The following is a 144,179-nucleotide window of genomic DNA, read 5'->3' as shown; positions in this document are numbered from 1 at the left end:
GATTTGGGAGAGAAGTTAGTCTGGCCGTTTCTCAGAGTGCTTCAGTGAAGACAATACTCCAACACCAAGCAGTGGGCCACACCTGTCATCCCAGCTCTTTGGGAGGCTGAAGCAGAAGATCCCTTGAGCTCAGGAGTTTAAGACCACCCAGAGGGGCCAAGAGTGAGACCCCATCTCCACTAAAAATAGAAAAAATACCCAGGTAGGCGGATTGCTTGATCCCAGGAGTTTGAGGTTGCTGTGAGCTGGGCTGATATCTCAGCACTCTAGCCTGGGTGACAGAGACTCAGTCTCAAAAAAAAAAAAAAAAGAATTCTGTGAGGGGCCAGAGCAATGTTGTTGAAATACCCTGTTTTCTAGTGGATTTGCTGGAATGCAAGGGAAAATTTAGAGTTTGGTATCCCTAGCAATGAAGCATGTGTACATTCAGTAGGCAATCCTCTACAAAAACTATTTTCTCTCCAGCTTAATAGAGTTGGAGCCTGTCACTCTGGTTTAAAAAAACCCAAAAAACTGGAGTGCAGACATTCTATGGTACTTGATTAAGTGGACAGTAAAATGTCCATCCTCTCAGGAAAAGTATGAAGTCTCATGAAAGGGTAGGTGTCCTGAAGTGCATGGTGGGAGGCAGATGGATTATATAGGACCAAGAATTTTCCCAGAAATGCAAACAAATTGGTGGCCACAGGGCTCTGCTTTCCACCTATTGGAGCAAGGTAGCAAGAGCTGCAGTGTGGGCCTCAGTCCTTCTAAGCAAGTGTTCTGAGCACAGCCAGGGAGGCTGCAGATAGAATCCCAGGTTATGATAGATTGCCATGGTAATCACACTGTTCTTCAGTATTTGATGGCTTATTACCTGGTACTCAAGGTAATTTGAGATATTTTTGCTTCCTTGTTAAGAGTTATCAGAAAAGGCTGAGCGGTCAGGAGGAGGAAGAGGAGGAAGAGGCAGAGAGAGAAAGAGAGGCAGAGAGGAAAGGGAAGGGGAGAAGGAAGAGATGAGAAGGGGAGGGAGAAGGAGGAGGAGCCGGAGGGGCAAAGAACTCCATGAGTTGTTCAGGGAAGGCTCTAGTAGGCAAAAGGCAGCATGGTGGAGGAAGGCCAGAGACACAGGATCCTACCTGAGGTGTCAGGAGTTCAGTGCAGGGCTGAGCAACTTCTCAAGGAGGAGCTCAGCTGGTGGTCATAGTCACGGTCTGTGGCTAGTGGGTTCTGGCCACAGAACATCTCTGCCTCTTCTTAGTAAGTAAATGTCTTAGGGCAGTTTTCCTGTGGGACTCTGGGAGCCCCCAATGCAGGTGAGAGCCTTGGGAACTGCGACCCTCTTCATGGAGAGGGGTGTGCCTGGATGGCGTTCTCTCTTTGGTAACCCTCTTCCCATGACCGTCTAGCTGGGGGTATTTCCCCAAGCTTCATGGTAGGAACTCAAGCTAAGTACTTTGTTCTCCATGCACATCCTTGATTTTTCCTGTGGCTGGTATGACCTTGAGAAGTAAGTTACGAATGAGTATAGGAGTAACTAAGTAAAACAAATGCCTAGTCTAAGTCTTGTCCACAAAGAATCAACTAGCCACGTGTATTTTTCTATATGATAGTTGTGGGCTGTGTCCATTGTAGACAAGAAGAGAAACAGGGAAGTGAAAATAGTTAATTGTAGTTGAGAGTTTTTTTTAAAAGTTCCTTTTCCTTCCTGTCATTTAGCAGCCTGGATCAACTGGGAGCTCCAATAGTTCCCTTGCTGCTGCAGGCATGGGCCCCATCAGCTGTGCTCTCAGGGGCTGTGAGCCGAAGTAGCTCAGGTGGGCCTGCTCAGCCTGCATGCTGGCAGTTTGAATCTGGCCCTTAGTTTCTGCAGGCAATGAAGGGGCTTGTTGCTTATGACCATGTCCCTACTTGGGACACCGTGGCTGGTCAGCCTCCACCAAGATGATAAGGAATGGGATGAATAAGTGAGACTCTGTATGATAGATGGGACTCAGCTTTGCAGGTGACAGAAGGCCAAGCACCCCATCTTAGAGATGAGCCCAACATTCTGACAGAAATTGAGGATGCAGAGGGGATTGGTGGTAGGGGATAGATATACACTCACTGGGAGGTGTTGGCATGGTCTTCACAAGGAGACAATGGCCAGTACATTGAAAGGGTGGTCTGGCCCTCCAGAGAGGACCCAGGCATTGAGCTATTAATGTCATTGTGTTTAGAAGTCACCTATGGTCACTGCACAGAGATGGTATGTGAAACAAGGTGAGGAAAGAATGGGGAACCCTAAGTTTTAAAAGGAGGGGAAGGTGACTGGAAAGTTGATTTGAGAGGAAGGAGCCAAGACAGTTCAGGGTATTAAACAAACTGCTTAATTACATATTACAGAAATCACCCCTGGCTAATTTTAGAGGAAAACACACATATTGGGAAGTTGATGTGGTGGCTCCCGAATCTCTGGAAGGGCTGAAACACCAGGTTGGATCTCTAAGAGGAATAACACCAACTGACTGCCACTGCTGTGGGGTACGAGGGCCTGTGGTGTCCTGCCTGACACTGATAGCTCTGGGTGACCACATTTCTGCCCCGTTAATTTGGTTTTGAAATGTTGTTTTAGCCAAAGAGGTCATTTTGGTCCTTGCTTCTATTCACCCGTAGACCCAGAATCAAAGCCTGGAGGCAGGGGTACTGTGGAGCAGAGTTTAGGTCTATGAACATATCCCTGCTGCAAGGAAGGCTGTAGCAGACCATATAGCTCAAGGTTAGAAGAAGTGAGAGCTAAGCTCCTGGGCTCAAGTGAATCTCCTGCCTCCACCTCCCAAGTAGCTGGGACTACAGGCGCCTGCCACAATGCCCGGCTGTTTTTTGGTTGCAGTTGTCATTGTTGTTTGGCAGGCCCAGGCTGGATTCAAATCGGCCAGCTCAGGTGTATGTGACTGGTGCCTTACCTGCTTGAGCCACAGGTGCCGAGCCCGGAATTAACATCTTAATCACTATCCTTTCCTAGCAGCAGCTGAAGCTTGAGTTTAGATATGGGACTCCCCCACTTAAAGAGCCCCTACTTGGAATTCTGAACTTTGAAAATCACTTTATATTCTTTATTCTTTCGCCTAGCAAGCTAAAGGGCTGAACAACAAGAACAACTGCCCTTGCCATATTAGAAACTATCTTAAGGTACACAAAAGGGGGGAATATGTAGCAGACTATATAGCTCGAGGATAGGAGAAGCGAGAGCTAAGCTTGGAACACTCTGCAAATGTAAGAAACACCTATGATATAATATCTTGGTAATATAACACACCTTGGTGCTAAGGGCATGGGGAAGGGATTTGGCTCTCCTTAACACGAGGATGTATGAGATGAGAACATCAGTGATTGGCAGTCTCTATACCTGTGGTGCAAATAGCCACGGGATCACGTCTATAAGGAGCCACAGGAGAGGTTGGTCAGGGGCATGCTTGTTCTTCCATGGACTCGCTCACACTGACTCTTGCTTCTCCTGCTCGCAGGGTGTCTGCCTGGCATTTCTCTATGAAGACTGCTAAGATTTACTCACCTACTAAGACTGTTTCTCTCCCTCGAAGACAGTTTCTCTTTCTCTCCCTTCTTCTAAGGCAAATAGCCCTCAGCCGCCTAAGGGTAATTGATCCTAAGCAAGATAGGTCAGTGGTCTGAGTCTGGACAATAGATAAACCGGGGCTGGAGACCTGGCCCTGACAGAAGGCTAGGGAAAATAGCCAGCATTTCTATCTTCTACAATGGGAGGAGACAGTTAATTTGGCACTGTCCAGAGACCAGTGAGGAGGAGATGAGGGTGGAGTTGGAGTGCCATGGCATTGGGGTTAGGAGGGGTGGGAACAGAGCATGTAAGATGGAGGGAATAGCTTCTGCTCAGAAGGAAGGAAAAGTGGAGTCCATTTCCCAGTCAGTAATGCCTGTCACAGATCTTGTCATCTTTGCTCAATGGTACCAATGCCACACGCAGAACAAATGGAGCCATCGCCCACAATAGCTGTTCTTCAGTGCTGCATGGATAGGGGACTTTCTGGAGAGGGTTCCCCTCCTCTGATACAGAAATGCAATTTAATAGATTCTGCTTATGAGTAGTAGATTTTTAAACAGCTGTACCTCACTGATGGTCAATTAGATCCCAGAGAGTACCGTCACATTTGGTCTTTCTCATCCTGTTCTTGTTATTTTAATACAAAGATAAATGTATAAATGGACATAACTTTTTGTCTGCTCACTGCTGGCACCTGTTCGGTGGGCTTCTCCTAAGGCTGTCAATCCCAGCCTCCCACCCTATCCCCATCCACCAGGAGGAGCATGTGACCTGGGCTTGGCCAATCAGATCTCCTCATACCCTGCCACCATCTGAGCCTGGGACTGAAGAATCTGTTCCTATCATTGGAATACCCAGAAGTTCTCTTTTGCTGGTGGTGCTCAGCTCAGACAACACATGGTTGGGGCTACAAGTGGCACTTTCTCCAGCTGTGTGATGGAAGTCTTTTTCCAGTTTGAGAAGAAGAGGCCAGCCATCTGTGGGAAAGTAGAGCTCAGAAACAGACAGAGACACCCCCAACAACTTTGATTGAACTGCCTGAGCCAGCAAATGCCTTTTCTGCGTAAGCTAATTTGAATTTTGGCTGGGGCCGGGCTTGAACCCGCCACTCCCGGTATGTGGAGCTGGTGCCCTACTCCTTGAGCCACAGGCGCCACCCCTATGTAAGCTAATTTGAATCACTTTTCTGTCACTTTCCAAGTGGATAGGCCTGACACAATTACATCTTTAAAGATCAGAATGAAAGTAACAGATTTAATTATGGAAAAGAGGGACAATTCAAAAAGAAAACCCCCAAATTATTCCTCATCCTAGCTTTTAGCTATATACACACAAAAGCATCACACTTTATATTCTTTTTTTTTTTTTTTTAAACAGGCTTCTGTCTGATTTTTTTTTTTTTTTTGTAGAGAAGTTTTCACTTTATTGCCCTCGGTAGAGTGCCGTGGCATCACACAGCTCACAGCAACCTCCAACTCCTGGGCTTAGGCAATTCTCCTGCCTCAGCCTCCCGAGTAGCTGGGACTACAGGCGCCTGCCACAATGCCCGGCTATTTTTTTGTTGTTGTTGCAGTTTGGCTGGGGCTGGGCTTGAACCCACCACCTTCGGTATATGGGGCCGGCGCCCTGCTCACTGAGCCACAGGCGCCGCCCGTCACACTTTATATTCTTTGTGTGTATGTGTGTGTGTTGTCTTGTAGATTGTAAAATACAGCCACAAATTCCTCTGTTGGGTATGTGAGCCTCTTTGCAATGTGCAGTTGCTGCTCTTTTTATGTAAAGTTGGAGTTCATTTCTCTCTCCCTTGAATCTTAACCTTGTTCCTCATTGGAATGTTAGAAGGCAGCAGGAGATGTACATGACTTTCAGATGCCAGCCCATCCTTCTGGAGGATGTAACCAAGACATTCTGGCCCATAGCTAGTCCCATTGCCAGGCATGGGAGAGAGGTCATCTTGAACCCTCTAGTCCCACTCTCCTTCCATGGGACTCCAACTGTGCAGAAACTTCTCAGGTAACCCTCAGAATCAGTGAGAAACAAAGAATTTTAATTGTTTTAGACCATTAAGATTTGGAGTGAATTATGAGTGAAAGCTGACAGCAATGGTGTCCTGCCTTTCTCACATAACTACTTGCACATAACCATTTCCCAATGTTTTTAAACATTCACTAAGGGTCTTTTGGTTGCAAACATCAGAAACCAACCCCAGCTACCTTAAGCAAAAGGGAAATGCATTAGAATGTTCTTGAAGTATGTCAAAGAACAGAAGGTAAAGTTGGAAAAGGGAGAAAGAGGGCCAGAAAACTGCCATTAAGATGTGGAATCAACCCACGTGTCCTTCAATACACAAGTGGATTTACAAAATGTGGTGTATGTGTACTACTCAGCCATTATAAAAAAATGTGGGAACTAATAATATTTTGTAACAACCTGAAGGGAACCTGAGACCATTCTCCTAAGTGAAGTATGGCAATAATGCAAAAACAAGTGTTCTCACTATTAAATTGGAACTAATGAATTAACACTGACGTGCACATCTGGAAGGAAGGTAAAACAGTGGAAATCAAGCAGGTGGGAGGGGGGAGAAGGGGATGTGGCCAAGGCCCCCCAGAAATACCCTGAAACAGAGTTGCTGGGTATGAGATGGGAGGTCCCATATGACTCCTGGTGCTCCTCCTACCCTTCTTGGAGATATCCTTTGTGACGCATTAGCAGGTCTAAAGCCATACAAGACAAACGTTAAATTACACCTCAGGTAACAGATCACCACGTCACGTCTAACAGGTACAATGCACACTGTCTGGGTGATAGACACATAACATTGACTCAAATTGTACAAAAGGAATTCATATAGCCAACAATTTTATACCCCCATAATATTCTGAAATAATAATAAATTATTACAATATATTTATATAATATAATTATCTAATAAAAAGAATCTAGTGTAGGTGGTGCCTGTGGCTCAGAGAGTAGGGTGCTGGCCTATATACTGAGGGTGGCGAGTTCAAACCCAGTCCTGGCCAAACGGCAACAACAAAAAAATACAAAATAAATAAACTTAATTTAAAAAAAAAAAAAACTTTTATAAAAAAAAAAGAATCTAGCGTGATTTATAATAATTTATAATCCAGAGTGATAATATAATATGATTATCTAATAAAAAGAATCCAGTCCAGACTTCTGGACTAATAACCTTAAGTTCTCAGAATGGTGTAACCTGTTCCACTTGGGCACTTATGCTGGGGGTGGAGAGAGATGGGGCAGCTCTACTGCAGACACAGATAGGAAAAAGTAGGTGAAGTTATAGGAATCCTAACATGGAAGCCAGGACAGGGTATTTCACTCATGGCCCGGGCCTGCTTCTAAATAGCTAAATATGTTTTGATTTTCCATTTTTAAAAAAATCTTTATGTAGCATCTGTATATAAGTTCCTTAAAAAAAAAAAAAGAGCAGGGAGTGGGAACAGCTAGTGGGAGGTTGCTTTTGAAACTTTAACAACAAATGGATCAACCTAAAACATTGACTTCTGCACACTGCAACCAAGACAGTCTGGCCCATGGCCAGTCCCATTGCCAGGCATTGGAGGTAGGTCATCTTGAACCCTGAGGAGTCTGCTAAGGTGTTTCCAATGGAAAAGAATACAAACTCTGTAAAATAACTTAAAGAGGTTATTCTGAGCTAAATATGTGTGACTATGGCTTGGAGATCCATGCCTAACAAGCCTTGAGCAAGTGATGAGGTTACAGTTTGGTTTTACACAATTCAGGGAAGCAGGAATTACATGTAAAGTCATAAATCAGTATGTGAAAGGTGTACATTGGTTTGGCCCACAAAGGCAGGACATTTCAAAAAGGGGCATTACAGGTTTGATTTGTAATTGGTTGAAGAAATGAAGCTTTTGTCTAAAGACATGGCATGTTTTAAGTTAAGGAAGTCTGTTAATTAGAGACAAGCCCAAAACAGAAAAACACCCAAACTCAAGTGATCTGTTACCTGCAGGTGTAATTTAACGTTTGTCTCCTATGGCTTTAGGCCTGCTAATGAGTTACAAAGGATGTCTCCAGAAGGGTAGGAGGAGCACCAGGAGTCATGTGGGACCTCCCTTCTCATACCCAGCAACTCTGTTTTAGGGTATTTCTGGAGGCTCTTGGCCAAGGGGGGTTCTATTCAGTCAGATTAAGATTTTATTTTAATTCACAATTTTGTGTGCAAACAGGTCTCTGAGAGAGTGGCATGGTTTTAAAAATATTTTTTAAAAGTTTGGTGTTGCAGTGAAACCTAAAAAGGGTTAAAGCCAGAGTAACAAGTGTTAGGAACAGAGAGGAAGGAAGCCAGAGTTGTCAGGTAGACTTTCAACGGGGACACAGAGTCACAGCCAGAGCCTGAGGGCTGCATGGCCCACTGGACAGACAGAGCACCTCCTGCCCCTAATTGATTTCTTCCCCAGATCTGCTAGGAACTGAGTGCGCTGGTGTCTCTAATGGGTGGGCCAGGGACCCGAACCTGGGCTCCTCGGACGGGCCGGCTTGCCTGCGCCCTGGAGCCCCGAGCTCTACAGGGAAGCAGCAGCCCCCACCGAGCCGGGCGGAGGGCCTTGGGGCTGGGATCTCGCCGGAGAGGCTTCTGCTCCCAGGACCGAGGTGGCGCCTTCCCTTCTGCGCTGCTGCAGGAACGCGGGCCGCCGCGGGGATATTTTGCACAGGAGGAAAGCCGGGGGACGGCATGCCACACTTTAGCTGCTGCGCCACGCGCATTGCGGGCCTGGGCACCAAGGATCCGCTAGGCGAAGCCGGGCTGGGGCAGCAGAGCCCGGCCAGCGCGACAGGAAGGAGGTAATCCCCGGCTGCCTGGCCAGTCCACACGCCTCGTTCAAAAGGGCCCGCGGGGACCTTGGCCACCTGATCCCGAGCCCCGGGCTTCCCTTGCCCTCCCTCTTCCTCCCGCTCAAGCCCCCAGTCTCCTGCTGCCCTCTTGCCCCAGACCCTGCTTTAGCGGCCCCACAGCCGCCCTCGGGGATGACCTGCCTTCCCCCACCCCCACAGGAGGACCCACGCCTTGAAGACGACCGGGGTCCCGCCTCCTCCGGGCGGGGCTCCGGTTTAAACTTCTCGGCGGGCTGGAGGGGCCTCATCTGCACGTTCGGCTCTGAGCCCGGTAGGTGGCGGCTTGGCGAGCGCACCAAGTCCCCTGGCAGCAAGGTGAAGAGCGAGTACAAAGAGCTTCCAGGACCCGCGCTGGGAGCAGCACAGGCGGCACTACCGCGAGCTGCTGCTCTACCGCTGGGGCCGGCGGCTTCTGGAGCAGGCGCGTGTGCCCTGGCTCTGCGATGACTGGGGTTATGCCAGCGCCTCGGACGACTCGGCGTCGTCATTCTCGTCCAGCTCCGTGGGCCTTGCTGCCCAGTGCGCCCCAGCCTTGTCCCCGCGGTGCGAGGAGCCCGCGGCGCAAGCGGAGCCGGACCCGCGGGTGAGCAGGGACCCGGAGGAACGTGGCGCAGGGGCAGGACGTGTGGAGGCCGAGGACGCGGCTCTGCCAGGCACCGGGCCCGAGGGGGCTTGGGCGTCCTTTCTTTTCTTGGTAGATGGAGATTCCACCTTCACTGAGACAATAAGGAAGGTGTCGCACCACCCCGCCCTCCCGCTCTTCCCACGCTGGCGAGGCCCAGGCTCTGTTCAATGGAAACTCCCATCTATTTATTTCTAATTGTCCATTTCTTGCTGCGAAGGTTCCCGGCTTTCCTCAGAGTCTCTAAGGTGACCCCAAAAGCTAAGAACTAAGCTTTCTGACCTGTGAATGGGACTGTTTTTTCCAGCATTAATTCCCTGGCTTCGCTGCGCTGTTCCTGAACACGTCCCGCGTTTATGTCCGTGGATTGCGGGGTCACGCCCGGCTCAGGGAGCGTCTTTGCAGCCCTGGGTCCTGTCCTTTGTTCCCACGCGTCCCCGTCGGGGATGTGGGGCCCGGGACCTGCTTTTGCTAGCGGAGCGTTTGCTGTTGTGGCCACCTTCCTGAGTGCGGAGCTGGGGGCGCCACTGTGCAGGCCCGGGCAGAGCCAGAGGGGGCGCCACCATGCGGGCTGGGGCAGAGCCCTCCTTCTTGAGTGTGGAGCTGAGGTGCCACGGTGCTGGCCGTGGCAGAGCCAGAGGGGGCGCCACGGTGGGGCCAGTGTAGAGCCAGAGCGGGAGCCATGGTGGGGCCAGGGCAGAGCCAGAGGGGTGCGCCGCCGTGCGGGCCGGGGCAGAGCCTCCTTCCTGAGTGGGGAGCTGCGGCGCCGCCGGGCGGGCCGGGGCAGAGCCCTTTTCCTGAGTGGGGAGCTGCGGCGCCGCCGGGCGGGCCGGGGCAGAGCCAGCGGGGCGTCCTGCACTGCCCGAGCCCCCCACAGTGCCGGCGCCGCCGCGGGACCCTTGGGTTTCAAGGAGGCTCCTGTAAGAATGACTAACATGTTCAGAGCTTCTTATACATCCGGTCACTGACCCACGAGGTGTATTTTGTTATTTCACATTCAAGACAGTCTTAAGTAGGACCATAGTTTTTATATAAGTTTTACAGATAAGGAAATGGAAGCTCAGGATCAGTGACCTTATTTTTGTTTATTTACTACGCCGTAAGCCAATCAGACTTTCTCTGTGCGAGACTGAGGAGGGGGTGAAGTCTGGGCTGTGAGGCCGGTGACTTGGCTCGGAGTTCCCAGGCGGTCACCTGCCGCAGAGCTGCCTCTTACCCTCGTCGTGTTGCTTGTGAGTCCCTGCAGTTCCTGATGCTTCAGTGACGCTTGCTAGAAACTCGAGTGACAGGAGGGAGGGCGAAGGAGGAGCCTCCCGGAGCACCTCGCGGACTCCAGCTGGCGGCGCCTGCCCAGGCTGGGATGGCTCCCCGCTCCTCCTCCCCCTCCTTATGACGTCGTTGTCAACTATTTTCATGTAATATAAACCCCGGTTTTAAATACTGTGATGTGAATGGCATGTGTGTTTACCTGCTCACTTGTGCCCTGAGTTCATGGTTATTTTTATTTTCTTAGAGATATTGAATCCTCCCAGTTATCTATTCTCTGCTAAAATTTCTGGCTCAGGTATCAGGGAGAAGAAAGGATATTTTCTGCTTTTAGGACTCACAACTGCAAGATCTTTTGCTTTGCTCCCACCTGTCAGAGCTTCTCTTTATTTCTGTGTTGAGCAATATTGAAAAATACTTGTTTTTAAAGTGGATAACCGGTTTTATATACTCGGGCAATAAGTACGGTTTTGAATTCTGTGACACACATTAGTTCCTACTTTTCCTGAAGCCATATGCACAGAATCCTGTGGTTCTGTATCGGTTACTACAAAAACACTGCGGCTCCCCTGCACGCCCCGCAACTCCCCCTTCCCCCCGCAAACTGCCTGCTTCTTAGGTGACTACTTTTAACTCCTGGCTTTTCCTTTGGTATTTATTTCCATATTTCAAGGTAACAGGGCTTTTATTGACACTTTCTGATTTTTGTTCAGTATCTACCATTATCTGTTAGCTTTAATTTTTGCCATTTTTTCTTTTTTTGAGGTAATATAGACATGTAATTTACTATCTACACTATGTTTGAGTGTCTAATTCAGTGATATGAAATGTTGCTATGTATTTTCCCTCTTTCTGGCTTTACTTCTGTTTACTGCTCTCCTAACCTATATGCTTGGCTCCTCCCCACACCCTCCTGGTAGAGCTGATGTAGAGCGTGTTAGACTCACAATTACTACCTACAACACTGTGCCTGCGGAAAATTTACTCCCAGATTACCCATTTTATTTCTCATGCTCCCTTTCTCTTTCTTTCACATCATAACCAACACATCAGCTCACTATCAGTCTTATCTTGAGCATCCCTCCCAGCACCTCTGACCTACTTCTGTCTGGCCTGGTTGCTGCTGCTGTGGCCACTTACAGGTTGGCATCTTGGGTGGGCCCTTGGCCATCACCTCAAGGCCTTCCATGACTTCTCTCTTGGGTAGGAGTCTCTGTTTTGTGGCTATCATATCATGGTCTTTTTTGTTTTATCCCCTCCTTGGTGGAACTCATCTTCTAGTAGCTTCTTGAGTAAGGATGAATGAGAGGTGAATTTTCTGAGGCTTTGCATGTGGAAAGACGGCTTTCTTCTACCCTTACAGTGTGGTGAGTATGGCAGGGCACCGGGTTCCAGGTTGGAAGGGACTGTCTCTAAAAAGCCTGCAGAAGGGAGGGTAATTGGTGGGACCACACCTATGGTGCATTTTACAAGGGGTACATGTTAAATTTATTAAGTGTAGAATATAAATGTCTTAACACAATAACCAAGAAAATGTGGTGAAGGCTGTGTTAACCAGTTTGATGAAAATATTTCAAATGGTATATAAAACCAGCACATTGTACCCCATGATTGCATTAATGTACACAGCTATGATTTAATAAAATAAAAAAAAAAGCCTGCAGGCCTCACTCTTTGTGCTGTAACTACTGCCATCCTCACCCACTATCCTGCATCAGTATCATTCTCGATCCTCTGCAGTAACATGCTCCCCTCTTTGTCTTTTATGTTCTGATACTTTCCCTTGATCCAGGGTTGTTTTCCTTCATCATGCTGGGGACTTGGTGGGTCCTTGTAGTCAAAGTCATAATTTCAATTCTTGGATGTTTTCTGGTATTCTCACTTTTACTTTTTTCCTGTTCTGTTCTTTCTGAAGTCCTTAGTTGGATATTAGTCTTCATGATTTTATCCTCTAATTTTCTAACTTTTTTCTTTACCAATTTTCAACTTTTTTTTTTGTTCTACTTTTTGGGTGATATTCTCAACTGTATGGTCAAAGTCTTCATTACATTTTTCATTTGTGGGATCCTTTTTTTTTTTAAGACCACTTGAATTGTTTTCTGCTCTGGTATTCATTCCCTCCTCTCCTCCCTTCCCTCCTTCCTTCCTTCTGATTTGTGCATATAGTACCTTATCTTACTGAAAGTACTACTAGGAAGTGTTTGTTTCCTTCTGAATGTTTGTTCACATAGTCTCTCTCTTTCATCTCCTCCTCTTTGTTTCCTTTTGCTTGTAATTCTCTATTTCATGTTAAGGACCTTAAGGGTAGATGCTAAAAAGCTGTCAGAAAGTCCCCAGTGTGTGCGTTGGAGGTTAGGGGTGGGGCTCCTTCTCCCCATTGTCAGCATGCTTTAAAGAGTGGTCTAGATTGTCTCCAATTCCTTACTTCATAGTCACATTTCTTTTAAAATTCAATTTTATTTTTAAAGTGTACATGTGCTTAACTTTTAAAAAAATTTTGATTAAAATGAAAAACCTAAGACTGCCCTGTTTTCCACCCACGTGGAAATACTCTTTTCAACACTATGTAGCTTTCCTTTTAGCATCTGACCACCCTCTGCTTATTTAGACTCATCCATTTGTTTTTTTGATTGTAAACATTATAAGCTGACTTCTCATTAAAGGAGTTGAAGATTTAGCTAAAGTTCTTAGCTCTGCTACCCCATTCTGCCCCGAGACATACACCAACACCTATTATCCCCACAATATTGACTATATGGCTGTTTAATCTCTGTTCTGTGTTTGAGTTATCATGGATATGCAAATATTAATTTTCAGGTGAGCTGCATAATATATTCTGAATACATTTTATTTGTTACAGTTTTTATTTTTTTGAGACAGAGTCTCACTTTGTTGCCTTGGGTAGAGTGCTTTGGTGTCATCATAGCTCACAGCAACCTCAAACTCTTGGACTTGAAATCCTCTTGCTTCAGCCTCCCAAGTAGCTGGGACTACAGGCACCTGCCACCACCATGCCTGGCTAGTTTTTCTATTTTTGGTAGAGATGGGGTCTCACTCTTACTCAGGCTGCTGGTCTCAAATTCTCAAGCTCAAGTGATCTCCCAGAATGCTAAGATTACAGGAACTGAGTCTTTAATTTTATTTACTTTTAATTATTTTTATTTGCCTGAAAATGTCTTTATTTAAAACTCTACTCTTTCAAAGCTACTGAACCTGGCTTTGTTTTTCTTGAAGTTAATCATTGCTTCATGTTTTTGTTTGTCTTTTAAAAAAATACTCCTATCTCTAATTCAGCCTGAAATGGTCTAATAGTAGTGGACTTGTCATATATCAGACACATTAGGCCATGATTTTTTTTTTCCCCTGGTGACATTTTCTTGGAGCCCCTGATTCTCTTCTTCTGATCTAGATTTTATGCTGTTCAGATCTGGCACAGCTGCTACATTGGGACTTCTCTTCACTGCTTGCCTGAGAATTCTTTTCACTTCCTTGCTTTTCTGGTCCCCTGCTTTATACATCTCCAGCCTTCCTTTTTGCTTGGTTTAGTTCTTGCTTTTGGTTCTTTTGCTTGGTTTAGTTCTTGCTTTTGGAGCATATCCTCTGCAGGCCGTGTACAATATTGCATGGGAAGTAGAAACACTGTGAGCTTATTTGCCTAAACATGCCCTTATCATATCTAAAGGCTACATTAATATGTTGTAAAGGCAGAGAATTCCAGATTGGAAACCTCAGAGTTTGAAGACATTATTGGTGCATTGACTCTTGTTTCTGGAAGAAGGACCATGCCATGCCCACCTGCGTACACAACACCCTGTATTTGTATGATTTTCTCTTTTCGGGGGAAGCTTTTAGAAGATGCTTTTTACCCTAAGTGCTCTAAATTCTATGATGTGTCTGTGTCTCTTCCCCCCCAACCATTAGGCTGGGATTTCTCAATCTGGACGCTTCTTTCAAAGTGATTATTTTCCAGTTCTGTTTAAAAACAACTTTCTCTGCTCCATTTGCTTTATCTTTTTTCCTATAATTATCCTTAGATGGATAGTGTACCTCCTGTATCAGACCTCTAACATTTTCATTTAAAAATGTTTCAGTATTGGAATTTTTGGCTTTGTTTTCTGGGTGAAGTCTTTTTATCTTCCAGCCTTTCCATTGAAATTTCTCATTCTCCTACCTTATCTGTAAATTTGTAAGAGATCACATTTTTTGGTTCCAAATGTTCTTGAATTTTTTTTTTTTAACAGCATTCTGTTCTTGCATTTCTTTTAACTATAAAAAAAAAAAAAAAAAAAAAAGAAAGGAAAAAGCCATAAAGATCCCTTGAGAGCTTTCTTTGATTCCCAGTGTTGTCTTTTTCTGGGTATTTTGGTCTCTTCCTTATTAGAGGATGTGCTCAAATGTTCATTCTTAGCCTGTCAGCTTATATTTAGAATAAGGCTGGACAGAGCTTTTTAGGAGCTTTGTGCTTATGGGGGATGTACCTATTTTCTGTAATTGGAGGAGGACCCAGCTGTTTCTCTGTGGGACTCCAGACATTAATACCTGCTGGTTTATCCTGTCTGAGCTTCCCCAGACAGTGTGCCTCCCCTCTTCTGCCTCAAGGAAACAAGCCTGGCTGCCAGCATCTCAGGAACTGAGGTGGGGAAAGGCACCGAGGAGGGGTCTTTTTCTTTACCGTGAGGCCTTTCACATGATTCTATTTTCAAGGTGTCACCTGTGCCTTCTGCTGTTCCTGATCTCAGGTCTAGCCCTCTCGTGCTTCTCTCACTCCAGACGGTAATCAAAGGCCTTCAGGGTGTCAGAGAAGTGACCATCTGACCTGGACTGGAGGAAAGAATATGTAAGAAGTATAGATTGCTGCCTAACAGAATTACTCTGAAAATTAGTGACTTAAAACTACAGTATTGTAGTTTCTTGGTCTCTATGGGGAATTGGTTCTAAGACACCCCTGCAGATACCAAAATCCACTGGTGCTCAAGTCCTTTATAAAAAATGGGTGTAATATTTCCATATAGTTTAGGCAAATCCTTCCTTATACCTAAAGTATCTCTAAATGTACTGAATACAGTGTAAATGCTATGTGAGTTGTTATACTATACTCTTTTATTTGTAACTTTTGTATTATTTTGAATTATTCTATTATTTATTTTTCTCTCATATTTTTCATCCATGGTTGGTTTACCCACTGATACAGAGGGCAGAACACTCCTTTGCTAGTGTCCTGGTTTCTTGGGCTAGGAGTTGGCTCCAGACATCAGGATACCTTGTCTGCTCCCTGCTGTCTGTGGCCTCTGCTGTGAGGCTCCAGGTTGGGGGACCTAGCTGGGCTATTGCTGGGGCCCTGGCATGCATGACCTCTTCTTGCAGCTGGCCTTCCTCATAACATGCTGGTTTAACATATAACAGGATGTGCCTAGAGTATACGGAAATATTACACCATTTTATATAAAGGACTTGAGCACCTGTGGATTTTGGTATCTGTAGGGGTGCCTTAGAACCAATTCCCCATTGAGAATTGGTTGCTCAGGATGTTGTCCACAGCCTCCAAGGACAGCGTCCTGAGGCAGAGCCAGGGGATCCATGTTGCCCTTTCTGCTCTCTCACCCCATTCCACCTCACCTGGGACGTTACAAACATCTGTCCACGTTCCAGGGGCAGACCTGTTGATCCAATTCTCAGTGGAGGCACACCCGCATTACATAGACAGCAGAGCCTGAAGGCTGGAGTGCGATGGTGTGGGACCTTGGGAGGGCACAGTCCTTTGCACTAGCCTTCTGAGGAATTAGGCCCCTATGAACAAGGGCTGAACCCCAGAAAGGTTTGTTTCTTTCTGGGGTTCAGCCCTTGTCCTGGGGGCCTTTCCCCTTTGGGCAGTTAGGATTCATCTGACTCAGTTCTGCAAGGTCATTTCCACCTCTTCATCTACTTTCCTTCCCGCCAAATTTCATTGACACCTTTTGTCTGATGTCATTGCCTCCTTTGCTCTTTGTCCCTGTGGCTCTGGACTTTTCCCCTTCATTTTTAGTGGGGCTCTGGGAGGAAAGGACTCAAAGTGCATGTTTAGCCTGAATTCAGCCATTTGCTGGATTTTTACTTATTTTTTACTTTTTTTCTCTTTCTTGATCAGTCTTGCCAGAGGTTTATGAATTTATTTTTTTCCCAGACTAATTCTTGGCTAAGTGGATTCTCTTTATTATATGTTTTTATTAATTTATGATCTTTATTTTCTTTTTCTTTATGCTTATTTTATCCTTTTTCTAACCTTTTGAGATAGGTGCCTATTGTTAATCCCCCTTTGATTTTTTGATGTATTCATTTAAGGGTATAAATTTCCCTTTGAATACTGCATGATGCTAATTTTTTCATATAGTATTCTTTTTATTCAGTTAAATGTTATTTTCCAAATTTCAGTATTTTTTACAATAATCACAGAAAAAATTTAAATATTTTTTACTATTGTATTCAGCTTGATTATATTAGGATTAGAGAGTGCATTCTATATAATTTTAATTTTATAAATGTATTCAGATTTGCTTTATGGCTCTGAATATGTAAATTCTTCCTTAATTTTTTTTTAATTTTTTTTTTAATTTTTTTTTTTTTTTGCGGTTTTTGGCCGGGGCTGGGTTTGAACCCACCACCTCCGGCATATGGGGCCGGTGCCCTATTCCTTGAGCCACAGGCGCTGCCCTTGAATATGTAAATTCTTATGAATGTTCCATATATGTGTGCTAAAAATATATATTCTGAAGTCTTATTTTTTTCAGATATTTTAAAAATCATACCATCCAGTAAAACTCTTGTTATTTTTAGAGATGGGGTCTCACACTGTCACCCAGGCTGGAGAACAATGGTGCAATCACAGCTCACTGCAGCCTCTAACTCCTGGGCTCAGGCAATCCCCTGCCTCAGCCTCCCAAGCTGCTGGGACAACAGGTGCCCAGCCCTGAGCTGTGGGGATGGTCCTGTCCTCTATTTGCACTGTCCAGCATGGTCTTCACTAGTCACAGGTGGCTACTGAGAACGTGAAGTATAACTATGGTAACTGAGGAACTGAGTCTTTAATTTTATTTACTTTTAACTATTTGTATTTTTAGTCTTTATTTTAAATTCTATTCTTTTGAATAGGATTTTAAAAACATATATGCATTCATCTTGTATCAAGCACCATTTTAAGAATTTTACAAATATTAAAATTACAGTGATAGGGCGGCGCCGGTGGCTCAGTCGGTAAGGTGCCGGCCCCATATACCGAGGGTGGCGGGTTCAAACCCGGCCCCGGCCAAACTGCAACCAAAAAATAGCCGGGCGTTGTGGCGGGCGCCTGTAGTCCCAGCTACTCGGGAGGCTGAGGCAAGAGAATCGCTTAAGCCCAGGAGTTGGAGGTTGCTGTGAGCTGTGTGAGGCCACGGCACTCTACCGAGGGCCATAAAGTGAGACTCTGTCTCTACAAAAAAAAAAAAAAAAAAAAAAAAAATTACAGTGATAAGTTCTATGTCGTCTTCTGTATTTTCTATCTTTTTTCTCCTGCTGCAGATAACTTCCAAGTGTATCTTTAAGTACAGAGACTAAGCACAGTTATTCTGTCGTCTGTCAATGGTAGTTCCAGTGTCTCAAGTCTCTTCTTCCAGCTGGTCCTCCCTTACTTGCCTTCTCTCCTTGCATGCCTGGTCATTCAAGCACAACAGCAATCATGTTTGAAAAGTTGGGAATGGAGCCTCGGATCTCCAGAGAGTTTCTTTCTCTCTCCTGTTGGGTACCTGTGGATACTGTTGTTAGTCTGGGAACACTTGTTATATTTCATTCAACTTTTTATAGTTATCCTTAGTGGGGAGGGTTGGTCCAGTATTGGTGTCTCCACCTTGTTTACTCCTCAACCCATTGTAATTAGATTCTCCCACCTGATACCTGCCCTCAGCGCTGGTGACAGACTGGCTGCCAAGTGCGTAGTCGGGGTAATGCTCATCATGCCAAGTTTCTGTAATATTTGGCACTGTTAATTGCTCTTTCCTTAGCTTGGTTATTTTTTCTTTTCTAGCTGTGTTTCTTCTATTCTCCTTTTGTGTTCTCCTTTCTCTGTCTGCACATTAAATCATGGGGTCCCTCCAGAGCCTGACTTCACCCTCCTCCCTTCTGGCTCTGCCTTTCCTCCTCTGGATGGTCTGATCCACATAGGAAGCCATGACTTTTGTCTGTATGCTGCCTGGGCTCCGGGGGGTAGGTCCAGCTGCCTGGCTGCTTGGTTGTTCCAGGAGCGTCAAGCACCTTTTCCTTATCCTTTGGTGGGGGTGTGTGTGCACATTAGCGACAGCATGACCATCCTGTGGGAGCCACAGAGCCTAGGGCCAGCATGGTGTCTGTCCATCCATCCACCTGTCAGCCTCACCCACTGTTGCTGGCTATCTGCTCTGCAGAGGCCCTGTTAAAAGGCATCCTCAGCACCAGGTCCCAGCTCGTCTGCTCAGCATTTTCCTAGCTGGCTTCACCACCCCTCTCTCTCTAATCTATCCTCCCGGGGTAGCCTGAGGCCTCATTCCTAAAATACAAATAGGATAACATCACTTTTCAGCTTAAACTTCCTCAGTGATTCTAGGATAAAATACCCCCCCACCCCCTCTGAGTTTGGCATAGAAAGGCTTTTTGCCCTCCTGCTTTGTGCCTTCATCCATAGACTGTGCATTTGTCATTGTGACTATTGATAGTTCCCTCTTTCTTCTTCCTTCCATGCCTTTGGAGGTCACCTTCCGAGCAGATGTCCCTGGCAGATCTGGTAGACACGCTGCCGGGTAGAGGACATGGGGAGAACGAGTCAATAACGCGACTCGGCAGCTGTTGCTCCCTCTTTCTCAGTATGGTAACTGCAGATCCGGTTGCTCCACCTTCTCTTTCCCTTTGTCTCAACCCAGATGGTCCCTCTTTCCTCCTCTTCTGAGACCCAGGGAAAAGGAGAGGAAAGAGCATGGACACATCATTCAGAGCAATGTCTGGGCAGTGAATGGATTTCGGCTCTTGTGATGAAATGGAAGGCAGGCTTCCCACTGTATCCCTAAACAACTCGAGTGCTGAGTTTAAAGAGATGCCCACACTGGGGTGAAACATTAAACCTGGGTTGGACGTAGATTATCTGTTTCTTAAGGGAACAATGGCTCATGTCTGTAATCTCAGCACTTTGGAAGGCTGAGTTGGGAGGATTGTTTGAGGCCAGGGGTTCAAGACCAGCCTGGGCAACATACCAAGACCAAGTCATTTTTTTTTTTTTTTAAAGAAATGTTTGTTAGAGTCAAGGTCATCACGTAAGGTAGAAATGAAGGTGAACTATAAAGTCTTCTTGCAAGTCTGTGCCTCCCTGTGTGCACTGCCACACAGAGGACTTCACTCTACCTCAAAGGGAACCTGGAAATGGGCATGAGCAGAGTTACAACTGGAGTGGTGAGGAGCAAGGGCCTCTCCTGAAGAGGCGATGAGCTAGGAAACCACCTGAGCTGAATCCTGCAGCATGTGAAGCTAGGGGTGTCTGTAAGGCTGGAGCAATCGGGGGGACTGAGATGGAGACCTAGATGCAAAAGGAGCCGCATTCAAGGGGAGCTCAGGCTGAAACACAGGCTCACCAAGGGTTTACACAACATTATATGTTTTATAAAAAATGTTTATAACCATAAACATTTCGTTACCATAACAAATGGTAAAATCACAGAAGGTAATTAAGGGAGATAAGGTATTTTTGGAGTGTATCCTTAATAGCCCATGTTCACCACAAGTTGGGCAGAGTTTCTCCAGCTTTTCTGATAGAATTTGGGGCAGTGTGGATAGGGGCCTTCAGTCACACAAGTCTTTTCTGTTGCGTGTATTGGAGAAGGCCTCACAACTCGGCACTCTCACCTTTAACTCTTGCCTGCTGGGATGCACAGCTGCGCCTGGGTGAGGACTGTGGAAGCCAGCCAGCTTCTAGAAGGAACACACAGTCTTTATAGCTGAGTGACTTAAAAAGTCAGCTTTTGCACATGTCCACCTCGTTCCCCAAAGCAAAGCATCAAGAGCACTGGATTCATCTTGGGTTACAGAAGCCCCTGAGCTGTGTGATACTTTCTAGCTTTTAACATTTTCTTGAGATGTTAAATCTCAGAATATAAGTGGTAGTAGTTGCTTTTGAATAGGCTTGGTTCGATCCTGGCATATTTGTTTTAAGATGAGATAAATGGTTTGCAAATTATTATGTTAATTTGTTTCCATATTTTTGCTTTCAGTGGAACCTATGATTTGAGCCATAAGTTTAAATGTTACCGATATGATTAAGCATTATGATTTTGTGTCCCAAATATTTAACATATATAAACCTGAATTGAAAGTATATTCATTTCGTTTTATCTTTTTTAAAAGTGCTGCCTATGAACAACATAGAAGAAAAACCTGAACAAATCAGAAAAAAGACTGATAAACTACCTGCTAGTATCAAAGCCCGACAACAACGAAATGCCTTATTTGCCTGAGGAAATAGGAAAGCTATCAGAAGTCTCCGAAGTTCACCAACTATAATCAAAGAAAAAAAGTGTCCATTTGCCATTTATGGCTGTGGAGAAAAAAAGATGATTATAGGAAGCCAGAAGGCCCACAATGTGTGTGCATCTGCCCCTGTGCACGAGGTGTGATGTGGGCCCTGCCTTTCTGCCTTCCTGCCTTCCTTTTGGGTGGCCAGTCGGCAGGTGCCTGTCATTGGATATCATATTCTATGGCCATGGGATGCTTTGGGCCCATGGGATCGTGGGGGCCAGTACAGTGAGCCAGGCAAGCCCAGAATTGGGACTCTGATTTAACCAATAGGAGGATTCTGGATGTTGGTTGCCTGGAGGGCAAGGAATTTTGGCTGAGAGCCCCTGGAACTCAGGAGGAGCAGAGGCGAGCACAACCAGAGCTGGAGACTCTGATCTGGGTTTGCCACTGGCTTTGAGTGGTTCTCAGTTCCCTTCGACTCTGATAACCTGGCTTTTCCTGGACTCCTTTTTTTAGTGGTTTGCTACTTTGATCACCAGGCATCTACCATAGGACCTCCCCCCCCCCCCTTTGTTATTCTGGTTAAATTCAAATTGCTGTGTTTGCCCCTATATTAGTTCATCTTTAACTAATGATTTTTATTCCCAGAAGCTCTAGTTCCCCTTTGACTTAGCCCGTGTCAAGTCGTGAAAAGAGGATACTGGTGTGTGTAGCCACAAACACGTGTGTATGTTAGCATTAATACTGTTACTGTAGTCTAGAGCAAAGATGCACTTGAAGAAGCAGAAAGAGAAACTGCAGACTGTTTGAATTCTGATTACAGACCGTGAATAAACACATTACTGAACAGACTTCTGAACACTGGCAGATGGTTTTACTTGGAATGATACTTAGGCAAAAATGCTGCCGTTTAACCAAAGAAGTCTGACAAGTCCATGAGATTAATTCAACTGGCTTTATCTGTAGTACAAAACATCTTAGGTGGTAAAATCTTTTTTTAATAGTAAAACATTAAAAAATTTTAAATTAGGGCGGTGCCTGTGGCTTAAGGAGTAGGGTGCCAGCCCCATATACCGGGGGTGGTGGATTCAAGCCTGGCCCTGGCCAAAACTGTGAAAAGAATTTATTTTTTAAATTAAATATTCAAGCTTAATACTAAGCAGGTCCAACAATTTTCCAAGGCAACTTCTAGAGACATGTGCAAACTTGTTGTTTACCATTTGTACCTAACATTTTTTTGATGTCACTTAGTTTTATTATCACTCATAACAGGTAAACCATAGCATGATAATGGCTTTTCTGTAGAAGCTTTAATATATAGAAAAACTATATTTAAGGAGACAGGGTTTGATTCTGCCCTGCTACAGATGACCTAGAGGTAGCTAGTTTCATCCTTGAAAATTACTACAAAAGCCAGTTACGGGTGGGCATGGTGGCTCACACCACCTGTAATCACAGCACTCTGGGAGGCCAATGCAGGAGGATCACTTGAGGCCAGGAGTTTGAGACCAGCCTGGGCAACATAGTGAGACTCTGTCTTTGATAACTTAAGTGACCTATTTTTTTAAAATACTTTTTAATTTTTGAACTCTCTTTAGATTCATGAATCAGCATTATGAGCCAAGAACAGAAGACAGGTGGCAAAAAGGAAATTTGCTACTCAGAGGTAACAGGCTCACTTTGTGGATGTGGAGTTTAAAACAATCGTTTGGATAGCTTCTTTTAAAAGTGTCAGTGACAGAAAGGAAAATCAAAACAAGACAAAAACCATCATCAAAAGATACTGGACATAGGTTTAAGAAACCAACTGACTAAGAAAGGATATTCCTAAGTGAATTTCTAAAAGATTGTTTTATTTTGATGAGCACTGGTCACCTACCTCAGCAGCAGGCCAGACAGCTGAAGCCATAGACATTGGATTATTTATGAAGATAATTCAACTCATTTGTATTTTAATTCAGCATAACCTTCATATAGGTTGTAATATTCAAAAATTATCTGGTTTAGGTGAGGGTCATTTTTTCCTTTTAAATTAATTGGGAACTTTGGGTACGTTTTACGTCATAGTTTAATATTTCAAATATATTCCAAGAGCTAAAGTGCCAATGCAGTGCATATGTAAAATAGCAATAAAAATGCAGTTTCTTTTGACTTAAAGACTGTTATGTCTTTTTTTTTTATTGTGAGATCTTTTTGTTTCAAATCACATATGGTGGGCTCTGTCATTTGTTACACTCTGGTCTTTTGGCACATGCCCACTGAGCTTTTGCCTCTTAGTTAATATACAAGGTGTCCATAAAGTTTGTGTGTGATTTAAAATAGTTGTCTCGCTGGCAGTGACATTTAGGACACACAATCTGAAATTATGTTCAGCAAATTGAGACTGGCCAACTGGGATGGGACCATTTTTAAGATAGACATGCTGCCTGCCCCCACATCCTCTTCTTCTATAGAGCGGAACAATAATGAATCTTGGTGATGTACAATATTCAGACTTTTGGTTAAAATACATTACTCTTTGATTCCTAGCTAGAAGATCCATCCACACCTGAATGTGAGGGTGGTGGTGTGTGGATGGGCACAAGAATGTGAAAACACTCCTTCTTAGTACATTTGTTTTGGGGGTAGAACAATAGTTTTTTAAAAAACTGGTTTCCACCAAATGAGGGAAATCATCTCAATCCTGTGGAGATAGGAATCTACTAGAAGGATGTGGGCTAAGTTCTTTACAAGGGATAAGATAGGTACATTGGCTGTGCCAACTTAGCACCTGAAGAGGGGAGAGTGGCAATGGGGCATTAGACGTGAGGGTGAGCATTTCCTTGATGTTTTTATTCTGGGCTTTTGAAGTCTGATAGTCTTTTAAGAAGGTGGCTGGGTACAGTGGCTCACACCTATAATTCTAGCATTCTGGGAACCCGAGGCGAATGGATTGCCTGAACTCACAAGTTCAAGACCAGCCTGAGCCAGAACTAGACCTTGTCTCTAAAAATAGCCGGGCATTGTGGTGGGCACCTGTATTCCCAGCTACTTGGGAGGCTGAGGCAAGAGTCTGAGGTTGCTGTGAGCTGTGATGCCATGGCATCTACTGGAGGCATCAAAGTGAGAGACTCTGTCTCAAAAATAAATAAATACATAAATAAACTTTTAGAATACTGGTTGGTTTTATTTCATTCCACATAAAATCTTCACAGTGTCACCTTAATACTCTATTACTTAATTCAGTATTAATACTGAAGTATCATGGACTTCAAAAAAACTTTTTGGCTAGGCACAGTGGCTCACACCTGTAACCCACCACTCTGGGAGGCTGGGGTGGGCGGATTGCCTGAGTGCAGGAGTCTGAGACCAGCCTTAGCAAGAGCGAGACCCCATCTCCTCAAACAGGAAAACCAGCTTGAGTGCGTGTAGCCCCAGCTTCTTGGGAGGCTGATACAAGAGGGTCACTTGAACCCAAGAGTTTGAGGTTGCTCTGAGCTATGATGTCACAGCAATCTACCCCAGGGCTACTGAGTGAGACTCTGTCTCGAAAATAAAATAAATAAAAATTAAAAAAAACCTTTAAAAATATTTACAGTTTTGAGGTGAATTCTTTTACATAGAGAGCTCTCTGAATCACTGAGATGTATATTTAATAAAATTCTTGTCCAAAAGAACCTTACTAGTAATCCTGATAAATTTCAATGTTAACTATTATTACTAAAGTCTTTAAACATCGTAGGGATTTAAAGAGCACATTTATGTGGCAGTGATGACAGCGTAGCTGACTGTGAAAACCACCCCTTTGGTGTCAGCCGTACAGCTCAGGCCTCTGTGTTGCACCTGACCCTCTTTGGAAAGATGGCTTTGAGGAGTAGTTCAGGCCCACTTAGGAACCTGACTTCCTCTAACCTAGACTTTGAACAAGTCCAACTTTCTCTTTTTTAGAAAACACACCTTTATCTAATGAGTTTACTACTGAAAACTCCAGATAGAAATAAAACCTAGAAGCAAATATTGGCCAATTTTCCCCATTCTTTTTAACTGGAAGACAAATGAACAAGATTTCTAATGTACTTTTTTTTTTTTTTTTTTCAGTTTTTGGCCGGGTCTGGGTTTGAACCTGCCACCACAGGCATATGGGGCTGGCACCCTGTTCCTTTGAGCCACAGGCGCTGCCCTCTAATGTACTTTTAATATGTGTGAACAATGAACAAATTAGTATGAATGAATTGTGAGTATTTCTCCCACGACCAAGTTCATTCTTTCTTTTTTTTTGAGACAGAGTCTCACTATGTCACCCTCTGTAGAGTGCTGTGGTGCCACAGCTCACAGCAACCAAACCTAGGGTGTAAGCGAGTCTCTTGCCTCAGTTTCCCAAGTTGCTGGGACTATAGGTGCCCGCCACAACTCCTGACTATTTTTTGGTTGTGGTTGTTGTTGTTTGGCAGGCCCAGGAGGGTTTGAACCCATCAGCTCTGGTGTATGTGGCCGGCGCCCTAGCCTCTGAGCTACAGGTGCCGAGCCAGGGTTCCTTTTTTATTTTTTTCCTGTTTGAAGGGAAAAAATATATACCTTTTCAGCCTATAAAATTTTTAAGTTGTTACAGTTTGATAGTCCTACCTTTTTCTTCTTCTAGAAACTAATGTGGTTGAAACTATGTTCCTGCTTCCTGGGACAATGTGCAAGACACTGACAGTTTAAAATCGCCTTTCATATTGATGGACTCTGAACCTGTTTGAGAATCCAGTGATACTTTAAATAAGTGCTATATGAAACTTTTAAAAATTTTGACTTTAAGTACTTAATTAAAACAATTTGTGATAAGTGCACTTTTTATGTTACTGCTTTTAATATGAAAGTAATAGAATATTTATTTAGTTTATTTTTTTTTTTTGAGACAGAGTCTCACTATGTCACCCTGGGTAGAGTGCCGTGGCATCACAGCTCACAGCAACCTCAAACTCTTGGGCTTAAGGTATTCTCTTGCCTCAGCTTCCCAAGTAGCTGGGACTATAGGCACCCACCACAACGCCCAGCTAAGTAACAGACTATTGAAGTAGTACCATCTAGCACTCTCCTGAACATTGCATCTGCTAGATGAGAAATAAATAAAAATCTATTCCTTTCACTGCTCTTACTTAGGAGATGTCAAAATACTTGGCATCTCTGGGTCGTGTGTGTTGTGCACTCCCCTGCATAAAATTTCTAAGCACATTTATAAACTTTTAGTTTTCTAAAAGCATAATAGGCTATAGTTATCTTACTTGCTTTTAGTAGACAAGTATTTATGCCATTTCATCTTTGTCATTATGTTTTATCAAATATCAGCTGCTAGTAACCCGAATGGTGTAGATGTTTGGGCCACTTGAACTCAGCTAACTCAATTGCAAAGAGAGCAGGTGAAGCTGCTGTTGAATTACTGGACAGCATAACTTCCAAAAGAGAATTCTGCAAAATTTGTGAGTTTAAAAAAAGTCTTCAGGGTCTCCCCCTATCTACCGTGTAAAATTGCTAATGCTGTACTGGACACAAACTTTATAAATGGGACGTTATAGTGCAGTTGGTACCAATCCCCTTGGTACCTATAGGGGATTGGTTCCAGGACCCTTTGTGGGTACCGAATTTCACAGATGCTCAAGTCCCTTCTATAAAATGGTGTATTTACATATAACCTATGCATATCCTCCTATATATTATTATTTTTTTGAGACAGAGTTTCAGTTTGTTGCCCTTGGTTGAGTGCTGTTGCATCATAGCTCACAGCAACCTCAAACTCTTGGGCTCAAGTGATTTTCTTGCCTCAGCCTCCAGAGTAGCTGGGACTACAGGTGCCCGCCAAAGGCCCAGCTATTTTTAGAGATGGGGGCTTGCTCTTGCTCAGGCTGGTCTCCAACTCCTGAGCTCAAACGATCCACTCAGCCTTCCAGAGTGCTAGGATTACAGGCGTGAGCCCATATACTTTAAATCATTTCTAGATTATTTATAATGCCTAATAAAGTGTAAATGCTATCTAAATAGTTGTTATGCTGTATTATTTGGGGAATGATGGTAATAAAAGAAGACTATACATGTTTTGAGCACTGCATTCACTTTAAATTCTGAAAGAACAAAGGCTGGGCACGTATAATAATCACAAAGCTCAGGCAACAGGAATTTGAGGTTGTATTTTCTAAGAACTATGTATTGGTTTTTAGCTTATAGTGAATTTACTTGGAAAAATGTGAACAATAATATTATAAGCTGAGACTATTCTGTTTATCTATCTATCTTTGTAAAACTCTCCTGGCTAAAAGCTTAAGACTTTTGTGAAAAATAATTCTGATTTGTAAATGGCTTGAAAAAAAAATGTATGATCACATTGACTCCTAAATGGATTTTTCCTTAGATAAATGTTTAACAAGACACATTACACATCCAAGAAAAGTTCTATATGTACATTTGGAATTGGGCTATAGTTTTTTCCTAGTAGCTGCTTTCACATATTGTAATTATTTTGAAAGTCATAAAAGTAATAGCACATGGTTTAAAAAATTTAAGAAATAAAAAGTAAAAGTTCCCTTTGACAGCACTTTCTTGTCAAAATTCTATTCCCTTTCTTGGAAAAACCAGTGTTAATTTTGTATGCAATCTTGCAGACCTTTCCCCTCATTACTTATCTATGTAGGTACATGTACACAGGTTTGTACACAAATATTGGATAATGCCATACACATTCTGTAGATTTCTTCAATTAATAGCTTAGGGAAGGTTCTGGTTTCAGGTAAGATGGAGTAAACACACATACCCCCCACCCCCTTTGTTCTTATCAAAGACAGCTATAAAATCTAGACAAAATAGATCACACAGCTATTTGAGGACTCTGAAAAGCAAATAGCAATATAGAAATTGAGAGCATTAGAATTCTAAGCATCACTGAAGTGGTGGTGAGTTTTCCATGTTTTTTCTTTTGATATCTTCAGGCCCAAACACAGAGTAACTGAAGTGCAGAGATGCAGGGAAGCCTAGATTGAGGAACAGAAGGACAGGAGCAGCTACAGCTCAGACAGTAGGGGAATATCCCCCTTTTTTCTTTTCCTTTTTCTCCACTGTCATGCTGAAGCTCCTAGGTAGTCCCCTGGCTGCCAATGGGGGCCTGCAGAAGCAAATGTCTGAGGGAGGAGAACTTCACACATCTCCATTTGGTACAGCAAGGGTACCAGGAGGATGGGGCTGAGCCAGTGTGCTGTTTTTCTCTGAAGGACATGGTCAATTACAGAAGTAGGCATTTTGGGGACTGGAGGACCAAAAAGGGAACCAGAAAGTACTGACGAGAGAGTACAGAGAGAAGAGTTTAGGAAAGAGACTCCACAACGTTACTATGAACACTTGGTCCACACTGACACACTTCCTTGTCCACACTGCTCACAAGTGAAGCCAATCCTACTTAGCACGCTAAGAAGAGCCAAGAACTGAGCTAAGAGGTAAGGCAGGCCCTCTCAGGCTCCAGACTGAGCACAAGATGGTAGGCATGTGGGACAGGTCCAAATAGTTTTGTCAAAGTTCTGAAAACTCAGCTGAAATGGGACAAACACCCATAAAAGGCAGGTCAGAACGTGTGTCATAAATGTATCAGATCAATTTCCTGCTAAAGCAAAAATAGCAACATTTTCTATAGAATTTAAACAAGAGCATGAGCCTCATCATATAATATTCAAAATGTCTAGGACACAATACCAAAGTATTCAGCATATGAAAAGCCATGAAGATACAGACTTAAAGTAGCTAATATTAGAAAGTTAAAATGAGGCTGGGTATAGTGGCTTATGCCTGTAATCCTAGCACTTTGAGAAGCTGAGGCAGGAGGCTTACCTGAAGACAGGAGTTTGAGACCAGGCTGAGCCAGAGTGAGAGCCTGACTCCACAAAGATTTGGAAGATTACCCAGGTATGGTGGCACATGCCTATGATCATAGTTACTTGGGAGGCTGAGGCAGGAGGCTCGCTTGAGCCCATGAGTATAAGGCTGAAGTGAACTATGATGGTGCCATTGTACTCTAGCTGGGGCAACACAGCAAGACTCTATCTCCAAAAAAAAGTGGGGGGGGGGGTCAAATGAGTAATTATGAACACTCTCAAAACAAATATTAAAATAGAAATTATCAGTAAAGAAATAGAAGAACCAATATATAGAAGAATATAGAACCAATATATTGGTTCTATAAAGAAGAACCAATTGAAAATATTAGAACTGAGGTTTTCAAGAGGGGAGGGGCAAGATGGCCGACTGGAGCCAGCCTCCAACAGAAGTTCCCATTCAGAGGGAAGGATAATGTCCAGAAAGTACCTAATTAAGCTGAAGACTGGGAGCTGAGCTGAGAGAGAAGAGGGATATCTGCAGGTCACCTCTGCTGAGGCAAGCTGAGACTCCAAGAAAGCAAACTTCAGGTACAAAATTCATCCCAAAGGAAAAGTGTCCATCCCCTCCCCCAAGAAAGTTGTGTTTTTCTTTCTTTTTATGTTTTTTTTTTTTCTTTTTCTGTTCACTTGCTTCTGTAGGTTTTCTACAGGAGAGTGGTGAACTGAGGACCTCTTGTCTCACCCCATGGTTGAGAGCTGTAGGAAGTGGTCTCTACTTCCCCAGAGGGACCCTGTTATTACTCAGAACACTCTTTTGCCAGGCAGAAAAATTGAACAAACATTTTCCCTGCCATTCTGAACTTCCAGTCCACCCTTCCCCACTTGCCTGATGAACCAGAAGCCTAACCCCTGCAGAGTCTATGGAAGGAGGCTCAAGAGCAGCATCCCCCAGCCCCCATAGCCAGACCAAGTGCCAGGTCTCCCGCCTGGCCAGAGCCTGCTAGAGCTGTGGATCCCACACCCTGCCCCCTTGCGCCCTCCCTGTCTCCAGGCCGCGCACCCTCCCGGCCAGAATCGTGACCCGAGTGCTCTCCTTGCCTAAGTCACTGGGCACCAGGCACTGCCAGAACCATGTGAGGTGTCCTCCACCCTGCTGCTGGATCCATGTATCCCCTGCTCTTGAAGCTGCTCCTACAGCCAGAACTCCCTGGCTATGGCAGTTGCCTGGGAGCTGTACAGGGTCACTTCCCACAAAGATCCAGCAATAATAGAGTGATCCTACCAGGGTCTAATCTTGGAGAGACACTTCCCCAACTCTGATGACTGCCAGAGGAAACCAGAACTCACTCTATAGGGATACCAGTGCTGCAAAGCAGCAGGGGCAAAGGCACGGGGGCTGAGGGAGAAAAGCATTTGCTGACTTGTTACCCTCAGGATTAGAATGAGTCCAAGTGGAACACTTGCCAGTGGCTATTGAGTACCTGAGGAAGGCAGGCCTCAGCTCCCCCAGCTGGCTGGTAGTAGAAGGTAGTGGTCAGGCTGTCGGGGCACTGACCTTCCTTTGACTCTGACAGGTGCTAAGCCCCAGCACATCTGCTTATTGGAGGGAGCAGGACCTCAGCCCTGTGGGGCCACCAGTGACTAGGTGTGAAAGAGGAGCAAAGTGGAGAAAGAGACTCAGCCCCCTGGTCGAACTCTGCTATCTGGTAGGCCTTTCTGACTCCACAGAGCACCAGAGTGAGCCAAACCTGAGTAGCCAGTAGACCTCTGCTATCTAGTTGCTGGAGACCTTTCGAACTCAGCCAGTTGAGACTTCATAGTCACTGGGTCAATTGGTTTGGAACTCCTAACCTAGGCCAATCACCTGAAGACCCTCTTGGCTGGTACCCTGGTTGTGTGGTAAAGGGAAAGGTTGATTTTCTTCTTCTAGTTGGTGTTGTCCATTGGGGGTGGGTGAGTGGGCTGTCTTAGTTGTTTGTATTTCTCCACAGCTAATACTTTACCAGAGTCACTGATTCACTAGGATCGGACAAGAACCAGTTGAATATAAGACAGAGCCACCTAACCCCACCACAACAAGCAGGTTTCCTCAGCCTCAGATCCCTGACAAAGGGCTGGTTAACAAAAACCCCAGGAACTCCCAATCCAATTTCACCTTACCTGCCCATTTAGCCAATGGTGAAAAACAATCATGAGGTGGAATCAGTGGAAAAACTCTGGCAACATGAATAATCAGAGTAGATCAACTCCCCCAAGGAATGATATGGCAGACACAGCACAAGATCCCATTCATAAACAAATGGCTGAGAAATCAGAAATCAAGTTCAGAAATTGGATAGCAAATAAAGTCAACAGAATGGAGGTAAAGATGAAATTAGAAATTAAAGAATTCAAAAAATGTCTCAAGAATTCAACAAATTTAAAGACAAAATCACCAAAGATTTTGACACGTTGAGGCAAGAAATTGCAGCCCTCAAAGATCTGAGAAATACAGTAGAATCCCTCAGTAACAGAATGGATCAGGCAGAAGAAAGGATCTCTGACATTGAAGACAAAGCTTTTGAATGCTCCCAAATGCTCAAAGAGGAAAACAAGTGGAGAACAAAAACAGATCATTCTCTCAGAGAGCTCTGGGATAATTCAAAGAGATCTAATATTCACCTTATAGGAATACCTGAAGGTGATGAGATTGCAGTGAAGGATAAAGATGCTTTACTTCATGAAATAATCAAAGGGAATTTTCCAGACATGCCAAGAGATTCTGAAATTCAGATAGCAGACAGTTTCAGAACACCAGCATGACTCAACCCAAATAAAAATTCTCATAGACACATTATAATTAGCTTTGCCAAAGTTAATATGAAGGAGAAAATTCTGCAAGCAGCCAGACATAAGAAAGCCATAACATACAAGGGGAAGAACATTAGAATGACTGTAGATCTCTCTGCTGAAACCTTTAAAGCTAGAAGAGGATGGTCATTGATCTTTAATCTCCTTAAAAAAATAACTTTCAACCCAGGATCCTATATCCAGCTAAACTGAGTTTCATCTATGATGGAGAAATTAAATACTGTAATGACATTCACATGTTGAAGAAATTTGCCATAACTAAACCAGCTCTACAGGATATTCTCAGACCTATCCTCCATAATGGACAGCACAATCCTCCACCACAAAAGTAAACTCGCTCAGAAACTTTTGATCAAATTCCAACTTCCAGAGTGGCGAAATAATTAAAAACGTCCACTAGACTTTTGAAAAACTCAATACCCAAATTACTATCTGGCTTATTAATACTCTCAATTAATGTGAATGGCTTAAATTGTCCTCTAAAGAGGCACAGGTTGGCTGACTGAATACAAAAACTCAGGTCAGACATCTGCTGCATTCAAGAATCTCATCTTACCATAAAAGATAAACATAGACTCAGGGTGAAGGGATGGTTATCTATAATTCAGGCAAATGGAAATCAGAAAAAAGCAGCTGTTGCAATTTTTTCGCACATACAATAGGCTTTAAACCAACCAATGTAAGGAAAGATAATGATGGTCACTTCGTATTTGTTAGGGGAAACATTCAACATGATGAGATTTCAATTATTAACATTTATGCACCCAACCAGAATGTGCCTCAATTTATAAGAAAGACTCTAACATACATGAGCAACTTGATTTCCTCCAGCACCATAATTGTCAGAGATTTTAACACTCCTTTGGCAGTGTTGGATAGATCCCCAAAAAGAAGCTAAACAAAGAAATTATAGATTTAAACTTAACCATTCAACATTTCCATCTAACAGACATCTACACAACATTTCATCCTAACAAAAGTGAATACACATTCTTCTCATCAGCCCATGGATCATCCTCCAAAATTGATCACATCCTAGGTCATAAGTCTAACCTCAGCAAATTAAAAGAATAGAAATCATTCCTTGTATTTTCTCAGACCATGATGGAATAAAAGGTGAACTCAGTAACAACAGGAATCTCCACACGCATACAAAAACATGGAAACTAAGTAACTTCATGCTGAATGATAGCTGGGTCATAGATGAGATTAAGAAAGAAATTACCAAATTTTTGGAACAAAACATGTGAAGACACAAACTATCAGAACCTGTGGGATACCGCAAAGGAAGTCCTAAGAGGGAAATTTATAGCATTGCAAGCCTTCCTCAAGTGAACAGAAAGAGAGGAAGTCAATAACTTAATGGGACATCTAAAGCAACTGGAAAATGAAGAACATTCCAACCCTAAACCAAGCAGAAGAAAAGAAATAACTAAAATTAGAGCAGAACTAAATGAAATTGAAAACAAAAGAATCATACAACACAACAACCAATCAAAGAGTCAGTTTTTTGAGAAGGTCAATAAAATAGATAAACCTTTGGCTAAACTAACCAGAAGTAGAAGAGTAAAATCCCTCATTTCATCAAGAAATGATAAACACCAAATAACAACAGACTCCTCAGAAATTCAGCAAATCCTTAATGAATATTACATAAAATTCTCAGAAGTATGGACATTTGAAGGAAATAGATCAATACTTGAAAACATGCCACCTTCCTAGACTTAGCAGAAAGAAGTGGAAATGTTGAACAAGCCTATAACAAACTCTGAAATAGCATCAACTATAAGCAATCTCCCAAAAAGAAAAGCCCGGGACCAGATGGCTTCACATCAGAATTCTACCAAACCTTTAAAGAGGAACTAGTACCTATATTACTTAACCTTTTCTAAAACACAGAAAAAGAAGGAATACTTCCCAACACAGTCTATGAAGCAAATATAAATCTGATTTCCAAACCAGGAAAAGACGCAACAAGAAAAGAAAATTATAGACCAATATCTCTAATGAATATTGATGCAAAAATATTCAATAAGATCCTAGCAAACAGAATCCAGCAACACATCAAACAAATTATACATCACGACCAGGTGGGTTTCATCCCAGGGTCTCGAGCATGGTTCAGTATATGTAAATCCATAAATATAATACATCACATAAACAAATTAAAAAACTAAGACTATATGATTCTCTCAATTGATGCAGAAAAAGCTTTTGACAATATCCAGCATTCTTTCTTGATCAGAACACTTAAGAAAATAGTAATTGAAGGAAAATTTCTTAAACTGATAGAGGCCATCTACAGCAAACCCACAATATTGTATTGAATGGAATTAAAAAATTAAATCATTTCCACTCAGATCAGGAAGCAGGCAAGGATGCCCACTGTCTCCACTGCTTTTCTTTTAGGAGACCGAGTCTCACATTTTCACCCTCAGTAGAGTGCTGTGGCATCATAGCTCACAGCCACCTCCAGCTCTTGGGCTTAGGTGATTCTCTTGCCTCAGCCTCCCAAGTAGCTGGGACTACAGGTGCCCGCTGCAACGCCTGGCTATTCTTTTATTGCACTTTGGCCGGGGTTGAGTTTGAACCCGCCATCTTTGGTATATGGGGCCGGAGCTCTACCCATTGAGCAACAGGCACTGCCCCATCTCCACTGCTTTTTAACATTGTAATGAAAGTCTTAGCCCCTGCTAAGGCAAGATAAGGCAACCAAGGGGATCCAAACAGGCAACCAAGGGGATCCAAACAGGACCAGAGGAGATCAAACTGTCACTCTTTGCAGATGATATGATTGTATTTCTCGAAAACTGCAAGGAATCAACTACAAAACTCCTAGAAGTGATCAAGTAACACAGCAACAACTCAGGATACAAAATTAACACTCACAAATCTGTAGCATTTATATATACCAACAATAGTCAAGGGGAAAAAACAATCAAGGACTCTATTCAATTTACAATAGTGCCAAAGAAGATGAAATATCTGGGAGTACATCTAACTCTATAAAGAGAATTATGAAACTCAGAGAAAAGAAATAGCTGAAGTTGTTAACAAATGGAAAAATATACCATGCTCATGGCTGGGAAGAATCAACATTGTCTATACTACCTAAAGCAATCTACAGATTTAATGTGATCCCTATTAAAGCAACTCTGTCAAACTTAAAAGACCTGGAAAAAATAGTACTTTGTTTTATATGGAAACAGAAAAAGGCTCGAATAGCTAAGACATTACTCAGATATAAAAACAAATCAGGAGGAATCATGTTTCCAGACTTCAGACTATACTATAAATCGATAGTGATCAAAACAGCATGGTACTGGCACAAAAGTAGAGAGGTAGATGTGTGGAACAGAATTGAAGACCAAGAGGTAAACCCAGACACTTATTGTCATTTGATTTTTGTTAAGCCTATTAAAAATATAAATTTGGGGAAAGAGTCCCTATTCAACAAATGGTGCTGGGTGAATTTGCTGGCCACATGTAGAAGACTGAAACTGGACCCACACTTTTCTCCTCTAACAAAAATTGACTCTCACTGGTTAAAGGACTTAAGACATGATACAATAAAAATTCTTAGAGTGCAGGGGAAATGCTTGAAAAAATTGGCCTTGGCGAATAGTTTATGAGGAGGATATCCTGGGCAATTGAAGCAACATCAAAAATATATTACTGGGATCTGATCAAATTAAAAAGCTTCCGCACTGCTATGAACACACTAAGTAAAGCAAATAGACAGCCCTCAGAATGTGAGAGGATTATTGCAAGTTATGTTTCCAACAAAGCTCTAATAACTAGAATCCACAGAGAACTCAAACTTATTACTAAAACAAACAAACAAGTGATCCCATTTCATTTTGGGCAAGAGATGTGAACAGAAGCTTCTCGGAAGAAGACAGGTGCCTGGCCTACAGACACATGAAAAAATGCTCATCATCTTTAATCATTAGAGAAATGCAAACCAAAACTAATCTGAGATACCATCTAACTCCAGTAAGAGTAGCCCACCTCACAAAATCCCAAAGCAACAGATGTTGGCGTGGATGTGGAGAAAAGGGAACACTTGTGCACTGCTGGTGGGAATCAAGCTAGTACATTCCTTTGGATAAAAAGCTTGGAGAATACTGAGGGATGTAAATGTAGACCTGCCTTTTGATCCTCCAATTCCTCTTCTAGGTGCATATCCAAAGAACCAAAAATCATTTGGCAAAATATAGCATGCTCATGGCTGGGAAGAATCAACATTGTTAAAATGTGTATACTATCTAAAGCAGTCTACAGTTTTTGCACCAGATTGTTCATTGCAGCTCAATTCATGATTGCCAAGTCATGGAAGAAGCCCAAGTGCACATCGACCCCGAATGGATTAACAAATTGTGGAAAGGAGGGAAGGGCAAGAAGGCCAACTGGAAACAGTTCAGAAAGAGGATCCTATCCAAAAGGAAAGATAACATCCCAAAACAGCCCAATTAAACTGAAGACTGGGAGCCCAGCCAAGAGAGAAATGATAACTGCAGATCATCTCTGCTGAGACAAGCTGTGACTCCAAGAAACCAACCTTCAGGCACAAAATTCATCTGAAAGGAAAAATGTCCGTCCTCTCCCCCAAGAAAGCTGTGGTTTTTGCTGTTTTTCTGTCTCTTTCTTTTTTTATTTCCTCTTCATTTTCTCCCATGGGTTTTCTACAGAAAAGCAGTGAACTGTGGACCTCTTGTCTAACCCTATGGGTGAGTGCTGTGGGAAATGGGGACTACTTCCTCAGAGGGACCCTGCTGTGATTCTGAACACTCTCTTGCTAGGCAGAAAAATTCAACTAAAGACTTCCCTGCCATTGTGAACTCCAAGTACACCCTTCCCCCCTTAACTGACGAACCAGAAGCCTAAACCCTGCTGAGACTGAGGGAGGAGGTCCTAGAGCAATGCCTCCCTTGTCTGCCGCACCAAGTGTACCCCACAAGAGACTCCGGGAGCCACATTGAGCCTCCCCCAAGGCCCCGCCAGGGACTCTGCCGGCAACCGTGTGGCCCTGCCAGGCCTCCACACACCTGCCCAGGCCAGGGACTCCTCTGGCAATTGTGCGGCCCAGTGACCTGTGCCTACCTTGGCCAGAGACTCTGCTGGCAACCACGCCACCCCGTTCCCCATGCCTGCCAGGCTTCTGCACGGCTGTTCCGGCCAGGGACTCAACCAGCAACTGCCTGGCCCTGCGCCCTGCGCCTGCTGGGCCTATGCACGCCTGTACCAGCCAGGGACTCTGCTGACAACTGCATGGCCCCGCGCACATGCTTGCCCTGGCCAAGGACTCCACCAGCAACTGTACGGGCTGCCAGGCACCCTCACTCCCTGAGGGACTCCACTGGCAACCATGCCCGCCGGGCCTCTGCACACCTGCCTGGGCCAGGGACTCGGCTGGTAACCGCACGGCCACACACCCCGCACCCATTGAGCCTCCGCCTGCCCAGACCAGAAACTCCAGCAGCTGTGCAACCCAAGTTCTTCCTCTTGTACCCTCCCTGCCTCTGCATAGGCCCTACCTGTCTGGCCAGGGACTCTGGAAGCTGTGTGACCTGTGCCCTCCTTCTGGAGACCTCCCTGCCTCTGCATGGAGCCCTACTCCTGGCCAGAGACTGCTGGAGCCCAGGGCCCTCTGTGACAAAGTCACTGGGTGCCAGGTACTCCCAGAACCATGTGCACCATCCCCCACCCTGTTGCTGGATCCAGGTGTGCCACACTCCGGAGCTGCTACCACAGCCAGAACTCCCTGGCTGGGGCAGTCCCAGAGGAGCTACACAGGGTCACTCCCTACAAAGATCTAGCAACAATAGAGTGATCCCGCTGGTGTCTAATCTTGGAGAGACACCTCCCCAACAATGAGGACGGCCAAAGGCAATGGTGAAAAACAATACTGGGGTGGAATAAATGGAAAAATTCTGGCAATATGAATAATCAGAGTAGTTCAACTCTCCCAAGGAACAACAAAGCAGACACAGCACAAGACCCCATGCATAAACAAACGGCTGAGATGTCAGAAATCAAATTCAGAATCTGGAAATAAAATCGAATTAGAATTTCAAGCAACAATCCAAAAGGTATATCAAGAATTCAACAAATTCAAAGACAAAATGACCGAAGATTTTGACACACTGAGACAAGAAGTTGCAGCCCTCAAACATCTGAGAAATACAGTAGAATCCCTCAGTAATAGAATGGAGCAAGCAGAAGAAAGGATTTCTGACATTGAAGACAAAGCTTTCAAATGCTATCAAACTTTCAAAGAGGAAGAGAAATGGAGGGCAAAAACTGATCACTCTCCTGGAGAGCTCTGGGATAATTGGAAGAAAACCAATATTCGCCTTATAGCAATCCCCAAAAGTGATGAAGTGGCTTCACAAGGCACAGAGTCTCTTCTTCATGAGATTATGAAAGAGAACTTTCTAGACATGCGAAGAGATTCTGAAATTCAGATAGTAGACAGTTTCAGAACTCCAGCATGACTCAACCCAAATAAGACATCCCTCAGACACATCATAATCAATTTCACTAAAGTTAATATGAGGGAGAAAATTCTGAAAGCAACCAGACGTAAGAAAACCATAACCTACAAGGGAAAGAATATTAGAATAACTGCAGATCTCTCTGCTGAAACCTTTCAAGCTAGAAGAGGATGGTCATCGACTTTTAATCTCCTAAAACAAAATAACTTTCAACCCAGGATCCTATACCCAGCTAAACTGAGTTTCATTTATGATGGAGAAATTAAATACTTTAATGACATTCACATGTTGAAGAAATTTGCCATAACTAAACCAGCGCTCCAGGATATTCTCAGACCTATCCTCCATAATGACCAGCATAATCCTCCATCACTAAAGTAAAGTCGCCCAGAAACTTGATCAAATTCCAACTTCCACAGTTGCAAAAGGATTAAAAATGTCCACCGGACTCTCGAAAGGCTTATCAATATTCTCAATTACTGTGAATGGTTTAAATTGTCTTCTAAAGAGGCACAGGTTGGCTGAGTGGATACAAAAACTCAGGCCATATATCTGCTGTGTACAAGAATCTCATCTTACCTTAAAAGATAAATATAGACTCAAGGTGAGGGGATGGTCATCTATATTCCAGACAAATGAAAATCAGAAAAAAGCAGGTGTTGCAATCCTATTTGCAGATACAATAGGCTTTAAACCAATGAAAGTAAAGAAGGATAAGGATAGACACTTCATAGTTATTAAAGGTAACACTCAATGTGATGAGATTTCAATTATTAGTATTTCTGCACCCAACCAGAATGCACCTCAATTTATAAGAGAAACTCTAACAGACACGAGCAACTTGATTTCCTCCAGTTCCATAGTAGTCGGAGATTTTAACACCCCTTTAGCAGTGTTAGATAGATCCTCCAAAAAGAAGCTAAGAAAAGAAATTATAGATTTAAACTTAACCATTCAACATCCGGATTTAACAGACATCTACAGAACATTTCATCCTAACAAAACTGAATACACCTTCTTCTCATCAGCCCATGGAACATACTCCAAAATCGATCACATCCTAGGTCACAAGTCTAACCTCATCAAATTTAAAAAAATAGAAATTATTCCTTGCATCTTCTCATACCATAATGAAATAAAAGTTGAACTCAATAACAACAGGAATCTGCACACTCATACAAAAACATGGAAGCTAAATAACCTTATGCTGAAGGACACACGGGTCATAGACAAGATGAAGAAGGAAATTACCAAATTTTGGGAACGAAATGACAATGAAGACACGAATTATCAGAACCTCTGGGATACTGCAAAGGCAGTCCTAAGAGGGAAATTTATAGCACTGCAAGCCTTCCTCAAGAGAACAGAAAGAGAGGAAGTTAACAACTTAATGGGACATCTCAAGCAACTACAGAAGGAAGAACATTCCAACCCTAACCCAGCAGAAGAAAAGAAAAAGAAATAACCAAAATTAGAGCTGAATTAAATGAAATTGAAAACAAAAGAATTATACAACAGATCAATAAGTCAAAAAGCTGTTTTTTTGAAAAGGTCAATAAAATAGATAAACCTTTGGCTAACCTAACCAGGAAAAAAAGAGTAAAATCTCTAATTTCATCAATCAGAAATGGTAAAGACGAAATAACAACACACCCCTCAGAAATTCAAAAAAATCCTTAACGAATATTGCAAGAAACTTTACTTTCAGAAATATGAAAATCTGAAGGAAATTGATCAATACTTGGAAGCACGCCACCACTAAGACTTAGCCAGAATGAAGTGGAAATGTTGAACAGGCCTATATTAAGTTCTGAAATAGCATCAACCATACAAAATCTCCCTAAAAAGAAAAGCCCAGGACCAGATGGCTTCATGTCAGAATTCTATCAAACATTTAAAGAAGAACTAGTACCTATATTACTAAACCTCTTCCAAAATATAGAAAAAGAAGGAATACTACCCAACACATTCTATGAAGAAAACATCACCTTGATCCCTAAACCAGGGAAAGACCCAACAAGAAAAGAAAATTATAGACCAATATCCAGTAATGAATATTGATGCCAAAATATTCAATAAGATCCTAACAAACAGAATCCAACAACACATCAAACAAATAATACACCATGACCAAGTGGGATTTATCCCAGGGTCTCAAGGCTGGTTCAATATACCTAAATCCATAAATGTAATTCAGCACATAAACAAACTAAAAAATAAAGACCATATGCTTCTCTCAATAGATGCAGAAAAAGCTTCTGATAATATCCAGCATCCCTTCATGATCAGAACACTTAAGAAAATAGGTATAGAAGGAACATTTCTTAAACTAATAGAGGCCACCTACAGCAAACTCACAGCCAATATCGTACTGAACGGAGTTAAACTGAAATCACTTCCAGTTAGATCAGGAACCAGGCAAGGTTGACCATTGTCTCCATGGCTCTTTAACATTGTAATGGAAGTTTTAGCCATCTCAATTAGGCTAGAAAAGGCAATCAAGGGTATCCACATAGGGTCAGAAGAGATCAAACTTTCATTCTTCGCAGATGATATGATCATATATCTGGAAAACACCAGGGATTCTACTACAAAACTTTTAGAAGTGATTAAGGAATACAGCAATGTCTCAGGCTACAAAATCAACACCCATAAATCTGCAGCCTTTATATATACCAACAATAGCCAAGCCGGAAAAAACAGTCAAGGAGTCTATTCCTTTCACAGTAGTGAAAGAAGATGAAATACTTGGGAGTTTACCTAACAAAGGATGTGAAAGATCTCTGCAAAGAGAACTATGAAACTTTAAGAAAACAAATAGCTGAGGATGTTAACAAATGGAAAAACATATCATGCTCATGAGTAGGAAGAATCAACATTGTTAAAATGTCTATAATACCCAAAGCAATCTATAATTTTAATGCAATTCCTATTAAAGCTCTATTGTCATATTTTAAAGATCTTAAAAAAATAATACTTTGTTTTATATGGAATCAGAAACAACCTTGAATAGCCAAAATGTTACTCAGAAATAAAAACACAACAGGAGGAATCAGGCTACCAGACCTCAGACTGTACTATAAATCGATAGTGGTCAAAACAGCATGGTACTGGCACAAAAACAGAGAGGTAGATGTCTGGAACAGAATAGAGAACCAAGAGATAAATCCAGCTACTTACTGTTATTTGATCTTTGACAAGCAAATTAAAAACATTCAGTGGGGAAAAGATTCCCTATTTAACAAATAAAGCCTTAAGACATGAAACTATAAAAATACTAGAAGAAAGTGCAGGGAAAACTCCTGAAGGAATCGGCCTGGGTGAATATTTTATGAGGAGGACTCCCCAGGCAATTGAAGCAGTATCAAAAATACACTTCTGGGACCTGATCAAACTAAAAAGCTTCTGCACAGCCAAGAACATAATAAGTATAGCAAGCAGACAGCCCTCAGAATGGGAGAAAATATTTGCAGGCTATACCTCCGACAAAGGTTTGATAACCAGAATCCACAGAGAACTCAAATGTATCAGCAAGAAAAGAACAAGTGATCCCATCTCAAAGGACTTGAAGAGAAACTTCTCTAAAGAAGACAGGCACACGGCCTTCAGACATATGAAAAAATGCTCAACCTCCTTAATCATCAGAGAAATGCAAATCAAAACTACTTTGAGATATCACCTAACTCCAGTAAGATTAGCCCACATAACAAAATCCCAAAACCAGAGATGTTGGCGTGGATGTGGAGAAAAGGGCACACTTCTACACTGCTGGTGGGAATGCACACTAATATGTTCCTTTAGGATGTTTGGAGAATACTCAGAGGTCTAAAAATAGATGTACCATTCGATCCTATAATTCCTTTACTAGGTATATACCCAGAAGACCAAAAATCACAATGTAAGAAAGACATCTGTACCAGAATGTTTATTGTAGCCCAATTCATAATTGCTAAGTCATGGAAGAGCCCAAGTGCTCATTGACCCACAAATGGATTAATAAATTGTGGTACATGTATACCATGGAATATTATGCAGCCTTAAAGAAAGATGGAGACTTTACCTCTTTCATGTTTACATGGATGGAGCTGGAACATATTCTTCTTAGCAAAGTATCTCAAGAATGGAAGAAAAATTATCCAATGTACTTAGCCCTACTATGAAGCTAATTTATAGCTTTCATATAATTCAACTATAGCACAAGAATATGGGTAAAGGGCCAAGGGGGGGAGGGAGGGGGTAAGTTGGGTGGAGGGAGGGTAATTGGTATGTCCACACCTACGGTGCATCTTAGAATGGGTACAAGCGAAACCTACTAAATGCATATTACAAGTGTCTTCATACAATAACTAAGAAAATGCCATGAAGGCTATGTTAAACAGTTTGATGAAAATATTTCAGATTGTATATGAAACCAGCATATTGTACCCCTTTACTGCACTAATGTACACAGCTATGATTTAATAATTAAAAAAAACCCCACAAATTGCGGTATATGTACACCCTGGAATGCTATGCAGCATTAAAAAAAATGGACACTTTACCTTTTTTATGTTTACAGGAATGGAACTGGAAAATATTCTTCTTAGTAAAGTATCTCAGGAATGGAAAAAAAATATCCAATGTACTCAGTACTACTGTGAAACCAATTTATAATCACTCACACTTGCATATCAAAAACGAAACACAACTATCGCCTAGGATGAAGGAGGGACGGTGAGGTAGATGGGAAGGGAGGGTGGTGGGTCAATAGAGGGAGGGTTAGTAGCGGGACCACACCTATGGAGCACATTGTAAATATAAGTTGGATCTATCAGGTGTAGAACACAAATGCCTTAATGCTGTAATTGGGCAAATGAGGTGAAGGCTATGTTGATTAGCAGGATGTAAGCACTCCAATTTGTACAAATAATCAAACATTGAATCCCATAATGGCATAAATGAATTTATGATCTATGTACAAATGACTTAATAGAAAAAAAGAAAATATTAGAACTGAAAAACACTATAAAAATTAAAAAAATTACTAGATAGATTCAATGGCAGAATGAAGATAAAAAAGAAAGATAACAGATTGATAAAATCATCCAATGTGAATAACAGAGAGAAATGAGATTGAAAAATAAATGAATAGAGTCTCAGGACAGTTTCAGAGATAATAACAAAAGGCTTCATAGTCATGCCAGAGACAGGTAAGAGTGTAGTACTTTAAAAACATCTGAACAATTCATAGCTAAAAATCTCCCAAGATTGGTAAGGGACTGGTGAAAGCTTACAGATTTAAGAATCTGAGTAAACCTCAAACAGGATAAACCCTCAGAAATTTATTACCAGATACATCATAAACAAATTGCTGGAAACTAAAAGATATCTCGAAAACAGCCAGAGAAAAATGACATATTGCCTATAGGAAAACAACAGTTTGAATGAAAGCAAACTTTTTAACAGAAACCATGGAAATCAAGAGAAAGTGGCTCATTTCTTAACAAGCTGACAGGGAACTGCAGCACACAAACGGAGGACACACAGTTCTGCCCCAGCGAGCAGGGGAGGCAGCACAAAGTCAGTAAAGGGAACCGACTACCAGCAGCCACTTTTGAAGGAACTGCTAAGGGAAGGTTTTCAGATAGAAGGGAAACAGTAATAGCAAGAGGAAACCTGGAGAAGAGCAACAAAAACTGTCAATATCTAGTGTCTGGGAGAACAGGACAGACTGTCTCCCCACCATAGTACTTTACAACATGGCCCATGGCTGAAAACAAAAAATATAACATTGTCTAATGGGGTTTTCAATGTATGTAGGTGCAATACATAAGATAATCACAAGCAAAAGGGGGGGGGGGTGGGCAGGCAAAGAGACCTACATGGTGGGTAAGGTTATCACATTCCAATTGAAGTGATAGAATACAATAGTTCTAAATATACTAAAATTTTTCCTTTAAAAATTATACAAAACATTATAACAAAGATATATGTACCAGAATGTTTATTGCAGCCCAATTCATAATTGCTAAGTCATGGAAGAAGCCCAAGTGTCCCATCGACCCATGAATGGATTAATAAATTGTGGTATATGTACACCATGGAATATTATGCAGCCTTAAAGAAAGATGGAGACTTTACCTCTTTCATGTTTACATGGATGGAGCTGGAACATATTCTTCTTAGCAAAGTATCTCAAGAATGGAAGAAAAAGTATCCAATGTACTGAGCCCTACTATGAAACCAATTCATAGCTTTCATATGAAGGCTATAACCCAACTATAGCCCAAGAAGAAGGAGAAAGGGGAGAGGGAGGGGTGGGGAGAGGGGAGGATGGGTGGAGGGAGGATAATTGGTGGGACCACATCTAGGGTGCATTTTACAAGGGTACATGTGAAATTTACTAATTGTAGAATATAAATGTCTTAACACAATAACTAAGAAAATGCTGTGAAGGGTATGTTAATCAGTTTGGTGAAAATATTTCAAATTGTATCTAAAGCCAGCACATTGCACCCCATGATTGCAATAATGTACACAGCTATGATTTAATAAAAAAAAATAAAAATTATACAAAGATATAGTTAAAATGGCTGGGCACAGTGGCTCATACCTGTAATCCTAGCACTTTGGGTGGATCATTTCAGGCCAGGAGTTCAAAACCAGCCTGAGGAAGAGCAAGAACCCATCTCTAAAAAAACAAACAAAAGAGATAGAAAAATTAGCCAGGAGTGTTAGTACACACCTCTAGTCCCAACTACTTGAGAGGCTGAGGCAGATGGATCACCTGAGCCCAGGAGTTTGAGGTTATAGTGAGCTATGATGACCCACTTCACTCTAGTCCAGGCAACAGAGTGAGACCCTGTCTCCACCAAAGAAAAAAATATATATATATATATATACACACACACGCACACACATATGAAATGAAGCACATATGTGTGTGCGTGTGTGTAGTGTAGTCACAGTCAAAATCACAATAGATAAAAAGTAAATAATATAAATGTACCAATTAAAATATAGTGTCAGAATGACTTTTTTTTTTAAATTTACAAAACTTTTCTTTAAAAATAATAATAAGACAAAATTCAGTTCTAGTTAGGACGGTATTAAAATACGTGCAAGTTGTCATATCCAATTGGACGTCTATCGCAATGTTTGACAACAGTAATCCAGTCCACCCCGGCTGAAGCCGCCTCGGAAAACAGACCTGAGTGGAAATTTCTTTGATAAACCTCAAGGTTCTATGTCGACAGGTGGACGGCCTCCTTCCTCGGCTCCTGGACGGCTGCCCTGGCCACCCGGCCAGAGCAGAAGCTCCGCTGGTTCCCCCTCTAAGCAGGAGGGTCCGGGCTGCTTCCACTGCGGACCTCAAGGCCAGAGCCAAAACTAGCTGCTGCCCGTGGAGTTAGAATTGACGTGGTTTGAATTTATGTGGTAATTAAAACTGGTCTTGGAGCTGGGCGAACTCTTGGAATTGTTCTGGTGCTGACGTTTAAAGATCCTCTGTAGCAGCCCTTTCTTGGGCGGTTCTGGTGGGTGACTCCTGTTCAGATCCGGCGAGAGGGTCCCGTTAGGTCCAAATATATTCAGCTCCTTGAAGGATTCTGTCTCTATCATCTCGTTTTGCCATGGGATGGACATGGAGCCTGTGGAGAACTTGGAGTAGAAATCGTCATCTGTGTGTCCAGGTTGACGTCCTTTACAGTGGAGAACTGCTCGATGTCCAGCACGTCCTTACAGTATACGGCCCGGGGGTCTGGAACAAAGGGAGGGTCCAACATCCCGGCTTCTAAGCGCTTGAAGTTCATGTTCCTGAAGAAGGGGTGTCTCTTGACCTCGGCCGCCCCCTCCTCCTGGCAGCCCAGCCTCTGCTTCACATCCTTGGTGAGCAGCATCTTGCAGATGGACTTGGCCTCCTCGGAGAACTTGTGGGAGTACACCTCCTCCGTCTCCAGGACCCGGCGGTCCACTTCCTCTCGCTTCACCTTCTCCTTGCGGCCCCGGAATGGCGACTGGCCCTCAATCATCTCGTAGACGAGGCAGCCCAGGCCCCAGTAGTCAGGGCTCACGCTGTACCTTTGGTTGTTTAGGACTTCTGGGGCTATGTAGCCCACGGTGCCCACCCGGCCGCGGATCAGCTCTCCTTCAGGGATCTTCACAGCCAGGCCCAGGTCTGAGATCCTGATGTGGCCATAATCGTCTAACAGGATATTTTCAGGTTTCAAATCTCTGTAGACGGTGTTCTCACGGTGGAGGTCCTCCAAGCCACAGAGGATCTCAGCTGCGTAGAACAAGGCCTGTTCCTCCTCCAAGCCGGGGTTGCCCATGTTGTAAATATGGAACTTCAGGTCACCCCCATTCCTGATGGTCAGGACCAGGCACAGCGCGTCCTTGGTCTCGTAGGCATAGGCCAGGTTGACCACAAACCGACTGTTGACCTTCTCCAGAATCTGCTTCTCATTGAGTGCCATGGATTCCCCTTTCATCTTCTTGATCCTTTTCTTCTCCAGGCGTTTGCAGGCGTACATTTTACCCGTGGCCCGAACCTGGCAGGCGCAGACCTCTCCAAAGCCCCCCTTTCCTAGCACTCGATACTGCCTGAAAGTGTTTTTGGTCACTGGTTGCCTTTCCAACCACTTCCACTGGAGAAAGCGGTCAAAGTATATGCTGCCCAGGTACTCATGGAATGGTTCTCCCCTCAGGTAGTCATGGACAGACCTAGCTTGTGCACAGGCAGAGAAGAGTTCTTTGCACGGCCTCTGCAGGAGCTTCTCCTCCGTCTGGGAGACCAGGTCTTGGCCAACTTGGGCGATGAACACTGGGGACTTAGGGGTGAAGAACTTGGTCATAATTTCCTTCCCTTTTTCTCCCAGTTTTTCATCTGGAGTAACTTCATATTCTGACACTGAGTCCAGGAACTGAATGTAACATTCCAGCCCAGGCCCGGTTTCGCAGAACTGCCGGAAAAGCAGCCTCCCAATTGGCTGCTTCTCACATAAACTGCAGTAATCTCTGTCTATGGTCCTTCGGAGGTCTTCACACTGGCTAATGTGAGGGAACTTCAGGATTTCCTTCCACTTCTTGCTTTTCCCTTTGCGCTTTCCTCCGCCCCATTTCCACTCATCTTGGGTAACTCCTTCTCCCTCCTCGTGACCCCAGATTCTTGGAGGATGCGTTTCTCAGGGCTGGCAGGAAGGACTCCTGGAGGGCTCTTCCTGCCCCTGTCCTCCGTGATGCTCATGAACACGCCCAAAGAACATGCTTCTCTGGCTTTCAGCAAGACCGTGTTGGCCACGATGTTTTCCAGCTCTATTGACAGTCGGCGGTCAGCTAGGGAGCCGGCCGGCGGGGCTGTCAGCGCCTGGGGTGCTGCTGCCGCTGCTGCTGCTGCTGCTGCCGCTGCTCAGGCTGCCGCCGCTGCTACCGGAGCCGGGAGCGAGCAGCCCGCCCCGCTACCGCATTATTCCTGCCCTGAACCCTCCGAGTTTTCCCCCCTGCAAAGAGGAGCCGCCGCCGCCGCCACTTCTTCCTCCCTCTGTGTCTCCCCTGCCCCCCCCTCCCTCTACACTTTCCCCCATCCCCCAACCTCCTCGTGTCTCTGTCACTCCCTTCTCCTCCCCTCCGGCTCCTTCGGATGCTTTAATGCCTCGGATGTTTCTCTCAGAATGACTTTTTAAAAATCATGATTCAGGCTGGGCACGGTGGCTCACACCTGTAATCCCAGCACTCTGGGAGGCTGAAGCAGGTGGATTGCCTGAGCTCACAGGTTCGAGAACAGCCTGAGCAAGAGTGAGACCTTGTCTCTAAAAATAGCTGGGTACTGTGGTGGGCGCCTGAGGCAAGAGAATCGCTTGAGCCTAGGAGTTTGAGGTTGCTGTGAGCTATGATCCCACAGCACTCTACCGAGGGCAACAAAGTGAGACTCTGTCTCAAAAAAAAAAAAAAAATCATGATTCAACTATAAGAAATCCATTTTAACTATAACATCCATCAATAGGATAATACATACATAGCAGAGGGATGGAAAAAGATATACAAATACTAAAAGAGAAAGCTGTAGTGATAGTGCAGTTGATTTTGGAAGGCTAAAGGTTATCGTATTTTAATAAAAGGGTCAATTCACCAAGAAGACATAGCTTCTTAAATGTGTATGTACCTAACAGGAGAGCCTCAGCACACACACGCTTCCATCATGGCAGGGCTACCTCAGACATGCCCACCTTCCCCAACCCCGCCGAGCTTCCTGTAACAAGTGTGGCAAGCATTGCCCACAGAACAGAACACAGAAGGCGGTCTCTCTGTGTCAGGGAGTGCAACGTTGTGTCAGGAAACAGAGGGACAGCAGTAGGCCGACTAAGCTGAATTTCCAGAAAAAGGCTAAAACTACAAAGATTGTGCTGAGGCAAAACATGAAAGAAATCTGCCAGAACAGAGAGAACTAAACAAATTCCCAATCACAGTGTAGACATCAGCACTCCTACCAACAGAAAATCCTCGGAGGTACAGAAGAATGTGAATCCATGAATGTTAATATTAAAATGGTTCTGGGGCGGCACCTGTGGCTCAACGGAGTAAGGTGCCAGCCCCATATGCTGGAGGTGGTGGGTTCAAACCCAGCCCCAGCCAAAAACTGGAAAAAAAAAATAATAAAATGGTTCTGACATTTATAGAGCTTTCCATTCTGTTAAATGTGTTGCAGATACTTTATCACAGCTCTCTGCTTAACACGGCCCTTTCTCTTGTCTTACAGGGAATATTAATTTGCAGAATCAAACCTCGAAGTTTTCCTTTACAGACAGGGGGTATTTTGTTACCTTTAGAAAGACCCATAAAAAATTCTACATGTTCTAATGTTTTTAAAAATCTTGCCTTGTTTTTAAATTTTTAATTCAGCTGGAATTTTTTGTGAATATAAAGTAAAAACCCAACTTTTTTATAATCAAATGAATAAACAGCAAAAGGATTTAATACTACCCAGTGAATGGTCCTTACTGATATAAAATGTTACATGTTTCGTCATGAATTCCCACAGACACATGGGAAGGCTTCTTGGTGTTGCTCTCATGTGGATCAATTTGTCTACACCTGAGCTCATAGGACTGTTTTATTATAATTTTGTTTAGTTTATATCTGACAGGGCAAGATATATATCTTTATACTCCCACTTTCTTCTCTCGACTTTCTTCTTTCTCATATGAACTTTCGAACGAGGTTGACAAATTCTATTGTAAAATTCCATTTGGGAGTTTTATTAAACTGCATTGAATTTACCAATTTTGGAGGTTGGTCATCCTTCCATAATAGTCTTTTTATCCCCAAATACAAGGTATCCCCACTTATGCTGGTCTTCCTACATTTATTCCAGTAGGGTTTTAAAGTTTTCATCAAAAAGGTCTTCCTACTTCTTGTTGGACTCTTCCTCTCCCATCAAATTTTCTAAATAGTTCTTGCCCACGTATAGGACAGGAACTAAATCGGAAAGAAGATTCTTACTTTTCTGATAAATTAGAAGAAAACATGAGTAAAGACTGAGAAATTAACAATACTGTCATTAACCAAATTATTTTGGAATTGCCTCAAAAGAGAATTGGAAATGACCCAATTGTTTTATCATTCTTTTTTAAAAATTATTATTAAATCATAGCTGTGTACATTAATGCGATTATGGGGCACCATACATTGGTTTTATAAACAGTTTGACACATTTTCATCACACTGGTTAACATAGCCTCCCTGGCATTTTCTTAGTTATTGCGTTAAGACATGTATATTCTACATTTACTAAGTTTCACATGTACCCTTATAAGATGCACCACAGCTGTCCAATTGTTGATTGGTAAGGAACTGATTAGAGAAAGCACTCACACAATGAGAAAGCTTTCGATGTACTGAGATGAGAAAGGGCTTCAACATATAGTTGAGGTGTACAGAAGGTAGTGTTTGTGACATATTTTCTTCTGTTTAAAAAAGGAAAGGATAGTACAATACCCATGCCAGCATCAAGAACCTCTCGAAAGGCTGGGTAGTGGCTCACACCTGTAATCCCAGCACTCTGGAAAGCCAAGGTGCAGGAATCCATGAGCTCAGGAGTTCCTTTGACACCAGAGCACTCTACTCAGGGCAACAGAGTCAGATTCTGTCTCAAAGTTTAACAACAATAAGAAACTAAAACCAACCTCTGAAAGGATACACAAACCAGCCAGAGGTTACCTGTAAGGGGAAGTCATGGAGTGACATGGTTACCTCACTGGTTACCTTTCCATGTGGCTTTGATTTTGAACCATAAGAATACATTAACTATTAAAAACATCCTCGGGAAGGCGGGTGCCTGTAGTCCCAGCTACTTGGGAGGATGAGGCAAGAGAATCGCGTAAGCCCAAGAGTTTGAGGTTGCCGTGAGCTGACTCCACAGCACTCCACTGAGGGCAACACAGTGAGACTCTGTCTCAAAAAAAAAAAAAAAAATCCTAGGGAAAAGACAAAAGCAACAAATCTAAATACTCATTTCTCAAAGGTATGCCCCCCAAATGAAGATTCTAAGCCGTGTGACTCTTAAGGACAGTCTGACAACAGAGCCAATGGGTGTGTGTGTGTGGGGGGGTGGGCTTCAAGGAACATTCTTAAAGCTCCCTTCCTGAGCCCCCCTCAGGAGTGGGACAGAGTGGGGCTGCTGTACCTTCTGTTGCTCAGAACATTAAATATTTAAAGCTCTAAGATTTCACAAACAACGAACCTTCTCTAGAAACAGAATTTTCTCATCAATCTGTTACCTAACAATAAAATACACAACACAGCCTCTTCAGAAGGCTGGTCAAGCACAGTAACCCTCCACAGCTGACCCTTCCCACATTGGCACCCCATCAAGTTGACCTAATTGTCACAGAGTGAACATGCACCACATGTCCATAATCAGTACAGCAGGCCTAGTTCCTTATGCCGACCACTTCTGCACAATGATCAGTCCCTTACTGTCCCTTGGGTGGCTGGCATACGGAGGTTCTCCTGTATGCTCCAAAGGCTCAGGTCTGATTCCATTTTCCCCTTGTTGTAATCTGGATGTCGTGCTCTGCTCCATTTTCCTTCATGGTAGGGCTGACTCAGGGTTTCCTGAGGTGTCGCTGTGCACTGCAGTGCTCCAGTAGACTGTGTGGCTGCTCCTTATAGGATATCTTTCTCACAGCTACCATGAAATTGATAGCCAACATTAAAATTCAACAAAGACAAAATATAAACTTTAATTAAATCTCTTTAAAGAAGTGCTCTGGGTGTTAATGGTTGAGCCTCCTGTTCTAAGTGAGGGAGAGTAAGCTGTTGTAAGGGCTTTGGAGGGTAACTTTTATTGATATTAAAAAGGAATGTAGCCAGGTGCAGGGGCTCACGCCTGTAATCCTAGCACTCTGGGAGGCCCAGGCAGGTGAAATGCCTGAGCTCAAGGGGTCGAGACCAGCCTGAGCAAGAGTAAGAAGCCATCTCTAAAAATAGCCGGGCGCCTGTAGTCCCAGCTACTATGGAGGCTGAGGCAAGAGAACTGCTTGAGCCCTGGCGTCTGAGGTTGCTGTGAGCTGTGACATGATGGCCCTCTACCGAGGACAAAATGAAACTGTGTCAAAAAAAAAAAAAAAAAGTAATGCATCTTTGCACAGCTTTATAGGCCTTCTGATACACCAATGTGCAGCAGTACTGAACAGAAGTGTTCACAGGGTAGAGTATCGGATCAGTGTGAGCCAGACCACAGGGGTGATGCAGAACAGGAAAGTGTGCAGCTGCCACCTGGCATGTTAGAAACAAGAATGTGCCTGTGAGGTCTGCAAGTGCTCTGCTCTAGCACCAGGCCACATGAGAAAGGGTGTTCAGAACAGAGAGTCTCTGCTCCTCCGGTGAGACTGGCTGAAGAAGTGAATGGGCTTCCTGAGGTAAGTGAGACTTGGAGCCTATGGCTTGGGATTCTGCTGTGCTTACAATTTTACCATGAAAGATAGTCTAAAATAGTGAAGAGTGTTGATTCCGTGAAAATTGACATCACCTTTAATTCATGTTTTATTGTTCTTGGGATTTAGGTGTCAACTAATCTGTGACAGCTGCTTCCTCGGTTTGTTTCATTATTTTAGGGCTTCCAGATTTCAGAAGACCTGGAAAGTCCCCCCATCTCTGAGTCACTGTCTGGGCTTTGGAAGAACACCAAGGCCCTCCTAGGGAAGGCTCTCTTGCCACTCTGTGGGTGAGGCAAGGAAATTGGCCTGGCACTGTGCCATCCCCAGACCTCTGCTCATTTGTGGGTCCTGACACTCACCCCCCATTTGCCATCTGTGGATTCTACAATGGCCACCCTGCAAAACACGCCCTGGAAGCCCAACTCCAGTGCTCCTTTGCTGTGCAATGTCACTCAGCCAGGGAATAATCTTAACAACTGGAGTAAAGCGGACCCCTGTGAACAAGCGCCAGCCCTTGTGCCTAAAGTCTGGGCCACTAGAAGGTTGCTAAAATGTAACTACACTATAAAAGTCTGGAGCAACAGGTTAGCATTTAAAACCAAAACTTACACCCAGAAATAAAAAGAGGGAAAGAAGATAGTTACAGAATTATAGAGATTAAAGGGAAATTTATGAGTGAATAAAGAAATTTTTCTTCTTCTCTTGCTCAAGGACCAAGCTAAGTAACTGGAGATGAGAAGTAGCAAAGACAAGGGTTAGCCAGGGTCAACATTTTATTGGCACACAGCAAAGTACACGTACACCATGGTTGCGAGGGAGGCTGGGCCCTGGTGCAGGGTGGAGGGAAAGTGCCACTTGCAGGCCTCACAGGCACGTTCTTACCCTGCCAAAGAAAATTTTAATTCACGATCAGCTTCAGTGCCAGCCAGCTTTGAAGGCTGAGCACAAGAAGATGGTGACAAGCATTATGAAAACCAAACAGCATTCATTTTTCATTCATGCACTTCCAATGTGTAATCATTTCAATTTACTAGAGGCAAAGTCAAAAAAGCAAATCATTATACCTGCAAGTTTTTTTAAAAAAATTAAAAAATGGTTTCAGTGATAAGATCAACTTATTCCTGACAGTGTAGCACTAAAATATTTAAAAATGGAAAATACTCCTAACTAGTTAAAATCACAAATACTTATGATTCTTAAAACAAACGTTTGCAATTTTCATAACAACATGTTGAGAAAAGAAGATTGCAGTTAACAGATGTCCTAGGTCACTGCTCACTGTGCTGTGCTGTAAGCATGGTGCCTGGTGCCAGCTGTGGCTTGGGCAGCCCAGCTTGGGCAGCTCAAGCACCTAGGTTGTGGGGTGGGCCTATTATCTGCCACAGCTGTTGCAGAGGGGTGTTCTGAAGGTAAAATTCGATGCCAAATGTGAGAATACTTTTTAAGCTGTAAAATATGGTATATTCTGTTAAGGTTTTACTATCATAGGCATTTCAATTGACAGTATTAAAAATGAGGTTCTTAATGAACTAAATAGTAATTTTTCTGATAATCTTTGTTTTTTTTTTATGTACAGATGGCACATGGTGCCAATTTTATTCGCAGATATAGTATCAAGTTTACAAGTTACACCTTTGCCACAGCCTTGGCTAAATCTTGAACTAATGCAGAATTTAGCTGTGCTACAGTGCTGATCTTAGCATGCTTAGATATGGCATACTTGTTCTTGATAGCCATGTGCTTTGTATTGATTTACCATGACAATATTCTTAGCCAGGTGCTGCATAACAGGAAGAAGGGATTCTTCAGTGTATGATAAGTAATGCTGTAGAGTTGGTGTCCATTCACCATTATCCAAAATCTTCAATGCTAAGCAAAAAGCTCCTGCTGCAATTTGAGAAGGAGCAAAGTGCACCATCTCGTAGTCCAACATAGTCAGTTCCATCAGGTATTTGGCCAAAGTATGTTGCTCAACATCAACCTCTCCAATCTTAGATGCTCTCCGGAGGAAGTGCAGGGATAGAGGCCGACCCAGACTGAAGTTTAAAGCTCTTAAAATCTTCATTTCCATCTGTCTGATTTGGTGCTTAGTGTAAGTATTGTCAGTCACAAAAGCAAAGTCACCAATTTCTGGAGGGTACATTTCTTCATATTTGCTTGCAATAAACATGGCAGTGACACCAACCAGCTGTAGCATCTTCTTGGGTACACAATTATTCTGCATGAACCGATCAATAATGGAAACAGTCATGTACATAGTCTCCTGCAGCAACCTGAATTTCATTTGAACTTGTACTAGCCAGTCAATCAGGATGGCTCTCATGTTTCCAGTGATTTCCTGACCCACTAGATGTTTTGGTCTGACTGCTTGCTCTTCCTCAAGTTGTCTCAGATAAGCATAAATATCTTTCACATATTCACTACATAGGTTTGGATCAGCTCCATCTTCTGCATCCACATCATTCACTGCAAGAATTACATCAGAGAAAGCCTGACACAGATATTCTTCTGCAGGGGCACATCCACATGTTTCCATTGGGCTTGCAGAGGGAGTATCAACCAGAACCGGCTCAGGTGAAAGTTTTTCCTCTTTAACAGGCTCAGGTTCTGGCTCTTGCTCTGGCTCAGGCACAGTCTCAGGAACCTTTTCCAGAGGTTTTGATAGTTTTTTAGCAATAACTTTTCCAGTAGCTAAAGTTTTTGCTTCCTTTTTCAGAGGCATTTTGGCAGGCAGCTGTTCAGTGACTTTGCTACCAATGTCTCCAAGTGCTGTCCTTGGCCTCAGCCCTGGCTTGGAGGCTGCAACAGGGGCCATAGGTACACGCTTTGCACCCGCCATACTGATCTTCGCCTTATTTTCAGCATTAATTTTCATGTTCCTGGTGACTCGGAGCGCCATGGCTTCCTCTTCACCAAACAGCAGCTAAGCAGGAAAAAGCACAACACTGCAGCCCCACACCAGCGAAGGCCTTGAAGCCACCGCAGACGAACAGCCGTTCCTCCGCAGCACGCCGTAATCTTTGTTTTTCAAAGAAGAAGAGAAAGGTGGGTATTATGTCCGACACTTTTACAAGAGATGAGCGGTGCGGTGAATAACAGAAGCACTTGGAAACTGAAGACCCTCACAATGAGATGTCTCCAAGTACAAGAGTATAGTTCTTATGGCTCAGGTAGGGATGAAGCTGGAAAGTCAGGTAAAAATATGTACAAAAATTGGGGTAGTAAAACTAATGTCTGTGATTCCTGCATTCCTTTGAAAAGGTCTTCAAGACCTCATTAAAGCTCTGTGTTTCTGCTTCAACATGGGGGCTTGTCAGCCACAACTGAGTATGTAATTAACAGAACTGAGAAATTTGATACATTTCATGCCTAAGCATTTAGGGGTTGTCATAAAATACAACACTCATGCCCGGGCCTTAGTCCAGAGGCTTATGGACAATTAAGAGCCTCAACTGCATTTTATAGACCCAGACCCTGTTCTTGGATCCACCGATCCCACACCTTGGATGGAGACATGGCAGTCACACCTGCTTGCTGAGCAGTGGCAGGTGCCGAGAGCCTACAAAGAGCACACAGACATGATTCCTAGGAAATACCTGCCTAACAACAAAGCGAGCAGCTTGAACACTAGAATCTCTCATCCCCATACTGTAAAGTAGAGTAACTGGGTAATTATGTGCTGGAGCCAACACTCAGGAAGGGAATGAGGAAGAGTTTCAGCAGTATCTTTTTGAAGATTTTGCAAAGAGGGTAGTATTTTGGTATTCTGCAGTGGGTAAGCTGCACTAAAGACACCTAGTTACACTAGAAAGACTTGGGGACAGAGCTGACTCTGTGATCACTTGTGTTTTCTGCAAACACTGGAGTCTCTCCCATGTGCAGAAAGAGGACACACAGGAAGCAGCCCTGTCACAGCCAAGCACAGACAAGGCACAGTCCAATGTGATCACATCAAAAGGCAGGCTAGGTCGGAGTCACACGAGTTCTGTGCTGCATCTTAAAGGACAACAGGACTTCAGCTTAACAGACTGAGAAATCTGGGTAAAGTACACAAGAGTTCCCCCAGGACACAGAGGCCATGGGCAATGAGGCACTCACAGGAAAAGCATGAAGAATGGTGTGTACCTTCACACAAAACAGTATGATGATCTTCTGGAAAAGAGAATAATGTGATAGACTTACCCTGAATTAATCGTATTATAAAATTTCCTATTCAATTTATTATTTTTTTATTTTTAAAACTTTTCTTTGAGACAGTCTCACTATGTCACCCTTGGTAGAGTACCATGTGTCGAAGCTCACAGCAACTTTAAACTCTTGGGCTTAAGTGATTCTCTTGCCTCAGGCTCCCAAGTAGCTGGAACTATAGGTGCCTGCCACAATGCCCAGCTATTTTTTTGGTTGCAGTTGTCATTGTTGTTTAGCAGCCCTGGCCGGGTTCAAACCCACCAGCCTCAGTGTATGTGGCCAGTGCCCTAACAACTGAGCTATTATGGGCGCTGAGCCATTTATTTTTATTTTGTGATTTGAATCTCACTTTGTCACTCTCTGTAGAGTGCAGTTTCATAGCTCACAGCAACCTCAAACTCTTGGTCTTAAGTGATTCTCTTGCCTCAGTAGCTGGGACTACAGGTGCCCAACACAACACTTATCTATTTTTAGAGACTGGTCTGAACTCCTGAGCTCAGGCAATACACACACCTAGAGCTCCCAGAGTGCTAGAATTACAGGCATGATCCACGGCGCCCTGCCTTTCCTATTCAATTTAAAATGATTTGCAGGCTCCCCACTAGAGAAATTATTTTATCTTTATATGTTGTTACGTAGTCCTTAAATATTTAGTGAACATAATTATTTTTTAATATAAAATATTAAAACTAAGCAAGTGTGTTTTCTTCCCTCTGTCTTTAAAATGAAATTTACACATTTGCATAAAGAAGTTAGAAAAAGGGCTAGACAGCTTGGGTCAAGACCTATAACCCCTCCCTTTGGGGGAAAAATCACTTGAGGCCAGGAGTTTGAGAGAAGCTTGGGCAAATAGAGAGACCACATCCCTACCAGAAGAAAAAAAAATTAGCTGAGTGTGGTGGTATGCACCCATCGTCCCAGCTACTTGGGAAGCTGAGGAAGTGGAATAATCTAAGCTCAGGAGTTGGAGACCAGCCTGAGCAAGAGTGAGACCCCAACTCTACTAAAAATAGTAAATTTAGCAAGGTGTTGTGCTGGGTGCCCATAGTCCCAGCTATTCAGGAGGCTGAAAAGGGAGGATCACCTGAGCCTAGGAGGTTGAGTGTACACGGAGCTACTGTTTGTACTGCTGCACTCCATTGTGTCAATAGAGTGAGACCCTGTCTCTAAAAAAAAAGTTAGAGAAAGGAGTTGTCAGAGCAAACTTGTCCAATTTGCACTGGTGTTTCTCTCACCAGTTTAATGACACTGTCCTCTAGCATGAGGAGCGAGCTGTGATCACTGCAACATTAAGACTGGCTCAACCCACCTCATACTTGGTAGCAGAAGGTCTGGACAAGTACACATTAAAGTAGAATGTTTTCCGTACAATAAAAGACATTCTTCAAAATAGAACAAAGACTGCTGAGATGATTTAAATTAAATATGCCTCCTGTTACTACGCTGGCAGGTTGAGTTTAGCAGCCAGCACGGCAAGGGATACCAATCCTTTCATGCCTCTGGATGTGGATAGTAAGCTGAGAGTCCTGGCATCCCTGCGAAGTACAATGCCCCAGGCCAGGGACCAGCATCTTGGTACAACTACCCATGAGCTGGGAAGTCACTGGATCCACTACTTCATGGAAGACACATTCCGCTTCTTCAGAACATCCAGAAGACCAACTTTATATAGTTGCAAGATAAGGAAAACATCAAAACTTTTGGCTTTCTAAGTTCCCAATGGTATAGCAATTTAACAAAATCTTTAGAAAATATTCTCCTCAGAGATGATGCTGATCTATTTTGGGAATGAAATGGCACATGCCTTGTATGTTTTCAAACATAAAAAATGAGCTAAAGATAGGGAAGACAGCATAATGCAGGTAAGTGCTGACGCTGGCTGATGTGGTTCTTCATGCTATTTTCTCTGTATTTATGTATATTTGAAAATCTCTATAATAAAACATTTGAAAGTATATAAATGGTATTTTTAAAGAAAAAACCAAGATTGCCTAATCACGTTATTTTCTACCAGCAAGCAGTATTTTCTTTCTTTTTGAGACAGAGTCTCTCTCTTATGGGTACAGTGCTGTGGCATCAGCCTAGCTCACGGCAACCTCAAACTGCTGGGCTCAATCAATCCTCCTGCCTCAGTCTTCCAAATAGCTGGGACTAGAGTTGCCCGCCATGACACCTGGCTAATTTTTTTATTTTTAGTAGAAAATAGTATTTTCTATTTTTGCACAGGCTGGTCTCAAACCAGCTGAGCTCAAGGGATCCTCTTGCCTCTGCCCCCCAAAGCGCTAGGATTACAGGCATGAGCTACTGCACCTGGCCAGTATTTTCTAACATTGGAGGGTGATGGCCAACAACTCAGCCATTTGTCTTACTGAGGTGGTAAGTCTAGTGTTCTCAGATAAATACTTCCAAATCTCTAAAAACAACCTTTAAACAATCAGGAAATAACAAAGTAACAACTGGGATAGGCTCAAATCATATGTATGTGAATAGTCAGATTAGAAAAGATATACTTCACAACTGCAACAAAAAAATTACTAAAAATTCACAGGAGTTTTAAAACACCTCTGATTCTTAGTTTCAAAAACATTAAAAGGTCAAAGATGACAGAAAATAAGACATTTTCTGCTATTTCACAGTATAAATTATACATCATTTAGGTTTCTAATTTTAGCACCAGATTCTTTAAATAATATTGATCTACTAGAAATTAATGTCTTAAAGATCAGCAACTCTCATGAAAGCTACTGGTAATGTTTTTAACAAAACCATTACAAATTCCCAAACTGTGATGTTCTCATTTTCACTCAAATGCTAGATTATAAAAGAACAAATTAAAAAAAAAAAAAAAGAACAAATTGCAATCTCAAATCGAAAAAAAAAAATTTTTTTTGAGACAATAGTCTCACTTTCTTGCCCTTGGTAGAGTGCTGTAGCATCACAGCTCACAGCAACCTCAAACTCTTGGGCTCCAGAGATCCTTTTGCCTCAACCTCCCAACCTACAAGTGCCCACCACCATGCCTGGCTGTTTTTTTTTTTTTTTTTTTTAAGGGACAGGGTCTTGCTCTCCCTGAGGCAGGTCTGGAAATCATGAGCTCAAATGATCCATCTGCCTTAGCCCCCCCAGAGTGCTGGGATTACAGACAAGATTAGATGCCCGGATAGGGACGTGAACTCTGGATCCTCAGATTAAAAGTCTGATGCCCAGCTGGGCACCTGTAGCTCAGTGGTTAGGGCACTAGCCACATGCTCCAGGGCTGGTGGGTTTGAACATGGCCCGGGCCTGCTAAAAAGACCAAAAGCCAACAAACAAAACAAAAAAGTCTGATGCTCTACCAACTGAGCTATCCGGGCCTAAATGCTTCTGATAATCTTTTTTTCTAGAAGACTGAAAAATTACTTTTCTGGAAACCTAAATTAAGAGTTTCCTGAAAACTTAGTAAGTTGTGTGTGTGGGGGGGGTTTATCACAACATTTACTACTAGACTAACTAACTGCCTCCCTCTTCATTTTCCCTTCAGGCAAAAGCCTTATTAAGAACCACCAGGACTTGGTTCTCTAGTCACTTTTATTGGACAAGGTTGTGGAATGACACAGGGTATCTGTCATTAATTAACAGGATCATTTATAAAGCATCTTTGCATTTATCTTATCTTTAAAATTCTTGTTTTGAATAAACCGTTAGAATGTTAGGATGGGCATGCTTCTATTTCATGCAAAAAGCTGTTCAAAATGAGCAGCTTGCCAATTTATCATTAATGAGACATTGAATGAAACATTCTGACAGTGAGGTCTAAGAAGTAGTTCAGTCTGAGAATTTGCTTCGGAATCTGACTTTTCAAAATATAATCTTCACGGCATAAAAAAATCAAAACAGATACATATTGTTATTTTTATCCAAGTCACTTCCCAGAGTTTTATGTCTCTCTGTGCTCTGTTGATTAAAATAAAAACAGTAGCTATTTTCTAACTAAAGGTTAACTAAACTTACCATCTGCAACTAAAATATCACACTGGAAGAATATATATAAGGTGAAGAAAGCTTTTTAACCTTTTGGACTTACAATAATACTGCTGTATTTCAACATTAAAGAAAGGTGCCATTATATATTTTTTTGCATTGGTATTTTAAAGCATAAGAACAAATTTTTGTAATAAAACACACATCACACTTTAACACATCTAATGTACCATGTGCGAACTGAAAATATGGCGACTTGGTACCTGCAGGGAGGCATGTAGTGTCCAGTGAAAGCCATGAAGAACTTTCCTAATGAGGGATCTCCCTTTAAATGAACATAAAAGATTTGAAAAGCAGGCAGTGATGCCATTATACTGAATTTCAGAAAAAGCATAGTGCCAACAATGTAATTTCTAGCAGGGAGACCAGAGAGATCAGCAAACTAGAAGCTTATACATCTGCCACGCTTTATCCACTGCTGAGAGCAGAATCAGTGGCCTAGCAGGTTTGTTTAAAGGTACCAGGGTCCTTAGGGCTGACCTCACAGCCGAAAGCCAAGCAGGGGTTCCAGACACATGCCCTGAACTGATCCGATGGAGATGCTTCACAATCAACAGAGAGCTGGATGGTGTAAAGTTCATGGGAAAACCCCGTCTTCATTTTATTCTGGTATTCAGTGAATGACTACTGATCTTGGATTTCAAGTATGGATCACATAAATACCACGTAGAATGTGGAAAACAGAATTAAGTAACAAATACACTGGCCATCAATGCAAATGTCTCTTGAACAGCAGGTCACAGATATAACTGGTTGTGTAGCATGCCTAACATGATGAGAGAAGCTCATCTTACAATTAACAAATCCTAGTTCATATGATGAAGAAAAATAAAATATTAAACTGCGTTTAGTGCGATGTTCTATCGTATCATACATCAGACATGCCGCAAGGACATACCAGGCTAGATCCCGAGTGCACAGTACATACCATGTTGGAAACTAAAGGAGAAAGGAAAGACGTGGGACAGAGAAGTTTTACATACATGTAAAATACAGCTAGTGGTGGTGTCCACTGAATTAGATTTATTATATGACTTGCTGTGCCACCTCCACTAGCTTGCAGAACACCCCAAATTCTTTTTTCCCCCCAAAGATCTACTTTTGTATAAAGTAGAAAAAGATGGTGGTGAAAACTTCAGGTTCTTCAAGCTCCAACTGTGTCTCAAATACCACTGTCTGAAACCTAAAAAATAGTAAAAGCAATTTAGAAATCTACATAGTTGTAAATATAAAAATAAATATAGCATAAAGCCTAAAAGAACTAGCGAATACCTCATCTTTTGTTTAATATTTGCCTGTACCTATTAGATTATGTTGACTATAAATAAAGTCCACTGTGGTAAATAGGAAAGAGGAAGCTTTAAAAAGTTAAATGGCACCTGCATAGGCTCAGGCCTGTAATCTGAGCACTCTGGGAGGCCAAGGCTAAGGTCAGCAGTTGGGAGAATAGCCTGAGCAAGAGGGAGATCCCATCTCTACTGAAAAATAGGGTAAAAAACTCCAAAAAACTAGCCACATGTTGTGGTACTTCCCCGCAATCCCAGCTACTGGGCGGTAGGGGACTGAGGCAAGAGGATCACTTGAGTGTGAGAGATTGAGGTTGCTGTGAGCTATGATGATGTCATGGCACTCTACCCAAGGTGACAGAGTGAGGCTCTATCTCACCAATAAATAAATAAATAAATGAATGAATCAAAAATTTAAAAAAAGTTAGATGGAGATATTTGCCAATTTTACAAATGAGCCTTATGATGTTTTAGCAAAAGGCACATTCATTTAGAATTCAATCCAAGATAAAAAAAAAAAAAGGAAAAAAAAAAAGAATTCAATCCAAGAAAGTCTCCTCAATAATGTAAGGGTGAAGGATATCTCAAGCTCTCTTGTCAATGACTATTTGCCCCTCCTTTCTTTGTAAATAATAGTATGAGAATTTCCTATGGAGTGTGAATTCTATCAGTCAGAACATCTAACTTTACCTTAGTGATCACCTCTCCTTTTCCTACCACAGCTTTGAAGAGGGCTTCTGCAGTTAAGGGGGAGAGACTGAGGGCAGTGACCCTCCATACCCACCTGTGTGCTCTCTCACAGCTTCTAACAACCACAGTCCTGAGCATTTGGGGCCTGCGCACGCCGTGGTGACCTCAGCTGTCTCAAGGCAGCGTCTCCATACTGAATACCTGAGCCCATTCTTTCTGGGTCCAGCTCACCTGAGGACCAAGCAAGTCTTTTAAATTGTTTTTTATGTTTCTGAGATCCCCAAAACAAGTGGAAAAAAAAAGGAAAGGGCAGAACACCATGTATATATACCACACTTTGAATAAAAAGGAAAAGGAGATATATATGATTGCTTGTACAGACATAAAATATCTCTGATAACAGCTAATTTCAGGAAAGAGTTCTGGATGGCGAGGTGACCAGAGGGGGTTATAATGGAGGAGGGGACTTCCCCCTGCATACTCTTTTTAAAATTTTTTTAGTATATCACTGCATATTCTTTTGTACTACTTGAATTTGGAATGATGTGAATATATTATGTATTAATTAAACAATTAAACTACAGAGATACAATTTTTCACTTCCCAAATGGGCCAAAACCCCAAGTATGGCAGTGCACCCCGTAGACATGACTTTAGCAAAAAAAAAAACCTGTTGACGGGAGAAAACTTTTTTTTTTTAATTGAGACAGAGTCTCACTATGTTGCCTTCAGTAGAGTGCTGTGCCATCACAGCTCACAGCAACCTCCAACTCTTGGGCTTAGGCGATTCTCTTGCCTCAGGCTCCCGAGTAGCTGGGACTACAGGTGCCCACCACAACGCTCAGCTATTTTTTTTTTTTTGTTATTGTTGTTTAGCAGGCCCGTGTGGGGTTCAAACCTACCAGCCCTAGAGCATGTGGCCGGTGCCCTAACCACTGAGCCATGGGCACCCTGACAGAAGAAAGTCTGACAGCTTCTACATAAACCCCAAAGCTTCGTCCTTTGACCTAGCAATTCCACTTCTGGGAATTTATTTTAGACTCATGCACATGTGAAATGATATATATAAAAGGTCATGTACTGAGGCATTGTTTGTAACAGCAAGTACTACCAACCACACAATATCCAAAGTCACACCAGTTACACAGCAGGAACATACACAGACCATACAGCTTGAGTATGCCTCATCTAAAATGCACAGTGTTTCAGATGTTTTTGGATTTTGGAATATTTGCATTATACATGTATATACAGGTTCAACATTGCTAATCTAAAAATGTGAAATCCAAAATGCTTCAAGGAGAATTTCCTGTGAATGTCATGTCAACATTCAGAAAGTTTCAGACTTTGGGAGTCTTTCAGATTTTAGATTTTTAGATCAGGGATGCTTGCCCTATATTATATAGTCTACACACATTATATGAATACACACACATGCACAGTATTACTGTGTATACAGAAACCATATGCTGATTTGGAATAATTCATAGATTATGATAAATGAAAAAAAAAGCACATGGTAAATTTTGTGTAAAAAGAAGGGAGGAAACAATGGTTCCTGAACTATACAAATGTGTTAACCATCTACAAAATTAAAACAAATACTGCTCAAGAATCCAAATTTATACCCTTATTTTTTTTTCTACTTAGAATTACGATTTCGGTGATTTCAGAAGAAATACATTTTTAAAAAGTTTTACAATGAGGCAAGTTAAATCACCTGCATCCATGGATACAATACCAGAGTAGCAAGGATATATAAATAAAACCTCAAGTTAAGCTTAATAATACTCAACACCAAGCCAACTTTAACAATAAATATTTATCTTGCAAAGTCTCTAAAAAAATTAACAGTTTTTGTACAACCTTGGTAATTTCTGTTTGTTTTCTGTTTAAAAAATACAAAAGGATGAAGTTTCCCCCTTCTGAGGAAACCCAACCCTCCCACCCACCAGCCTCATCCATCCCTGAGCCTTCCTCACACCCCACACTGAGGTGGGCTGGAACGTCTTCCAACAGGCCAGCCTCCCACAGCCTCCCATTTGCTCCCTAAGTGACAGCTACCGACACCACTTTCCTAACTGCTCTTGCTGAAGGTGGTTACTGCCTTCCTCTCACCCACCTAATGTACCTTTTGCAGCTCAGTTCTTTGCTAGGAAACCTTCCTCTAGACATTTACCAATGAACACTCTTTTGAGTAGCTTATAATTTTGGCTTTAATGACCCCTATGTCCCCCTGGTTTTTTTCACTAATTTTTGACCATTTCCTTTTCAAATCTGTGGCAGGTTCTTCTCCTTCCGCTCACCCTTCATCTCCAGGGTTCTGTTCTTGATCTCTGCTCTCGTCATCCAGAACGCTCTGTGCATAACCACATTCCTTCCACAGTTTCAGCTATTTTTATGTATTGATCGCTCCCAATTTATGCTGGCATCCCAGAATTCTCCCCCAAGCTCACTGCAAAGACAGCAAATCCCGAACAGAACCATCTTCATTCCCTCAGACTCGCTGCCTTTCCTCCTGCTCCACCATCCCTCCACTTAGTGACCAAGTGTGACAGTTAGGGGTCCTCCTCTTCAGCATCCCCCTTCTAAAAATCCATTGCCTGTCCTATTTGGTATAGGAGTCATATGATGCTGTTGCCTAAATATGCTCCGATTGGCTGTATCTCTTCATTTCTGCTTCCATGTCCTTGTTAAAGCTTTAACTGGTCATTTTACTTGGATTATTCAAAAATGCCTTAAAATGCCAGGTACCCTGGCCTCCAGCTCTGTCCTCCCTTCAATCTGTCCTCAACATAACCACTTACATACATAATTCATCTCAAGTTACAACCTAATCACATCTCTCACCAGCTGATCACCCACCTCTACCGCAGTGGTTCTCAATCTTGGCTGAACAAAAGAATCACACGAGATAAAATGCTGATGCCAAAACCATTATTTCAGCCCAATTAATTCAGCATCCTCGGAAGGGGGGGCCTGGGATTAGAACTTTCAATGCATCCCAAGTGACTTTAATATACAACAAGCATTGAGAATTGGTAACCTACAGGAAGTGTTCAAGATCCCTGATGAAGACAATTGGCTGGCTCCTTCCTTTCTTCAACCTTCCCTTCTGCTAATCCCTCTTCCTCACTCTCCTGGCTGGCTCATTCTTCCTTATATTTTGAAAGACAGAGCTCAGCCATAACCTCCTCTGGGAGGCCTGCCCTGGGCAGACAGGTTCCTCGTCTCAGTATTACCCTAAGAGCCTGAGCATCTCTCAATTGCTGTATCAACCTCACAACAGTGTACGTATCTTTTTATTGCCTCACATGGAAAATTGTTTCTTGAGGCAAGTGTTGTGATTTATTAATTTTTGTATCCCAGCACCTGGCAAGAAATAGGCAGATATTATAGCCGGGCGTTGTGGCGGGCGCCTGTAGTCCCAGCTGCTCGGGAGGCTGAGGCAAGAGAATCGCGTAAGCCCAAGAATTAGAGGTTGCTGTGAGCCGTGTGACGCCACGGCACTCTACCCGAGGGCGGTACAGTGAGACTCTGTCTCTACAAAAAAAAAAAAAAAAATAGGCAGATATTTGAATGAATTAATTAAAAGTGAATGCCCACAGATATTTAGTAATATTTAAATAAAAACCAACTCCAAGAAAGGATAACTACACCGTATTTTCTTAGCTGCCCAAGTTAAAATAAGTTAAAAATAACTTATTTTAAGTTATTTTTACTGAAGCAACAAACACAAAAATGAGGCATACTGCACTCTAGGCAGGCTCAGTTAGCTTTGGAAATAAAATTACTCTTAACTATAGAGCTCCACAATGCCCAGTCTGTGACTGCTAACCTTACATGATACACTTACTATTCCCTTACATGTTACCACTGGTCCTACAGAATTAGTATGTTAACTGTTAGAAAGTGGACAAAGGCCTATTCTTCCTCCTTTAAGTGACAGACCCAGAAAAGACTGTGGCTCTAGATGCAAACACCCGTTGAAGCCCTGGCCTGCCTACCGCAGCTGAGCTGGCTGCTTGTCCCTTTTTGCCTCAGCCAGGGGAGTATGACCTATGAACCCGTAAGTGGCAATTTTAGATTTGCAGGCTGCAGAAAGAGTATTCTTTGACCAAATGACTCCTGAAAATATTAAAAGGTAAGATTACTGAGCTAGAGAGTAAATATGCAGTTAAAAATTTTATTAATGGAAAGTCTTTTACCTGATTCAATTTTGTTAAGTATTTTTCTTGCACACTGTACAAAAGCCTCTTCTACATTCTCCCCTGTTAGTGCACTTGTTTCCAAAAACATCAGCTCTAAAATTGACATCAAACAAAATACAATACCATATTTAGAAGACAAATCATGATTCTAATTTACTAAAAGCCCGTTTCTCATTCTCTTAGAATAGCAGGCAAAATATACTGATTTAAAACTATATAACTCTACAAATATAAAACCAGTATATGTCAATGTATGTTTTTTAAAATGTTAGTAAAATTCTAAATTCTTCTGAAAAGTAACTGTTATCCTGTGCTGGCATTTGATCTCCTGAAGAGACTGAACAAGCAATCAGGACTCCATAGCTGGATGATGGGCCCGCAGGAGAGAAGCAGGCTGGCTAACCATTCTGTTCATTTCAGGTAAAGAAGCAATTTCTCTCTCCAATAATCTGTCACCACAAATACAATCTGCAGGTGTTTGTATTTTTCAGGGCACTGTACCGCAATTTGTCATCCAGCTCATGAAGAGGTCTTCTGTGAATCAGTGCTCTTTTTACATACCAGAGTGGCTGCCCCCGCACCAGAAGGCTTTTTCTGCTTGCTCTCCCCGGCAAAAAATGACCTCACCAGCCTCTTAAATCATTACTTTAAAGATGAGTTCATTTAGATGACATTAAAATTCCTTTTGTACTTTTGACATTGAGCTTCTGTATTTCTAAACAGCTTTAAAAAAAATTGTCCTGACAGCTTATGTGTTTCTTTCATGTTTATTTTCTTAGCAAGAAACCAAGAAATTTACAACAATATAATTTGATAGTCCTAAAGTCCAATCAAACATTGATAGTAGGATATTCTAGTTCTTGACTGGTTCTAAAAAACGTTATTTAAAATGTCTGAATTTTTATCGTTCTGTTACCCATAATAAACCTGTAATTTTAAGTGGCATTTTCATGTTTTCTGTATGGAAATTCAGAAAAGTTTTAAAGTCACTTATAACCAGACAACTTACATTTACTATAAGTAAAATAAAGCCAATAAGCCAAATATTTTTCCTACTTCTTCCCCTTCCATTTAGGACTAAAATTTGACCAACTTCCCTTCAAAATACATTAAAGAATGATGACATCTTTTCATTAGATCCTTTAAAATTTTTTTCTTTTGGTGGGGGACAGAGTCTCACACTGTTGCCCCAGGCTGGAGTGCTATGGTATCAGCTTAGCTCACAGCAACTTCAAGCTTCCTGGGTTCAGGTGATCCCCCTGCTTCAGACTTCCGAGTAGCTGGGACTACAGGCACCTGCCACAACATTCTATTTTTTTAGTAGAGATGGGGTCTTGTTCTTGCTCAAGCCGCTCTTGAACTCCTGAGCTGGAGCCATCTTCCCAGCCTCCTAGAGTGCTAGGATTACAGGTGTGAACCACTATGGCTGGCCTGTCTTTAAAAATTATCAGGATAAATTCCACTTTAGGCTGAATGCTCATGCCTTTAATCCCAGCACTTTAAGGGAGGCCAAAGTGGGAGTATCATTTGAGGATGGCAGTTTAAGACCAGGCTGGGCAACACTGTGAGACTCATCTCTATAAGAATAAAAAAAAAAAATAGCCAACGTAGTGGTGTACACCTGTAGTCCCAGTTACTCAGGAAGCTGAGGCAGGAGGATTGCTTGAGCCTGGAAGTTTGACGTTGCTGTGAGCTATAATGACATCACTGCACTCCAGCCTAGGAAGCAGAACGAGACCCTATCTCTATAAATAAATAAATTAATTAAAAAAAAAACATGTAATCCTGGATTAGATCTTAACCCCCTCAATAATTTAAAAATAAATAAATTTCACCTTAACCCAAGATCTCTAAGAGTCAAAGATCCAACACTAAAAAGTCATTACATAATATTAATATATTTGCTTTTATCATCAAAGTAACTTTCTTTACATTTATTATTATTTTTTTTAGACACAGAGTCTCGCTTCGTTGCCCTTGGTAGAGTGCCGTGGTGTCACACCTCACAGCATCCTCTAACTCTTCGGCTTAGGAGATTCTCTTGCCTCAGCCTCCTAAGTAGCTGGGACCACAGGTGCCCGCCACAACACCTGGCTATTTTTTTTTCGTTCTTGTTGCAGTTTGGCTGGGGTCAGGTTTGAACCTGCCACCCCTGGTATATGGGGCCGGTGCCCTACTCACTGTGTCACAGGTGCCACCCCATCACAGTAACTTTTGTAGGCAGAATACAATACACTGAAAATATGCTAAGTCTAAATTTATAGCAAAAACAATTGCAAATCCGGTATTTCCTAAATATAACCTTGAAATTCCAGTAGATGTTTTAAACTCAAGGAAATTTTATTACCCTCTAAACCTGGCCATTTGAAAAACAGTAAGAGATAAAAGGTCACTTGCCATTTTCTTGAGCAAATCTGGAGGCTTCTAAGAATGTGACTTCACGATCTGCATCCAGGTCCTTCTTGTTCCCACAGAGGATGATGACAATGTTCTGACTCGCCAGCATTCTGGCATCTGTTAACCAATTAGTAAGCGCATTGTAGGTTTCTCGGCTGCGTAATATAAGATTGTGAAAATAATACAAGTATTTTATAAAACTAGCAACTCCTTCCAGTCATTCTCACTACTCACACTGCTTTCCAACATTTCAGGGTAATGGCACCAACCCCGTTAAGGTAACTCAGACAGCCTGCATGCACCAGGTACATATCCCCTCAGGGATTGTTTCATTTTGTTTCCAGAAAAATGGGACAATAAGCCTGATAGCTTGCTGGTTTTTGTTTGCTCAATCAGGGTGCAAAAGGACACAGAACTTCCTTCCTTCATTTTACAGCTATCCATTAGCTTAGTAAGTCCAAGGCACTAGGCCAGACTCTGGGGAGCAAGATTCTGTAGCTAACTGCTGCCAATTACTCAGCCCTTGCAACATGCTGGCACTTTGTTTCCTAAGCTTTTATCATTTTAATTCTTTGTAAGAATTATACAGACTGCTATTACCCCCCTTTTCCATGAGAAACTCAGAGCCCAGCGAGAATGCCCAAAGTCATACAGCAGGGAGGCGAGGCTGGGCACCGCCAGGACCCGACCATGTCTGACTCCAGGACCAGCTCACGTCTAAGGACGTATTTATGACTATGACACTTTGTTACCCGGATCAATGACTTCACGCCTTAGCACGCAGAGCCTATCACTGGCTAAGTGTGTTGAGGGCTGGGCTGGGAACTGCCTGCCTTTTCATAGACGGGAAGGGGCTGGGTGATGCTCCTCACTGATGGTCCTCCAGAAGGGACTGGCAGAAGACAGCATCAGATGACACACTTCCAAGTTGGTGATAAGAAACGCTGATATCCGTGTGTTGTCTGTTGGAATTTCTTCAAGACAGGAATGATCTATAATCTGCACTGTCCCAGACAGTAGTCACCAGCTACATGTGGCTACTGACCACCTAAAATGTGGCTAATGCAACCATTTATTTAATTTGAATTAAGTTGGCCTATGTGGCTAATAGCTACCATATAATTGCTTCACATTAACTTAATTTAATTCTTAAGCCTCGTAAGGATTACAAGATTATTACCCTCACCTTACAGAAAAGGAAACCAAGGTCCAGGCAGCTGAAGCACCAGCCTGAGGTGGTCAATCAGACAGTAACAGGAGCTAGGCTTTGAGTCCAGCCAACCTCAGCCTGGAGTAATTCACTTGTAATAACCTACCACATGGAGAGCTGTGGTAGGTCAAGGAATGTGCCTTCCTAAATAAGCTTTAAGGAATGTGTCCAAGCATCATGTTAAGAAATATAATGAAGCAGGAAGGATTGTTTTACAGACCTAAAGCCTTACAAACATGTTTCTCTACATGGTAAAGTAGTGGTGGGGCCAGTTTCAAGGGCTCTAACACCCAGATGAAAGGGCTAAGGAGTCTTTCTGGGGGACAGCCACACTGCCTGTCCCAGGACACACACAGCACAGAGGACACTTTGCCAAGAATGGCCTTCAGGACACAGTGCCAAGCAGCCTCCCCACCCAGGGGAGCTGGAGTTACCTGGTGATGTCATAGACAAGGAGAGCTCCAGCTGCACCTCTGTAATAACTTCGGGTCACAGACCTGGAAAAGTCACACTGGCTTTACTTGCAATCAATCAAGACACTTTACTACTAAATTCCATCTTCCCGTGAAAAACACCCATTTCTGCTTTGTAAAACACAACATGGGGACAGATATGGCTGTAATAAAAGAAATGATTCAAAGATAGTGAACATATGTATGAGGAGTTCTTCTGTCTGAAACCACGTTACAGAAACGACAGGGGTGCTAGGCTGGTACAAGTAGGAAATCTCTCAGAAGGGATGTGCCCTCTGAGAACCTATAAAGAGAATCAGGTGTCTGCAGGCAGAAGGGAGCCATTGCCAACTCTATGTGGGTGCTAAAGGACTTCTCTATGGGATCCCTGTCTTCCTCCCACCCCGCCCCAAGCATGGCTTCCTCCACCTTCTGGAGAAAAGAGACATGCTCAGATGAGAGAGAACAGCCTCAGCTCCCAACAGTCACCCCTGCCCGGCTCAGATGAGAACAGCCTCAGCTCCCGACAGTCACCCCTGCTCGGCTCAGGTGAGAACAGCCTCAGCTCCCGACAGTCACCCCTGCTCCACACACACTGGGCCCACTGCTACCACTGAGGAGGAGGCTGAGAGCCCAGCACATCTGGCTCTGCTCACATTCACAAAGACTTTTTTCTTTCAGTGATACACCTTCTCCCCTGCATTATCAATTTCTCCATCTTTGCTAGTTTTCCTATTAGCAGAGTAAAAATGGCTCTGGTACCTCCCATCCTAAAACATCAACCAAAATATGCTGTGCAATCCATTCAGCTACTTTTCTACCATTTGCCCTTCTTCATATCCAAAAAAGTTCTCAAGAGTTGCCTTTACCTGCCTTTTCTGTTTCACACTCCCCTTAAATAGGCTATCAAGGTCCCAAGACTCCTGTGCACCCAAGGATAGTGGGCATTTCTCTGACCTCACTCACCCTCATGGCCGCTATGCCCTGCTCTCTCCTGCTCTCCCACCAGCCATTCCTCCATCTCGGATCAGCCTTCTGAATCTGCCCTGCTGATAAGCAAGGCCACAAGATGGGTTCCGGGCTCTCTTTTCTATTAACATTTGACTCAAATTTTATTTCTCACCCAGGTTACTTCTAAGAGCCAATTGTTGCCCCACATCTCCATGTGACTGACTACCCGATAAATACATCACACTTAACGTTTACAGGACAGAATGCTCTCTGGTTCTCTCTCTCCACACACTCTCACCTAGGAAGGGGCATCACCTTCATGTCTGTCTTGGCTCTTTCTTGTCCATTCCCACATTTGGTCTGTCGGCCAAGTTCTCTCTCACAATGAACACGTCCTGCTGCTTCACCAGCACCACCCTCATCCTGGCTCAGCTGCCACGTGGGTCGTCAGTCCTTTTGCCAGAGCAGCCCCTCATCAGAGTCCCTGTGTTCAGGCCATGCCCCACTCACTGTGCCAGGCCCCTGGTTCCAGCCCCCTCCCACCCTGTCTGGGCTTGTCACTGAGGAGTGCCGTCTCCTCAGTGAGCTTATTGGAGTAGGATCCCACCATGTAACTCAGCCCTTGTGGGAACTCGCTCATCTTGTGTTTCCACGCTGGCTGTCTGCTTCCCCTCCAAGAGGCAGGGCTCTGCTCTGTCACTCACCAGAGTACCCTGGTGCTAGAGCAGGGCACAGACCACTGCTCGGTAATCACTAACCATCCACATGTTGGCATAATAAAAAATAACTGCAGCACAATAATAATAAGGAAACATATTTGACCTTGTCCTTAAACCCTCTGGGATTCTCTGAAAGAATGTCTTTTGTAAGCTAATGAGTTGACTGGGGGGCAGCGGCTCAGGATGGGGGCTGGTGCCCAGGGGAACCAACTTGTGATTAGAGAATGGGAACTTCTAGCCCTCCCTCAGACCTCTGAAGAGGAAAGAGGAGCTGGAGACCATGATGACCAACCAAGCCTATATAATGAAGCCTCCACAAAAGCCCAAAAGGAGGTGGTTCTGGAAGGCACTGCATCCCCAGAGGGCATGGAAGCTGTGCACAAACCCCCACCTTGCCCTCTACATCTCTTCCATGGCTGTTCCTGAATTGGTTCCTGTATGACAAACTGGTAATGTTAATTAGCAGTGTTTTCCTGAGTTCTGTGAGTCATTAGTGAATTCTCAAACCTGGAGGGAATGTGTGTGTGCACGCTGTGGGAACCGCCACATTTGTAGAAGCCCAGGCAGAGGTGCAGGCAGCCTGGGCTGCCCACTGGTGACTTGCATCTTTGCTAACTCTGGGTAGTGCCAGAATTTAATTTAGTTTTTGGACACCCAACTGCTATGAGAGAATCAAAACAGCTGGTGTAAAGAAAACCCCCATATACTTGGTGTCAGAAAAAAAGATACCATAGAAATGAACAGTCCCTATCCTTGCAGAATAAAGAAAACCCATGGAACTCGCAGAAAACAAATAAAACTACTCGCTATTACTTTGCTACTTAGAAAAGGGCACTATCCTGAAACTCCAAGGCAGGTGTGCAGCATGGAGCTTCCCCTTCTGCTTTTAGCCTCCTACCTCCACACCTCCTAAGAACTGCTGCTTGGTCGCCTGTGGCAGGTGGGAAGGAGTGGTTGCCAGCAGCCTGGGAGGCAAGAGAGGAAGGCCCCACTCTCCCCCGGGTGGCAGATTAAGAGGCAGCTCTTTTCTATCTTAGCGGGCAGGCACCTGACTTGTAGAGAAACAGGAGCCCAAGAGTTCTCTTTAGGATAGGCTGTTACATTTCCTTCACATTTATTTTACAGCACTGTCTTTTAACATAAGGCTTCTCATATAAGTTGTTCAGGTATACAAATTTAAGAGTTTCAGAATATCTTCTTGAAGTGTTAAATTTTTTTTGCAAAAGTAATTTTAACCAATGTAACACATGCACATAGTTTTAAAGTAAAGGTCTTGAAATGAAACACAGCCATCTCTTACTTCATTCCTCGCCAGGAGGTTCCCCCGAGGTGAGTACTCTTCTTCAGGTATGTGATTTTTTTTTTCTCCAATTAAGTCATTAAGAGAAAACGGATTGAGCCCCTATGTGCTAGACACTATTCTGAACATAGGAGTAACAAACTAAAAACACAAAAGCCCCTACTCTCACAGATCTTATAGTTTCTTTCCTCTGGTATTTGCTCTCTTCTACAAAGTGCTTAGCAAGTTATTAATATTAGAGCTGACTGCTTCTCTGCTTCCGTAAGAGTCTCTGGCCGCTTATAGCCGGCCTTACTTCCAGTCCTTGCCTCCCCAGGTGGCGGCATCTGGCACAGTAGCTGCTGTCCTGGTCTTCCTCCAGGGTCCCTCTGAGTCACCTCTGTGGTTCTCCAGGCTGGAGCCCTTGTTGGCTTCATCTTCCTCTCTCTGAACTTACACTGGTCAAGTATATCCTCCTGAACTTTCTTTCTTTTTTTTTTTTTAATGTTTTTATTTGATTTCTTTCTTTCTTTTATTTTTATTTTTTTTTGTAGAGACAGAGTCTCACTTTATGGCCCTCGGTAGAGTGCCCTGGCCTCACACAGCTCACAGCAACCTCCAACTCCTGGGCTTAAGCGATTCTCTTGCCTCAGCCTCCCGAGTAGCTGGGACTACAGGCGCCCGCCACAACGCCCGGCTATTTTTTGGTTGCAGTTTGGCCGGGGCCGGGTTTGAACCCGCCACCCTCGGTATATGGGGCCAGCGTCCTACCGACTGAGCCACAGGCGCCGCCCATCCTCCTGAACTTTCTAAGAAAGACATTTCTAAGAAAGATAAACCTTCGTCCCCTCTCCATTCTTGCATATTTGAAGATATTCAGATTTCACTCTCACACTCAGAATTTAGCTGAGATTAGAATTTTAGGTCAAAAACATTTTTTGCACTGAGTTTTGAAGGCAACTCTTCCTTTTAGCTTCCAATGCTCTGCTGAATGGTCCAAAGCAATTTTAATTTCCAATACTTTATATCTGACTGTTTTTCCCTCTTGGAATCTTTCTGAATCTTCACTTCATCCCTGCTGTTCTGAAATTTCACATAACATGCCTGGTCTGGATTTTTTCCTACTCATTTATATCTGCCAATCAATCTGGGATCTCATTCTTTTTTTTTTTTTTTTGAGACAGAGTCTTAGTTGTGCTTGATAGAGTGCCATGGCATCATACCGCACAGCAACCTCAAACTCCTGGGCTCAAGTGATTCTCTTGCTTCAGCCTCCCCAATAGCTGAGACTATAGGCACTCAATACAATGCCCGACTATTTTTAGAGACCCTGGCTACTTTTAGACAGAAGGTCTTGACCCTATGAGCTCAGACAATCCATCCACGTTGGCCTCCCAGAGTGCTAGGATTACAGGGGTGAGCCACTGTGCCCGGTCTGGGATCTCATTCTTCCAGTGAATAATTTTTCTTTATTGTTTCTTCTGTCTTCTGGCATGCCTAATATCCAGGCATTACACCTCCTTGACTAATTTTAGGGGATTCTTTGTGTTGTCTCTTCTATTTTTCACCTTGAGGTTCTTGTTTTACTTTCTGAGAGTCACTGCCCTACTTAAAATATTATTCTGTGTTATCTTTTAAAATATCATTTTGGGCTGAGTGCTGTGGCTCACACCTGTAAGCCTAGCACTTGGGGAAGCTAAGGCAGGTAGATTGCTTGAGCTCAGGAGTTTGAGACCAGCTTGAGCAAGAGCGAGACCCTATCTCTACTAAAAATAAAAAAATTAACTGAGTGTTGTGGTGGGCACCTGTAGTCTCAGCTACTCGGGAGGCTATGGCAAGAGGTTCGCTTGAGCCCAAGAGTTTGAGGTTGCTGAGAGCTGTGACACCACAGAACTCCACCCAGGATGACTGAGTGAGATTCTGTCTGAAATAAATAAATAAATAAAATATAATTTTGTTCTTATTAGGACTTGAATGTAGTTTCTGCTCTTATTTCTGAAAATACTATAATTTTAGTGTATTGTTTTCCTGTCTTCTCAATGTTCCAGCTTTATTTTGGGTTTTCTCTTTATTATAGAAACTTTTCTTCAACTTTCTGCCTGATAATTTACATTAAGAACAAGGAATGGAAAAATCTGAAAGAGGCTTTTTCTGTCTGGTTGGGGCTGGGGGGCTTGGAGGACTTCACTGTCAGATGACTGGATGAGGACGGGGCTGTTTCCCTTGGGAAACCAAAATAGCAGTATCTTCAAGCCATTTCTCTGGGCTATTCATTTTTCTGCAGAGAAGAATCTTTTCTCCTATCTGGGACATATCTACCCGGCTGCCAGCAACTAGGGAAGTGGTGGGAGAGGAGAGTTAGGGTTCAGAGACTTTCCTTTAATTGCCCTCTTCTTAGACTCCACCCCACCCTTGCCCTCTGCTACGCCTTATGACCTTGAGTCTAAACCCTATTTCAACTTAGAAACTGAAGCTCTTATTCTGTGTGTGCATAAACATTTAGATGCCCCCCACCCCTTTCCTGTGGAACCTGATGCTTCAATGTCCTGACCTTTTCTGGCACTCTGCAGGAAATGGCTCCACCCCTCCCTTCCCCCCACTGCAGTTAAGATGAAGGGCCCTCTGCTGTAAGTCAGTCACTGCACCATCCACTTCCTATCTTCAATGGTTTCTTGAAATCAGTCAAAATTATTGTGTGTTCTCCCCATATGGGCCTGAAGTGCTATGCTATTTCAGTTGTGTCAGTCATTTCAGTGGGATTCTGAGAGGGAAAGACGTAAGTGTCTGATTGAATCTTCCATGTTTAATCAGTGCCTCTAGAAGAATGATTGTGATTAAAGATGGTTACAATATTTTTTAAGCAATTGTTGGGCATTTAATATGTAACATATACCCAACTTTAAGTGAAATGTTTACAGTGGGATAAATTTTATTTCATTGAATTTTGAAACTGTATGTATCTCTTCAGACTTTGTGCATCTGTGCAGAAAAACACAACTAAAATATTATATTACTTCCTTGCTGTAGTAGTTACAGAGTATTCACTATATAACCTTATTTGCGGTGATCTGAAATCATCATTCTGAGCACCAATTGTGATTGTATTGTAATAAAAGTGTGGAGGGGAGAATATTTTCTGGATTGTGTATCAACCATCAGAATATGCTCTAGTTAATGTCAAACTAATAAAACGCAAGAGGTTTTAAAAAATTCTTCTTTAAAAATGAAATATAAAAACCAATAGTGCCATTACTTTGTCTTGATTTTAATCTAAAAGCACACTATAGAATGCACGGTGCCACACCCTCCTGAGAATGATGTTCTAAATTACGTAGGCACTCTGAGATTCTTCTCTATTCTTTAGCAAATCAATGTTGCATGGAAGTATACTGAATTTCTAGTTGTCTTATCAATCAAAATTTCCAGAGGTGAAGTTTCAGTACAAACAAGTTAAAGAGTTAGGAGGGGGGAAGACCTTATATACTAAGAAAATGTAATTATTTGAAAGCCAGTTTTCAAATATTTTTTAAGTTAGAGAAAAAGCTACCTGAATCGTTCTTGTCCTGCTGTATCCCATATCTGTAACTTTACATATTTACCACCAACATTTATTATCTTTGAACCAAATTCCACTCCTATTGTATGATTTGAGTCATCTTTGACTAAAAAAGAAAAATAAGAACAAAATATTTAATTTCATAACATTAACATAACATTCAAGCCTATAACTAGGCTTATAGATTTAAGCAAGTAACAATGAAATCAAGGGTTATGTCAATGGAAAACCTTAACTGCTTCAGCCACTCATTTCTCTTAACAGTTCACTGACGAGGGCATTCACTGTGCTGAATAAAATACACATAGTCCCTATTCCCAAACCGACAATAAAGCTTTTCCTTAAACCCCCTGAACAAATCATATATTCTAAAGCTTAGGCTTAGAGGTGGCCACATCACACCACATCAAACTGCACTGATGAGGTGCTCACAGATGGCAACTGCCTGAACAATACTGCACTCTGCAGAAGGATGGAATGACCAGGTAAGGGTCTGTAACTCAGCTGGTAATGAGGGGGTAACAGTTTCAACTACTGTATTTAAATAGATAAATATTCTGAAGAAATAAAAGTAAATGAAAGAAGAGCACTGTAGACCACAAAGAAAATACTGTAAGATACTAAACGTTATGGGAAAAGAAAGAAAAAATAGAACCCCCAAACCCAAACTCTAGGCATATCGTAGGTGTTAGAATTTTCATTACTTTTAGTGTTACATGGCAATAATTTGGAATGAGTTTGCTGGAAAAATCCATGCTATCTGTTTGAATGGGCAGGAGATAGGCAAATGAGTATTTTGCTTATGCCCAGCCTACAGTACCTCACGCATGGTTGCTTAAGATGCACTTCATTAGGGCGGCACCTGTGGTTCAGGGAGTAGGGTGCCAGCCCCATATAGTGAGAGTGGCAGGTTCGAACCCAGCCCCAGCAAAACTGCAACAACAACAAAAAAATAGCTGGGCTTTGTGGCGGGAGCCTGTAGTCCCAGCTATTCAGGAGGCTGAGATAAGAGAATCGCCTAAGCCCAAGAGCTGGAGGTTGCTATGAGCTATGACACTGCGGCACTCTACTGAGGGTGACAAAGTGCGACTCTGTCTCTAAAAAATAAAATTAAAAAAAAAAAAAAAAGATGGACTTCATTAAATTAATTGTTTTTGAAACTTCATCACACTGCCACTAAGTAAACAGGTCTTTCTCCACTATTTTTTCCATTATTATAAAAGCACAATTTATTTACAAAATAAGTCTTCCAAGGTCTCACACAGTTTGGTATAAAAAATTCAACTTTGGCTTGGCGCCCATAGCTCAGTGGTTAGGGCACCGGCCACATATACTGGAACTAGTGGGCTCAAACCCGGACCAGGCCTGCTATACAATAACGACAACTGCAAAAATAAAACAAAAAAACAAAAAACCAACAGCCGGGCATTGTGGCAGGTGCCTGTAGTCCCAGCTACTTGGGAGGCTGAGTTAAGAGAATTGCTTAAGCCCAAGAATTTGAGGTTGCTGTGAGCTATGATACCTAGTGAGACTCTGTCTCAAAAAAATAAATAAAATAAAATAAAATTCAACCTCATTTAACCAAAACAGTGAAAGTCAAGGGCCAAAGACAGGCTGTGTGGTCAAGAGCCCACCAGTTACAAGGCCCCAGAGTGAACACTAACCTCTCTGAACCTGTTTCCAGACCTATAAAGCAGTACTGGTGACCGTAACTCCCTTACCTACAACAGAAGGCCACAATGAGGACCAAATGCTATTATTTCATCCAAAATTTTCTCCTATAGTACCTCTGGCCCCACTGTCAAGAAATGGGATTCCTGCCAGAGACTCTCCGTTATTATCAATATTATTATATTATCTCTTAGCATTTGGAAAAGGTAACGCGTGAGTACTTATATATTAAACTATTATTCAATAGAAATGCCAACAATAAAAACTCAGTCATATTACTAAAAGTTTAATAATACAACCTCTTAAGTACTTTTAAATTATGACTTTTGTCTTCTAAAAAAATTGGAGTTCTGCTGTATACAACTCTGAACACCACTAGAAGACATGCATGAATGATGATTGATGTCACTTACATTTTTTTTCAATAAACTGATGAAGTAAGCAAGATTTGCCAGTTCCTGCATTTCCAATAACCAAGAACTTAAACAAAAAATCTGTAAGACAAAAAGAGACTATGAAAAATAAGTTCAAGATGGGTATAGTTAATTTATTCTTAGGGTGTGATCATAAAACTTAATGAAATCTTAGCTGTTAATATAGAAATAAAAAAAGAGGTAACAAGTATCTTGTGAAATGGCAATAAAATCTTGACTTACCTTTCCACATTTAAGCATTTTTGATATTTGGCTTACATGCTAATCCAGTGGGTTTCCAAACTGTGCTTTCTGAAAATCTGAAGTTGGAAGTTCAAAAACTATTCTTGTATAGAAGTCCCACTGTTGGCCACCATTCAAAGAAATACACATACTCTGTTGCAAACAAATCAGTCCAGAAATTTCCAGTGTAGAATAAGCCTGGTAGATTTAGGAGCCCACCTCTTTCTTCTTTTTAAATAAGAGCATTTCTAAGCCTGGGTGACAAAATGAGATCCTGCCCCTTAAAAAACAAAAAAAGGCACATGTACACATTTTGCCTACACCCGCAGGTGTGTGTGGCCTTGCTCCTCTTCCCTCATCTGTAACTTGTGGCTTGTGAGAAGGACAGCTTGAGAGAAGTTTTGGTCAGTATTTCAAGTGTAAAATCTGGTTCAATTTAGACAGAGCTCTTCATTTCTTCTTTACACAGAGTAATATATTTAATTTGGGCTATTATTTTCCATGAAATGGAATTAAAGGATTTCCCAAATAGAATTTGTAAATTAGCCTGATCGGTAGCCCCATACTGTCCTTGGTGAATCACTCTGCTTTTTCTAGTCTGCAAAGAACTTTAGTTCTGCTTACAGCAGGAGCTCAGGAGTTTCAGAGCAGCAGAAAACAAAACTCCCACTCCCTTTCACTCCACTGCTGAGTCCACTGCACTGAGCCACGAACCAGGGACTGTAAGAATGATTTGTTCTATCATCATTTTCTGCTATGGAAATCTTGCTTAAAAATACTCTATTATAATAATTACTATTCAGACTGCATCACACTCTCAACTAGCCAAAGAGTAAATATATCAATTGAACTGCACCTTGCTGAACAAAAGATACTATAATTTCCATTTTTAAAAAATTTAATTCCTCCAACAAACATTTCATATTTTAAATCTTATAGCTCAAACGTTATTATACATTACAGGTTTATATCAAAACATCACATGTACACCATAATTATGGACAACTATTTATAATGTATCCATAATATATAAAAATAAAAACTAATGAGCAAACAAAAAGATAAGAATTTATAGTAAAAAGAAACTTTTTGTTTGAAAATCCTTTTGAATCGAATACCTAAAGTGCTGAACAAAGTATATCATACTTTGAAAATGCATAGGTGGGCTGGGCACAGTGGCTCATGCCTATAACCCCAGCACTCAGGGAGGCCAGGGTTGGAGGATCCCTTGAGCTCAGGAGTTCCAGACCAGCCTGAGCAAGAGTGAGACCCCCTTCTCTACTATAAATAGAAAAACTAGCTGGGCATCTTGGCAGCCCCCTATAGTCACAGCTACTTGGGAGGCTGAGGCAAGAGGATGGCTTGAACCCAGGAGTATGAGGTTGCTGTGAGCTGGGCTGACACCATGGCATTCTACCTAGAGCACAGAGTGAGACTGTCTCAAAACCAAACCAAATGAGGCAAAACACAAAACAAAAGAAAAGCACAGGCGAACTTTTAGGAAAGAAAAGGATCTTCTCCATGTGTTTAGAACAGAAAAGAAACTAAAAAAAGCAGTGAGGGCCTGGGTGGGGGTCAGTCTGAGACTGGCTCTAAATCTGTGTGGGGCAGGGGACAAGAGCCTGTGAATCAGAGGACAGAACCTGAGTTTTCTCAGAGCTAGAGGCCTGAAGTCAAAGTCAAAAAAAAGAAGTCGAAAAAATAAAAAAGTGCACTCACTAGTTCAGGCAGACAGAGAATGTTCTCTGACTTTTACTGGTTACTCAGCAGAATGGGATCAAGATTCCCCTTTGAAAAGAAATTATGTGCTGGTACCACAAGTAGGCCTCGAATTCAAATTGAAATAACCATGTGGACAATGAACCCCCAAATTAGGATTATTAGCAACAATAAAAATGGCTCTAGAAGGGCTATTACTGAGACACCTGGGGAAGCAAGTGCAGCTCACTCTGGCAGGACGCAGCCTCAACCCAAGACATGCAGAGTCCCCATACATACAGCTCTTCTGAAAATAAGCTTACCGTGTGAAACTACAAAGCACTCAAGGAAACACTCCACCAGGAATGAAATCAGCCAGAGAGCACTTTAGTCCTTCAAGACCTGGGTTAAAGAACAACTTGATAGGCTGGGTGTGACGGCTCATGCCTATAATGCCAGCATTCTGGGAGGCCAAGGCAGGAGTATCACTTGAGGCCAGAACTTGGAGACCCACCTGGGCAACACAGTAAGACCATGTTCTACAAAAAATAAAAATGTTAGCTGGGCATTGTGGCACAAACCTGTAGTCCCAGCTGCTGGGGAGCCTGAGGTAGGAGGATTGCTTGAGTCCAGTGAGCTGTGACAGTGGTGTTGTGCTCCAACTTGGGTAACAGAGACTTGTCTCAAAAGAAAGCAAAACACAAAAAAGAACAATCTGCTAAAGTATCTTCAAGAAGATCAATACCATAGAAAAAGAAGTGAATTCTTAAAAAAAAAAAAAAAGATGTCTTGAAAGAATAGTTTTCCAGAATCTAGAATATCTAAAGATACAAATTATAGCAATTAAAACTAATTACTCAATGGATTGGTTAGAGGAAAATGGGCAAGACTGAGAGAGTTAGTGAACCAGACTAGAACCTGGAGGAAACAACCAGGTAGCAGAACATATGACAGGGAATGTAGGAGACACCAAGGACTGAAGGGAAGGGCCTGATACAGTCTAAAAGGCATTTTGGAATTAAAAAAGAGAGAGAGAATGGGGGTAGAGGGACAAGATTAAAAGAACTAATGGCTAAGAATTTTATAGTTTTAAAATTAAAGCATTATTAGAATCAAAGTAACTGAACCATGCAAATAAATAAGTCCACAAATAAATGCCTAATTGTAAAACTTCAGACCAAAGACAAAGTAAAAGCAATTACAAAAAAGGGAAAGTTCCCTGTGAAGAAACTATGTATCCTGACTCCAAAGGTTGGAAGCAACAGGGCCCTATATTCACAAGCTGTGGGTAAGAGGCACAAAAACAACCTAATGTACCATCTGATGTGCAAAAAACCCACCCTTCAAGCCCAGGTGGTCTTCTGATTCTAGGAAGATGCAGTAGAAATACTTTCCCTATTTTTCTAGTTAAGTACACCTAAAAAGCCTCTCTCTCACACACACGCGTGCACACACACACACACACACTCTGCAAGGTAGAGAGAAGAGGGAGAAGGTCAGGGACTTCAAGGCCTAACGAATAACACTATGGTGAGTTCTCTGGGATATCTTTTTGCCTCAGACTTCAAGCATAAGAATTCAAGAATAAGCTGGCAACCCAGAAATGCCCATGGGTGCAAACAAAAAGAGCCCCAACGAAAGTCTGCTCACTCTACAAATCACAGGGCCAGGAAAGGGGCAGCTGAGCTAGAGAGAGAACTCTGACACAATAACTTCCCCGGTTAAGCACCACAGCAGAAACTATAGTCCACCCCAAAACCACGCCAGCAAAGGCCTGATGGGGAGCTTAAACTTCACCGTACAAGGCACCTCAACACTTCCACAGAGAAGACTGACTATGGAGCTGGGCCTTCTACTGGGTGGGTAATGAGTTCTCTCCTGCCCTGCTACTGTGTCAGTAAAGATCAGGAGAATAAACCAGAACATTTTCATCCTCACCAGGCAGTGGCAAGGAGAATCCCTCTCATGTGTCGGTGGAGGCTGAGTGGGGAATCTGGACTTGTATGCCCACCTGGCAGTGATGAGGCAGTACCCAAGAAGCTAATTAAAAGATTTAAATGAAGATATGTCTCATAATGTAATACAAAAACATTCAGGTTTCAGCTGAAAATTCCTATCATACCAAGAAACAGGAAAGTCTCAAAATGAAAGAAAAAAGATAATCAATAAATTCCACCATCAAGTTGACAAAAATGTTAGAATTACCTGACAAAGATTCTAAAGTGGGTATCATAAAAATGCATCAATAAGCCACATAAACATGATCAAAACAAATAAAAAGTAGAATTCTTCAGCAAAGAAATAGAAGATTTAAAGAATCTAACAGAAATTTTAGAATTGAAAATAACCAAAAATAAAAAGGAGGGCTTGCAGTATAATGAAAGGGATAGAGGACACAAGCAGTGAACTGGATGCCAAAAGCATAGAAAGCATCCATTCAGAACAACTAAGAGAAAAAAGACTGAAGCATGTAAACACAGCCTCAGGGGCCTAGGGGCAGTCACAAAAGGCCTAACATTAGTGTCACTGGAGCTCTAGAGGAAGAGGAGACAGAAAATGGGGCTGAAAAAAAGCACTTAAAGAAATAATGACTGAAAACTTAAGTTTGGTAAGAGGTATAAATCCACAGATTTAAAAAGTTTTATCAACCCTAAACAGGATAAGCAACCAGAGAAAAACGACAGATGCCCTATTACAGGAGAAATGCAGACGACAGCAGAGTCTCATCAGAAACCACGGAGGCCGGAAGGCAGTGAGGCAGTGTTTTTCAAGTGCTGAAGGAAAAATAAAATTGAAAACAAAAACAACTGTCAACCTAGAATCTTATATCCAGTAAAAATATCCTTCTGGGATAAAAGGTAAACCAAGAAATTATCAGATAAAAGAAATTGAAAATAATTTATCACCAATTTCTTCTGCCCCCCAAATGGCTAAAAGAAGTTCTCTAAACAGAAAGGAAATGATAAAAGAAGGAACCTTAGAATATTTGAAAGTAAAAAAAAAGAACGTGGAAAGCAAAATTATGGGTAAATACAACAGCCTCTTTTTCTCCTGAGTTTTCAAAATTATTATTTAACTGTTTAAGAAAAAATTATATCATTATCTGGCATGATTCTAAAACATGTAAAAAAACATTTAGGACAATTATAAAATGAGAGAGGGTAAAAAGATGTAAAACGTTAAATTTTCTGTATTTCACTAGTAAAATGATAGCAACAATAAACTGTGATTAGTTATGTATACATAATACCTAGAGAAACCACTAAAAAACTATGAACAAAGATACATTCAAAAACACTCTAGGTAAATCAAGTAGAATTTTTTTTTTTTTTTTTGAGATACAGTCTCACTCTGTTCTGTGGGTGGAGTGCCATAGTGTCATAGCTCACAGAAACTTCGAACTATTGGGCTCAAGCGATCTCCTTGCCTTAGCCTCCCAGTAGCTGAGACTACAGGCACCTGCTACAATGCCTGGCTAATTTTTCTATTTAGAGACAGTGTCTTGCTCTTGCTCAGGCTGGTCTCCAACTCCTGAGCTCTAGTAATCTACCTGCCTGAGCCTCCCAGAGTGTTAGGATTATAGGCATGAGCCACTGCCTCCAGCCCAAATGGAATTTTTGAAGAAAAAAAAAAAAAAAGTCAATCAAGACAGGCTGGAAAAGAGAAATAAAAAACAGAAAACAAAGAAATAAAATGATGAACCTAAGTCTTACTCTATCAATAACTACATTAAATATAACTTGAATAAATACACCAAATAAATGACAAAGATTGGCAGACCTTTGTTCACAGGGCAGAAATTAAAAAGTAACAAATGACTGGCAGACTGAGAAACTTACTTCAACTGTAATCATATAGGAAGGTGGCAAGTGAAAGGATGGAAAAAGATACATATGCAAGCATTAATTAAAGGATAGTAGGACTTGGTATATTATTAGCAGGTAAAATAGACTTCAGAGCAAAGAAACAGAGATAGACAGAACCATTATATAACAACAATAAAAGAGTAAACCCACCAGTGAGATATAGGAGTCCTAAATGTGTACAATCAGCTACAAAATACGCTTAGCAAAAACAGAACTAAAAGGACAAGGAGACAAACCCACAATTTTAGCTGGAGATGTCACCATTAAATAAAATTTTATTATTATTATTATTATGTTTTAGACAGAGCCTCAAGCTGTTGCCCCGGGTAGAATGCCATGGCATCACAGCTCATAGCAACCTCCAACTCCTGGGCTCAAGCGATTCTCCTGCCTCAGCCTCCCAAGTAGCTGGGACTACAGGCACCTGCCACAATGCCTGGCTATTTTTTGGTTGTAGCTGTTATTGTTGTTTGGCGGGCCTAGGCTGGATTTGAACCTGCTAGCTCAGGTGTATGTGGCTGGCGCCTTAACTGCTTGAGCCACAGGCGCCGAGCCTATTAAGTAAAATTTTAGCTAGATATTCAGTGGTTTCTTATGAAACAAATGTTTAACTACCGATCACTCGGCAATGGCACTCTTAGGCATTTATGCCAGAGAAAAGAAGACTTAAGTTCACACAAAACCATGTACATGAATGTTTATGGCACCTTTATTTGTAATAGCCCCAAAATGGAAACAACCTAGATGTTCTTGAACAGGTAAATGTTAAATAACCTGTGTACATACCTTGGTATGTCCCAAGGACTACTACTCAGCAATAAAAATGCAATAACCTGATGAAACTCCAGAGAATTATATTGTGAAAAAGTCAATCCCCCCAAATTACAAACACAAAATTCCATTTATACTAGGTATAACATTCTTAGAATGAAATAAAAAATGGAGAACAAAACAGAGGTTGCCAGGAGCTGGGGGCTGGGGGTGGCAGGAGGGAAGAGTGTGTGATTATTAAAGAACAAGGGAGGGCTCTCTGTGTGATGGAATGTCCTGCACCTGCAGCAGCAATATCCTGCTTGCCATAATAGTATAATAGCTTCACAAGTTGTTCCCCTGGGGGTCAACTGGGTAAAGGGTAAAGGAAAGCTCTGCAATTTTTCTTGAAATTGTATGTGAATTTATAATAATCTCAAAATACAAAGTTTAATAAAAAATAAAATAGGTGATATTATCAGACAATGACTCTGTAACTTTACAAAGCACAGTCCCAACCTAAAGAACTACCAAAGGATGTGCTTCCAGAAGGAAAGATAAGAAGCCGTGATGGCCACTAAGTGACTTTCTGCCTGCAGACAGTTATTTTGGTTAAGCATCACAGGGGGTAATAAGAATTCAACTTTATGAGACGTTTCAGTTAATGCTGCGCAACCTGGATTTCACACTTATCGTTCTGGATGAATAGGTGGCATCACATCCTGACCTTTGAGCACTCCAGGTTTGCTGGTCCATGGCAGACACAGTCTCACTCCTCAGGCCCCCTACCAGGGATGGTAGAGCTTGCATTGGTGCTATGGACTTACATAATTTGTGGTATTTTTCTTTTACCTTGCTTAAAAGTAGGTGATAATAACACTCCATACCATGGAAATGTTTTACAGGTTAAGTGCACAGAGCTTAACAACTACAAAAAGGCTTACCAGGAACAGATAAATAACAATATTTAATGAAGTAAACATTGTAATCAAAGAGGAATTAATGAAAGAAAAATGCCTAGGCAAGCCATGTAAGATAACCAAATGTGAACTAGTTATAATTATGTATGTTTTAATTGAACTTGATGTTTACTATAATAAATGTTAACCTGAGGACTCAAAATCATGGAAATTTTTTCTCATCCAGCTTATGATAATTACATTCATCTGATGAGTTTCCTTGGGAATGACTTAAGCCTGAACACAAGAGAAAGACCACATTCCATGACAGAAAAATTAAAGCACATACATTCTATTAATAAAATTACAGCTTTTCATAAGAGAAGTGCTAAATCAGATAATAGGAAAGGATAACAAACACATGATTAGAAATCCATCTTCAGCTATCAGTTAGCCATTCGGGAACACAGAACTCAGATCAGGACACAGTGGTCCTCAAGCTTGAGACAGCAAACACGAACCAACACCACAGGAGAAGCCTCACTCGAGACCCAGTGGTCTCCAAGCCAGAGACAGTGACCATGAACTAACTCTACAGGAGAAGCCTCACTCAGAACACAGTGGTCACCAAGCCTAAGACAGCGACTAGGAACTAACTCTACAGGAGAAGCCTCACTCGAGACCCAGTGGTCTCCAAGCCAGAGACAGTGACCATGAATTAACTCTACAGGAGAAGCCTCACTCAGAACACAGTGGTCACCAAGCCTAAGACAGCGACTAGGAACTAACTCTACAGGAGAAGCCTCACTTGGGACCCAGTGGTCTTCAAGCCTGAGACAGTGACGATAAACTAACTCTACAGGAGAAGCCTCACTCAGAACACAGTGGTCTCCAAGCCTAAGACAGCGACTAGGAACTAACTCTACAGGAGAAGCCTCACTCAGAACACAGTGGTCTTCAAGCCTGAGACAGTGACGATAAACTAACTCTACAGGAGAAGCCTCACTCAGAACACAGTGGTCACCAAGCCTAAGACAGCGACTAGGAACTAACTCCACAGGAGAAGCCTCACTTGGGACCCAGCGGTCTCCAAGCGGGAGACAGTGACCTTGAACTAACTACAGGAGAAGCCTCACTTGAGACCCAATGGTCTCCAAGCTTGAGATAGCAAACATGAACTAACTCTACACGAGAAGCCTCACTTGGGACCCAGTGGTCTCCAAGCCTGAGACAGTGACCATGAACCAACTCTACAGGAGAAGCCTCACTCGGGACCCAGTGGTCTCCAAGCCTGAGACAGTGACCATTAACCAACTCTATAGGAGAAGCCTCACTCGGGACCCAGTGGTCTCCAAGCCTGAGACGGTGACCATGAACCAACTCTACAGGAGAAGCCTCACTCGGGACCTACTGGTCTCCAAGCCACAGACAGCAAACATGAACTAACTCTATAGAAGCCTCACTCGTGATGACAAACTTCAAGTCATATTCACTTCAAGCAGCCTGTTAACCCAATTCCCCTGACTATGTTAGAGCAAAAGCATCTACTAAAGAAGGGCTGTGAGGTACACGTACAAAGGCAGTTGCAGACAGTCAGAGGAGCCAGGAAGTGATGGTAACAGCACAGGGCACAATCTATTCAGCAGCTGGTTGGTGATGGTCTTGAGTCTTCAAGAAAATTTAGTCATATTCTTTAGACAAGATGACAGCTGCCTCTCTATGCCACCCCTCCCCCACCCCACCTGCCAAACAACAGTTTTGCTTTTAAGATTTCCAAACGTCAGAAAGGAAGGATAGAAGAGACTCTGATTGCAGGATTCACTTGACGTCTCACTTCTTGGCAGAGGCAGCCAAGAGCTGGGCAGCAGCAGAGTTTGGGTAGAACACAGTCACTCTGGGAAGGATTCCTTGGTTTCTGGCCTACTGTTTGTGATTCTAGGAACTAAGATAAGAGATGCTGAAGGTTCTGAGAAGAAATAGATTTTAATGCGAAATAATGAATTGCAGATTGAGAGAATAAACTGAAAAAACCGTAAAACAAAACATTGGCTGAAAATGAAAAGAGATGCTAAATAAAATAAAGGCCCCAGAGTGTTCCTGGGCCTGACCATTAACATCCACAGTGAAATCAATGTGGCTTGAGGCAGGGGCAAAATCCTCACACAGTCTGTCAAAGAATGAAGGACGTCAGACAGAAAGTACTGATGGCTCTTACAAGCAGCTTAGCTTGGCTGGGAGGCAAGGAGAGGCAGGTGGAGCAGGATACTGAATGGAAGGCACAGCCAGGAGGTCACCAGCAGAAAAGGGAAGGGGGGAAAGGGCACAGTGGGTAAAGTGAGGGACTGACATTTTAGGGGTGGGGTCTGAAGCAGAAGATGGGGTTAGTCTTCTAACAAGAATGACCCCCCTTCTTTTGAGGCAACAAGGAGAGGGTTAAGGATGACTGTGGAGTCTGGAGGCTACAGAGAAGACAGAGGAGAGCCATCTCCTTATCACAGCACCTTTTTCTTCTATCTCCTGGGGGTGGGGGGGGGATTTACCAGTAGTGGGATAACAGGACTGAGGTGTGCAAAGGTTTAAAAAGCTGATGTGGAGAAAGGCAGAGATGGCAGTATAGTTAAGGGACTGCTGAGCAGGCTGGGTGCCCACATAGCAGCAGAGACCATACACCTGTAGTGACCCAACCTACAGAGAGCTCTGTCTGCACAGCAGCAGGCAGGGCTGATGGGTGACCTGGGCTGGGGCTGTGCAAGGCGTGTGCAGTTGAAGGACACAGAAGGAAGAGGTGGGAGGAAAAGCTGTGGTGGGAAGAAGCAGCTCCATGCCTCAAGAGGAGGAGGGGAGAGGACAGACCAAGAGTCTGGAGCTCTTGCTGTAACAGCACCTGCGTGACCTGGATGGAGTTGCAAACCCTCCCCACATAGGCTAGATTAGGATGTGTATCTTCACATACCAGAGAAGTCACATGCACGTTAGTTTGAGAAGCACTGGTGCAGTGTTTCCCAAATTTTGGTCCTTGAAATGTTCACTAGTTTTCAGTGACTGAGAAAAAGAAAAATACAAACATTTACAATAAAAAATTTATTCAACTTTAAGAAATGTTGTTTATTGGGCAGTGCCTGTGGCTCAGTGGGTAGGGCATGGGTCCCATATACTGAGGGTAGCAGGTTCGAACCCAGCCGGGCCAAACTCCAACAAAAAATAGCCAGGCATTGTGGCGGGTGCCTGGAGTCCCAGCTATTTGGGAGGCTGAAGCAAGAGAATTGCCTAAGCCCAGGAGTTGGGAGGTTGCTGTAAGCTGTGATGTCATAGGACTCTACCAAGGGCAACAAAGTGAGACTCTGTCTCAAAAAGAAAAAAAAAAAAATCCTTTATTTTCCTATTACATGCTTCCTTTATTGACATTATTTATGTGTCTTATCTTTGATAAAATTAACGTAAAGGCAATTTGGGTGACTTCCCTCACAGCAAGTTATTTCACACTTTACTGGAACCAAATGACTTTGAAAATGCTATTTCTTTCACTAGGGTACCTCCTTGCCCCAACTTGCCTTATCAAGCCTGAATTTCTCCAGAAATCCTATTTTGATGACCAAAGCCTAGGGTTGTCATCATAAAGGACCACAAACTAGGTGGATTAGAACAACCTAAGTTTATTGTCTCACAGTTCTGGAGGCTAGACGTACAAAATCAAGGGGCTGGCGGTGTCAAGCTCTGTCTAAAAGCTCAAGGGAAGGATCGCCCCTTGCCTCTTCCTCCTCTCTGGTGGTTACCAGCCACCCCAGGCATTCCACTCCAATCTTGGTATCCACTGTCACCTCCCATTCTCGCAGTAAATGTCTCTGTCCAAGTTTCCCTCATCTTCTTGAATTAGTGCCCACCTAAATCTAGTAGGACCTTATTTTACCTTAATTACATATGCAAAGACCCTATTTCAAAATAAGGTATGTTCATAGATGGACACAGGGGGAGACCGGACTTAAACATATCTTTTGTAGAACACAATTCAAGCTACAACAGCCTACAAGGATACACTTGTATTTTTAAAATAAAATATTGCGATAATTCTCAAAATTATATGAATGCCATAATATTGTGCTGTTTTCAAAATGAAGCACATTTGGAAATCAAAGCACTGAGTGTATATAAGTATTATAGTAAAAATTAGCAGAGGACCAGCAATTTGAAGAGCGTTCTTCTGTTCCATCAATTGTTTCCACTGTGGATGGCATAAACTCTAATGTGTAGAGATTTGTTATAGACTTTTTTCCCTCACTTTTGAACTGCCTCAGCATTTAAATTTTTAAAATAATTTCTGGCATTTCTCTATCACATATACTTTTTAGTTCCTTTCTGAATATTGTTGCTTGGCATTACTTAGGGCCAATTTGTGATCTCCCAAGTGTCAGATGGCTAAAGTGAGTTCCTTGGCAAGTCCCAAGCCATACTAACTGGTTAGGGCTTTAAGAATGTCCTGAATTAATAACATTTAGATTCGACATTTCAATCTGAATTTTAGACTCAACATTTCAATCTGAAATGTATCTGTTTCAGATTTCAAGTTTGAATTACATTATTACATAAAATACAGTAGTCATGCAGTAACACAGTGGCTTCAGAGTAACAAAATGATGAACACTACTCAGTCTGTAGAAGATGAAATATCCCTTTAATATGCTAAAAAGCAGGTAGACATAGCCCATTAGCAGTGAATTTTATGCACTGGGTGTTTATTTCTCATCCTTTCTCTGGCAAGCTTGAGCATGGAGTACATAGGAGCTTAAAGGTCAGGCAAACACCCTTCACCTGCTGAGTGCCAAGATGCAGAGGAGGTAACCTGGTTGTTTCAGTTTGGGGAACAATGCTGTGCAAATATGCCCAATGATGAGTGAGGGTGACAGGCTAAAACTTGGTTTTTGATGACTTTTATTTAGTTGGCAACTTCAACTGCCATACCTGCTCTTTGTAAAACTAATTTTTTTACTTTATTAGTTTCTCTTAGTTTTCTTTTTTTTCTTTTAGTTTCTCTTAGTTTTCAATAAATTTTCTCTAATAGAAGAAAAGATTAAATTCTTTTTTTTTTTTATGGTACATTTGGCAGATACCATGAAACAAGAATACAAAGGGCTATGACCAGAGTTTAATTGTGATGCTCAAAAGTTCATTAACTGTGTCTAAACTGACAGAGAAATGACAAAGGTATGCTTTATTTTATCAGCTGTTATAAGTTCACATAAGTAAAACTGAATGTAAAAGCCCTATCTCTTATTTTGTTTATTTATTTATTATTAAATCATAGTTGTGCACATTAATGCAATCATGGGGCACCATACACTGGTTTTATAAAGCCCTATCTCTTAATCTCTTCCAGTCCTTCCTAATTCATGGCCTCCACTGGGTTTTCTTATTTGAATTTTCCATCCTTCCCTGGAGCTCCTTACTCAGGTTACATAAGTGAAGGCTAAGAGCACCTGAAAATAAAGAAGTGCAAAACTAACAAGAATTATTAGCATACCTATTTTCCTCACAGCATTTCTGACTGTGGATTTGTCACAGGAAGAACCAGACGACTGGCATTTACGGGAGCATTTTGCATCACCCGCCCTGATGAAGCCAGCAACTTACTGAAGGACTCCTAAGCCATCTAGGAATGGACGCCATGCCTAGTGCCACCAAGAACAGGGCAGTATCAGTCCCAAGAGTCACCGCTGGTGGACCAAACACACTATAACCCTTTCCAAGAGTTCCCATTTTCCTTAGGAGATGGATTGAAAGCTCCCTGGAGGCTTTATCCTCTCGGCCTCTTCCCTATCTCTCTCCCCAGCCTGGCGCTCAGACCATCTCTTCCTTGAACTGCCTTTTCCACAGGCCTGAGCTGTTCTGTGTGTTGCCTGGCTGACTCCCTGCCCACCCAGTCAACTTTCGTTCTACCTTCTCTTCACAGACCACGTTCCTTCAGAAGTCTTGCCTGGTTCCTCATTATCCACTCATCAGTGTGGATTACTGCTGTATTCCCCACTAGACTGTAAGGTCCAGGAGACCAGAAAAGCACCTGCTGCAGTATGTAAAGCCCTGCTGAGGCCGCTCCACAGCCTGTGCTTCTGAAGGCAAGGAAGCAGCATGCCAGACAGATGGAGCAAGCCTGGTGTGGCCTGAGTTCCAAGTGTTTACTGTGGAACCTGAGCCTCTCCAAACTGTACAACTCCAGATCAAAGTCTTATTCGAAAACGCACATGTCTGAAAGAGTGATTAGAGACTGGTAAACATCTACTCAACCCTGTTAACAAACAGCAAAGTACAACTATACTTTTACGACACAGGTTAAAGAAAAACAAAAACACAAAAGCAACACAATATTTGAATTGGGTGGAAAAGCTTTCATTTATTAAAAAAAAAGTTTTCAGCACCTCCAGGCCTGGGGCTGCTGTAGGGAACAAAGATAAAACAGACAGGGTTCTGCTTCCAAGGAGTTTACAGTATTACAAAGGAGACTGGACGCGTTTATAAATAGCCATAAGGCAACCTAGAAAGAGCTGAAAACCGCTGAGACAGAGAGAAAACGAAGCAAGAGGTCTCCGGAGGAGATGGCTTAGTCTACCAATAACTCCTCGCTGTAATCCTAGCGCAAAAGAAATTCCAAACCAGGAAAGGTCAAACTGAATTATGTGCGGAACACACAGCAATACAGCGTCGCCCTAAGATCTTAACATGGCCCGCTGTGGAAAACATCGTAGCCGAAACTGAGTATCAGACAGGCTTCCCAAATCTTGAGCTCTTTCTATTTAAACTTAGAAAGGAAAAACGCCAACAATGCAAGTGCACTGAAAACAGCACACCACGACTGCGCGCCGCTCACAGCAGGGCCTCGGCCCGCAGCACGCCCGGTTCCACCCGGCAGACCCTCGCCCTGCGTAGCCCAACGTCGACACCCCCGGAGTGCGCTCCGCGGCCGGCGCCACCCACATTCTCCAGACCCCAGTGGCCCAGGCGCAGCCCCGCGCCGCCAACACCCCGCGGCCGCCGCCCGCGCCCGCTCGCCCCGCCCTGCCGGGCTCCTACCGTAGGTTTCGGACATGGCCGTCTGCGACATCTTGGGAGCAGGACCACTTCTCTCCGGCTCTCCGTCTGCAGCTCGGCCCTGGGTCCGTCTGCCGCGTCTAGGTTGGGAGAGGCGTGGGGCGAGAGACCAGAGAAAGGAGGGACCCTACCTGTCCCCAAGGCAACCGCCCGCCACCCCGCGGCTGCGGCCCTGCCGGACTCCGACTCCGCGCAGGCGCACGGACCCCGCCCTCCGCGCTGCCTGGCCGGCAGGGGTGCGGGGTGCGGGGTGCGGGTTGCGGTGTGTGGGAGGCCGGCCCCGCCCACGCTCGCGCGTGCGCACGGGCCAGCCGGGGCGGGGGCGCGGGCGCGCGAGGCCCCGGGCGCGCTCCCCCTGCACGTGCTGCGGCTGAGCCGCGCGCTGGGCCCGCCTGTGGGGCGAGCTGGCGGAGTAGGGCGGGCGGTTGGCAGCTTTGAGGGTGACAGAAGGCAGGGCACAGTGGGGTCCGCTTTCGGACAGAGGAGGCAAAGTGCCTGAACCGGGGAGGAAGGCCGTCCTTTTTCCAAATTGGCCCGCCTGGTAAAGACGTAGTCTTCGGTTCTCATTTGTGTCCCTGAGCCAGGAGAAACTTCAAGCCATTATGATCTACCTCCTACAAACTTGGTTAATGTGTAACTCAGTAGGCCCGGGTGTCCAGCCCGAGGCCACCCTGCGAGTGGGAAGGCAGGTTTACAAGCTGGGAAACCGAGCTTCACCTGCAAACCTGCCAGGTCCGCGGGGCGGGGCGGTGCTGGGCGGTGTCTGGGACAAAGTGACGCGCATACGACAGCAAAGTCCTCAACAGCCCTGGGCCGACAGTAGACCGCCGCGTCTCCAGATCCCCTTAAATTTAGAATGTGGATTTTTGGGAAGAAGCATCCATCAGTTGGGGATGTGTTTGCCCGGGTTAGAAATCGGGACCAACTTCAGAAGTCCCTTCTGTGGGAAACACAGACATAAACATGTATTGGAAAGAAAATTTTGGTTGGGAATTTGGTCCACCTGAGCTGGACCAGGGCCACATCGCACCTCGTAAGACCTACCCTTGTTCACAGTACCTAGTATAATACTAAAAATATCCTTGGCTAAGCTCCCAAGTGGCCAGGACTGTGTAGAAAATGCCAGTATATACATTTTTTTTTTCCTGAGTCTATTTGACTCCATCTTCCTCATAAATTGGTGCTAGCCAGTGGTTCTCAACCTTCCTAATGCCCCGAACCTTTAATACAGTCCAAAGGGGTCGCAACCCACAGCTTGAGAACTGCTGTGTGACTAGACCTTCCCTCTGCCCCTGTGGCTACTTGGCTCCAGGCCTTAGTTTATTTATTTATTTATTTATTTTTGTTTGTTTGTTTCTGATCCTAGTAGCAAATAAATGTCCTGGAGTCTAAATCACAGAAAAAGTTCCATGCTGAAATATGAGAGTTTTCATTTCCTAGAATTATTTTGTGTATATTTCTTACTCAATGGCTCAAATTTGTTGTTGCTTTCTTGTTTGGCTTTCTGTGTGTTAGGTTTGATTTAGGTCCCTGAGTATTGCAAATTGATTCTGACTAAAGCTATTTCGGAGGAAAGACAGCCATCCCAGGAAGGGGAGAGGGCAGCATGTCCTGAAGACTGTTCCCATTCTCTAGCTCTAAGTTTTCTTCCTACCAGAAACTGCTATGGATGAGAAATACGTCACTGGAAAGCAGTGATAATTTGCATTATTGACTGAAACTAGTCCTCAAGGTACCTAAACTTGTACAGGGTGGTAGGAATAAAAATTACAAAGCAAGTCATGTGGCCATATTTCAAGGAGAACATTTCAAAACTTGAACAGTTTTCTATTTTGCGGAAAATGAAGGCTTAGATAGGCTTTTGGGAAAGACTGTTTTGGAAGAGATCATTCATTTAGTTTGGGATTATAAAGTCAGTTTCACAACTAGAGAAAGAAATATGAAAGGACTAAGCTTTGAAGGAGCTAAACTTCCTTAAATAATACCATGAAAGATTCATTGCATATCAGTAACTTTGGATGTTTGAAAGAAAATAAATTGCTTCTAAATATTCTTAGAGACTGCTTTGATTTTGAGGTGCTGGTGATTGCATGAAAGGAGAATGTATTACAAGATTAATTTGTTTTCTCCCATTATCTTCTCTTTCTTTTAGGGGAGGTTTGTGGAAGAATGAGGACAGGTGTTCCAAAGTCTAGGCACGCTGGAGATTTGTCTAAGGGAAAAATAAAGAGAGCTGAATTACTTTCAGCTGAAACTGAATTCTACCCACTCCTTCCCAAGTCAATGAGTCCTTCAGGTATTTGGTACTTTGTTTCCTGCTCCCTGACAGGAAAGGATGTGTCAGGTCCTTACAATCAGTGACCAATGAGCAGCCTTGGGGCTTGGCCACTTGGATCCTTGGAGTGATGCATGGCAGAGGGCACTGGTCTCGGCCTCAGTGGCATGGTGACTTCCTTATGCTGATGCTAGGCCTTTTCATTGAACAGAGGCATTTTTGTGGTTCTGTTTTAGCTCCTTTGCTATTTTTTGCTTATTACAAAAGACTTCTTGTGAGTTTTAGGGTTTATAATATAGGTTTGTTTGCATGTTTGTTTTTAGAGACAAGCTCTTGTTCTGTTGCCTAGGCTAGAGTGCCAGTCTAGTGGTGTGATCCCAGCTCACTGCATCTAGAACTCCAGGCTCAAGCGATGTTCTTCCTGCCTTAGCCTCCAGGGGGGTAGCTGAGACAACAGACACGTACCACAACACTCAGCTAATTAAAATTTTTTGTAAAGTATAAGTGTTCCTTTTTCCACATCCACACCAGAGTCTGCAGCTTTGAGATATTGTGATGTGGGTCATTCTCACTGAGGCTAGGTGATATGTTATGGTGTTTTGATTCGCATTTTTCCGATAATAAGGGACGATGAGTATTTTTTCATATGCTTGTTAGCCATTGGTCTGTCTTCTTTATAGAAGTTTTTTTTTAATTAACATAGGTTTTACCTCATTTACTTAATCACAGTGTTAAGACATTTGTGTTTAATACTTGATAGATTTGACTTGTACCCTTGCAATATGCTCCATAGATGTGGTCCCACCATTAACCCTCCCTCTATCGAATCACCCCCCCTCCCTTCCCATCCCTTTCCCCTTCCCTCCTTCATCATGGGCTATAGTTGTGATTCATCTCTCATATGAAAATATGAGTGATTATAATTTGGTTTTATAGTAGTACTGAGTACATTGGATATTTTTTTCCAGTCCTGAGATACTTTACTAAGAAGAATATTTTCCAGCTCCATCCATGTAAACATAAAAGAGGTAAAGTCTCCATCTTTTTTAATGCTGTATAGTATTCCGTGACTCTCACTTGTTAAAGGACTTAAACTTAATACATGAAACTATAAAAATTCTTGGAGAGAGTGCAGGGGAAACACTTGAAAAAATTGGCCTGGGAGAATACTTTATGAGGAGGACACCCTGGGCAATTGAAGCAACATCAAAAAGGCAATACTGGGATCTGATCAAACTAAAAAGCTTCTGCACTGCCAAGAACACACAGTAAGTAAAGCAAGTAGACAGCCTCAGAATGGGAGAGGATTTTTGCAGGTTATATTTCTGACAAAGGTCGAATAACCAGAATCCACAGATAACTCAAATTTACTACTAAAAAAACAAAACAAAACAAAAAACAAGTGATCCCATTTTATTGTGGGCAAGAGACATGAACAGAAGCTTCTCTGAAGAAGACAGGCGCATGGCCTACAGATGCATGAAAAAATGCTCATCATCTTTAATCATCAGAGAAATGTCAACCAAAACTACTCTGAAATACCATCTAACTCTAGTAAGAGTAGCCCACATCACAAAATCCCAAAACAACAGATGTTGATGTGGATGTGGAGAAAAGGGAACACTTCTGCACTGCTGGTGGGAATGCAAGCTAGTACGTTCATTTTGGAAGGAAGTTTGAAGAACTCTCAGGGATCTAAATGTAGACCTGCTGTTTGATCCTGCAATTCCTCTTCTAGGTGTATATCTAAAGGACCAAAAATCATTTGGCAAATATACCATGCTCATGGCTGGGAAGAATCAACATTGTTAAATGTCTATACTACCTAAAGCAATCTACAGTTTTTGCACCAGATTGTTCATTGCAGCTCAATTCATAATTGCCAAGTCATGGAAGAAGCCCAAGTGCACATCGACCCATGAATGGATTAATAAATTATGGTATATGTATACCATGGAATACTATGCAGCATTAAAGAAGTTTCTATTCATCTCTCTTGCCCATTGATCTAAGGAAGGCGTCCTCAAACTTTTTAAACAGGGGAACAGTTCACTGTCCCTCAGACAGTTGGAGGGCCAGACTATAGTTTAAAAAAAAAAAAAACTATTAACAAATTCCTATGCACACTGCACATATCTTATTTTAAAGTAAAAAAACAAAACGGGAACAAATACAATTTACACCGCCTATTATGGCCTGCAGGCCGCAGTTTGAGGACCCCTGATCTAAGGGATTGTTGGCTCTTTTTATGTTGATTAATTTGAATTCTCTGTAGCTTCTAGTTATCAAGCTTTTGTCCGATTCATAATATGCAAATATCTTTTCCCTTTCTGAGGGAACACTTTAACACTGCTGGTAGGACTACAAACTAATACAACCTTTTTGGAAGGAAGTATGGAGAATCCTCAAGAACTCACTTAGACCTCCCATTTGATCCTGAAATCCCATTAACTGAGCATCTACCCAGAAGAAAAAAAATCACTTCATCATAAGGACATTTGCTGACAAGACTGTTTATCTCAGCTCAATTTATAATTGCAAAATTGTGGAAATAACCTAAATGCCCACCAATCTAGGAATGGATTAACAAGCTGTGATATATGTATACCAAAGAATATTATTTTCCAAAAAAGACAGAGATTTTATATCTTTTGTATTAACCTGGATGGAGGTGGAATGCATTCGTCTTAGTAAAGCATCACAAGAATGGAAAGGCAAGAATACATTGTACTCAATTGTGATATGAGGACAATTAATGACCTAGTACATGGTGGAGTGAGGGAAGGGGGGAGCAGAGAGAGGGAAGGAGGCAGGTAGGTGGGGAGGGTCATGGTGTGTGACAAACCTCTTGGGGGCAGAACACAATTATAAAAGGGACTTTACTTAACAAATGTAATCAGTGTAACATGGTTCTTTGTACCCTCAATGAATTCCCAACAATAAAAATAAATAATTTTTTTTTTTTTGTAGAGACGGGGTGTTGCTATGTTGCACAGGCACGTCTCAGACTCCTGGCCTGAAATGGTTCTCCCACCCCAGCCTCTCAAAGTGTTGAGATAATAGGTATGAGCCACCACACCCAGCCTTCAACTTCTTTCTATTTGTTTTCGTTTCTTAGAGACAGGAGTCTTGTTCTGTCACCCAGGCTGGAGTATAGTGGCCCAATCATAGCTCACTGCAGCCTCAAAATCCTAGGCTAAAGTGATCCTCCTGTCTTAGCCTTCCAGGTAGCTATAACTATGGGTGTGTGCCACCAGGTCTAGCTAATAGTTTTTACTTTTTCTTTTCAGGGTTTTATTTATTATTATTATGATTATTAAATCATAACTTTGTACATTGATGCATTTATGGGGTTCAGGGTACTGCTTCAATATACAACGTGAAATGCTTACATTGAACTAACACATCCACCACAATTATACTCATTTCTTAATAGTTTTGAAATGTACCATTGCATCATGTACATTAGGTGAGGTCCTCCTAAATACCCTCCCTCCTCCCACATCCCCCATCTGCTCCCCTCTCTCTCCTCTTCCCTTCTACTTTCTGGACTGTAGTTATGTTTTGCCATGTGTATGAGTGTGTAGGTGATTATATATTGATTTCATAGTTGTATTGAGTACATTGGATACTTTTTTTTTCCATTCTTGAGATACTTTACTGAGAAGAATATGTTCCAGTTCCATCCAGGTAAACATAAAAGATGTGAAGTCTCCTTTTTTTATGACTGCATAGTATTCCATGGTGTACATGTACCACCATTTGTTAATCCATTCATGGGTTGATGGGCACTTGGGCTATTTCCATGTCTTGGCTATTATGAATGGGGGCTTCAGTAAACATTCTGGTGCAAATGTCTTTGTTGTAAAATAATTTTTGATCACCTGTAGGGTATATACCTACTAAAAGAATTGCAGGATGTAACGGTAGGTCTACTTTTAGTTCCTTGAGTGTTCTCCAGTCTTCTTTTCAAAAAGTTTGTATTAGCTTGCATTCCCACCAACAGTGTAGAAGGATTCCCTTCTCTCCTCATCCACGCCAGCTTCTGTAGTTTTGGGATTTTGTGATGTGGGCTAATCTTACTAGAGTTAGATGATATCTCAAAGTGGTTTTGATTTGCATTTCTCTGATGATTAAGGATGGTGAACATTTTTGTTTTTTCGCAGTTTTTGGCTGGCGCCGGGTTTCAACCCATCACCTCCTGTATATGGGGCCAGCGCCCCTACTCCTTTGAGCCACAGATGCTGCCCCGGTGATAAGCATTTTTTCATGTGTTTGTAGGCCATGTGTCTTTCTTCATCAGAGAAGTCTCTGTTCAAGTCTCTTGCCCACAGAGAAATGGGGTTATTTGTTCTTTTCTTATTGATTGGTTTGAGTTCTCAGTAGATTCTAGTTATCAGACCTTTGTCAGAAGCATAACCTGCAAAAATCTTATGCCATTCTGAAGGCTGTCTGTCTGCTTTACTTACTGTGCTCTTGGCTGTGCAAAAGCTTTTTAGTTTGATCAGATCCCAGTAATGTATTTTTGGTGTTGCTTCAATTGCCTAGGGGGTCCTCCTCATAAAATATTCTCCCAGGCCGATTTCTTCAAGTGTTTTCCCTGCACTCTCTTCTAGTATTTTTATAGTTTCATGTCTTAAGGTTAAATCTTTTATCCAGTGAGAATCAATTTTTGTTAATGGTGATGGTGGGGGTCCAGTTTCAGTCTTGTACAGGTCGCCAACCAGTTCACCCAGCACCATTTGTTAAATAGGGAGTCATTCCCCCCACTGAATATTTTTGATAGGCTTGTCGAAGATCAAATTACGATAAGTAGCTGGGTTCATCTCTTGGTTCTCTATTCTGTTCCATAAACCTACCTCTCTGTTTTTGTGCCAGTACCATGCTTTTTTGATCTCTACAGATTTATAGTATAGCCTGGTAATGTGATACCTTTTGATTTGTTCTTATTTCTGAGTAATGTATTTGCTATTCAAGGTTTTTTCTGATTCCATATGAAATGAAGTACTGTTTTTTCAAGTTCTTTAAAGTATGACAATGGTGCTTTAATAGGGATTTCATTAAATCTGTATATTGCTTTGGGTAGTATGGACATTTTAACAATGTTGATTCTTCCCAGCCATGAGCATGGTTTGTTTTTCCATTTTAAATGTTTGTTAACATTTTCAGCTATTTCTTTTCTCAGAGTTTCATAGTTCTCTTTATGAGAATAAAGAGAACACATCCTTTGTTAGGTAAATTTCCAGATATTTCATCTTCTTTGGCACTATTGTAAAAGGGATAGAGTCCTTGACTATATTTTCATCTTGACTATTGTTTGCATATATAAAAGCTTACTGACTTATATATATTGATTTTGTGTCCTGAGATGCTGCTGTATTCCTTGATCACTTCTAAGAGTTTTGAAGCTGAGTCCCTGGGATTTTCCAGGCATAGGATCATACCATCAGCAAAGAGTAAGAGTTTGATCTCCTCTGACCCCCATATTTGGATACTTGATCGCTTTCTCTTGCCTGATTATGATGGCTAAGACTTCTATTACTATGTTGACTAGCAGTGGAGACAGTGGGCATCCTTGCTTATCTGAGTGGGAATGTTTTCAATTTTACACCATTCAATATGATATTGGTTGTGGATTTGCTATAGACGGCCTCTATTAGCTTAAGAAATGTCCCTTTTATGCCTATTTTCTTAAGTGTTCTGATCGTGAAAGGCTGTTGGATATTATCAAAGGCTTTTTCTGCATCAATTGAGAGAATCATATGTCTTTGTTTTTTATTTTATTGATGTGATGTATTATATTTGTAGATTTGCATATGTTGAACCAACCTATAACCCTGGAATAAAACCAACTTGTTCATGGTGTATAATTTCTTGATGTGTTGAATTCTGTTTGCTAAGATCTTATTAAATATTTTTGCATCGATATTCATTAATGATATTGATATTGGGCAGCACCTGTGGCTCAAAGGAGTAGGATTCTGGCCCTATATATTGGAGGTGGTGGGTTCAAACCCAACCCTGGCCAAAAACTGCAAAAAAAAAAAAAAAAAAAAAGATATTGATATCTATAATTTTCTTTCTTTGTTGGATCCTTTCCTGGTTTAGGGATCAGGGTAATAGTTGCTTCATAGAAAGTGTTGGGAAGTATTCCTTCTTTTTCTATGCTTTGGAAAACATTATATAATATAGGTACTAGTTCCTCTTGAAAGGTTTGATAGAATTCAGATATGAAGCCATCTGGTCCTGGACTTTTCTTTTTGGGCAGATTTTGTATTGTTGATGCTATTTCAGTGATTGATATAGGTCTATTCAAGATTTCTAATTCTTTCTGGTTGAGTCTAGGAAGGTGGTGTACTTCCAGGTATTGGTCTATTTCCTTTAGATTTTCGTATTTTTGGGAATAGAGATTTTTGTAGTAATCATTGATAACTTTTTGTATTTTTGAAGTGTCTATTGTTATTTATCCTTTATTGTTTCTGATAGATGATATTAGAGATTTTACTTTTCTATTTCTGGTTAGTTGGCCGAAGGTTTATCAATTTTGTTAATCTTTTCAAAAAACCCAGCTTTTTGTTTTGTTGATCTTCTGAATGATTCTTTTGTTTTCAATTTCATTTAATTCTGCCCTAATTTTGGTTATTTCTTTTCTTCTGTGGCATTTGGGGTTGGAATGTTCTTCCTTTTCCAGTTGCTTGAGATGATCCATTAAGTTGTTGGCTTCCTCTCTTTCTGTTTTCTTGACGAAGACTTCCAATTCTATAAATTTCCCTCCTAGGACTGCCTTTGCAGTATCCTGCAGGTGTTGATAATTTGTGTTTCATTATCATTTTGTTCCAAAAATTTGGTGATTTCCTTCTTAATCTTGTCTTTGACCCAGCTATCATTCAGCCTAAGATTACTTAATTTCCATGACTTTGTTTGAGTATGAAGATTCCTATTACTGTTGAGTTCAACTTTTATTCCATGGTGGTCCGAGAAGATACAAGGAATAATTTCTATACTTTTAAATTTGCTGAGGTTAGACTTGTGTCCTAGGATATGATCTATTTTGGAGGATGACCCATGGGCTGATGAGAAGAATATATATTCAGTTTTAGTAGGGTGAAATGTTCAGTACAGGTCTATAAATTCCATCTGTTCTAGGGTCAGGTTTAAGTATAATATTTCTTTGTTTAGTTTCTTCTTGGAGGGTCCATCCAAAACTGTCAAAGGGATGTTAAACTCTCCAACTATTATAGTGCAGGAAGATAGCAAGTTGTTCACATCCATCAGGGTCTGCCTTATGAATTGAGGAGCATTCTGGTAGGGTGCATAAATGTTAATTATTGAAATCTCTTCATGTTGGGTGTTTCCCTTGACAAATATGTAGTGACCTTTCTTATCCTTCTTTATCTTTGTTGGTTTAATGCCAATTGTAGGGGGCGGAGACAAGATGGCTGACAGAAGCCAGCTTTCCACAGAGGCTCTGGTCCAGAAGGAGAGTTAGAGGACAGAAATTTAGCAAGTAACTTGGTGTATTAGAGCTGCGCCAAGAGAGAAGGTTGAAGAATGCACATCAACCCTGCTGAGGTGAGCTGCAATGCCAAGGATACAAACAAAAGGTACGAAATCCATCACCGAGCGGACGGGAGTCCCCTCCCTTATGAGAACATCTTGGAGTACCCCATAAACAACGAGGAGAGTTCAAAAGTCCTCCCATTATACTCCATGTGCGAGACACTCTAAAAACTGGACCTACTACCCCTATAGGGAGCCATGGCGCTCTCCTGCGAGGCTTAAAACTGTGCAAAACTGTATATATTCTCTACCTATAATTCTGAGCTCCCAGCACTCCCCTACATTCTTACTCTGAGGTCTGAAGGCCTGTCCCCCAGGAGTCCAGATTCTTGGGTATTTTCTCAAGAGGTGCAGACAGGGCCTGAATTGCTGCTAGCCAGTGCTGATTCTGCGGCACATGAGTGAGGAGAGGACAGTCGGCTAAGAGGGAACCACACAAGGAGCATCGGTGCTCTGAGGGGCAGAGCAGCAGCCATTTTTGGCAACAATAGGGCTCACGCCTGGATATGCTAGAGTCACGCCCCCTGTCTCTCTGGGCAACCAAAGGTGGCTGTGCATCTTCCCAGGTGGCAAACACCGGTGGAACAGATTTGGGACAGAAACACAGGCCCCATGGGTAAAGGGTTTGCCTGAGGCGGTACCAGCCTGGCTAGAGCACAGGGACTAGAAAATGTACAGGCAGTGCCGGTTGCTCCCAGGGCAGGGCTGACCCAGGGGACCGCTTTACTGAGCCTAAGACGTACCTGTCCCTCAGGGGATCATCAGCCTACACAAACTAGGACAGGAGGCTAAAACTGACAGCTAACCATGCTGCAAATACAAACCTGCACCAGCAAAGACAGGGCGCAGGTTCTGTGAACTCAACACAGCTTCTCTTCTGCAGGGGAATTTATCCGGGAAAGAAACAAATTCCACAAAGTTGTTCTGTTCTGTCAGTAACATCAATTAGGGGCAAGGCTGGAACTGAGTGAACACCCTCAGCCTCCATCAAATCCCCGAGGTTGTCAGGCCTCACCTGCCACTGCCAGATAGAGGCAGAAAGCAGCAGCCGGGCTGAGGAGACATAGATCTCCTTGTGATTCAGGCAGGTGCAAACCCCTGGAGTATCTGCTCATTGGATGCAACTGGGTCACAGCCCTGTGGGATTATCAGTGACCGGGTGTGACAGAGGTGCAAGGTGGAGAAGGAGGCATCAACCTTCCCAGACTAATTTATTTCCTGGATGGGTCCTCCTGACCTCATGGAGCACTGGAGCAAATACTATTTGATTTGTCAGCAGACCCCTGTGATCTAGTTGCCAGAGACCTTTTAAACTCTCCAACCTGAGACAGGTGCTGACTGAGACAATTGATTTGGACTTTTTTTTCAAATTAATTTATTATTATTATTATTATTATTATTTATTAAATCATAGCTGTGTACATTGATATGATCATGGGGAATCATACACTAGGTTCATATACCGTTTGACACATTTTCATCACACTGGTCAACACAGCCTTCCTGGCATTCTCCCAGTTATTGTGCCAAGACATCTACATTCAACACCTACTAAGTTTCACATATATCCTTGTAATATGCACCACAGGTGTATTCCCACCAATCCCCCTCCCTCCACCTGCCTGCCCCCCCTTCTCTTTCTCCCTTCCCCTTATTCTTAGGTTGTAACTGGGTAATAGCTTTCATGTGAAAGCCCTAAATTAGTTTCATAATAGGGCTGAGTACATTGAGTACTTTTTCTTCCATTCTTGAGATACTTTACTAAGAAGAATATGTTCTAGCTCCATCCATGTAAACATTAAAGAGGTAAAGTCTCTTTCTTTCTTTAAGGCTGCATAATATTCCATGGGGTACATATACCACAATTTACATTAGCAAGAAAAGAACAAGGGATCCCATCACAGGCTGGACAAGGGATTTGAAGAGAAATTTCTCTGAAGAAGACAGGCGCACGGCCTTCAGACATATGAAAAAATGCTCATCATCTTTAATCATCAGAGAAATGCAAATCAAAATGACTTTGAGATATCACCTAACTCCAGTAAGACTGGCCTATATCACAAAATCCCAAGACCAGAGATGTTGGTGAGGATGTGGAGAAAAGGGAACACTTTTGCACTGCTGGTGGGAATGCAAATTAATACATTCCTTTTTGGACAGATATATGGAGAACACTTAGAGATTTAAAAACAGATCTGCCATTCAATCCTGTAATTCCTCTACTGGGCATCTACCCAGAAGACCGAAAATCACATCATAACAAAGATATTTGTACCAGAATGTTCATTGCAGCCCTATTCACAATTGCTAAGTCATGGAAAAAGCCCAAGTGCCCATCGATCCACGAATGGATTAATAAATTGTGGTATATGTTGGACTTTTGAACTTAGCCAATCGCCCAAAGACTATCCAAGAGTGCCCTGGGTGTGTGGTTGTAGGAAGGTTTGATTTTCCTTTTCCAATTGTTGCCTGTGGGGGGCAAGGTGACTTAATTGCTGGTATTTCTCCACAGCTGAGACTTCAACCAAGAGTAACTGTTTCACTAGGGTCAAACAGAGACCAGCTGAAAACAAGACAGAGCCACTTAGCCACACCACACCAAACAAGTCCCCAGTTTCTCAGGCCATAGCACTGTACGGGTCCTCGGGAAAGCTCCAGAGGAAAAGTCAAATGGTGTGAAATAATCATGGGGCAGAATCAGCAGAAAAACTCTGGCAACATGAATAACCAGAGTAGATCAACACCCCCAAGAAAAGATATGGCAGATGTAACTGAAGATCCCATTCATAAACAGATGGCCGAGATGTCAGAAATCCAATTCAGAATTTGGATTGCAAACAAGATTAATAGAATGGAGGAAAATTTGGAATTAGAAATTTGAGGAGAAATTCAAAAGTTGGCTCAAGAATTCAATGAATTTAAAAACAAAACCAACAAAGATTTTGACACATTGAAGCAAGAATTTGCAGTCCTCAAAGACCTGAAAAATACAGTAGAATACCTCATAACAGAGTGGACCAAGCGGAAGAAAGGATTTCTGACATTAAAGACAAAGCTTTGAATGTTCCCAAACTCTCAAAGAGGAAGAGAAATGAAGAGCAAAAACGGATCATTCTCTCAGAGAGCTCAGGGATAATTTGAACATGGCTAATATCCGCCTCATTTGAATCCTTGAAAGCGATGAGGTGGCTTTGCAAGGCACAGAGGCCCTTCTCCATGAAATTATGAAAGAGAATTTTTCAGACATGCCAAGAGATTCTGAAATTCAGATAGCAGACAGTTTCAGAACCCCAGCATGACTCAACCCGAACAAGACATCCCCCAGGCACATCATAATTAACTTCACTAAATTTAATATGAAGGAGAAAATTCTGAAAGTAGCCAGACTTAAGTAAACCATTACCTACAAAGGGAAGAATATTAGAATGACTGCAGATCTCTCTGCTGAAACTTTTCAAGCCAGAAGAGGGTGGTCATCAACTTTTAACCTCCTAAAACAAAATAACTTTCAGCCCTGGATCCTGTATCCAGCTAAACTGAGTTTCATTTATGATGGAGAAATTAAATACTTTAATGACATTCACATGTTGAAGAAATTTGCCATAACCAAACCAGCTCCTCAGCATATTTTCAGACCTATCTTCCATAACGACCAGCCCAATCCTCTACCACAAAAGTAATCACTCAGAAACTTTTGATCAAACTCCAACTTCGACAGTGGTGAAAGGATTAAAAATGTCCTCTGGACTTTTGAAAAACTCGGTACCCAAAATTTTATCAGACTTGTCAGTATTCTCTTAATGTGAACAGCTTAAAGTGTCCTCTAAAGAAGCACAAGTTGGCTGCCTGGATACAAAAACTCAGGCCAGATATTTGCTGCATACAAGAATCATATCTTAGCTTAAAAGATAAATATAGACTCAGGGTGAAAGGATGGTCATCTATATTTCAGGCAAATGGTAATCAGAAAAAAGCAGGTGTTGCAATTCTATTTGCAGATACAATAGGCTTTAAACCAACAAAAGTAAGGAAGGATAAGAATGGTCACTTCATGTTTATTAAGGGTAATACACAATATGATGAGATTTCAATTATTACTATTTATGCACCCTATCAGACTGTGCCTCAATTTATAAGAAAAGCTCTAACAGACACGAGTAACTTGATTTCCTCTAGCTCCATAATAGTCAGAGATTTCAACACTCCTTTGGCAGTGTTGGATAGATCCTCCAAATAGAAGCTGAGCAAAGAAATTTTAGATTTAAACCTAACCATCCAACATTTGGATTTAGCAGACATCTACAGAACATCTCATCCCCAAAAAACTGAATACATATAGTTCTCATCAGCCCTTGGAACATACTTCAAAATCGATCGTATCTTAGGTCACAAGTCTAACTTCAGTAAATTGAAAGGAATAGAAATTATTCCTTGCATCTTCTTGGACACCATGGAATAAAAGTTGAACTCAGTAACAACAGGAATCTGCATACTCATACAAAAACATGGAAGTTAAATAACCTTATGCTGAATGATAGATGGGTCAGAGATGAGATTAAGAAGGAAATTGCCAAATTTTTGGAACAAAACGACAATGAAGACATGAATTATCAGAACCTCTGGGATACCACAAAGGCAGTCCCAAGAGGGAAATTTATAGCACTGCAAGCCTTCCTCAAGGAAATGGAAAGAGAGGAAATTACCAACTTAATGGGACATCTAAAGCAACTGGAAAAGGAAGAACACTTCAACCCCAACCCCAGTAGAAGAAAAGAAGAACCAAAATTAGAGCAGACTTTATTGAAATTAAAAAAAAAAGAATTATACAACAGATCAATAAATCAAAAAGTTGGATTTTGAAAAGGTCAATAAAATAGATAAATCTTTGGCTAACCTAACCAGGAAAAAAAAGAGTAAAATCTCACATTTCATCAATCAGAAACAACAAAGATGAAATAACAACAGACTCCTCAGAAATTCAAAAAATCCTTAATGAATATTACAAGAAACTTTATTCTCAGAAATATGAAAATCTGAAGGAAATTGACCAATACTTGCAAGCATGTTACCTTCCCGACTTAGCTAGAATCAAGTGGAAATGTTGAACAGGCCTATATTGCAAGTTCTGAAATAGCATCAACCATACCAAATCTCCCTAAAAAGGAAAGTCTGGGACCAGATGGCTTCACGTCAGAATTCTACCAAACCTTTATAGAGGAAGTAGTACCTGTATTACTCAACGTGTTCCAAAATGTAGAAAAGAAAGGAAGACTACCCAAGTCTACCCAAGACTACCCAAGACTACCCCGTTCTATGAAGCAAACACCACCCTGATCCCCAAACCAGGAAAAGACCCAACAAGAAAAGAAAATTATAGCTCAATATCACTAATGAATATAGATGCAAAAATATTCAACAGGATGCTAACAAACAGAATCTAGTAACACATCAAACAAATTATACATCATGACCAAGTTCGTTTTATCACAGTGTCTCAAGGCTGGTTCAATATACATAAATCTATAAATATAATTCAGCACATAAACAATTTAAAAAACAAAGACAATATGTTTCTCTCAATTGATGCAGAAAAAACTTTTGATAATATCCAGCATCCCTTCATGATCAGAACACTTAGACAGTTAGCTCAAGATATATCTGCCTGGCTCGGCACTGTGGCTCAAGTGGCCAAGGCGCCAGCCACATACACCTGAGCTAGCGGGTTCAAATCCAGCCTGGGCCCACCAAACAACAATGATGACTGCAACCAAAAAAATAGCCGGGGGTTGTGGTGGGCGCCTGTAGTCCCAGCTACTTGGGAGGCAGAGGCAGAGGCAGGAGACTTGCTTGAGCCCAGGAGTTGGAGGTTGCTGTGAGCTGTGATGCCATGGCACTCTACCCATGGAAACAGCTTGAGGCTCTGTCTCAAAAAAAAAAAAAAAAAAAAACCCAAAAAGATGTATCTGCCCTCCAAAATCAACTTACTGTACAACTGAAGCAAGTATAATAGCCAGAAACAAAGTCTGAACCATCTCAATAATGTCGCTAATTGGCTTAATCTAAAGACCTGATTTTCTGGCCTCAATTTACATATTTGGATTTTTGCTGCCTTCGCTTTCATTTTGATCTTATGTTTTCTTACAGTGTTGAATGCTGTTTGCAAGTTATTCCACCGGACAGCCTGCACTGAAGCAATGGTGGCTTTCCAGTTTTCTCAACTCCCAGAACCTCTTGCAACTGTTTTCCCTTTTAATTAAAGTTAAATGTAGTCAGACCAAAACGTAGGAGATGTGGATTAGGGTGTAGTGCAAGCTGACATTCCTGAGGATCTGCTGGCAAAAACCTGGATTCCTCAACCCCCACCCTGTACTGAACACAGTACCTGTGGGACACTGCCAGGGGATTATGAGTGTTCAGCAGTTTAGATATACATCTATGGGACACGAGCTATAAAAGGCTCAAAGGTTGAAAGTGCTTAAGGGTTAGAATAGAGATTAGCACCATAGAATAGGGAAGTTAAAATTTATCCTTGAAGCATTGTAACTGTTTCCTTTTTACTTTATTATCTTATGATAATCTTATGATAATCTCTTCTGTATTTCTTTCCATTGTTGCTTCAGTTAATTGAAGTTGTAAAATTTTGTTTTTTGGCTATGTAGTTAGAAGTTTTTATCTAGTTCAATGAACTTTGTACTCTCTGTAAGTCTTGCATGAACACATTTTTCTTGGTTCAATAAAAGACCCTTGAGGTTTTTGTTTGGGGCAGCACTTCATTGCTACCACTTGGCATGTGAAGCAGCTTGACTCTCCGAGCCTCTAGGGTTATTTCTTTAAAAAAAGAAAGAAAAAAAAAAGAAAATTGGTATAGAAGGGACATTTCTTAAACTGATAGAGGCCATCTACAGCAAACCCACAGCCAATATCGTTTTGAATGGAGTTAAATTGAAATGATTTCCACTCAGATCAGGAACCAGACAAGGTTGCCCATTGTCTCCACTGCTCTTTAACATTGTAATGGAAGTTTTAGTCATTGCAATTAGGGAAGAAAAGATCAAGGGTATCCATATAGGGTCTGAAGAGATCAAACTTTCGCTCTTTGCAGATGATATGATTATATATCTGGAAAACACCAGTGATTCTACTACAAAACTCTTAGAAGTGATCAAGGAATACAGTAGCATCTCAGGTTACAAAATCAACATTCTTAAATCGGTAGCCTTTATATATACTAACAATAATCAAGCTGAAAAAACAGTTAAGGACTCTATTCCATTCACAGTAGTGCCAAAGTTTTGGGATAAACTATTTGGGAGTTTATCTAACAAATGACGTGAAAGATCTCTATAAAGAGAACTATGAAACTCTAAGAAAAGAGATAGCTGAAAATGTTAACACATGGAAAAACATATCATGCTCATTGCTGGGAAGAATCAACATTGTTAAAATGTCCGTAATACCCAAAACAATATACAATTTTAATGCAATCCCTATTAAAGCTCCACTGTCATACTTTAAAGATCTTGAAAAAATAATACTTCGTTTTATATGGAATCAGAAAAATCCTCAAATAGCTAAGACATTACTCAGAATGAAAAACAAAGCAGGAGGAATCATGCTACTGGACCTCAGACTATGCTATACATTGATTGTGAACAAAACAGCATGGTACTGGCACAAAAACAGAGAAGTAGATGTATGGAATAGAATAGATAACCAAGAGATGAACCCAGCTACTTACTGTTATTTGATCTTTGACAAGCTAATTAAAAACATTCAGTGGCGAAAAGATTGCCTATTTTGAAAATGGTGCTGGGTGAACTTGTTGGTGACCTGTACAAGACTGAAACTGGACCCACACTTTTCACCATTAACTAAGATGGACTCTCACTGGATTAAAGATTTAAACTTAAGACATGATACTAGAAAAATACTAGAAGAGAGTTCAGGGAAAACCCTTGAAGAAATCGGTCTGGGCGAGTATTTAATGAGGAGGACCCCCCGGGCAATTGAAGCAGCTTCAAAAATACATTACTGGGACCTGATCAAACCAAAAAGCATCTGCACAGCTGGGAACACAGTAAGTAAAGCAAGCAGACAGCCCTCAGAATAGGAGAAGATATTTTCAGGTTATGTCTCTAACAAAGGTTTAATAACCAGAATCTACAGAGAACTCAAACGTATAAGGAAGAAATCAGAGAAATGCAAATCAAAACTACTTTGAGATATCATCTAACTCCCATATCAGAAAATCTCAAGACCAGAAATGTTGGCATGGATTTGGATAAAAGGGAACACTTCTATATTGCTGGTGGGAATGCAAATTAAGACATTCCTTTTGGAAAGATGTTTGGAGAACACTTAAAGATCTAAAAATAGATTTGCCATTCAATCCTATAATTCCTCTACTAGGTATATACCCAGAAGACCAAAAATCACATTATAACAAAGATATTTGTATCAGAATGTTTATTGCAGCCCAATTCATAATTGCTAAGTCATGGAAAAAGCCCAAGTGCCCATCGATCCACGAATGGATTAATAAACTGTGGTATATGTACACCATGGAATATTATGCAGCCTTAAAGAATGGAATGGAATGCATGGAATATTATGCACCTTTCATGGTGGCCCATGATAGCATTAATGTACACAGCTATGATTCAATAATAAAATAAAATGATTTAATAATAAAATTGAATTAAAAAAATACTAATGTGAATTATATATTTCACCTAGCACTGGTGCCGTTCTGATGGATAATGTGAATTAGATACTGGTTGCTCCTTACTCCAAGCTGACTGACCTAGTCACTGTTCTTTAAATACACCAGCTCTTTCCCCTCTCAGGGACTCTGCAATGATTTTTGCTCAGCAAGATATCAGATAGTGGCCTGGCTGTTACATCTTCACTTCCCAGGTCTCTGCTTGATTGCCACCTTACAAGATGTCTTCCCTAATCCCTTCACCTAAAATAGCACAATAACCCCCTGCTTTCTGCCTTAGCTTGCCTTATTTTTCTTTATGACAGTCATCATAATCCTGTATTTGGTTATTCTCTGCTCATCCATGGAAATGTAAGTTCCATGAAGGTCTTTGCCTCATTCACAGCTGCATCTACAAAACCTAGGACAATGCCTGGCACATAGAAAATACTCAGGGCCTTCTGCGAAGCAGTTTGCTAAATGAAGTTATCTGCTAAATAAGTTTTCTACTGTAATCTCCTGTGATCATATAGCATTAAAAAGGACTTGTGAAATAAAGCATAATTAGAATCAGAACTGGGGTTTAGCCCTAGACTTGTCATTAACCAGCTCTTTGGTCTTGGAAAGTCACTTGTTTCTGAGCTCAACTTACTTATCTGTAAAATAGGAATATGATAACCTTTACATCTCCCTACCCTCACTCCATTTTATAAATCACAACATTGTTGTAGAACTTAATAGGGTCTTATGTGACATTTTATTATAATTGGGTATGTTTTTCTTAAAGTCAGTGGTAAGAATGGGTATATTTCTGTTTTTATTGTTAACTCTTTAAGAGCACAGACTTCATGTTACTCATCTATTACAGGACTTGACACAGGGCCGGAGCTACAAATAACTGCCAAGAGAATGGGCAGCAAAGGTCATAAATTTCCTTCATAAAATAAACTTCAAATAAAAAAAAAGAAATTAATAAACCAGTCAGCGACTGTAGGTAAAGAGATCCACAGATTGAGCTCAAGGGTCAAAGACAGAGAAGGAAGCAGCAGTCCCTGATCTGGGGGAGCAGAGCTGGCAATCCGGGAAGGCCAAAGACTGCCAGCTCTGCTCCCCCAGCTCAGGGACTGTAGAGAGGTGGGGAGGAGAACGCAGGTTTGCAGAGGGTCCCTTTCTCCTATCCATCAGTGTGCATATGAGGAAACTGCCCAGGATCAGGTCAAAAACATCACCTGTGATGATTAGGAAGCATAATCCTCAGCATTGACATAGGACCCAGAAGCATTCATATTTCCAGTAATCATGGTGAAAAATTCATAAGTCAAAGACATTGCATTGAATAAAATGCTGCTCACTAAAGAAAAACAAACAAAAAAAACCCTTAAACAAAAGACCCGAAAGCATCAAGCTGTTTCCAAGAACCTATCTCTATGCTAGAATGAAGCTGAAAAATACTTATAAAAGTATTTTATTTGGCAGTTCTCATAGCTCTGTGGGTAGGGCACCAGCCACATACACTGAGGATGGCAGGTTTGAACCCAGCCTTGGCCAGCTTTTAAAACAACAATGGCGACAACAACAACAACAGCAACAACAAAAAGCTGGGTGTTATGGTGGGCGCCTGTAGTCCCAGCTACTTGGGAGGCTGAGGCAAGAGAATCACTTAAGCCCAAGAGTTTAAGGTTGCTGTGAGCTGTGATGCCATAGCACTCTACCAAGGGTGACATAGTGAAACTCTGTCTCAAAAAACATAGATATAGATATAATTTATAATTTAAATACACACATATATCAAAGTAAACTGCTCAAAGCCCACCATCCAGTAAAAAATTACCTGGCATGTAAAGTAGGAGAATACTACCTACTATGAGGAGAAAAGTCATCAATAGAAATTATCTCAGAAGCAAATGGGGATCTGGACCAGGTGACAACGCATGGCCGTGCCCCAGGCTTTCCTACCGGTGGCCCTCCATGAGCTACTAGTGCCTCGATGGAGCCCTCAGCCTGCCCTTGAAGCTTGGATGAGGGCTTCTGGAGGAAGAGCTTTGGCTCAATGCTGAGCTGAGCTAGCTGCAGTTTTCAGAGCCAGTGGGCATCATCTACAATCCTGTGGAGTATGCGTGGGAGCCACAACGCAGCTATGTGACTCGCTACTGCCAGAGCCCCAAGCAAGTGCTCTTCCTGGGGATGAACCCAGGACCTTTTGGCATGGCCCAGTCTGGGGTGCCCTTTGGGGAAGTGAGCATGGTCCAGGACTGGTTGGGCATTGGGGCACCTGTGCTGACCACTCCCCAAGAGCACCCTAAACGACCAGTGCTAGGACTGGAGTGCCCACAGTCAGAAGTGAGTGGTGCCCGATTCTGGGGCTTTTTCCAGAACCTCCATGGACAGCCCGAGGTCTTCTTCCATCACTGCTTTGTCCACATCTGTGTCCACTGTTATTTCTGACTCTCAGTGGGTGCAACCTCACCCCTACCGAGCTGCCTGCCAAGTAGTGAGAACAGCTTCTTGGAATCTGTGATGCGGCCCTTTGCCAGCTGGTGCACCTGGTGGGGGTGTGGCTGGTGGTGGGAGTGGGGCGACTGGCGGAGCAGCGGGCACGGTGGGCTCTCTTAGGGCTAATGCCAGAGGTGCTGCTGCACCCCTCTCCCTGTAACCCACAGGCTAACAAGGGCTGGGAGGCAGTGGCCAAGGACAGACTGAATGAGTTGGGGCTGCTGTCCCTGCTATCAAAATGAGAATCCCTGGGGCCAGGCATAGGACATGTTCAAGGTCTCCAGGTCATTCTTGGGCAAGCAGAAGACAAAACACCTCCTGGACTAAAGCCAAAAGGTCCTCTTGGGCTCCTGGTGGCTGGGAAACATGCTGTCTCATCTGTTGACTGTCTACCAACCTGCCATGGCAGTTTTGACACTACTCCAGTTCACCTTCCTGTTCCCTGCTTTTTTCACCACCCTTTGAGTGTTGCTCCTTTGTGGTATCTTACTCCACAGAGAATCAGAAGGGAGGCTTTGTGGCACTTGCAGACTGCTCTACCTCATCATTTCCTTGGGAAACTATTCAGCGGAGAGTGACCCGAACGTAACTTCTAAGGTCATATTTGCTGTTTCAGAGGAAATACCATGCCAAGATCCTTACCATCCTTACAGAACAGTGTCCTGCTGCTGACCCCTTCTCTCAGGGTCAGGAAAAAGCATAGGACATGATATTAAGATGGAACTGATTATGGCAAGCTAAGGCTGGACCAGATGGAGAATTCAGTGTTGTGGAATGGGAAGGACAGAAGACCTGGATTTTCTTTTTTTTTTTTTTTTTTCATTTTGAGACAATCTTGCTTTGTCACCCACAGTAGAGTGCTGTGGCATGTAGAGTAGTGCTGTGGCAGTAGAGTAGTGGCATCATAGCTCACAGCAACCTCAAAGCCTTGGGCTTAAAGTGATTCTTTTGCCTCAGCCTCCCAAGTAGCTGGGACTACAGGCACCTGCCACAACACCCAGCTATTTTTTTTTTTTAAGAGATGGGGTCTCACTCTTATTCAGGCTGGTCTTAAACTTGTGAGCTCAGGCAATCTACCTGCCTTGGCCTCTCAAGTGCTGGAATCGAAGGCGTGAGCCACTGCTCCTGTCCTGATATGACCTGGATTTTCATCTCAGCTTCTATGGACTTGTGAACTTTCTGATGGACACTTGGTTAGCCTCAGGATGCCTCCTTACAAGTAGGGGATGCCTACTCCTGGGGTAGGTGTGAGGATTAACCGAGATAACACTGGCGAGCGCCTTGCACAGGCCTGGCACATGGCTGCTATTTATATACTCTTTTTGCATTCTTGCCTCTGGTTTGGGGACTCACTGCACAGCACTACAAGGGGAGCCCCCCTGCACTCTGAAGACTTTGCTAGGGGGAATTTGGGCTTCTACCTGTGGCCAGGGTGAGGAACAAATTCTTGCCCTGCCAGAGATGGGACCATGGACCAGTGGCTATAAAAACACAGCTTGCAATTTTTTCAGTTTAAGCATTAAAAGCTCCTAAACAACAACAAAAAAAAAAAAAAAAGAAGAAAGAAAGAAATTATCTTAGATATTAATTACTTAGATGATAAAATTAGGAGAAAATGACATTAAAACCATTACTAGAACTATGTTCCACATGCCCAAGAAGCCAGAGGACAGAGTGTGGTAAGTACTGAAAACAGGAGTCACAGACAAGTGCTCTGACTTCTGGATGGAATTAAAAGCAGATTAGATATTGCAGAAAAGATTGATGAATTTAAAGACATAGCAGTAGAAATTATGCAAAATAAAGCACAGAAAGAAAAGTGACAAAAAAATGAACAAAGTACATTCATACACATGTTTATTGTACCACAATTAGAAAAAGAGAGAAAAAAAGGACTTAGCTGTTTAAAGTAAAAATAACAACATATGTGGGCTATAAACGTGTACAAGTATGATGCTGGGAGAGGATGGAGGTACACCACAAACTACATGAAGTGGCATAATGTCACTTGGAGGTGAAATATAAGTTAAAGACTTATACTACGGCCAGGGGTGGTGACTTGTGCCTGTAATCTCAGTTCAAGAGGAGCCTTAGCAATACAGTGAGGTTCCATTCCTACAAAAAGTAAAAACTGGGGGAATTCTGAGAAGATGGCCAACTGGTAGCAACCCTCTGCAGAGGCTCCTGAGCAGAGGAAGAAAAACTGGACAGAATTGGACTCTATGAAGCCAAAGATGGTGAGCTGAGCCAAGAAAGAAGTATGGCAAGCTGTAATTCCAAGGAAGAGCATTCAAGAAAACAAAGTACAGGTACAAAGCCTATCGACTAGAGGACAGAAGACCTCCTCCCCCAAGCGGGAGGCCCACACAGGCTCTCTGTGAGTGATCAGGGAACAAAAGACCTCTCATTTTACCTTGCTGGAGAGAGCCACTAAACTCCAGGTCTCTTTCTCCAGGGAGGTCCTACTTCTGAACCTAGACACCACCCTGCCAGCCATAAAATTGAACAGATATTTTCCCTCACAAGTTCAAACACCCAGTCCACCCTTTCCCTCTCATGTGGCAGTCTGAAGTTCTGCCCCCTACAAAGAACAGAGTGTTTGGTCTTATCCTGAGAGATCTGGGCATAGTGTGGACAGCCAACCATCAGGATGGAATCTGTGACTAATTTGGAAGAAAGAGGGTGTGGGAATAAAGGGAAACTTGGCAGGAGGAGAAGCAGTCCTGTGGTTATGACTATGCCCAGCCAGTAGTGATGTTGACCCTTAGTTGGGGCTGTGTCTGGCGGGACGAGGTGCAGAACCCCCGGCTCTGATGGCACCCACAGCAGGAGAGTGGTTGCCCTGTGTGGACTGAGTTTGGCAGACAGGCTTGGTCCCCAGCCCCTGCTGGGCTTACAAGCAGAAGCTTGCTAGGTGTAGACTGAGACCTGAGAGCAAGGGTGTGGTCCCCTGATTCTAATAGAACCCTTGAGCAGTGGATTTCTGGGTGTGAACCAAGACCTGAGGGCTAGGGCATGTTCCCCTATCTCCAGTGGGGCTGGTGAGCAGAGACTTACTGTGTGAGGACTGAGACCTGCGGGTGAGCTGTGGTGCCCTGACTCTAACACACCCTATGAACAGAGGCTTGCCAGGCAGTGAACTGAGACTGGAGGGTGGGGCCCGGTACCCTGACTCCAACAGAGGCATGCCAGGCAGAGGACTGAGACTGGTAGGTGGGGTCATGTTCCCTTGACTCCAAATGGTCTGGCAAGCAGAGGCTTCCTGGGTGTGGACTGAGAACGGTGGGCAGGGGCATGGCCCCTGGCTCCAACTGGGCCTGTGACGAAAGAAGCAGACAACAGTGTGAACTGAGTCTGGTGGGTGGGAATGTGGATCCCTGGCTCCAATTGTGCTATTGGAGACCCTTAAATCCCTCTCTGTTGAGCAGGGTTTACACTGCCTGAGACAATTTAATTGGAACCCATGTCTGGCACTGTCCACTCTGTCCATGTCCATTCTGAGGTTTGAAGTTCTGTAGTGGAAGTTCTGTAGTGGAACCTTCAAAGTTTTTAGTGGAAAACAACTGAAGGGTGGGGGCTGGGTGCCGCAACTATTTATATCTCTTCACAGTCAAGATTTAAACCTAATATTGTGGTTTCTTAGGATAGCATAGGCTGATATCAAAACAGAGCTAGCTTGAGCTATCTCACCAAGTAGGTCCTAAGAGTCTCCGGCCAAAGCTCTGAAAGGGGCCTTTGTAAGGTTGTAGGAGATAAGACACAATTACAAAGCCTAGTGCTTTGGTAAGGGGCTATCTCTATTACCTGGGAACCCCAATTTAATCTCACCCTACCAGTTCTAATAACCAAATGGTGGAAAATAAACATGGTGTAGACCCAACAGAAGAGCTCTGTCAACATGAATAACTAGAGTAGATCAACCCTCCCAAGTAATGACAAAGGAGATACAACTGAAGATTCCATGCATAGACAAATAGCAGCAATGTCAGAAATCAGATTCAGAATATGGATTGCAAATAAGATAAATAGAATGGAAGAAAAAATAGAAATTGAATTCCAAAGAGTAGTTCTAAAGTTGTCTCAAGAAATTAATGAATTCAAAGCCCAAGTCCCCAAAGATATCAAAGATATGGATAGAATGAGAAAAGAGATAGCAGAGCTCAAGGAAAAAAAAGTTAATTGAGGAGCTCCAAAATACAGTAGAATCCCTCAGTAATAGAGTTGACCAGGCAGAAAAAAGTTATCTCTGAAACTGAAGACAAAACTTTTGAATGTTCCCAAACATTCAAAAAGGCAGACAAATGGAGAGCAAAAACTGATCATTCCCTGAGAGAGTTGTGGGATCACTCCAAAAGATCAAACATTCATCATATCGAAATTCCCAAAGAAGAGGATGATCCTAAAGGTACAGATGCTCTACACCAAGATATTTTGAAGGAGAATTTCCCAAGCCTTGCAAGAGATACAGAACTTCAGATAGCAGACAGTTTCAGAACCCCAGCAAGACTCAATCCAAATAGAACATCTCCTAGATACATTGTGATTAATTTGCCAAAGTTAAGATGAAGGAGAAAATTCTGCAAGCAGCCAGACATAAGAAACGCATCACCTACAAAGGGAGAAATATCATAATGACTGCAGATCTATCAGCTGAAATGTTTCAACCCAGAAGATGGTCATCAACCTAAAATCTCCTAAAACAAAACAACTTCCAGCCCAGAATCCTGTATCCAGCTAAACTGAGTTTCATTTGTGATGGAGAAATCAAATACTTTAATGACATAGACATGTTGAAGAAATATGCCATAACTAAACCAGCTCTCCAGGATATTCTCAGACCCATCCTCCACAATGACCAGTGCAATGCTCTACCTACAAAGTAAACTCATTCAGAAATTTTTGAACAAAACTCAACTTCCACAGTGGTGAAAGGATTAAAAATGTCCCCTGGACATCCAAAAATCATGACACCCAAAACAACCAGGCTTATCAATTCTCTCAATTAATGTGAATGGTTTAAATGGTCCTCTAAAAAGGCACAGGCTGGCTGACTGGCTACATAAACTCATACCGGATATCTTCTGCACACAAGAATCTCACCTTAGCTTAATGGATAAAAATAGCTTCAGGGTGAAGGGATGGACTTGTATATTATAGGCAAATGGAAACCAGAAAAAACCAGGGGTTGCAATTTTAGTTGCAGATACAATTGGCATTCTTTTCTTTTCCTTATTATTATTATTATTATTAAGTCATACCTGTGTACATTAATGCGATCATGGGGCACCATACACTGGTTTTATAGACCATTTAACATATTTTCATCACACTGGTTGACATAGTCTTCCTGGCATTTTCTTAGTTATTGTGTTAAGACATTTATTTTCTACACTTATTAATTTTACATGTACCTTGTAAGATGCACCGTAGGTGTAATCCCACCAATCACCCACCCTCTGCCCATCTTATCCCTTCCCTCCCCTCCCACTCCCCCTTCCACATATTCTTAGGTTATAACAGGGTTATAGCTTTCATGTGAAAGCCATAAATTAGTTTCATAGTAGGGCTCAGTACATTGGATACTTTTTCTTCCATTCTTGAGATACTTTACTAAGAAGAATATGTTCCAGCTCTATCCATGTAAACATGAAAGAGGTAAAGTCTTCATCTTTCTTTAAAGCTGCATAATATTCCATGGTATACATATATCACAATTTATTAATCCATTCGTGGATCTATGGGCACTTGGGCTTTATTATGAATTGGGCTGCAATAAACATTCTGGTACAAAAATCTTCGTTATGATGTGATTTTTGGTCTTCTGGGTATATGCCTAGTAGAGGAATTATAGGATTGAATGGCAGATCTATTTTTCAATCTCTAAGTGGTCTCCAAACATCTTTCCAAAAGGAATGTATTAATTTGCATTCCCACCAGCAGTGTAGAAGTGTTCCCTTTTCTCCACATCCACGCCAACATCTCTTGTCTTGGGATTTTCTGATATGGGCTAATCTTACTAGAGTTAGATGATACCTCAAGGTAGTTTTGATTTGCATTTCTCTGATGATTAAGGATGATGAGCATTTTTTCATATGTCTGTAGGCCATGTGCCTGTCTTCTTCAGAGAAGTTTCTTTTCAAGTCCCTTGCCCAGCTTGCGATGAGATCACTTGTTCTTTTCTTGCTTATATGGTTGAGTTCTCCGTGAATTTTGGTTATTAAACCTTTGTAGGAGACATAACCTGCAAATATCTTATCCCATTCTGAGGGCTGTTTGCTTGCTTTACTTACTGTGTTCTTGCCTGCGTAGAAGCTTTTTAGTTTGATCAGGTTCCAGTAGTGTATTTTTGAAGCTGCTTCAATTGCCTGGGGTGTCCTCCTCATTAAATACTTGCCCAGACTGATTTCTTTAAGGATTTTCCCTGCACTCTCTTCTAGTATTTTTCTAGTTTCATGTCTTAAATTGAAATCCTTAATCCAGTGAGACTCTACCTTAGTTAATGGTGAAAGGTGTGGGTCCAATTTCAGTCTTCTGCAGGTTGCCAGCCAGTTCACCCAGCACCATTTGTTAAATAGGGAATCTTTTCCCCACTGAATGTTTTTAATTGGCTTGTCAAAGATCAAATAACGGTAAGTAGCTGGATTCATCTCTTGGTTCACTATTCTGTTCCAGACATCTACATCTCTGTTTTTGTGCCAGTACCATGGTGTTTTGATCACGATTGATGTATAGTATAATCTGAGGTCCGGTAGTGTGATTCCTCCTGTTTTGTTTTTCTTTCTGAGTAATGTCTTGGCTATTCAAGGTTTTTTCTTATTCCATATAAAATGAAGTATTATTTTTTCAAGATCTTTAAAGAATGACAGTGGAGCTTTAATAGGGATTGCATTAAAATTATATATTGCTTTGGGTGTTATGGACATTTTAACAATGTTGATTCTTCCCAGCCATGAGCATGGTATGTTTTTCCATTTGTTAACATTTTCAGCTATTTCTTTTCTAAGAGTTTCACAGTTCTCTTTATAGAGATCTTTCACATCCTTTGTTACATGAACTCCCAAATATTTAATTTTTGGCACTACTGTGAATGGAATAGAGTCTTTAACTGCTTTTGGTTGGTATATATAAAGGCTACCAATTTATGAATGTTGATTTTGTAACCTGAGATGCTGCTGTATTCCTTTATAACTTCTATGAGTTTTGTAGTAGAATCCCTAGTGTTTTCCAGATATACAATCATATCATCTGCAAAGAGCGAAAGTTTGATCTCTTCTGACCCTATATGGATACCCTTCATCACCTTTTCTTCCCTAATTTCAGTGGCTAAAACTTCCATTACAATGTTAAAGGGCAGTGGAGACAATGGGCAGCCTTGTCTGGTTCCTGATCTGAGTGGAAATAACTCCATTCAATACGATATTGGCTGTGGGTTTGCTGTAGATGGCCTCTATCAGTTTGAGAAATGTGCCTTCTATATCAATTTTCTTAAGTGTTCTGATCATGAAAAGAGGCTGTATATTATCAAAAGCTTTTTCTGCATCAATTGAGAGAATCATATGGTCTTTGTTTTTTAATTTGTTTATCTGCTGAATTATACTTATAGATTTTCTTATATTGAACTAGCCTTGAGACTCTGGGATAAAACTGAGTTGGTCATGATGTATAATTTGTTTGATGTATTGCTGGATCTGTTTTTTAGAATCTTGTTGAATATTTTTGCATCTATATTTCATTAGTGATATTGGTGTATACTTTTCTTTTTTGTTGGGTCTTTTCCTGGTTTGGGAATCAGGGTGATGTTTGCTTCATAGAACGTGTTGGGTAGTCTTCCTTCTTTTTCTTCACTTTGTAACAGGTTGAGTAAAAAGTTACTAATTCCGGGCAGCACCTGTGGCTCAGTCAGTAAGGCGCCGGCCCCATATACCGAGGGTGGTGGGTTCAAACCCGGCCCTGGCCAAACTGCAACCAAAAAATAGCCGGGCGTTGTGGCGGGCGCCTATAGTCCCAGCTACTCGGGAGGCTGAGGCAAGAGAATCACTTAAGCCCAGGAGTTGGAGGTTGCTGTGAGCTGTGTGAGGCCATGGCACTCTACCGAGGGCCATAAAGTGAGACTCTGTCTCTACAAAAAAAAAAAAAAAAGTTACTAATTCCTTTTTAAAGGTTTGGTAGAATGCTGATGTGAAGCCATCTGGTCCCAGGCTTTTCTTTTTAGGGGAATTTTGTATGGTTGATGCTACTTCAGAACTTGATATGGACCTGTTCAGCATTTCCACTTGATTCTGGCTAAGTCTTGGAAGGTGATGTGCTTCCGAGTATTGGTCAATTTCCTTCAGATTTTCATATTTCTGAGAATAAAGTTTCTTGTAATATTCATTAAGGATTTTTTTAATTTCCGAGGAGTCTGTTGTTATTTTGTCTTTGTTGTTTCTGATTGATGAGATTAGAGATTTTACTCTTTTTTTTCCTGGTTAGGTTAGTCAAAGGTTTATCTATTTTATTGACCTTTTCAAAAAATCCAACTTTTTCATTTATTGATCTGTTCTATAATTCTTTTGTTTTCAATTTTATTTTATTCTGCTCCAATTTTGGTTTCTTTTCTTCTACTGCGTTTGGGGTTGGAATGTTCTTCCTTTTCCAGTTGCATGAGATGTCCCATTAAGTTGTTAACTTCCTCTCTTTCTGTTCTCTTGAGGAAGGCTTGCAGTGCTATACATTTCCCTCTTAGGACTGCCTTTGTGGTATCCCAGAGCTTCAGATAATTCTGATAATTTTGAAATTTGGCAATTTCCTTCTTCTTTTTTTTTTTTTTTTTTTTTTTTGGTTGCAGCCGTCATTGTTGTTTGGTGGGCCCTGGCTGGATTGAACCCCCCAGCTCAGGGGTATGTGGCTGGTGCCTTAGCTGCTTGAGCCACAGGCCTACAATTTCCTTCTTAATCTCATCTCTGACCCAGCTATCTTTCAGCATAAGGTTATTTAACTTCCATGTTTTTGTATGAATATGCATATTCCTGTTGTTACTGACTTCAACTTTTATTCCATGGTGGTCCAAGAAGATGCAAGTAATAATTTATATTCCTTTAAATTTACTGAGGTTAGACTTGTGACTTAAGATGTGATCGATTTTGGAGTATGTTCTGTGGGCTGATGAGAAGTATGTGTATTCAATTTTATTGGGATGAAATGTTCTGTAGATGTCTGCTAAATCTAAATGTTGGATGGTTAGGTTTAAATCTAAAATTTCTTTGCTCAGCTTCTTTTTGGAGGATCAATCCAACACTGCCAAAGGAGTGTTGAAATCTCCAACTATTATGGAGCTGGAGGAAATCAAGTTGCTTGTGTCTGTTATAGTTTCTCTTATAAATTGAGGTGCCTTCTGGTTAGGTGCATAAATGTTGATAATTGAAATCTCATCACATTGAGTATTACCCTTAACAAATATGAAGTGACCATTCTTATCCTTCCTTACTTTCATTAGTTTAAAGCCTATTGCATCTGCAAATAGAATTGCAACACCTGCTTTATTCTGATTACCATTTGCCTGAAATATTGATGACCATCCTTTCACCCTGAGTCTATGTTTAAGGTAATATGTGACTTTTGTATGCAGAAAATATCTGGCCTGAGTTTTTGTTTCAGGTCAGCCAACCTGTGCCTCTTTAGAGGACAGTTTAATCTGTTCACATTAATGGTGAATATTGATAAGTCTAGTAAAATTTTGGGTATTGAGTTTTTCGAAAGTCCAAAGGACATTTTTAATTCTTTTGCCACTGTGGGAGTTGGAGTTTGATTAAAAGTTTCTGAGTGAGTTTACTTTTGTGGTAGAGGATTGGGCTGGTCATTATGTAGGATAGGTCTGAGAATATCCTGAAGAGCTGTTTTGGTTATGGCAAATTTCTTCATGTGAATGTCAGTAAAGTATTTAATTTCTCCATCATAAATGAAACTCAGTTTAGCTGGATACAGGATCTGGGGTTGAAAGTTATTTTGTTTTAGCAGATTAAAAGTCGATGAGCACCCTCTTCTTGCTTAAAAAGTTTCAGCAGAGAGATCTGCAGTCCTTCTAACATTCTTCTCTTTGTAGGTAATTGTTTTCTTAAGTCTGTGTGTTTTCAGAATTTTCTCCTTCATCTTAACTTTAATGAAGTTAATTATGATGTGCCTTGTTGATGTAGTATTCGTTTTGCGTAGTGCTGGGGTTCTGAAACTGTCTGCTATCTGAATTTCAGAATCTCTTGGTATGTCTGGAAAATTCTCTTTCATAATTTCATGGAGAAGGGCCTCTGTGCCTTGAAAAGCCACTTCATTGCTTTCAGGGATTCCAATTAGGCAGATATTAGCCTTGTTTGAATTATCCCAGTGCCTTCTGAGAGAATGATCCGTTTTTGGTCTTCATTTCTCTTCCTCTTTGAGAGTTTGGGAGTGTTCAAAAGCTTTGTCTTCAATGTCAGAAATCCTTTCTTCTGTTTGGTCCACTCTGTTACTGAGGGATTCTACTGTATTTTTCAGGTCTTTGAGGACTGCAAATTCTTTCTTCAATGTGTCAAAATCTTTGTTGGTTTTGTCTTTAAATTCATTGAATTCTTGAGACAACTTTTGAATTTCTCCTTGAATTTCTCATTCCAACTTTTGAATTGCTCCAAGAATAAGGAGAAAGAGGAAAGGGATGGGAGGGAGGGGGGAGGGAGGGGGAAGAAGGGGGATTAATGGGATTACACCTGTGGTGCATCTTACAAGGGTATATGTGAATCCTAGTAAATGTGGAATATAAAAGTCTTAGCAAAATAACTAAGAAAATGCTACAAAAGCTATGTTAACTAATGTGATGAAAATGTGTCAAACGATCTATGAACCAAGTGTATGGTGTCCCATGATCATACTAATGTACACAGCTATGGTTTAATAAAAATAAATAAAAACAAAAACAAAACAAAAAAATAAAAAAAAAAAGAATTTCTGCTTCCAAATTTTCCTCCATTCTATTAATCTTGTTTGCAATCCAAATCATGAATTTGATTCCTGACATCTTGGCCATCTGTTTATGAATGGGATCTTCAGTTACATCTGCCATATCTTTCCTTGGGGGTGGGGTTTGATCTACTCTGGTTATTCATGTTACCAGGGTTTTTCCACTGATTCCACCTCATGATTATTTTACACCATTTGACTTTTCCTCTGGAGCTTTCCCGAGGATCTGTACAGTGCTATGGCCTGAGAAACTGGGGACCTGTTTGGTGTGGTTTGGCTAAGTGGCTCTGTCTTGTTTTCAGCTAGTCTCTGTCTGACCCTAGTGAAACAGTTATTCTGGGTTGAAGTCTCAGGTGTGGAGAAATACCAGCAATTAAGTCACCTCGCCCCCCACAGAGAACAATTGGAAAAGAAAAATCAAACCTTCCTACAATCACACATTCAGGGCACTACTTGGATAGTCTTTGGGCGATTGAGTCAGTCAAAAGGTCCAAATCAATTGTCTCAGGCAGCACCTGTCTCAGCTGGAAGAGTTTAAAAGGTCTCTGGGAACTAGATCGCAGGGGTCTACTGAAAACTCAAGTGACTTTTTTCCTGTGCTCTGTGAGGTCAGGAAGACCCACCCAGCAAATAGATTAGTCTGGAAAGGTTGATGCCTCCTTCCCCTACTTGCACCTCTGTGACACCCAGTCACTGATAATTCCAAAGGGCTGTGACCCTGTTGCCTCCAATGAGCAGATACTCCAGGGGTTTGCACCTGCCTGAATCGCAAGGAGATCTATGTCTCCTCAGCCAGGCTGCTACTATATACCTCTATCTGGCAGGGGAGGTGAGTCCTGACAACCTCAGGCACTTGATGGGGGCTGGGGATGTTCACTCATTTCCAGCCTCACCTGTGATTGATGTTACTGACAGAACAGAACAGCTTTGTGGAATTTGTTTCTGTCCCAGCTAAATTCCCCTACAGAAGCGAAGCTGCATTGCGTTCACAGAACCTGTGCCTCAGGCCCTGTCTTTGCTGCTGCAGGTTAGCTGTCTGTTCTAGCCTCCTTCCCTCCTTTGTCTAGGCTGATGATCCCCTGAGGGCAGGGTGTATCTTAGGCTCAGTAAAACAGTCCTTTGGGTCAGCCCCACCCTGCGAGTCAGCTGGCACTCCACGTGCGTTTTCCAGTCCCGGCGCTCCACCCAGGCTGGTACTGCCTCAGGCAAACCCTTTACTCACGGGGCCTGTGTTTCTGTCCCAGATCTGTTCCACCGGTGGTTGCCACCTGAGAAAGTGCCTGGCCTCCTCTGGTTGCCCAGAGGGACAGGGGGTGTGACTCCAGAATATCTAGGTGTGAGCCCTATTGTTGCTAAAAATGGCTGTTGCTCTGCACCTCGGGGCACTGATGCTCCTGTGTGGTTTCCTCTCAGCCTACTGTTCTCTCCTCAGTCCCGTGCCGCAGAATCGGCACTGACCAGCAGCTGTCCATGCCCTGTCCACACCCGTCAAGAAATCACCCAAGAATCTGGACTCCTGGGGGACAGGCCTCCAGACCTCAGAATGAGAGTGGAAGGGAGTGCTGGGAGCTCATAATTGCAGGTAGAGAATATATACAGTTTTACACAGTTTTATGCCTGGCAGGAGAGCGCCATGGCACCCTTGTATGGGAACTAGGTCCAGTTTTTAGAGGGTCTCTCCCATGGAGTATAATGGGAGGACTCTTGAACTCTGCTCGTTTGTTTATGGGGTACTCCAAGCTGTTCTCATGGGGGAGGAGACTCCCGTTTACTTGGTGATGGATTTTGTACCTTTTGTTTGTATCCTTGGGGTTGCATCTCACCTCAGCATGGTTGATGTGCATTCTTCAACCTTCTCTCTTGACGCAGCTCTAATCCACCAGGTTACTTGCTAAATTTCTGTCCTTTAACTCTCCTTCTGGATGGGGGCCTCTGTGGAAAGCTGGCTTTAGTCAGTCATCTTGTCTATGCCCTCCCTGGTTTATTCATTTCTTTATTTTTCCTTTTTTTTTGAGACAGAGTCTCACTTTGTTACCCCCGGTAGAGTTCCATAGTGTCATAACTCACTACAACCTCAAACTGTTGGGCTTAGTCATTCTCTTGCCTTAGCCTGCCAAGTAGCTGGGACTACAGTTGACTGCCACAATGCCCTGCTGTTATTAGAGACAGGGTCTTGCTCTGGCTCAGGCTGGTCTCCAACTCCTGAGCTCAGGCAATCCAACTGCCTCCACCTCCCAGAGTCTAGGGTTACAGGCATGAACCCCTGCATATTGCTGGGTTATTAATTTCATCCAGTCTCAAGGCTTTAATACCATGTAAAGCTGTTGCTTCCTAAATGTATTTCCTGCCTCGGCTTCTATGTGCAGTTGCTTACGTGACATTTCCACATCAAGCCTATTATATTTATTAATATTATCAAAATAAAAACCAAACATTCAAATATTTCTCAACCAAACCTGTCTTTGCAGTCTTCCCTATCTCAGTCAATGGCAGCTCAGGATGAATCCTTGGAGTCCTGCTCCATCCCCTCCCTTGTCATTCAGGCCCATATTTGATCCTAAGCAAGTCCTGGCTGTACCTTCTAGACATCTGGAATCTGAAACTTTTGCCACCCATGCTGCTCGCTCCCCACACACAACAGCCCCCAGCCCAGGTCTGCCTCACCTCTTTCCTGCAGTAGCCACCTGGCCTTCCTGCTCTCATGCTTGTCTCCCTGTAGTCAGTAGGTCAAACCAATCTCTTAAAATGTAAACAAACAAAGCTGGGTATTCGGTAGTACATCCTATGATCCTAACACTCTGGGAGGCTGAGGTGAGTAGATTGCTCCAGCTTAGGAGTTCGAGACCAGCCTGAGCAAGAGTGAGACCCAGTCTCTACTAAAAATAGAAAAACTGAGAGAAGACCATCACTTAAGCCCAAGAAGTTACTGTGAGCTATGACACCACAGCACTCTCCTTCGGGGTGCCAAAGTGAGACTCTGTCTCAAAATAAATAAATAAAGTAAATAAGAACAAAGAACCCATTTTCCTTTAAAACAGCCAGTGTTGGGGGATGGGAGGGAAATGTCCCCCCAAACCCTCATGTCACACTGCGAGTGGTCTCCATGGTGTGTGGCTTTCCTCCCCTTCTCTCCTACTGTCCTTCCGATTCTCTGAACTCTGAGACCACAGGAGCATTCTTGCTGTTCCTCGAACACAGCAAGCCTTTTTGGGCCTCGGGGCCTTTGCTTATGCTTTTTGTTCTTCTGGAATGTTCTTGTTCCAGACCCTACTGTCATCACATACCCCATGTTTTCTGCTCGTAGGGCACCTTACCAGGAGGCCTCCTCCCTCTTACATAAAATAGCAGGGCCTCTGCACTTCATCCCCCCAGCTCCCTACCCACCCCCTCTCCATAGCACTTAACCCCACTTAACATAAACACTTTGTTTATTAGTTTATTGTCTGCCCCCGCTCTAGATTGTAAGATTGTAAGGTCAGGGGATTCTCTGGCCTTATTCTCTGCTCTGTCTCCATGCCTTAAATAGTTATTTCATACATAGTAAAGTCTGAATAATCCAGGACACAAGTTTGTGTCCTCTATTCACTGGTTGAACGAGTGAATAGAGGACACAAACTTGGTAGCTGTCTATGGATTTAATGTGATGTCATGAACTTAATTTTACCATGTTGATTTGTGGGAAAGTTGATCTTTTATATGCCACCATGTAATTGTGGGAAGACTGTAATAAAAAGCATTTAAAGAATCATCTAGCACTCATATTTATTGAGTATTTATTAAATAAACACCAGGTATAATGCTAAGTGCTTCTCTTGTAATATAAATCTAATATTTATATCAAGCTCATGAGGTAGGAGGTGGGTATTATCTCATTTTATAGATGAGGAAACAAAGGCCCAGATGCATTGTCTCTTTTGCCCCAGTTCTCACAGCTGGAATTTCTCTCCAGCACCAGACCAAACTAGACACCTCTCCTTTTCATCATAATGTGTAAGAGGGAAAAAAATGGTAGTATAACAACATCCAAAATGCAGAGGTGTGACTTCAGAAGGCACTGAATTGTTTAATGCAAGATCCTGAGGTAAACCTGTCCGGGTGCCTTGGGTAGCTTCCGTGTCCTTTCTGACACCTGTGAATAGCTCTTCTTAGCCTCATTTTATAGTCAAGGGTAACATCCAAACCAGGGTTCTTTATTGCACTGTGATGTAAGATAATGGCTGAGAAAGTGCATGTAGAGGAAAAAAATTCCCGGAGAACTTCTATAAAGTAAGCATGAGCTCAGGTTAGCTTTAAGGCAGAAAATAATACTGAAGTTAACATCTAGTTTTCCAATACTAAACTCAAATCTTAGAGCTTATCATCCCCAAAGCATATGGATTTTTGTTTATCTAACAGGAAGATTCTATGAATGTTTGATGTAACATTATACAATGTTAAATCAAGGCTAGAGTGTGGATATATTTCTTAGTCCAGTAACAGGATAATCTTCTTCTTCATCTTTTAATCTGAAAGTTATCAGCACATCTTTCATCAATTCTAATGTTGATTCTCTACCTTTTTCTGTGTTTAACAGCATTTATACCTAGAGTATTCATCAGAGTCATTTGAATGTTTGCTTTGTATTCAGAAAAAGGATTTTTTGGCTTTGCTTTCTTACTAATCATATTGTGCATATCAGATTAACTATCTGAGTGAGGATACTAAAATACTTGTGTTTCCTCCCATATTCTGATAAAAGTGCCATAGAATTATCTTTAAAAATTATTTTTTTCTTTCCCATACTGTGTTTCAAATCAAATGGCCAGTGTTCAGCCTGGTTTATTGTTTAAAGGATGGTTTACAAAACAAATGCTTTTTATTTTTCCTTCTGGATTTTCTCTTTGGTCACTACCATATATATTTAACTGATATTTTCTTTTATGGATTGATTTAAAATTATTATTGGCTTTACTGAGGTATAATTTACACACATCAAAATTCACCAATTTTAAGTACACAATTCAATGAATTTTGACAAATGTGCATGGTTGTACAACAACTACCATTGTCAGCCCTGAATAGTCTCTTGTGCCCTTTCGCAGCCCTTTCTGGGCTGAGTTTTAGAAGTTTTGCTGGAGAATTATTGGCTTTGGGAAAGTACAGCATGCTCCTTAAGATCACACACATCCTTCCTCTCCCCGCTCCCTGGCAGCCAGTCCTTCTCACCCTTAGTTTTAAGCTTTTTTGTTTGTGTTCTACCAGCTCTTTATTCAGCCCAGACTGATACCACTTCCATCCATCCGTTTGGTGAAATGTGCCCTTTAATGGAAGTCTAATGAGGCCTAATAGAAAGAGTTTCCTGGGTTTATTGATGTTCCCTGCAACTTTGCAGGAGAGGGAGAGATTTAGGTCTAAATCATTAGAATTTCTCTTCAGTTTCAGATCTCTCTTCTGGCTTCTGGTGCTTTCTTTGCTGGCCATCTTTGGTGTTCTCAGCAAGTATCACTCTTCTCTCTTCCTTCATCTTCACATGACATTCTCGCTGTGTGTGTCTGTGTCCAAATCCCCACCCACCCCCACTCCTTTTTTTGCAGTTTTTGGCTGGGGTTGGGTTTAAACCCGCCACCTCTGGCATATGGGGCTGGAGCCTTACTCCATTGAGCCATAGGTGCTGCCCCAAATTTCCCCATTTTTAATGGACACTAAATGGTTAGGTCCCACCCTCATCATTATTCATTCATCTTAATTAGCTACAGCTGGAATGCCCCTATTCCAAATAAGATCACATTCTGAGATACTGAGGGTTATCTTCAACATATAATATAATTATACTTCAACATATAACTTTTTGGGAGGAGGAGAATTTAACCTATAATATTTTTCATCACCAACATGTCTCCCCAAATCACAAACAGTACAACAATGTGCTTTGCATTTGTGTAGGGCCCAGTCAGAAGTAAGGTACAAATTTCTACAGATTCTCAAACTATCTTACATGTAGATCCTGTGAGCAACCTGTTACAAGTGCAGATTCATAGATGACATCTCCATGGGCTCTGATTCACTGAGTGTGGGTTTGGGCCAGGAATTCACAGTGTTCAACAAGCACCCCAGGTTTTTCTAATGCAATTGATCCCCAATTTGGGGAAATCTTAGGTTGAGGAGTGGGTTTGCTTATAAAGGATGCTGGTGCTGAGGCTGGGCATGGTGGTTCACGCCTGTAATCCTAGCACTCTGGGAGGCTGAGGTGGATAGCTTAAGCTCACAGGTTTGAAACCAGGCTGAGCAAAAAGCGAGACCCCCATCTCTACTAAAAATAGAAAAACCGAGGCAAGAGGAATGCTCGAGCCCAAGAGTTGGAGGTTGCTATGAGCTATGACGCCAGAACACTCTACCCAGGGCAACAGCTTGAGACTCTGTCTTTAAAAAAAAAATATATATATCTATATCTATATCTATCTATCTATCTATATATATATATATATATATAGGGTTCCTGTGCTGCTCCTCCTGGAAATGACACCAAGCGCAGTGGAAACTGAACAGAGTATTGAGGGCAGTGGGTGAGAAAATCTCATGTCTGAGTACTGAAGATTTCTTGCTCAGAGAGATTTCTCTGGTACTTACTCAGTTAGAAATATATATGGCTTACAAACATACCATGGGCTGAATTTTAAGGTATACATGTTTTTTTTTTTTGGTAGGCCCTTTCCCTACAGGAGTCATCCACTTATTCCTTCAGTCAGCCCAAGCTTTCTATCCACAGGAAGCAATCAAAATTCAACAAGCAAGAACGGCCTCCAAAAGCAGTGGTGGTGGTGTGGTGGTGGTGGGGGGGGTTTGTGATGTCCCCTGCTCTTTCCTGAGCCTCACCCTCCCTCCTGCACATCCTCACCTTTCTGGAGGAGGATCTTGACTAACAACTTTTCCTTGATCCTTTCTGTTGAGATGGTTGATTTCCTCTTAAAACACAATCTGTTCAGTTCCTTTTTGTTTTCCTGCCACAATTCTCTAGGAATTGTCTGAACGTGGCGGCTCATGCCTGTCATTCTAGCAATTTGGGAGGCTGGGGCAGGAGGATCACTTTAGACGAGGAGTTCAAGACCAGCCTGAGTAACATAGCAAGGCCCCTTTTCTACCAAAAATAGAAAAATTAGCTGGGCATGGTAGTGCACACCTGAAGTCTGAGCTACTCAGGAGGCTGAGACGGGAGGATGGCTTGAGCTCAGGAGTTTGAGGTTGTGAGCTGTGATGACACCACTGCTGTGATCTGGGCACAGCTCTGTGAGGAGACAGCTGAGCTGAGCTTTGTTGTTCTCTTATTTTTGTTTTCCCCTCTCCTCCAGCACCTGTCCCAGGGCCAGGAACATTTTAGGTGCCCAAAAAATATTCATGGAATGAATGAATGAACAAAAAAGTGCTATCACTGCTTACAAAACACAGTGAAGATAACCATGGAGAGGATATGCTGAGCCTTTAAATCATCTCAGACGAGGTGAGACTGTGAAATTCTAAGCACCAGAATCACCAGGAACAGATTTACACCAGGGACAGGACAGACTGCACATCCTGAGACTGCTCTGTGTGTTCCCTCCCAGCCCTCTTCTTGATCATTTTAAAATCCACATTTCATTTATGTTATGGACAGGACTTTCCTTACTCAATGGTGCAAGGAAAGGAACTGTACATTTTAAAGGGATTAGAAATTTTGTTTGTGGCAGAAGTGGTTTTGGAACTTGGGGGCTCCCTGGGATCTGGTATGCAGTGGAGTTTGTGGACGGCATGTTGGAGCAGGAAGGACAAAGGGAGTGATGGGCCAGCAAGGAAGTGGCAGCCTGAAGGAGATTTCACTTCTGTGCAGCTTTGCTTAGAGTTGAAAATACCTCCCTGAGATAGGAGATTGGTTCTAGCTCTGGACAGATTGGCCATCCTAGTCTTCAACTTATTGTTAGGGGTATAACAGGAATATCAGGTGCAATGGGGAGCTCCTGACACCTCTAATTTAGCTCTCCCTGGCATTTCAGAGAGATTCAAGGGTCTTGTGGATCCACCGGTAATTTACTACTACCTGTGTGTGTGTGTGTGTTGGGGGGGGAGCATGAGTTTTAAAGCTGCTGTGCAAATCTGTGATTAAAGAATCAGGAAATCCTTGCCTTCCTATGGTATATAAAATTTTAAAGATCCTAATTTAAGAAATAAAGTTACAGAACAAATTTACTTATGGGAACTTAATAAAACTAGTGGTATGTTTTAGTTATTTTCTGGTCAACTCACCCCCCTGGTGAGTTCACTGATGCAGTCTTCCAGAATGCTTGTTTCCCAGGTTACACTTCCTGACAAAGAAAGCCTGACCAGCAGGCTCTGAGAACTCGGTTTAGGTCCAGTCCAGTGATGCTCTCTAGATTATCCACTAAGGAAGAATATAAATTATGGAAGTGCTATAGGTTGAACTCTGCCCCTTCAGACTCACTGAAACTCTAGGTCTCCGTACTTGTGAATGTGACCTTATTTGGAAAGGTTTTCAAAAGCATCTTTGCAGCTGTTAGTAAGAAGTTAAGACGAAGTCATTAGAGTGGTCCCTTACTCTGATATTACAGGTATGCTTGCAAAAGGAGAAGAGAGACACACAGAGATAGACACTGGAGTGATGCATCACACACTGAAGAGTGTGCGAAGATTGCCAGGAACCACCAAGAACTAGGAGGGCGTGGATCTGATCTCTCATGTTGTCTCCAGAAGGTTCTAATGCTGCTGATACCTTAGCTTAGACTTCCAGCCTTAAGAACTGTGATAGAATAAATTTATGTTGTCAAACTGCCAATAAGCTGCCAAATTTGTGCTATGTTGCCGCCCAAGCAGGCTGATAGGAAGAGCCTGGGATTTTGAGTGGGAAGACTTGATTTGAGTCCCACCTACTACTTAGTATCTATGTGACCTTGGACAAATAATTTCAAATTTTCTGATCCTGAGTTTTATTAACTGCAAAATAGAGAAATACAACAGTAAATACTCTCCTACCCCAGGGTTCCTATAGGATGGAGTGTGATTATGTAGATCAAAGCATTTTGTTCATTCATAATGTTATATTACTGCATAAAGGAAGGAGGACGGTGACAAAGTAGAATGCTTAGGAGCTAGACCCTGAAGTTAGTTCGCCTGGGTCTGTAAGTGGAAATATTACAAAGGAGTTTACGTAAAAACTTGATTCTCAAGTGAACCAAAGGCAGTGATGCCCAGGCATCGAGTTGTAGTGAATTAGAGGAACATGTCAGTTATCTTTTGCTCTGTAACAAATTACCCTCAAATGAGGGGCTTAAAATGACAGACATTTATTATTTCCACATAGTATCTATGGGTCAGGAATCTAGAGATGTTTAATTATATGCTTATGGCTTGAAGACTCTCTCCTCACTCCCATTTAAAGGACTTAACTTGGGGTCTTTTGTGAGGTTGCAGTCAAGATGTTGGCTAAATTTGCAGTCAGCTGAGGACCCACTTCAAGACGTGCTGTTCACATGGCTGTTGGTCAGAGGCTGCATTTCTCACCATGCGGTCCTCCACACACCACGCGGTCCTCTGCACACTATGCGTTCCTCTATACACCATGCGGTCCTCTGCGTACCATGCATTCCTCTGTACACCATGTGGTTCTCTCCACACCATGCATTCCTCTATACACCATATGGTCCTCTGCACACCATGCATTCCTTGCCACACCATGCGTTCCTCTATACACCATGCAGTCCTCTGCACACCATGCATTCCTCTATACACCATATGGTCCTCTGCACACCATGCATTCCTTGCCACACCACGTGTTTCTCTATACACCATGCAGTCCTCTGCATACCATGCGATCCTCTGCACTCCGTGTGTTCCTCTGCACACCATGCGTTCCTCTGCACTCCATGCGTTCCTCTGCACACCATAGGGTCCTCCCCACAGGTCAGCTTAAATACTTTTGCACTTCCCTCTCTTTCCCACCCATCTTTCCAACATAACTTTCCTTTTGGTTGTGGTTCTCAGCCTTTGTGGGATCACAGGCGCTCTGAGACCTAATGAAAACTAGGCACCCTTCCTCCAGTGAAGTGTACATGCATGTATACATTTACACAGAATGGTCTAGACAGAATTTCAGGAGGTTCCAAGGTTAATTAACTGTCGGGTCCACAGAGAGCTCTGTAAAACACAAATCTAACTGTGTAATTCCCTGTTTAAAATCCTTCCCCTCTTCCATTGCTCATAGTATAAAAAGCTCTCTAGCAACTTATAATCCAGCTCCAAATTTCTTTGACTAACAACAGCTTATCATCATATTGAACATGTTCCTCAGGCAGGCATATTTCATACTCTCTGCTCCGTAGAAAAACCCTGCACAGAGTGGGTTTCAGGATTTCTATTTTGGAGGTAAGAAGCTCAGAACTGGGGGTCTGGCTAGTCAAGTCTGTGTTTAGCTGAAGCCTGGATTCTTCTGACGTCTGTCCTCCCAGCCAGGTCCCCACCACACTGCTGTGGGGTGCTCTCCACACTCTTGCTCTGGTGCTTCAGAACAACCTATGGTTTCCAGACACTTGGTAGTTTTTGCACAGGGAGCTTCCTCTTCCTTAAAGGCCCTTTCCTCTCCTCTCATTGTCCTCTTATCAAACCTTGTTCTCTAACCACTGTTCCCTCTTCAAGACTTCCTCCATGAAGCTTTTCATGGACTCCCTGGTCATAGCAGGATGGAGTCTCACTAAGATACCCAGGCTGGACTTGAACTCCTGGGTTCAAGAGATCTTCCTATCACAGCATCCTGAGTAGATGGAGTAGAAGTGTGTACCACCATGCTCAGCCAAGTTCCTGGAAGGCAAGTGTCAGGCATGCCTTTCTGACTCTTCTCTTCACAGGCTTGGTATTGAATGGGTTATTTGTTGAGTGAGAGTGTATGAATGAATGAGTGACATAAATGTTTACTAGTATGTAAATTTTTCAGCTTTTGAATAAATGTGGCTGGGATCTAGGGTGTCCTGGGCTTCATCAATTTCTGGGACGTCTCTACTGAGTCTGGGGGTGGCAGTATGATGCCACACCTGGAAACACTCTGTCATTTTCTGCTCCTTAGCATTTTGGCACTCAAGAGGAGAAGCCACAGAGTTTCTCTGTATCTGACTTCTGTAGTTCTCTGCTCCAATTTAACAGATGGGAAAACAAAGCCTCTGAGAATGAAAGTGTCTCTATCCAAGGTCCTGTCATCTCATGTACTGTGGAATGTGGACCAGGAGCCAGGTCCGGGTCTGTGTGTGGAGATCTTTTCCCCAAAGATGTAATGTCATGTGTGGGAGGAAGTGAGAACACCCTTTTGGGGACTCACAGAAGCTCTACCTACATGTTGAAGGGAAAAGCAGAATTTAAACAGACTTCAAGCGGTTCCATTTTAATATGAAAAAATATAAATATATAGATGGATACACTGAAAAAATAGCAAAAAGCTATGCATCAAAATGGTAATGATGGGGAGACAAGATGGCGGACTGAAGCCAGCTTTCAACAAAGGCTCCCATCCAGAAGGAGAGTTAAGGGACAGGAATTTAGTAAGTATCCTGGTGGACTTGAGCCTCACCAAGAGAGAAGGCTGAAGAATGCACATCAACACCGCTGAGGCAAGTTGTGATCACGAGGATGCAAACAAAAGGTACAAAATCCACCACCAAGCGGACGGGAGTCCCCCTCCCCCATGAGACTGGCTCAAGAGCCCCACAATTGAACAAGCGGGCAGAAATTAAAGGCCCTCCCACTACACTCCACGGGAGAGACCTTCTAAAAACTGGACCTACCTCCCCTACTGGGGTGCCGTGGCGTTCTCCTGCCGGACATAGGGCTGAATAAAACTTTGGGAATCCTTTGCCGGCAACCCTGAATCCCCGGCGCTCCCCTCCCGCCCACTGAGGTCTGGAGGCCTGTCCCCCAGAACTTCGGATCCTTGGGTGATTTCTCAAGGGGAGTGGACAGTCCCCGAGTTGCGACTGGTCAGCATTAACTCTAAGGCGCGCAAGTGAGGAGAGGGCACCGGGCTGAGGGGGAGTCACGCCTCGCGGCAATTCCCTGCGGTGCAGTGCAGCAACCCTCCCCGGGCATACGGGGCCCAAGACTGAATAAGACTCTGGCCTCCCCGCTGAGAGCTGAGAACCCCTACTCTCACTCGGGGTCTGAGGGCCTATCCCCCAGGAGTTCGGCTCCTTGGGTGATTTCTCGAGGGGAGTGCACAGTGCCTGAGCTGCGTCAGGTCAGCGCTGACTCTGGGATATGGGAGTGAGGAGAGGGCACTCTGCTGAGGGGAAATCAAGCCTTGGCGGCACTTCCCTGCGGTGCAGTGCAGGAGCCCTCCCCGGACCGTAGTATTGCATAAAACTGAATGAAACTCTAGCTTCCCCCCCGCACTCCCAATCGGGGTCTGGGGCCCATCCCCCAAGAGTTCTGATTCTTGGGGGATCTCTTAAGGGCTGTGGACCCAGCACAAACTGCGGACACTCAGTGCTGACTCTGGGGCGCAGGACAGAGGAGAAAAGGGTCGCCTGAGTGCCCACACAAGAGCAGCAGTTCCCTGGAGGTAGATCAACAGCCATTTTTTCTTTAACAGCAGAACGCTCACTTCTGGATATTCTGAGGCCACACCCCCGTCTCCCTGGGCAACCAGAGGAGGCCACCGGTGACACGGCTCACAAACCCAGAAGCCTCCAGGGCGGGGCCGACCCAGAGAGGTGTTCAGACGCAATTCTCCAGCAGCAAAGACGTTTGAACTCAAAACAGCCCGTCTCCTGTAGGCGACGACAGGAACAGAGACAGAACCTCACAAAGTTTTCTGTTCTGTTCTGTTAGCAGCATCCATCAGGGACGGGGCTAAGCCTGAGTGAACACCTCCTTCCCATCACCTGCATCAAACATTCAAAGATGTCAGGCCCCATCTCCTCCTGCTAGATAGCGGCAGTCTGCGGGGGCCTGGCAGACTTCCTTGCGATTCAGGCAGGTGCAAACCCCTGGAGTGTCTGTTCACTGCAGGCAACTGGGTTAGCCATCTGCAGAGATACCAGTGACTGGGTCCGACGGAGGGGCAAAGTGGGGAAGGAGACGTCAACCTTCCCAGACTGCTCTGTTTACTGGGTGGCTCCTCCTGACTCCACGCTGCACTGGGGTGAGCTGTGTCAGAGGAGTCACCAGGCCCCTGTGATCCAGTTCCCAGAGACCTCTTGAACCCTTCCACCCGAGACAAGTGCCGATTGAGACAGTTGATTCGGACCTTTTGAACTGGGCTAATAGACTGAGGACTTTTCAGGCGGTGCCCTGGGTGTGTGATTGTAGGAAGGTTTGATTCTCCTTTTCCAACTGGGGCCAGAGGTGGGCAGGTGGGGTGACTTAATTGCTGATTTTTCCTCACAGCTGAGACTTCAAGCCAGAGTAGAAGTTGCAATAGGATCGAACAGAAACCAGCTGAAAACAAGACAGAACCACTTTGCTCCACCACACCAGACAGGGCCCCAGTTTCTCAGGCCACAACACTGTAAGGGCCCTCGATAAAACCCCAGGGGAAAAACCAAAGGGAGTAAACCATGGGGCGGAATCAGCGGAAAAACTCTGGTAACATGAATAACCAGAATAGATCAACCCCCCCAAGAAAAGATACGGCAGATGTGATTGAAGATCCCATTCATAAACAACTGGCTGAGATGTCAGAAGTCGAATTCAGAATTTGGTTTGCAGACAAGATTAATAAAATGGAATTAGGAATTCAAGGAGAAATTCAAAAATTGTCTCAAGAATTTAACGAATTTAAAGGCAAAACCACCAAACACTTAGACACACTGAAACAAGAACTTACAGCCCTCAAAGATATGAAAAATACAGTAGAATCCCTCAGTAACAGAATGGAGCAAGCAGAAGAAAGGATTTCTGACATTGAAGATAAAGTCTTCGAACGCTCCCAATCTCTCAAAGAGGAAGAGAAATGGAGAGCAAAAACGGATCACTCACTCAGAGAACTCTCAGATAATTTGAAAAAAAACAACATAAGGGTTATAGGAATTTCGGAGAACGATGAAGTGGCTTCCAAGGGCACAGAGGCCCTTCTACATGACATTATGAAAGAAAATGTTCCAGACATGCCTAAAGAATCTGAAATTCAGATAGCAGACAGCTTCAGAACCCCAGCACGATACAACCCCAATAAGCCATCTCCCAGACATATCATAATTAGCTTCACTAAAGTTAACATGAAAGAGAAGATTCTCAAAGCAGCCCGGCGAAAGAAAACTATAACGTACAAAGGTAAGAATATTAGAATAATTGCAGATCTCTCTGCTGAAACTTTTCAAGCAAGAAGAGGTTGGTCATCAACTTTTAATCTCCTAAAGCAAAAAAACTTTCAACCCAGGATCTTGTATCCAGCTAAACTGAGTTTCATCTATGATGGAGAAATTAAATACTTCAATGACATTCATATGTTGAAAAAATTTGCCATAAGTAAACCAGCTCTTCAGGATGTTCTCAGACCTATCCTCCACAATGATCAACCCAATCCTATACCACAAAAGTAAACTCACTCAGAAACTTCGGATCAAACTCCAACTTCCACACTGGCGAAAGGATTAAAAATGTCCACTGGACCTTTGAAAAACTCGATACCCCAAATTCCACCAGACTTATCAATACTCTCCATCAATGTGAATGGCTTAAACTGTCCTCTAAAGAGGCATAGGTTAGCTGACTGGATACAAAAACTCAAGCCAGATATTTGTTGCATACAAGAGTCACATCTCAACTTAAAAGACAAATACAGACTCAGGGTGAAAGGATGGTCATCCATATTTCAGGCAAATGGTAATCAGAAAAAAGCAGGTGTTGCAATTTTGTTTGCAGATACAGTAGGCTTTAAACCATCAAAAGTAAGGAAGGACAAGAATGGTCACTTCATATTTGTTAAGGGTAATACTCAATATGATGAGATCTCAATTATTAATATCTATGCACCCAACCAGAATGCACCTCAATTTATAAGAGAAACTCTAACAGACATGAGTAACTTGATTTCCTCCAGCTCCATAATCGTTGGAGATTTCAACACTCCCTTGGCAGTGTTGGATCGATCCTCCAGAAAGAAGCTGAGCAAAGAAATCTTAGATTTAAACCTAACCATCCAATATTTAGATTTAGCAGACATCTACAGAACATTTCATCCCAACAAAACTGAATACACATACTTCTCATCAGCCCACGGAACTTACTCCAAAATTGATCACATTTTAGCTCACAAGTCTAACCTCAGTAAATTTAAAGGAATAGAAATTATTCCATGCATCTTCTCAGACCATCATGGAATAAAACTTGAATTGAGTAACAACAGGAATCTGCATACCCATACAAAAACATGGAAGTTAAATAACCTTATGCTGAATGATAGCTGGGTCAGAGATGAGATTAAGAAAGAAATCACCAATTTTTTGGAACAAAACGACAATGAAGACACAAACTATCAGAACCTCTGGGACACTGCAAAGGCAGTTCTAAGAGGGAAATTTATAGCACTGCAAGCCTTCCTGAAGAGAAGGGAAAGAGAGGAAGTTAACAACTTAATGGGAAAACATTTACATTCTACATTTACCAAGTTTCGCAAATACCCCTGTAAGATGCACCACAGGTGTGATCCCACCGATTCCCCTCCCTCTACCCACACCCCCTTTTCCCACTTCCCCCTATTGTTAAGTTGTAGCTGGGTTATAGCTTTCATGTGAGAGTCCCAAATTAGTTTCATAGTAGGGCTGTGTACATTGGGTATTTTTTCTTCCATTCTTGGGATACTTTACTAAGAAGAATATGTTCCAGCTCCATCCATGTAAAGATGAAAGAGGTAAAGTCTCCAGCTTTCTTTAAGGCTGCATAGTATTCCATGGTGTACATATACCACAATTTATTAATCCATTCGTGGATCGATGGGCACTTGGGCTTTTTCCATGACTTAGCTATTATGAATTGGGCTGCAATAAACATTCTGGTACAAATATCTTTGTTATGTTGTGATTTTTGGTCTTCTGGGTATATGCCCAGCAGAGGAATTAAGGGATTGAATGGCAGATCTATTTTTAGATCTCTGAGTGTTCTCCATATATCTTTCCAAAAGGGATGTATTAATTTGCATTCCCACCAGCAGTGCAGAAGTGTTCCCTTTTCTCCGCATCCACGCCAACATCTCTGGTCTTGAGATTTTGTGATATAGGCTAGTCTCATTGGAGTTAGATGATATCTCAAAGTAGTTTTGATTTGCATTTCTCTGATGATTAAAGATGATGAGCATTTTTTCATATGTCTGAAGGCCGTGCGCCTGTCTTCTTCAGAGAAGTTTCTCTTCAAATCCCTTGCCCAGTAAATGTAGAATGTACATGTTTTGGCACAGTAACTGAGATAACGCCGGAAAGGCTATGTTAACCACTGTGATAATAATGTGTCAAATTCTTTATGAAGTGAGTGTATGATGCCCCATAATCATATCATTGTATACAGTTATGATTTAATAAAAAACAAAACAAAACAAAACAAAACAACTTAATGGGACATCTCACGCAACTGGAAAAGGAAGAACATTCCAACCCCAAACCCAGTAGAAGAAAAGAAATAACCAAAATTAGAGCAGAATTAAATGAAATTGAAAACAAAAGAATAATACAACAGATCAATAAATCAAAAGCTGGTTTTTTGAAAAGGTCAATAAAATAGATAAACCTCTGGCCAACCTAATCAGGAAAAAAAGAGTAAAATCTCTAATATCATCAATCAGAAACAACAAAGATGAAATAACCACAGACTGATCAGAAATCCAAAAAATCCTTAATGAATATTACAAGAAACTTTATTCTCAGAAATATGAAAATCTGAAGGAAATAGACCGATACTTGGAAGCACGCCACCTTCCAAGTCTTAACCAGAATCAAGTGGAAATGTTGAACAACCCATATCAAGTTCAGAAAGAGCATCAACTATACAAAACCTCCCTAAAAAGAAAAGCCCGGGACCAGATGGTTTCACGTCAGATTTCTACCAAACCTTTAAAGAGGAATTAGTACCTATATTACTCAACCTGTTCCAAAATGTAGAAAAAGAAGGAAGACTACCCAACACGTTCTATGAAGCAAACATCACCCTGATCCCCAAACCAGGAAAAGACCCAACAAGAAAAGAAAATTATAGACCAATATCACTAATGAATATAGATGCAAAAATATTCAACAAGATCCTAACAAACAGAATCCAGCAACACATCAAACAAATTATACATCATGACCAAGTTGGTTTTATCCCAGGGTCTCAAGGCTGGTTCAATATACGTAAATCTATAAATGTAATTCAGCACATAAACAAATTAAAAAACAAAGACCATATGATTCTCTCAATTGATGCAGAAAAAGCTTTTGATAATATCCAGCATCACTTCATGATCAGAACACTCAAGAAAATTGGTCTAGAAGGGACTTTTCTTAAACTGATAGAGGCTATCTACAGCAAACCCACAGCCAATATCATATTGAATGGAGTTAAATTGGAATCATTTCCACTCAGATCAGGAACCAGACAAGGCTGCCCATTGTCTCCATTGCTTTTCAACATTGTAATGGAAGTTTTAGCCACTGCAATTAGGGAAGAAAAGGCGATCAAGGGTATCCATATAGGGTCAGAAGAGATCAAACTCTCGCTCTTCGCAGATGATATGATTGTGTATCTGGAAAACACTAGGGACTCTACTACAAAACTCCTAGAAGTGATCAAGGAATACAGCAGCGCCTCAGGTTACAAAATCAACATTCATAAATCAGTAGCCTTTATATACACCAACAACAGTCAAATTGAAAAAGCAGTTAAGGACTCTATCCCATTCACAGTAGTGCCAAAGAAGATGAAATATTTGGGAATTTACCTAACAAAAGACGTGAAAGGTCTCTGTAAAGAAAACTATGAAACTCTAAGAAAAGAAATAGCTGAAAATGTTAACAAATGGAAAAACATACCATGCTCATGGCTATGAAGAATCAACATTATCAAAATGTCCATACTACCCAAAGCAATATATAATTTCAACGCACTCCCTATTAAAGCTCCACTGTCATATTTTTAAGATCTTGAAAAAACATTACTTCATTTTATATGGAATCAGAAAAAACCTCGAATAGCCAAGACATTACTCAGAAATAAAAACAAAACAGGAGGAATCACACTACCAGACCTCAGACTTTACTACAAATCAATAGTGATCAAAACAGCATGGTATTGGCACAAAAACAGAGAAGTAGATATCTGGAACATAATAGGGAACCAAGAGATGAATCCAGCTACTTACCGCTATTTGATTTTTGACAAGCCAATTAAAAACATTCAGTGGGGAAAAGATTCCCTATTTAACAAATCGCGCTGGGTGAACTGCCTGGCAACCTGCAGAAGACTGAAATTGGACCCACACCTTTCACCATTAACTAAGATACACTCTCATTGGATTAAAGATTTAAACTTAAGACATGAAACTATAAAAATACTAGAGGAGAATGCAGGGAAAACCCTTGAAGAAATTGGTCTGGGTGAGTATTTCATGAGGAGAACCCCCTGGGCAATTGAAGCAGCTTCAAAAATACACTACTGGGACTTGATCAAACTAAAAAGCTTCTGCACAGCTAAGAACACAGTAAGCAGAGCAAGCAGACAGCCCTCAGAATGGGAGAAGATATTTGCAGGGTATATCT

General features: G+C 42.3%; 3 protein-coding genes and 1 pseudogene across 10 annotated transcripts; 1 reads left to right on the top strand and 3 right to left on the bottom strand.

The window, feature by feature from the left end:
• Positions 1-45,054: 45,054 nt before the first annotated feature.
• LOC128597313 (G protein-coupled receptor kinase 5-like) lies at positions 45,055-47,070 on the bottom strand. Its single transcript, XM_053607595.1, is given in 2 exon segments — positions 45,055-45,629; positions 45,632-47,070. Coding segments are annotated over 2 exon segments (1,461 nt in total). The 5' UTR covers positions 46,797-47,070; the 3' UTR covers positions 45,055-45,333.
• A 6,362-nt stretch (positions 47,071-53,432) lies between these two features.
• LOC128597312 (G2/mitotic-specific cyclin-B1-like) lies at positions 53,433-60,933 on the bottom strand. Its single transcript, XM_053607594.1, is given in 2 exon segments — positions 53,433-53,625; positions 53,627-60,933. Coding segments are annotated over 2 exon segments (1,272 nt in total). The 5' UTR covers positions 54,778-60,933; the 3' UTR covers positions 53,433-53,504.
• Positions 60,934-61,077: 144 nt separating this feature from the next.
• RAB4A (RAB4A, member RAS oncogene family) lies at positions 61,078-93,699 on the bottom strand. 8 transcript variants are annotated; one of them, XM_053607598.1, is made up of 8 exons: positions 93,437-93,693; positions 78,922-79,002; positions 76,829-76,943; positions 70,315-70,377; positions 68,671-68,825; positions 66,271-66,366; positions 62,157-62,293; positions 61,078-61,269 (listed from the first exon to the last, which is right to left on the bottom strand). In XM_053607598.1, the coding sequence occupies exons 1-7, from the start codon at positions 93,465-93,467 to the stop codon at positions 62,178-62,180; spliced, it is 657 nt and encodes a 218-aa protein (XP_053463573.1). In that variant the 5' UTR covers positions 93,468-93,693; the 3' UTR covers positions 61,078-61,269; positions 62,157-62,177. The 8 variants fall into 8 exon arrangements, with proteins under 8 accessions (XP_053463573.1, XP_053463575.1, XP_053463576.1 ...); XM_053607600.1 differs by lacking the exon at positions 66,271-66,366 and having other exon boundaries at positions 93,437-93,699; XM_053607601.1 differs by lacking the exon at positions 76,829-76,943 and having other exon boundaries at positions 93,437-93,493.
• Positions 93,700-113,921: 20,222 nt separating this feature from the next.
• LOC128596374 (single-strand selective monofunctional uracil DNA glycosylase-like) lies at positions 113,922-114,725 on the top strand (annotated as a pseudogene).
• The last annotated feature ends 29,454 nt before the right edge of the window (positions 114,726-144,179 follow it).

The sequence above is a fragment of the Nycticebus coucang genome, chromosome 10 (genome assembly GCF_027406575.1).
Source record: "Nycticebus coucang isolate mNycCou1 chromosome 10, mNycCou1.pri, whole genome shotgun sequence".
NCBI classification, from domain to species: domain Eukaryota; kingdom Metazoa; phylum Chordata; class Mammalia; order Primates; family Lorisidae; genus Nycticebus; species Nycticebus coucang.
The sequence above is the reverse complement of the archived record's forward strand: the minus strand, read 5'-3'. Positions and strand labels throughout refer to the sequence as shown.

What these genes read in the sequence shown, in the direction of transcription:
- RAB4A (XM_053607598.1), bottom strand. Translation starts at nt 93,467, where the DNA reads ATGTCGCAGACGGCCATGTCCGAAACCTACG. An exon ending in CTTGTCTATGACATCACCAG is followed by an intron (nt 68,826 to 70,314) that starts GTAACTCCAGCT and finishes TATATTACGCAG; the next exon opens with CCGAGAAACCTACAATGCGC. An exon ending in ACTTAACAAAATTGAATCAG is followed by an intron (nt 62,294 to 66,270) that starts GTAAAAGACTTT and finishes CTTGGTCCTCAG; the next exon opens with GTGAGCTGGACCCAGAAAGA.